The sequence below is a fragment of the Thunnus thynnus genome, chromosome 18 (assembly GCF_963924715.1).
Source record: "Thunnus thynnus chromosome 18, fThuThy2.1, whole genome shotgun sequence".
NCBI lineage: Eukaryota > Metazoa > Chordata > Actinopteri > Scombriformes > Scombridae > Thunnus > Thunnus thynnus.
In genome coordinates this window covers 4,185,468-4,294,813 of record NC_089534.1, presented here as the reverse complement: position 1 = coordinate 4,294,813, position 109,346 = coordinate 4,185,468, and the positions used below count along the sequence as shown (strand labels likewise).

General features: G+C 38.7%; 8 protein-coding genes across 10 annotated transcripts; 4 read left to right on the top strand and 4 right to left on the bottom strand.

The window, feature by feature from the left end:
* Window positions 1-196: 196 nt before the first annotated feature.
* adat2 (adenosine deaminase tRNA specific 2) lies at window positions 197-3,288 on the bottom strand. The gene is made up of 6 exons (XM_067572022.1): window positions 3,038-3,288; window positions 2,134-2,238; window positions 1,841-1,991; window positions 1,286-1,392; window positions 515-587; window positions 197-313 (listed from the first exon to the last, which is right to left on the bottom strand). The coding sequence occupies exons 1-6, from the start codon at window positions 3,107-3,109 to the stop codon at window positions 285-287; spliced, it is 537 nt and encodes a 178-aa protein (XP_067428123.1). The 5' UTR covers window positions 3,110-3,288; the 3' UTR covers window positions 197-284.
* Window positions 3,289-3,872: 584 nt separating this feature from the next.
* pex3 (peroxisomal biogenesis factor 3) lies at window positions 3,873-12,723 on the top strand. Its single transcript, XM_067572021.1, has 12 exons — window positions 3,873-4,125; window positions 5,217-5,348; window positions 5,461-5,542; window positions 5,671-5,714; window positions 5,844-5,965; window positions 6,446-6,512; window positions 6,649-6,703; window positions 7,695-7,833; window positions 7,936-8,006; window positions 8,086-8,208; window positions 9,684-9,780; window positions 10,379-12,723. The coding sequence occupies exons 1-12, from the start codon at window positions 4,053-4,055 to the stop codon at window positions 10,460-10,462; spliced, it is 1,089 nt and encodes a 362-aa protein (XP_067428122.1). The 5' UTR covers window positions 3,873-4,052; the 3' UTR covers window positions 10,463-12,723.
* Window positions 12,724-49,957: 37,234 nt separating this feature from the next.
* atf3 (activating transcription factor 3) lies at window positions 49,958-54,878 on the top strand. The gene is made up of 4 exons (XM_067572096.1): window positions 49,958-50,085; window positions 51,360-51,618; window positions 51,737-51,844; window positions 52,334-54,878. The coding sequence occupies exons 2-4, from the start codon at window positions 51,361-51,363 to the stop codon at window positions 52,640-52,642; spliced, it is 675 nt and encodes a 224-aa protein (XP_067428197.1). The 5' UTR covers window positions 49,958-50,085; window position 51,360; the 3' UTR covers window positions 52,643-54,878.
* Window positions 54,879-68,990: 14,112 nt separating this feature from the next.
* batf3 (basic leucine zipper transcription factor, ATF-like 3) lies at window positions 68,991-72,667 on the bottom strand. Its single transcript, XM_067572067.1, has 4 exons — window positions 72,408-72,667; window positions 71,947-72,051; window positions 71,445-71,489; window positions 68,991-70,759 (listed from the first exon to the last, which is right to left on the bottom strand). Exons 1-4 carry the CDS (start codon window positions 72,480-72,482, stop codon window positions 70,625-70,627), a joined length of 360 nt encoding a protein of 119 aa, XP_067428168.1. The 5' UTR covers window positions 72,483-72,667; the 3' UTR covers window positions 68,991-70,624.
* A 601-nt stretch (window positions 72,668-73,268) lies between these two features.
* Window positions 73,269-78,426, bottom strand: nsl1 (NSL1 component of MIS12 kinetochore complex). Of its 2 annotated transcripts, none has more exons than XM_067572340.1 (6): window positions 78,190-78,426; window positions 77,031-77,103; window positions 76,781-76,914; window positions 75,621-75,675; window positions 74,419-74,486; window positions 73,269-74,295 (listed from the first exon to the last, which is right to left on the bottom strand). In XM_067572340.1, the coding sequence occupies exons 1-6, from the start codon at window positions 78,367-78,369 to the stop codon at window positions 74,038-74,040; spliced, it is 768 nt and encodes a 255-aa protein (XP_067428441.1). In that variant the 5' UTR covers window positions 78,370-78,426; the 3' UTR covers window positions 73,269-74,037. The 2 variants fall into 2 exon arrangements, with proteins under 2 accessions (XP_067428441.1, XP_067428442.1); XM_067572341.1 differs by having other exon boundaries at window positions 76,781-76,911.
* Window positions 78,427-78,468: 42 nt separating this feature from the next.
* tatdn3 (TatD DNase domain containing 3) lies at window positions 78,469-85,359 on the top strand. Its single transcript, XM_067572339.1, has 10 exons — window positions 78,469-78,636; window positions 78,958-78,990; window positions 79,451-79,524; window positions 80,205-80,289; window positions 81,429-81,491; window positions 83,403-83,512; window positions 83,917-83,972; window positions 84,061-84,173; window positions 85,004-85,084; window positions 85,180-85,359. Exons 1-10 carry the CDS (start codon window positions 78,580-78,582, stop codon window positions 85,327-85,329), a joined length of 822 nt encoding a protein of 273 aa, XP_067428440.1. The 5' UTR covers window positions 78,469-78,579; the 3' UTR covers window positions 85,330-85,359.
* Window positions 80,302-86,902, bottom strand: LOC137169270 (spermatogenesis-associated protein 45-like). 2 transcript variants are annotated; one of them, XM_067572343.1, is made up of 2 exons: window positions 86,537-86,902; window positions 80,302-80,444 (listed from the first exon to the last, which is right to left on the bottom strand). In XM_067572343.1, coding segments are annotated over exons 1-2 (243 nt in total). In that variant the 5' UTR covers window positions 86,778-86,902; the 3' UTR covers window positions 80,302-80,442. The 2 variants fall into 2 exon arrangements, with proteins under 2 accessions (XP_067428444.1, XP_067428443.1); XM_067572342.1 differs by lacking the exon at window positions 80,302-80,444 and adding an exon at window positions 85,664-85,833 and having other exon boundaries at window positions 86,537-86,898.
* Window positions 86,903-89,607: 2,705 nt separating this feature from the next.
* On the top strand, window positions 89,608-107,968 carry flvcr1 (FLVCR choline and heme transporter 1). The gene is made up of 10 exons (XM_067572406.1): window positions 89,608-91,323; window positions 91,987-92,131; window positions 93,871-94,011; window positions 97,028-97,095; window positions 99,112-99,215; window positions 99,429-99,539; window positions 101,319-101,424; window positions 101,736-101,847; window positions 101,956-102,023; window positions 103,552-107,968. Exons 1-10 carry the CDS (start codon window positions 90,616-90,618, stop codon window positions 103,648-103,650), a joined length of 1,662 nt encoding a protein of 553 aa, XP_067428507.1. The 5' UTR covers window positions 89,608-90,615; the 3' UTR covers window positions 103,651-107,968.
* Window positions 107,969-109,346: the final 1,378 nt, after the last annotated feature.

Genomic DNA, 109,346 nt, shown 5'->3' with positions numbered 1-109,346 from the left:
TCACCTACAATATAGATCATAAAAACTCTCATACTTTCATATTGATCATTTCCATATTTGCATTTTGCTTCTACAGACGGACCTGAGTGTAAAATGTTTCCTTTAGAGGGAAGTTAGTTGATCTAACTGCTCCCCCTGCTGGCACAATCATTAAAATGCGTCTAAATGTCCAAAAGTCCATATGCAACACATGAAACATGATGCATAATGTCATTTATTAAATAGAAAATCAGAAGAGGTGAATACAAACACTATAAAAACATGTCAGTTGGCTCTGGGAAGGTTCAGTCTTTCCTGGTTTTGGGTTTGGGAGCTGAAACAGAGAGAAAAGACAAGTTTAAGTTTGTGCTGCTCAGTGAATTTTTCTGCCAATTTGTACTGAGAACAAAACAGGAACTGAAAACAAAGATGGGTGAAGATGAAAGGAAACATTACAAATAGAGAAACAAGAAAACTGAGAGTAGACGAGAAAAAAAAAAGAGAAGAAGAAGAAGAGCAGCTTGTTTCTAATCACCGTTTGGATTCTCCTGTTTATAGAAAGTCTTCAACATCTCTACGGCTTCTTCTGCTCTGTGGCCTGAAACACACTGAACACACACACACACACACACACACACACACACACGATTCAATATGGCCGAATGTTTGTGGACACGTGAGTTTTACAACCACATGTGCTGCTGTAACAAGCTTCCACTCTTCTGCTTTCAGATTTTCCACCAGATGTTGGCACCTGGCTGCAGGGATTCGCTCCCGTTCAGCCACAAGAGCATCAGTGAGATCCAACACTGATGTTGTGGAGGATCAGGTCTGGCTCAGCGTTAGTGCTGGATGGGTTGAAGTCAGAGCTCTTTCACATCAAACTGGGGAAGTTTAAAGCACATTATAATGTCTAAAACATCACTGTGTGCTGCAGTATTAAAGGGCAGGTTGACAAGTGTGTGTTAAAGCAACAGTCAGGTGTCTAAAAAGACTGTAACGTTGAAAGATATCTGCTTTATTTGACTCATTTGGACGCTGAAGCTTCATATTGGCTTCAGATAAACTTTTAAATACATTTTTTTGCACAGAAGAAGAGTTTGATCATGTTAGTTTGTTTAGAAACAGCTCCAAAGATGAATAACAGCGATCATGTCTTCAGTCTCTGGAGAGCAGTTCTGTGCTTGTGTTTCTAAACTAACTAACATGACTGTAATCTTCACGGTGAAGCGACATGTCAGCCAGTGCAGCAGTGAGGCAGCGGTGAGGCTCACATCCTTTAACACTTGGATAAACACACACAGACCTTGAACGTGGTCCCGGTGTGAGGCAGGTCAGCAGAGGAAACATCCAGAACTGAACCGCAGCCTCCAAACCGCTCGTTCCTGCAGCCGTACACGACCACCGGGATGTCTGACAACCGGCTAAGGAACAACTCTCAGTCAACACTAGAGCTGTTAGTCGATTAGTCGATCGATAGATAATCAATCAGCAACTATTTTGATGATCTAATTACCACTTTAGCCAGTTTTTAAGCCAAGATAGCAAAAGTTTGACTCAAGGCGGTCTTAGCTTCTCAAATGTGATGATTTAATGATATTCTTTGTCATATATGACAATAAACTGAATATTTTGGGGTTTTGGGCTGTTGATCAGACAAAATAAGACATTTAAAGACGTAACCATTGACTCATTCAATCATCATTTTATCGATTAAACTCAAAATAATCAGGAAATGAATTGATAATGAAAATAGTGTTAGCTGCAGCCCTGGTCAACACACACACACACACACACACACACACACACACACACACACACACAGACACACACACACACAGAGGCGGGGAAGGAAGGATACTGAGCAGACGCAGGGCTGCGGCACACATGATGCACGGCTCCACAGTGACGTACAAGGCTGTCCGCTCGCACACACTCCTCACATCCAGGTTGCTATGGCGACACCAGTCCAGGACCTGGTCCAAGGCCACCATCTCAGCGTGGCGAGTGGCCTGAGATACACACAAACACATACACACACACACACACAGACACACACACACACAGACACACAGACAGAGAGAAAATAAATGTTCTGCAGGGTCTGACTGGAGTTTGTTCAAACAGAAACGACACATTCGTCATTTTTCCTACGTTTTTGGTCTCGTTGACCTCGTTGCGTCCCTTCCCCACCACTTCATCGTTGTAGACCATCAGACATCCGACCGGTACCTCTCCGTTGTCCAGAGCGTCTTTAGCCTGCAGCGACACATTCACAGGATATAAACTGCACACGGACAGTTAGGTAATACAAGGCACTGATGCAACAATTAGTTGATGAATCGTTTAGTTGTCAACTATTAAATTAGTCTCCAACTATTTTGATAGTCGATTATTCGATTCCAGCTTCTTTAATGTGAATATTTTATGGTTTCTTTAGTCTTCTGTGACAGTAAGCTGAATATCTTTGGGTTTTGGACAAAACAAGACATTAGAGGACGTCGCCTCAGGCTTTGGGAAACACTGATCAACATTTATCACCATTTTCTGACATGTTACAGACTAAACAACTAATCAATTAATCGAGAAAATTATTGACAGATTAATCGATAATTAAAACAAGCGTTAGTTGCAACCTTATTTGGGTCAATTAAAAATTATGGAGCACTTACTTTTTACCATTTGTGAACAGGTGCCATCAAACAACTCACATGCTAGAGCTACAACGATTAGTTGATTGATCGATTGACAGAAAATTAACTGGCAACTGTTTTAAGTTAAAAAAGTCAAAATGATCTGATTCCAGCCTCTAGAATTAATATAATATATTAAGAACGTGGAATCAGAGATGTTTTTTCTTGAAAACTGACTAAAAACGATTAATCGATTATCAAAATAGTTGGCAACTAATCGATTAATCGTCGCAGCTCTAGTTTAGTTATTATTTAAGAACTTGGTATCCGAAAAAATGGCTTAATCAAAATTATTTATTTAAAATTGTGACCAGCTGAACGATTAATTTCTTGATTACAGTATCTGACTGTTATCGATCACCCACCATGTCAAACGCGCTGGACATCCACCTCTCAATGTCCTCATCAGTCGGACAGAAACTATCCTCTGTTCCCATGGCGACCACAACCGCTACTTAACCTCAACAAAACTCATATTACTCGCATATTGTGGAAGTTTACCGCCTGTTTATTCACTTTTTGGGGACAATTTCTACCGTTGTCGTGTTCATGGCACGCAGAACCACGGAAGGGGGAAGATAATATTGGTCGGACCGGTCTCAGACACGACCAATCGATCTTCCACGTTTTGATGCATCAAGTTCACTATAGTAAATTAGATGTAAACCGGAAGTGGGGTGATTTGCGTATAAAATGAATGAACACAATTTGTTAATGTGTTTCTCCAGCGCAGTGGTGGAAGAAGTATTCAGATCCTTTACTGAAGTAAAAGTACCAATATAACAATGTAAAAATACTCAATTACTAGTAAAAGTCCTGCATGAAAAGTCCTACAACAGTAAAAGTAAAATAAGTATTATGAGCTTGATGTATATGTATGTTATATTATCCATTGTGTCAAATCTTCATCTGAAAACTAACTAAAGCTGTAAAATAAATGTAGTGGAGTGGAAGTATAAAGTAGCATCAAATGGAAATACTCAAGTAACAAAAACTTGAACACAGAAGGAGGACTGTGGATTTTGTTCCTCATCACTTACGTTGTAAGTGCCTTATGAAGGGATCTTCTAACGGTCAGTATGAACAGGAGGAATGATTACAGCAAGAAAAACATGTTTCAATGTTCATTTGAGCTCCTGACTCTTATTTTAGGACAGACTTGAAAGGTCGCGGATTTAATTTTGAAATTCATAACCGGAACTCACGTCATTCACTCTGCGTAACTTGATCGACATACTTTTTGACGGTTAGCATGTTAGCAAGGAACTGCTAACTATCCGAAACTCTTCAGATAACATGTCCGTAAAATAGTCAGCACGAAGTTAAAAAGTACGGAGTGTTTTTGTAGTTTTAGTTCGTGAATCCCTCACTTGTCCGAGGATGTTTTCGTCTGCCTGGAATTTTATTAAACGCCACAAAAGGAAATTTATCTTCGCCGGAGCTGTAGTTGGAGGTAACTGGTGTTTCTGTTAGCTCCTGTGCTAGACGCCGGACTCCACCGAACAACCTTGAAATATAATGTTGTTTTAACTATAAGTAAAAGTATACGTCTCTTGAGATATATTTAAAGACCTTTTAGCAATTTAGAGGAGTGTCCTTTTAATTCGGCACACATTTTTTCTCCATCAAGCAGCTTAATTTCCAGTATAACCAGCTGTTTATCTGGTCTCAGCTACCCACCAGGTGTATATTAATGGGAAATAACTGGAGCAAAACCAGACGACAGAAGTAAACATTTCAACTGGAATTGTGTCGGTTTTATACCGAGTTATAAATGACTTGTAATTCAATGAAGGTGTTTAGTTATATTTTATTTTAGGCTCCGCTTCTTATTAGTAAGACATCTTTAAAATGCCAGAAAATTGAATGAAGTTTGGCGTGACGCTCCATGCATGAGGGCTGCTAGTTGTTAGCATATTAACTTATCACTAAGCTGTTTTAATACGAGGTGCAAATGAAACATGACAGATGAACAACAGCTATAACTAAACTACTGGTTAGTTAGTGTTAGATATGTATATATCTCTCCTGTGGCTGGAAATAATGATGTCTTATCAAATTTGTATTTATATTGTAATAAATCGTGATAGTTAATCAGGCAATGACTTCTGCATGTGTTCAAGTCTTAAATGCTTCAAAAGTTTGTGGATTTGTTATTTATAAAGCCACTAAAAGCTTTTGGAAATGATTGGATCTGTCATTTAGAGTATGTGTTGAGTCAAACAATAGTAGTAGTAGTGAAATAATTTTATAGGCTAATAAATAAACAACATTTATACCTATTGCTAGAGAAAGATTCAGTTTTTTATCATAGAGACCATAAAATATTCACATTTTAGAAGCTGGAACCAGAGAATTTGTACATTTCTTTCTAATGGAATGACTCCAGATGAGGAATCGATTATCAAAATAATTGGCGATTAATTCAATGGTCGACAACCAATTCATTAATCGACCAACAGCTCTATATTAAAGTTGGATTTCGGGTTGTTTCCTTTATTTATTATCTGCTAGTACTACTTCTAACTCACTGTGCCTCCTCAGGAGTTTACTTCCTGGGTAAATATGCCCAGAAGAAGATCAGGGACATCCAGGAGAGGGAGGCGACGGAGTACATCGCTCAGGCCAGACGGCAGTTCCACTTCGAGAGCAACCAGAGGACGTGCAACATGACCGGTAACCGGTTCACACTCGTCCTCTGCTCTTTCTCGCTACAAAATTAGGAAATAAAAAGTTCAGTCATGTGATTGGACTGTGTTGACGGTTGGTGTGTGTTTCTGCGTCACAGTGCTGTCTATGCTCCCTCCGCTGAGAGAAGCCATCGTCAATCAGCTCAACTCAGAGAGTCTCACTGCACTACTCAAGACCAAGTGAGCGCTTTCAAACAAATCATTCCTAATCAGCTAACACACAGATATAACACACTTTCTATATATTTAATGCTAAAATAATCTGCTTATTGTTATTATTATTGTCCTCCTCTCTCCTTCTCTCACAGACCAGCCAATAAACTAGAGATCTGGGAAGATTTAAAGATCATCAGTAAGCGTCTCTCACACTAAACTATCCTGAACAAAAAAGGAATTACTGCCTTTAATTTCTCACATTCTTTCCAGAGACTTGAGATCCAGTGTTTGATGTTTAACGTGTGAAACTCGTTGTCTTGTTCAGGCTTCACTCGCACCATCGTGGCGGTGTACAGCACCTGCATGCTGGTGGTTCTTCTGAGAGTCCAGCTGAACATCATAGGAGGATACCTGTACCTGGACAACTCTGTAGGCAAGAACGCAGTGGTGAGAAACACCTGGACGTTTATGAGCTTCTGCTGTTTTAGAACATTTACAACAGGAACTTTTAACTAAGATCTGAAGAACACATTTTCTCATTTTCACAGTTTCTCAAACTTACACTAAACACAAGTCAAGTAGTAGAATATGCAGTTTTAGCACTCACTCATATGAAAACTTGTTACTTAGGACTTTTGGAAAGCAGTTACATTGTGCTGGTTGTACTAAAGAAATACAATTACTTTCTTAAGATTATGTAATTCCTTTTAAAACATGATTTTTTTGACATAGATTTCTAGAAAGATGAAATGTGTCTTCAAAGCTTTAGTGTTTCAAGTGTTTTACTGGGTTTTGAGAGGAGAAAACAAACTAAAGACTCTTAAAGTCTTAAAGTTAAACTTGTGACTGCGATAAAAGAAGTGAAAGAAGAAGGAAAATGTTAACTGAGTGTAGCTGAAGATATTAATGGTTTGTGTTTTCTCTCAGACTCCTCTGGCTCCTCCAGATGTCCAGCAGCAGTACCTGTCCAGTATCCAACATCTACTGGGAGACGGTACCACACACACACACACACACACACACACACACACACTGTACCTGTACTGTTCAGTCTTGTTTGCTTCATCCAGAATGTGTCGCTGCTCTCTGAAGATGAAGATGAAGACTTGTCTCTGTCTGTGTCTCACCAGGTTTGACAGAGTTGATGACGGTGGTGAAGAAAGCGGTTCAGAACTCACTGGGAAGGTGAGTGTGAGGAGCTAAAAACCAGGCCTGAGTGACTGTATATAGAAATCCTGAAGGTGTTGTTTTAACACCTTCAGTTTTACATCAGTCTCAGTGAAGAATACAGTTTAAATATGTAACATAATAATAATAAAACAATTTCACTACAGTTAAAACAGATAAACTGCAGTCAGCTGACCAAGATGTGTTTATTAGCTGCCAGAAATCCAACCAAGCAGCCAGATTCATTAGTCATGACCTCAAACTACAGACCAGGCAGCAATTCAGCCAGTTATAAAATGAGTTTTGGGGTTTAATCTGTACACAATGTGTTCCAGTTTTCATTATCAACTAATAATGAACAGTTTTTGATTAGACCCTTAATTGTTTAGTGTCTAAATGTTAGAAAATAGTGTAAAATCCCAAGTTAACATCTCAGGTTCCTGCAGTTCAAAGTGACATTTTCACATTGTGTATTTTGTCCAACAAACAGCCAAACAGATGCTGTTTATAATGATATAAAACAGAAAACAGCAGCGAATCTTCACATCAGAGAAACTGGAACCTGAAAGTTTTTGACATTCTTGCTTTTTGAACGACAGAAGTGATTAATTGAATATAAATTGCTGCCAATTGACTTATTTGTTAAACTGACTTATTGTCCCCGCTCTAGTCTTGATGCTGTCTGTCTGTATAAACACATTAGAGCTGAAAGAACTATTAACCAATTATTTGATCAACAGGAGAATAATCAGCAACTATTTTGATAATCAACTAATCGTTAAAGTTATTTTTGTAGCAAAAATTTCCCAAAAATGAAGATTTTCTGCTTTTCATTGCTGTGACAGTAAACTGAATATCTGAACATCATCTCAGGCTTTAGTTTTTCACAGTTTTCTGACATTTTACAGCCTGAAAGATGAATGAATAATCAAACAGCCTGAAAGATATTAATCAATAATGAAACTAGTTGTTGCAGTTTTAACCTCCGTGTTGTGGACTTTGTGTTCAGGGTGTCGTTGAAGCAGAGTCTGTCCCTGCTGGAGTTGGAGCAGCAGGTGAGCTGGATCAGAGCGGAGGTGGAGGCCGGCTCCGAGCGCCGTCTGTCCTGGTACATGCTGGCTGACGACGAGAACGCGCTCGCCGACCAGGTGACTACATGTACACGCACGCACACACACACACACACACACGCTGTATGATTCACAGCATTCACACAAACCTGCGTCTGTTTTCTCCTCCTCTGCGTTCAGGCGTGCGGTTTGACAGAAAACGACGTAACAACCATCCGACTGTTAAACGAGACCAGAGACATGTTGGACAGGTAAACATCACACCTGTGTTTGTTTGTTTGTTTATATTATTAATGTGAACACGCCAGTAAAGTGTGTTTGTGACTCCAGTCCAGACTTCAGCACCGTTTTAAACGCCTGTCTTCATCGGGGTTTCTCTCGTCTCCTTGACAACCTGGCTGAGTTCTTTCGCCCACCTCCCGGTGACTCCGCCCCCAGCTCCGCACCTGATAGGTGAGCAGTTTAATGACACACCTGCTGGTCAACATTAATCATCAGCGTGTCCCATATCCATTCTATATATACACATAAACATAATAAACATCACAGTGATGAAGCCTTTTATACTGACAGGAAACCATCAAATATGTCCGTCAGACGTTAATCTCACTGCTGATATAACTTCACTAAGAGGCGGGAAAATGTCTCTCTTAAAGGTGCAGTGTGTAGAATTTAGCACCATCTAGTGGAACAGACTTAGTATGTTTTAATGTCATTTCTACATACACAGGGAGCGAGTCTTCTTCCACAGAGCTCGCCATGTTTCTACAGTAGTCCAGAACAGACTGGGAGCAGTTCCTCTGTTTCCTCAGTGCATTGCATTGTGGGAGAATAGTGTGTCCACCAGGAACACACTCAAAAATCAAATTCAGTCTCCATACTGACTACAGCTGCAATGATTAGTCAATTAATCAATTAGTTGCCAACTATTAAATCAATCTCCATCTATTTTGATAATCTGTTCATCAGTCTGTGACAGTAAACTGAAGATCTGAGTCGTGACTTTCGGGATTTCAGGACGTCATCTTGAGCTTTGAGAAACACGTTTTTCACCATTTCTGACTTTTTAAAGACCAAACAACTAATCGATTAATCAATAATGAAAATAACTGTTAGTTGCAGCACTAATACTGTTTAATGTATATTTTATTTAGTCACTTTTCCTGTGTGAAGACCCCGAACACTCAAAACCCACATATGTAGTCTGGATTTGGGACATTTGTCAATGTTTGTTTGTTTGTTTGTTTTGTTTTTTGCATTTTTATTCAGGTATATTACAGCAGTAATATTTGTTCATTTTATGACAACATGTCATATTAAATTAGAGCTGCAGCTGACGTTTGTTTACATGATTTTCTTGATTAATCAATCAGTCATTTGATCTATAAAAATCTGAATATAGTAAAAAAAAAATGTCAATGACTGTTTGTCAAAACCTGAGTTAATGTTCTCAAACGTCTCGTTTTGTCCACAACTCAAAGATCTTCAGTTTACTGTCACAGAGACTAAAGAAACCAGAAAATATTCACATTTAAGAAGCAGAAATCAGAGAATTTCTTAAAAAATTATTCAAAATGATTAATCGATTATCGGAATAGTTGGTGATTAATTTTCTAATCAACTAATTGTTGCAGCTGTGTATTAAATTAACTGTAGAATTTGATGAATTATATAAAGAAACACAAGCAGCCTCTAAACTGTCTGTAACTTTCTCTCATTGATGTTTCCTTAAAGATCATAAACAGTAAATTGTTTTAAGTGTCAAATTATCACAATGACGAGTGATTAACATGAAAATAACAGTTTAACTTATAGATTGATTGTTGAACTTGACTCTTCTCTGTGTGTGTGTGTGCGTGTGCGTGCGTGTGTGTGTGTGTGTGCGTGTGTGTGCGTGTGCGTGCGTGTGTGTGTATGTGTGTGTTCAGTCTGTCTGCAGTCAGTCTGCCGCTGGCGAAGATCATCCCCATCATCAACGGTCAGATCAACACCATCTGCAGCGAGACGCCCAGTCACTTTGTTCAGGTGAAACCAGTCTGCAGTCACGTCAGTGTTTCCAACGTTCAGACACACAAACACCAAACGTCTGTTAGATTAACGTCAGGATGAGACGCCGACTTCCACCTCTTACTGTTTCCTTACATTTTAGAAAGATGATACTAATAGTTTTACTTATTTAGCACATTTTGAAAAGCAAAAGTTACCGAACTGTAAAACGATTTACAGTAAAAACAAAGAAAAAAGTCATAAAATCCAAAACATGGAAGATAAAACTTACCAAACACCATCAGTTAGATTAAAAAATGATTCCCCAGTCGAAGCTAAAACAAACAAGCGTTCACGTCTTCAGCCGACTCGTCTGTCAGCCACCAAATTTAGTCAAAATAATCCGACCGAGATCGGCTCCGTTATCTGAAAACCAAACAGAGTCCTCGGTCCATTAATTTTTATGTGACATCTGCGCTGATTTAACGTCGGAAAACACAACATACCAGAAATATCAAAGACCCATTTTAAGTCAACTTTTACATTTTGAAAATAAAGCAGAAACGAGAGCAGCCAAAGCATAAAAAAAATCTTAAATCTTTTCTTGCTTTTCTCTCTTTGAACTCTTTTGCTGCAGGACCTGCTGATGAACGACCAGGTGAAAGAGTTTGCCGCCAACGTCTACGAGACCTTCAGCACGCCGCAGGAGCTGCAGAAATAACACGACGTCAGGAAGCGAGATAAAAGCCCCGAAAAGACTTTTATTCCCTCCTTCCTGTTTTCTGGCGAGACTCTTCTTCCCTCCTCGAGATCCTCGCAGACTTTTTTTTCCCGCTCGGTGAAAGATTTGTGCACGTCCACAGAACAGATCAGAACGGTGGAAAGGAGGACGGCACCTGCGTCGGGTTTGCCTATGAATAACCCCCCGGGGGACCACACTGCATCTTGGGAGGCCTCATTTATAAACCTGGTAATGTGGGTTTTATTCGCCTTGAGCGGTGGAGGAGGGGAAGGTAAGCAGGAAAAACAACAAACTGTCGGTGATTGGACCTTTCACAGGCGGGATTATACTGAATTATCGTCAGTTTATTCTGTTGAAACGACAGATTTTATGATGGTTTTCCCCCCCCTTTTTTTTTTTTTTTTTTTTTTTTTTCCTATCAGCGGCGGCGGTGAGTGTTTTATGTCTGATTGTGTCTCCAACACTTTGGTTGTGTGTGTTTTTAGATCAGAAGGGTTTACAAGTGTATAAATCATCTTTTTTTTTTGTTTTCCACACTCATTAATCAGGGCGGTAGAGGGACGTATGGAGGGTCGGATGCACACAAACTGCTGATTTTTTTTTTTTTTTTTGTGCTAATACTTTTAAACTTTCTCATCATGGTTGGAAAAAGTATCTGCAGCAGCTTGTTGATCATTCGGGGATATTAAAAACTTAAAAAAATAGTAAAAAGTCAAAGAAGCAGATTAAATTATTGTAATAACACAGTCGACACCTTTTCGTTTAATTCTACACTCAATCCTTCGTCATCTGTTTAAAAATTGCATTTTTAATTTTCATGTTTAAAAGATGCAAACACAGTTGTTCGGGTGCAGAGTCAGAAAGTTGTTCATGACTTTAAAAAAGCACATTTATTATCATTTTTCTGTCTTCTGTGTTTTCAGGTGTAGTTCTTCTTCTTGTCCAGCAGGTGTCGCACTATCTCAGCTTGTCGTCGTCATAGGAATCACTTTAAACCAACATACTTCACATGAAGGGCTTCATTCCAAACATCTCCTGGTTTTATTTTAGGATCAAATCAAACTCAGTATTTCTGTAACATTTCATTCCTCACAGTCAGTTTTAATCATCCACCAGGTTTTTACTGTAACAGCAACATTTTCTCACTAATTGTCAGACGTATTGTTTCGGAATGACATCAGTTCAGTTTGTTTCTTACTCATTTGTTTGTTTCTGTTTTTTTTTTTTCCACAGAATTATTTGTGTGTTTTGACATCATGAAACACTGAATTTTAAAAGTCTTTCTGCCTGGAAGTTATAAGACATGTTTACACAAAAGAATCGGTGACGTTTCTCTTGATTTTAGTCGACACGCGACTTGAGTCAGTGAGATGAGTTATTCTCAGACACGCATAGACTGAACGGACAGCGATGGGTTTCACTAGTGAATTATGAACCGTTTTTTCTCATTTTCATGCCTGTAAACTACTTTTAAAAACTTATTTTTTGACAGCACTCATGTTAACTCTTATTTAAAAGCCACAGAAACACAACAGCTGCTCGTTACTGCGGTTACAGGTGCGTTACATCATCCAGACGCCTGTAATCATAGAAATAAAAACTCTCTCTAAGTGTTACTACATTATTCTGACAGATCTGTTTTTCCCAAATACCACTTAGGCTTTGATTTATCACACCTCTCAGCCAGGCGGGTGGGGTTAGCTACATGTGAATGTAGTGGAAAGTAGATTTTTTTTTAAATTAATCTGTCCATCAGGAACTTCAGGACAAAATAGTTTTATTCAGTCCACGTCATCTGTTTTAGTTTCTAATTTGAGTTCAGTGCTGTTACACTGAAAATCCTCTGATTGGTTGCACAAGTCCGACTATAAAAGAGTAAAAACTGAAGCAAAGTTGTGGGATTATGCAGATGAGATTTAACAGAAACTAACATACAGATTTAAAAATAGTGAATCCGCTTCCTTCAGTTCTATTGGTGGGTGACAGTTTTTTTTTTTTTGGTGTCATCCGGAGGTCAAAGGTCAGATTTCGGTGAGTTTCCTCCTCAGGAGATGAGAGAACATCAAGTGTTTCCTGGGTTTACGCAATTAACGCGGCGATCATGTGAGAATGTACAACCCTTGTATGTAATCGATGATGTCATGCGTTTTGCAAGCATAACATCCTTAATGACAGTTGAAATGTATGTTTGTAGCAATTTATTGAAGAGATAATAAATGTTAAAAAGCGATTTAATTATACACGCTTCATTTTGTGTTTTCTTTTTAAAAAAAACAAAACCCTTTAACTCCAAATAAGTTTTAACTTGATAAACAGTCGAGAAAATGACTGACGGTGATGATGATGATGTCATCTCTAAATTAATGATTGTTCTTTTTTTCCCACCCAAAGTAGAAATATGGCATTTCAAAATAAGACTCAACTTTGTCATGGAAGTCAAAAGTCAGTAGTTATTTTTTGTGACGAACTTGTTATTTGATTTGTTTTACAGCAGTCACACACAACATCACAAACTTACATTAATAGACCAAAGAAAGAACACAAGAAAACAAATAAAGGAAAGAAAATTATAGACAAAACTACAAAATACAGACAATAATGAGTTTTTCAGTGTATTTTTTTTACAAAACGAACTCCTTCCTTTATTTCGCCGGATCATGTGACCGATCTTCCCGAACAAGACGCCATATTTGGTTGAGTTTACACATGAACGACTCTCATAAATCACGTTTGTCACAATGTTTTTAACTGAGGGCCAAGAACGTAAAAACAAAACCGAAAAAAATGAAAGACAAAAGCAGCTGGAAATGAGCTGTAATCTCTTCCTGTAATCCTTTTGTGATATGAGATCTATTGGGGGTTTTTTTTTTTAGATTTATTTGTGTATCGTTGATCAATTACTGATATTTACTATGATGATGAGAACTACAAAGGTGCTGTCAGAGCTCTAAAAGTTATAAAAAGTGGAAAGATGTGATGTTGTAATGCATAAACTGTGAAATACGCGGTTTTTACCGTCTTGTTTTTCTATGCAAACTTTTCTTCAAAGCATCCCGATACCATAAAAACTTTAATAATCCTAATAAATATTTGCATTTAACACCTTTTTTTTTTTTTGCAAAATTCAATATTCAAACCAAAGTGGAAAAGCAGAAAATGATGAAAAGGACCAATTATAAAACCTTTAACCCTCCTGTTATGTTACGTTAAGTCTCAAAAGTGACCCAATCATGTGTTTAACAGCAAAGAAATCTCCCAAACATGAAGTTTGATAACTTTTCCAGTTCTAATCATTAGAAAAAGTGAATTCAAGGCCTTTTAAAGGGTCCAGAGATTGTCTTCGGGGCATTTTTAACCCTTTTCTAAAAGCATTTACAGATGAAATTAAGTATTAAATGTCTCAAATGTTACAGGAGTGCAACGCGAAATTAGTGGAGCCCTTAAATATATATATGAATATTACAGAGATATATTAGCTACAGACAAATAGTACCTAAAATATGTATTTGTAACAACCCTGGGGTCACTAATTCTGACTCACACCCTCAATCTTTAATATATAATCATAATTCTTCTCAGTTTCAGTCACAGCTCACTCGTCGGGTGTTATGAAACTTACCACATACAGCTTTTTAACGCTTGTCTTTAAAAGGGAACTTCCTGATTGATACCCTTGTTGCCTTTTTCAGGTTGACACCTGAACACATCATTGATTTTTAAGTTCTTCGTGAGGTCGACAGACGCCGTCTCTTTGGAAAGGAGGAGCGGTTTCAGTCGAGGCTTCACGTCATCTCGTGATCACTGGATCGTATCGTTCAGACGTCTCTGACGACGCTCAGTCGGCCTCGACTTCTGGCTGAAATTGATCAACCGGTTTATTATTCGCAGGAAAGATGTCTTAAACTCTACAAAACTCCTCATTTATGCAAGTTTTTACTGTCGCTTGATGCTCAATTTAAAGGGTTTCAGATTTACTATGTTAAGTCTTGAATCTTAGTAGATAAATAATCAATATTTTCACAATTCACATTCATTCTGTTGCTTTTCTTTTGTACTTTTCTCTCACTGTTTGCCTTGAAAAAAAAAAAATTTGTTTTCCCTCAGGACAAGTTTTCCCACAGATTTTCCCCTTGAGCCTTGAATAAACGCAGACAAAATCCTCGGCGGAAGCTTTTGAAGAAGCCGGCGGGTTTTCTTATCGGGACGAAGGTGAAAGGATTGCAAACACTGGAAAAAGCCAGCAGACAAAATATCAGCAAGCCAAACGATAACATCTTACAAGAGTACAAGGGTCACCGCAGCAGCTGAGAGGAGGAAGGAGCGATCAAAACACTCATCAATCATCAACTATATTGATTTATTATATTTCAGATAAATGGCGTTGAGCCAGGATGATGAATTAAAGAGCAGTTTAAAGTACTTGGAAGTGTAATCCTGGACGTGTGACATATAGTGAGAGATGTGTGTGTGTGTTATCGAGCACATAATGATATTCTCTTTCTTCCTGGTTGAGTGTGTGACTCAAAAGATGACTTCATCTTTTCTCCTGACCCTGTCTGTCATTTTTACCTTATAAGGAGGAGGGATGAGGAGATAGTTTTTTCACCATATGACACTGAACTGCTGTCAGCCTGCGATGAGACGGAAGTTTCTTCTGACCTAAAAAAAAAAAAAAGGGATCTGAAACTCTGTGGCTTCTTTTCCTTCAGTGAGTTATTCATTAAAATGTTGTCGTGTATCATAAAGTTTCTCTTTCTTATAAAGAGTGTCGGTTTCAGTGGAGAGTTTTTGTGCCTTGTGGTTTTTGTTTTATTTTTAATTTTGTTTTCATTCCTAATGAGAAGAAAAAACAAGAAGGAAACACTGAACATGTAATATATTTCACTTTCTACTGTAGATAAGATATTTATAATAATAATCTGCACTCTAAACCTTTATTACATATATCACACATTACATCTGTGATATAAAATCTGTATTCTACGTTGTGTAAATGTTGTAATAACATGATTCATCTTGTAAATCCCTGTTATTCTACACTGTTATGGTTTGCCTGACATGTATAAGTGCTTGTTATTTATTACACACAGACAGAGGAGACTGCTGCTCTGCTCTCGTCTCTGTATGTTTTGATCTGTCTAACTTGGGAAATACCCTTTTTATTATCTCGTCGTCTTGTTTTTTATCTGGTTTTTCTATCGCTTCTGGTCTCTGAGAGTTATTAAACATAATTTCGTCGTACGGTTTGCCTTCGATGACAAATAAGATAACTTTAAACTGATATTAAAGGTGATATAAAGTTAAAACACAATGAGAAAATGAAACTCTTTCTGATTAAAGTATGTAAACGATGATACTGACTCAGCCTTATTCCCCCCGGAACAGACAAGCACGTCTGGATCTCATCCGATGTGAAACATAAACATTTAAAGGATGTTGCATTTTGTAATGAAAAAAAACCCCAACTAGATTGCTAACGTTACATCCGCTGGGATTAGAATATTAGTTAAGAGCTTTTTGTGTTTAATCCATTTTAAAATGAGCGTTAGATATGAAACAAGCTTTTATTGTACTTTTAAAATAGAAAATAATTGTTGTTGTGTTTTTTTTTTATGACTGTCACACACTTATAAAGACATTTCTTTGACTCGCTGTGATTTTCTGTCATTTTTATACTGTTATGATGTTAAACATGGTTTAAGTTCCTAAACTTGAGGTGAAGGTTTGTAAAAACGCTGCCTGCAAGACAAAAATCAGGGCTTCATCTCGCTCTGAGCGCTTCCTTTGCAAAGTTAACTTCCTCATCGAACTGACGCCAGATTGTTCACACACGCCCTCAAACAGCGTCTGATCGTAGTGTTTGTTGCTTCAGTCGTTCCGTTTGTTGTTCACGTCGTCCAATCATATTTCAGATCAGATTTGGATTCAAACATGTACGAATGAGAAGTTTCCATTTCGAGTAAAGATCAAGAAAAAGAAGCAGAATCGACTATTACTGTTTTTTTTACGTAGCTTCCTGAAGTTGACCAATCAGAACAGAGCGGGCTCATCAGGAGGAGGTCCTGTTTACAGCTGGTATTAACATCTGTATCAGGTGATCCGATCACAAGTAAACAGCTCTAAACACAGGTGTAAACGCACCCGAGACGCTTTGAGGACGGATTGAGATCCGATCACTCAGACCACATTCGGAGGTGGTCTGGCTCACATGTGACCACATTCATTTAGAAATGTAAACGCGATGCGTCCTGGACCACATTGAAGGACCGCCTCCTCATCTCATGTCCTCTATTTTCCAGCAGACTAGGCAGAGAATTGCATCGCTGCGTCCGGGTCCAAAGCTGTTCAACTAGTTTGATAACAGGATGAACAAATTAATTTGTTCTTCATGTGAATTAAAAAACTTAATCACCTTCCTGTTTTTTCCTGTTTTTCTCGTTTCCCCTAACCGGTTTCTCTCCTCAAAGAGACAATTAGAATAGTAATTAAACCAAAACCAAACTTTCCTGTCAAGTTGACCTCCTGATCTATCAGGAGGACGACTGCTTCACTACAAACAGTATCAACCTGGACTGTGTTTGTGTAACAGCTGATCTGTTGGATGTGTAGAAGAAACAGAACATTAGAAACATTAGAGCCGGACCGATCCTGTCGGACTCAATTGACTTATGCTGCTGTGTCTCGTGAGTAAATGCGCACAGCTTTTCTCTCTTTCTCTCTCTCTCTCTCTCTCTCTCTCTCTCTCTCTCTCTCTCGCCAGTTAACATCGAACGAATTTGGTCTTTGCGAACGGAAATGACGTCCGTGTTTATTTGCATATAGAGCGGGGAAGTGAGATCCGATCACATGTGGTCGCTCTAGACGGATGTTAATAGCAGGTGTAAACTGGGTCTTAAAGAGACAGGAGCTAAAACAGCCTGTTTCAGACAGAGGCTGAACTGAGGGGCTGCATAAAGGACCAGTAGAAGATAAATAAGGAGTTTTTTAAACTGTAATTCATGCAAAGATATTCCAGTTGAGCCCCAGAATATAAATATAGAGCTGTAAATGTGCAGAATATGACCCCTTTAACATCCTCATAGGTTTTAAAACATGAATAAAACCTGCAATATTCTCAGTTTACAGCAGGTGAGAATGTTCAGCTACTTTATATAAAACACAGGAAGAAACAGGATGTTCTTCAAAATACGAAACCATCGCTGCAGGTGTTCAGTTATGAAAGGTTCGCAGTAAGAGAGACAGAAACAGCTGAGTCAGCTGCACCTGCCACACCGTCACACTGTTGTTACATGTTTTGCCAAAGTTTTTTTTAAAATTTTGTTCAGGCATGTAAATTAAAGTTAATATGCAAAGATAATATATATATATATATATTCACAGTCTGTTGAGGTGGCATGGGCCCCCAGTGATGCCGACACTGATCCTAATAAACAGCCAAGATTTAATCGGTCTATAGTCTATTAAATGTCCAAAGATAATGAAAAACTGTCCAAGATAACATCCAACACCCAAAGATATTCAGTTTATAATGATACAAAACAGAGAAGATCAGAAAATCCTCACATTTGAAGAGCTGGAAACAGTATTTTTTATGTTTTTTTGCTTGAAAAATCACAAAAAAATACAATAAGTTGATCAAAGGTTTCAGTTTGGAGGTGAGTCCCCCCCCCTCGTCCTGTGACTGTGTGTAAACAGACTTCACCCAACCTTAATTCAATTCTAAACCAACAATAAAACCCATTCTCCATCATTTTCCATAAATGTCGTCCCTCCCAAGGCTTTGAAACACTTAATTGGTCGTCACAAAAACAGAGAAGCACACGAGCACTTTGTCTGGCAGACGGTTAACAAACAGCCACATGATTAAAAAAAAAAAAAAAAAAAAAAAGCCCTGTGGTTTGCAACACTGTGAGTGTGTGATATGACCTTCTGTAAGTTTCAACACAGAGCCTCCAGTCAGCTGCAGCCTCACGACCCGCTGACCCGCTCTGCTCCAGAGACGCTCAAAACCGACGATACCCATCTGCTGCTGATTGTCGGCTATGAAAGGTGTCAGTGGGCCAGTCACGCTGACGACATCATTTCTCACGTCCTTAAAATAGATCCACGTATAAGAATGGAGGCTTTTGTTCCATAAAAAGGGCCTTTATTTGCTGAGTAACTTGTGTTGCGGTGAAGCGGTTGAGTCACGTTCAGAGCTCTAACAAAAACAGGTTCAGCTGAAATTAACTCGAACCACATGACTTGCATGTCACAATTTGAACTTTTTGTCGTGGTGGTGGTGTTGTTGTTTGTTCTCCACAGAAAAGTGATCATCCTTTGCCCAGTTTGTGGCCCCACACAGCTGGAATTCCCCCCCCAGCTTGTTATTGAGCTGAAAGTCTGAGCCACTGGTTGTGTGTGATGCTGCTCACGTCTGAACCCCTCGAACATGTGGAAATTATATGACGAATGGAAACAAGTAGTTCTCATCTGTCATGTTATGTAACATACTGATGAAATCCTAGAAAACAAAACGCTTTCAGTGATCTTTATCTGCTGCTCCCATGTTCCAGATAAGAGAGACAATAGCTCGACAGACAAAAAGGTTAAGACTATAATGTTTTCTTCTCTCTCTGACTCATTTTGTGGTTAAATGAGTCTCACAAACAGGTTTGTAGCTCAAAAAATGAACAGGAACAAAGTTGATTCTGACAATTTTGACAATTATTTTAGTGATAAAAGTTGTTTTTTTGCTTGAAAATAAAACCTAAATGTTTCTCTGACAATAAAAAATATCTTTTATTTACATTGAGCAACACGTGAATGAAAGATTTGACACCTTGAACCTCTGCTGCATTATTTTCAACATCTCTCTGATTACTTTTCACTTCTTTTTCAAGCCTCATTATTATCTTCTTCACATGCACTATCACCTCTTTACTCCTCATATTGACATAAATGGCGACTCTGCATCGACTCTGAGCCACACGTGAGCTGTTTTGCGCGACGTTGAAATGCTGAAATATTTAGTAGCCAAATGTCCAATTATGTTTGAACCCCTAAACTTTGGGCGCTGTGTGTTAAAAGGGCTCTAACTCCCACACAGGTCTTTCTATTTTGATGTAAGACCACTCAAATTAAAGCTGAAACTTTGCACTTTAATGTAGCGTCCGTTACTTTATTTCAAATTAAATATGCTGAAGATCCTGAACAAATCTGTCCGGACTGTTTATTCTGTACACTAGAAGAACACCAACAACCCAAAAATGACTGAAATGTATGTTTAAGTTTCGGCTCTGTAATTTAACAAAAAAAAAAAAAAAAAGAAGATCTAAACACATTCCAGTCTTATCGCGGTTTCATTCTGCTAAAGAACACAAAAGATAAAGATCATCAACAATATTTAAACTCAAACCGACGAGTCAGTGATTCAACCCGAGATTCTGTCAAAGTTTAACAAGCTCTTTTAGACATTATTTAAATAAATCCACAACCTCCCCCTCACATTTTTAACTGCTTAGAGCTCCGAGTGGGCGACAAAAACAGCAGAGTCATCCTGAAGCCAAAAACAGGGGAAACCCCCCCCCCCCATCAAGAGGTTTTACTGTAATATTAAGAAGTTCAGTTGTTTACTGGGACTAATGGTTTTGAGTGGGTTGAAAGTTTGTTTGTCATTAGTTTCAGATTATCTCACGTCAGTTAAATCACTCAAATATCAATATTTACATTCCCATCATGTGGTTGACAATACATCTACTGTAATGTGACGTTAAATAAAGTGAAAACATTTACAGTTTCAACACATTTCATAACTGATTAGAAAGTTTCAAAATATAAAAATACAACATCAAGCAATAAAAGTGTCTCCAAACGGAAGCAAAGCATGTTTTTAATTTTAAGTGGTGACTAAGACAATCAGCAAAAACAAAAGCTGATACAAAAAACCTCAATTCCTCCCAGTGAAACTTGGCGCATGACACAGTGACTCAGGTCATGTGACCTCTGAGTTGGCATTAGGTTTGCCTGTAACCATTGTGCCTGATGTAGGAGTCAGCGTTTGAAATTTTCCCTTCAGGGTGACATTTCCTACCGAGCGTAAAAGGATCTCTGGTGATCTTGTCAGGTGCGTGCGGGTTGTTCCAAAAACTTTCCAACCGTCAGACATAACAGCGACTCAGCAGGTTTACGGTACAGGTTCATTCAAGTCCATATTCAGGTTTGTTTCTTTCGGTTTAGGATCTGGTTTTCTGGTTCAACTAATACTTTAATTGTTTTAATTACTACTGCTATTACAAGTACTTATATTGCTACAACTACTATCCTACTACTGCTGACACCAACCTCATTTGTCAGTGCTTTCTGAAACCGTTACACATCACTGTTAAAAACTAATTATATTTTATGATGTGACATCGCTGTGGTTAAGGTCTGGTTAGGGTTAGGCACAAAAACCACTTGGTTGTGTTTACGGAAAGATCATGGTTTGGGTGAAAATGACTACTTGAAAACGTGGTTAGGCAGCCTTCGTCGTCATGGCAGCAGTAAACACCATGACAATCGTAGTTAGGGTTTTTCAAAAAAACAGTCCCGACTCGCGGTTGGAAACTGGTCTCCTGCAGCTTAATCTATCTATCCAGCCAACCCGCCTCCTGCTAATATGGGAATTTGTTACTTTATACTGATGTCATATGAACTGTGTCACTTCTTCGGATCATAAGGGAATTGTTTTTACTTTTCACGCCTTGGTAAAACATCACACTGACACGGTAGATCGGCGGGTGTATAACACACTTTAGCGTGTTATACACCCTCCCTGGCTGATACCCTGATTTACAATGACCATTACACCAACAACTGCTTCTACTGCTCCGTTACTCTGCTATGTCATTATTCTAGAGAGTGGTTCCGTGTAACAACGTCATAACTAAAGTTATTTAGGATGTACGATGTAGTACAAAGTCAAGAGGTTGTGATATGTAGCACAACAAGCTAGCGAAGCTCTGTAAACAGAACCGCATTCCCGCACATGCTCAGTGGCTTCTGCTTTACACAGAACTACTCTCCAGAGAGTGAAAAGTAATCGCTGTTATTAATCTGATTTATTGATGTTTTTGGACAGTAACAGAGGTCTACGACACAGAGGAATAAGATATATCAGACTTTGGATACACACACACAATACTTAAGTAGGTAAGTAGATCGATTCAGTGTTGGATTGGCTCTGAACATGAGATTCGTTGCCAATAGCAACAATACAGAAAATAGTCGGCCTTATCCTTTAATACCTTAAGCGTATTGAACTTGTTACCGCTGGTTGAGTTAACTTTACTCAGTTACATTTTCACAACTCATGAGATGACTTTAAAGTAATTATCCAGCTTAGATTCAGTTCAACTCACATTTTGAAGGCAGCAGGGAAACTTGCATGTTTTTACAGGTGTAGTAGTACTACTCTACAGTAGTACTGCTTGTGATACTATTACTACTATCACAAGTGGCAAAACTCTCACTAATACTGCTGCTGTTATTACAAGCAAAAACAAATCTTTAGAAAAATGTGAAAACCTCATGATCAATCTCTCAGAAAGGAAAAAAAAGGAAAAACACAAGCAGAAACTAAATAATCAGTGTGATGACGGAGCCAGATTTACAGTTTGTAGTATCAACAAACAGCTGATGACACAGAGAGAGAGAGAGAGAGAGTGAGAGAGAGAGAGAGTGACAGGTGAACAGTAGCAGACTCTGGTTTTAAATTGCTGTTACAGCGGTGAGTCACAGCTACTGGCAGTGAATCATACACACAAAAAAACGCTGAGATCAACCTGTCCACTTTACTCTCACTCCTCTGTCCTCCTTTATTTATTTATTTGCACGCTCGCGTGTAAGTTAATCTGTCCTTCCACCTCTCTAGTACGCTATCTTCCACTCAGCTCCGTCATTTACTGTAATAGTAGTGAGGGCAGGCTCAGGGCAACTGTGTGTGTGTGTGTGTGTGTATGTGTGTGTGTGTGTGTGTGTGTGTCTACATTATTGATTCCCTCTGAGCTCCACCAGGCAGTAATCTGTGCACTGAAGAAATCTGATTGGCTCTCTGCCGTCAGGCCTCATTACCTGATAATCCAGATCTCCGCTGATTGGATGCCCCCCCCCCCCTCAGATCCCTCATTAGGAATTCATGATGATGCAGGCTGAGGTCACACTACTGATCGGAGGGGTGATGTCATCTCACCTGAGCCTTCTGATTGGCTCAACTTGACCCACAGAGAGAGAGAGACGGAGGGATTTTATTATTCTGTGGTAAATAAGACGAGACACGGGAGAATCTGAAGTTTATAAATGTAAAGATGATGTAAAATGAAGGTTGATGAGACAAAATGAGACTGAAAATCGACAATGAGATGAGAGATTGAATAAAACTGGATGAAATTAGGTTAGAAAAAGTGACATCAAGTGAATCGTGTGAGATGAAATGATGAGAGTAGACAGGATGAACTATAAGATATGTCAAATTAAAAGAGAGGTGACAAAAAATGGCAAAATACTGAACTGTATGAAGACTTTAATTGATATCAGATGAAATAAGATGAACTGGCAACAAGAAATTATGAAACAAGAGGAAATAAAATGAGGTCAAGTGTCATGATATGAAATATAATCAATAGAAAATAACATCTGTAGTCCAGATGTGAATGAAAAGATTTAAAATACAGGACTGAAACTAGATTTAAGATAAAAACTAAGACTGGACAATGATTAAACTTGAAATGTTGATGCTTCTGAAATGATGAAAGGTTTATTTACAGCAGTGATGTTGCTACATTACATTCATTTGGCAGATACAACAAAGTGAGATGCAAACATCTGGCACCGGGTTTCTGTAGGACATTTTATCTTGTGGACAGATATCAAAACACCAGCTCCTCCATTAAATAGATGACCCCGGCTAACACTTGAGCGAAGGGTTTGAAGAAGAAGAGGCTCTGGCAGCGCACCAGTTCACAAGCCAATTAATCACCGTAGCAATCCGAGCCCAGACAGGCCCCAGAAATCCCCTGTTAGACCAAACACATTCACACCTGCCCACCAGCACATCCCTGCACTGTGACAGACAGACGGGTAGGATTACACCACGGTAAGCAACTCTGCCCACAAACCTGATGCTCACTGGGGGAAAGTAGCTAAGTACTTTTACTCAAGTACTGTACTTAAATACAATTTACTTGAGTACTTCCATGTGATGCTACTTTCTACTTTCTACTCCACTACATTTATCTGGCAGCTTTAGTTACTTTTCAGATGAAGATTTGGTGTAATCAGGGTCACATTTCACATGTCTATGAGTTGTTAACAGCTCCACCAAATAGTGATTTTTCCCTCTAAACTTCTCACATGCTTTCATTTTAATAAATGTTCAAATTTGTGTAACAGAACTCTGTTTTTTCTTCTTTCCTCTCCCATTAATCATCTCACGACCCCTCAGATTTATCTGCTGACCCTTTGGAGGGGCCCCGACCCCTAGGTTGGGAACCACTGGACTAAACTAGCTAACTGTATATAAAGTAGTGTAAACTAGCTCCACCTCCAGCAGCTACAACAGTAACATGCTGCTCTAACACTGATGCTTCACTATTAATAATCTAATGATGTCATATATAATAATATATCAGTCAGAGGGACCAAACCACTACTTTTACTGCAATACTTTAACTACATCAAGCTCATAATACTTATGTACTTTTACTGCAATACTTTAACTACATCAAGTTCGTAATACTCAGGATTTTTCATGCAGGACTTTTACTATTTTTACATTTTTATATTTTTATATTGCTCTGTTGGTACTTTTACTTCCATAAAGGATTTGAATACTTGTTCCACCAAGATCTTCAAATCCCAGTCCAGTCTCTGAGTCCTGACCCAACCCTCCATGTTGGTTAAAAGTCCTGATCCAGCTAAATACTTCAGTACAGTTTGGTTTAGAAGCACAAATACTGTGAATAAATACACAGTTTATACCTCAAATGTATAAAGTAACAACATACTGTTTGGATGACATGATGAGAGCTGAGATACCTTAATGTCGTGAGGAAACAAAACATCTGAACTTGAGTTGAACCAGCATGACATTGCAAAACGAGACGTGAAATGTGAAATGAAACGGCTCAAGGTTACATTAGCTGCGATAAAAACGATATGATGAAATGAGGTTAGAGACGGTGTAAACCAGCTCACATGTTTCCTCACGCTGCAGCGCACAGATCTGCTGTGTCATGCAGCCCAAGACACCTGTGAGCGACCAGGAAACACACACACACACACACACACACACACACACACACACACACACACAAAAAGGGAACCAAAATAACAAAACACATGCTGGATAAAAATCAGCAGTAAGAAACATGCCTAGTCATGATTAGCAGGGCAGAACTGAGGATTCTTCTTTGTGTGTATGTGATCTGATGTAAAGAGCAGAAACAGGAAGTAGTGTCACTTCTCAGAAACTACTGGAAGTCTGAAGTTAAGCTTTAACTTTAATGACGGCGGAGCAGCGTCACAGGGAAGAGAAGTGAAATACTTTTTTATAACTGATTACATTTGCCGTCAACATGATGAAGAAATTTAAATAGAAGCTACGTCAAACATTCACCTGAAATTCTACATTTTAAGGAGCTCATATCTGAATAAATGATTATCTAGTGCCACTTTCTTCATGTCTTTTAAAAGCAAATAAAAGATATAAATATGAACTATACAGATGCTAATATTAGCCGCTAACCCAGATATGTCATATATGACTACGAGTCTATTTACACAGTTAAAGTATCTCCCCAGTGATGTAAAGTCTTTTTTACACCACTCACTGCTTTGCACCTCTTGTAGGAGACAAATAAAGATCTGCGGTGTTTTAACGTCACCGATGCTTAAAACAGGGTGTGTGTGTGTGTGTGTGTATGCATGTGTGTGTGTGTGTGTGTCAGGCCACATAACCCAGTTTACACATGATCTAAAAATAACAGCACAGAGGTCGTGACGCCACGTCGAGCCGCGAGAGTCGACAGCCGAGGCCTCGGAGGCCTGGGAATCCTGGGATACGTCCCGTTCCAAAGCTATGTTTCCTTTTTATGACTCCTGGTTGGTATTTATTGATTCTTGAAGCACAGATTTAATATATTTGAGTGAAATAAGCACTTTTTTAAATCACTTCACATGTGTTTTGTATGTGCTGATAAAAATTTCATGTTTCTTGTGTTTTTCATATGTTTCATTATAGGAGTATAATGAATAAATAAAGTTATTAGGATTATTATTATTATTATCTGTTACATAACAATGAGGACATTAATACAGTACGTGTATACTTTTCAGAGTGCTGCTGCTGCTTTTTTGTACAATTTTGACAAAATGATCTTAACTCAAGCTCCACTTACTCACTTTTTTGGTAGCTTTCAACTGCTTCTTTTTGGTTATATATATATATATTTTTTTTTTTTGCATTTTTGGGTCTTTCTCAGCAGTTGAAGTTTATTTTATTAATTTTTTGTTCTTATTTTTCTCCCAAACGTTACAATTTTCTCCCTTTTTCTAACTGCAACTACTGAAGAATCTTTGTTTGTTTACACTTGTTGTTACCATGGCAACAACTACTCCTGCTGTTATCCACAATAAATCTATACAATCTAATCAAAAATATTTTAAAATATTTACAATGACACAACATACAGTTTCAACATCAACATCACACCATTGTAGTTTATTTTATTTATTGTGTTAATAAAATGACAAATCAAAAGCAAACATATGTTTTATGATCATTAATGGAGCAACAGTGAAGCCAATAACAATTATAATAACTGAACACTTTATTGATAATAATTATGTTTTTATTAGGGTGAAAAAACATGAACTAACAACAAAATACAGAGAAAAGAAACAAATAAAGGAAGTAAACTCTTCAGATTGGGACGCGGCCCTGGCAGAGGTTTCCCTTCCCTCCCTCTCTCTCACTCTCTCTCTCTCTCTCTCTCTCTCATCTGTGCCTCTACCTCGCTCGCCCGCCCGTCTGTCTGTCTGTGTGCCAGAGGTTGAAGTCCACAGGGCGTGAATGTGTTGTCGCCGCGGTAACAGCAGCGTAAACATAAACACAAGGGTTGGTGCGGCAGAACCTAAAGCCTCAGTCAAAGATCCTTTTACACAGAATGAATAATAAATGAGCGAGGTCAGCCGGCAGGGGATTCATGGGAAATCTGTTAGGAAAATAACATGTTCTGTATAAACACTGTGTTATATTTAAATTCCTTTCCTGTAGGGAATTTACTATCCAGATGTCATGACTTGGTGTTTTTAAAAAAAACAATTGCATAAATCTTGGAAAGTGTTACGCTTTTATAAAAAAAATCAGCACATGACTAATAACTATTCTTATTACAAACAACAAAAAGGAAGCACATATTTCCGAGGAGGACCCAGAATCCCTTTATGGATTGCGTAGGACATGAGTTTCATGGTCCTGGACCTCCAGGGACCATGAAAGACCATTAAAGTCACAGTTGATTTGGGATAAACTGACTGCAGCAAGTTCACATTCTTTTGGGATTATGCACCAGTCAATCACAATAACAACTGAACTGATAAGAGTTTTAAGGCTGTGTTTATTACCTCATCCTGTGGCCCTCCTGTAGAGGAGATCTGCATCAATATATATATATATAAATATATTAATAAGAGCTTATTAATTTAAGTAGGTGTTGTGTTTAGATGGTCCATATTCCTCTAATATATTTGTGTTTAATCAAACTTATTTGACAAAGGGTAAACCTGAGACCCAGCTGTAATAACGGAGCTGGACAAAGTTCAGACTGACCTCATGTTTAAAGGTACCTTTGTTCAGCTGTGAGGTTGTTCAGCCAGTGGAAACACTGATTCACATGGAAACTGAGAAGTTATTAAAGGGCATATATTGCACATATTTCCAGATTGGTACTTTTGTTCCAAGGCTCTACTGGAATATCTTTACATGATTCACAGTTTTAAAAAAACTCCTTATTTATCTTCTACTGGTCCTTTATGCAGCCTCTCAGTTCAGCCTCTGTCTGAAACAGAGGATGTAAACAAACTATAGTAGAAGGATTTCACTTCTTTTGCTCATTTTGTCAACTTCTCAAATAAATCCGTACATGTTCAAGCTTGAATCCGATCCAAAATATGAGAGGACGGTCATTTGTGAGCGTGTGTGAACTGCCGTTTTTTTCCTAGTGGCCACTTGCGGTATTGCAGCGGCCCAAAAAACATTTTCCCCAATAGACCACGATTATAAAAGAGACGTCTGCAAAACTGTTGACAGGACGACTCAAACTGTAAATAAGGTCAATTATTCCTCTTTCTATTATGCATTTTTGATCCATGAAGGTTTTATATTTGTAAATCTTTCCTTGAGCCCAGAAAAGTGATTATAAAATCTGTGATGTCATCCCAGTGTAAAGTCTGCAGGCAAACCTGGAGGCTAGAAATGTTTTTGCTCATTCAGCTGAGTACGTTTCATCTTTGCGTCCGATATCCAGGTCTTATAATACATCCATGGAACAATCTGACGTCAGTTCGATGGAGACGTAGCCTTCAGAGCAGGCTGAAGCCCTGGCGTCTGACTTTCAGGGAACATTTTCACACATGTTTACATGTATTTATATACATACATATGTACATTTACTTACATACAATTTTTGGAGCTTAACATCTGACGTCATAATAGTGTAAAATAACAGAAAAATCACTTTAATCTAACGTGTTTCATTATGATTTTTAGCACATTATCACACTACCAGACTACAGACTGTGTCTCACTGTGTCATGTATCACTCCGATCAATATTAATTTATTACCCAAACCAGAAACATGACCTCCTTTTTCAGGGCTGAGTCTGAGGAAACTCTGTTGAATGGAAACATGTGACCTTACTCTTCAGATTTTTTTTTCCATTTCCTGTTTCCACCTCAAACAGCTGACTGAGGGTGTTATTACATTTAAACTGATCAAATTTTACCACAACATATGTCTGCAAATTGTGTCGTTAATGTCAAACTGCTCCGTTCTCCGCCGCGGCCGTCAGCCCCCCCCCCCCCATCTCCACCTCTGGTTTCATCAAAACCAGCTGTTCAATGAGCAGAAAAGTAAAAGCCTCCTCAGAGTCTGACAGTTGGTTGAAAATATGAAAATAATTATGTCATGGTTTAACTTGTGACTCATGTCCACACCTTTGCTGACATAATGATAAACATACATACATAATCACCTGTTGTATCGCCGACATCTCAACTGCTTCAAAAACAAACAAAGTGAAACGAGATGCCTGCAAAGAATTCCAGGATTTCAAACCTGTTTGGTTTCTTTCTCAGCTTGTCGGAGCAAACTCGGAGGGAACTTCCACTTCGTCGTGGAAAAGGTTTGAGACGGGAACGCCCGATCTTTTCCATTGAAACCAAGAGTTTAATTGTTGCTCCTGCGAATTTTGTCTCATCGTAGGAGGAAATGAACAGGAGAGTCACTCCTGACGCACCTGCAGGAAAGAGACACATTTCCTTGGATTTTATATTTTTTTCCAAGCCAATAATTATGTTATATGTTATGAGTTTTCTCTTCTTCATTCAGTTTATTTACATTATGTTGGAGAGGATTATTATTTTTATTATCTAAAGCTTTCTTATAAAGCACCTTGAAACACAAAAACAGTTCAAACATCTTAAAATAAGCATAAAGCAACTTTTAAAGGACAATGAGAAGCAAAAATAAAATAAATGACCACAGCTTTTCTGGACCTTTTCATCATATAACATGATCTTCTTCAGCAGATGTAGTTAACACAGCTGTCGTACGATTCTACATGTTAAAATTTCAGTTTTTTTTCTCTGTCTAAAGGTTGAAATGTAAACTTGACGGGTTACAAAACAAAATAAAAATAAAAGAAATAAAAATGATAAAATAAGGGAAAGTTTGACAGAATTTATTAAATTGAATAAATCTAATTTCAAACTGTTACTGAAGAACTTGTAAACTACATAAATACTTTTTTATTTTTCATGCATATTATTTTGAAAAACAGAATTTCCTTTCCACAGAAGTACACAACACAGAGAGGGGAAAAAATGATGGAATGCACCTTTAACTGAAGCAGCTAAGACATTATAAATAACTATGACCGGAGCAGCTGGAGTATGTTGGTAGAGTACTGTAAAAGAAGGAGGGGCGCCGAGGAGGAAAGGAGGAAGAAGGAGGAGAGACGGAGAGATAGAAGAGAGATTTAAAAAAAAAAAAAAAAAGGAAATGGAGGAATGAAGGGATGGAAGGAAAGAGGAGAGGAAGTTAGGAAAAGAATGTACGAGAAAGAATGAAGGGAGGAATGTGAAGAATGAAGGAGGTGGAAGTGAGGAATGGCTAATGAAGGGATGGAAGAAAAAGGAAGTGGTGAGGAAACGGAGGAGGAATGTAGAACAGGCAGCTCTGGCACCGTGTCATCAGTAGGAGCTGCGTTCCCATGCTGTGAGGTCGACCGGCCCAGTTTAGAGTCCCAAAAAACCACGACGTCACCGACGGCGTCACCGACTAAATATATTTACTCTGCCGCTGTTGTTAATGTTTCGCTTCGGTTACAAAGATTCAAAGAGTGGGCGTTTATCTATCTGATCTGAAAACATGCACAGTCACATAGGTGGGTGGCAAAAAAAATTCTCAAACATGCAACATAGAAACTCACAATGTTTATGTGGCCTTAAGTTTCTGTTTCTGGGTCGACACAACGAAGGAGCTGAAATCTCAAAAACTCTCAAAATCACCTGTTTTTTGGGCAATATGTTTTAAATATCCTATAAAACAAAACAAACCTCTGTTACAGTTGTAAAAATCTTAATAACTGATGAAAACAGGTATATTTTATTCCCTTTATTGATACACAAATTTAATATAATTGTAGCTTTTGTTATTTTTTGTTACTTATTGATTTGCATTCCAGCTTTCATCATGTGGTGACATATTTGTCCTCCATGTATGAGTTAAAGGCCGCAGCAGTTGGAAATGTTTTTATCAGTTTTTGTATATTTGTTAAGTTACAATACACTCGTGCATCCAAAACGCTGACATACAGTAAGAGCAGCAGAAATCAGGAGGCTCCTGCTGTCAAAATGACCCCACGTGATCATTTCAGCTGATAATTGATTATGAAAAGTCAAAAAGTCAAACCTTTACAAACAAATTAACTTCATCAAATAATTCTGTTTCTTTCTCTATTCATCACATAATTTACTCTCTGACAAAAACGTCTCACATCTCAGCGTCTAGATTGAATTAAATTAAATTTGTATTTTGCGTCTCTTGCTGTCAACAGATTGTGAAAGAGCTGCACGGTCGATAACGTGCTCTGAAACATGTGTTCTTCCCTCTGTTGCTTCATACCAGGTTTTACGATGGCAAAAGAACATTAACGGTAAAAATGATCTGGCATCTGATTCTCATCAGTGACACAATGATGAGAACAGACACTGTTTCCCTCCCCGCAGGCTGTATCAGTGTGCACCTGTGTGTGTGTGTGTGTGTGTGTGTGTGTGTGTGGGGGGGGGGGGGGGTGGTATGACTTGAGTCACTTTCAGGGGCACATGTCAGACTTAAAACCAGTTGACTGGGGATGGTTTGTGCAATCAGGGGCAAAAGCAGTGTCCCCAGTTGGTAAAATTCCGATTTTTGGGTGGTTACAGTCACCAGGAAATGACTGTAAGTGTATGTAAATACCCAAAAAGTGACTTAAGTAAACCTGTGTGTGTGTGTGTGTTCCAGGTATTCCTCACGTTGTGGGGACTCGCCTCCCTTATAGGGACAAAAAGCAAGTCCCCTTAATGTAAAATCATTAATTTTGGTGTGAAGACTTAAAGTGAAGGTTAGTTTAGGGTTATGTTAAGGTTAGGGTAAGGGTCAGGGTTAGGCATGTGGTTGTCATGGTTACGGTGAGGATAAGTCTCCAGGAAATGAATGTAAGTCAATGCAATGTCCTCTGAAGTGATGGAAGCGCGACGGTGTGTGTGTGTGTGTGTGTGTGTGTGTGTGTGTGTGTGTGATTCTTTGTTTCTTCCAGGAAATTATAATATTATATAATTACTGTGAAGTTTTTTTTTTTTATGAGAAAACTTTTCAAAAACACCACTAAAAGATAACTTGCATGAAACATTATTTGAACCCCGTGTGATGTAATTTCCTAAATTTGCTGATGTAACAACCACAAACTTCACATCCGCACAAAAAAGATGAGCTCGACTTTAAAAACAAAACCACAAGCAACTTTAAAACCCAGCAGTATGCCCATGTGATGCTGCTTCCTGCCTCTGCTTCTGCCGAAACACACACACACACACACGTGCACACACACACACACACCTCTACGAGGACCGTTTGAACTGCAAAACATGATTTTACCGTGTTGCACAAGCATACGTGTAAATGTGTAACTGTGATGTTCTCTCTCCTGTTGGGAAATCAGTCAGCTTCCTTCAGTCATGGATAAATACATTAAAACATGATCATTTAGCCACAAATACACACTAAATAAAACAATCTGAAGTGCAGAAAACATATACAGACCTCCTGCTCTTTCTATGGAAGATATCATGAAACTTTAATCATCCCTGCAGGGAAAATGGGACGCTGCAGCAAATAAGAGACAGAGCAGAAGAACTGAGTAAGAGTTCACAAAAACTGGGGAGGAATTTTTCACACTTTGTTACAAAACGGGGGAAAAATCAACCTGTTTGTGTCATTTCTCATGTCAAAATACAGACATTCATTTAGAGAAAATGCTTGAAACTTGGTTGAAATCGTCTTTACTGCAGATGTCAGATTTTTGAAAAAAGTTTTAAAGAATAAAACAAAATTAGAATCAAAGTATGAAAACTGATAATGCCTCCAAATCTGTTATTTTAGTGACAAATGTTTGATCCAGATATGCATCAAAATACACAATAAATAAATAAAAAAAGTTCCAGGATCTGCATTAAAACTAAAGGACTTCTTCCTCCCCACATGGTCAAACTCTCAAACAAATTTCACTGTTAACAAGTTGTAAAAAAAAATATATTCCTGACTCTCAAAAAAAGGAAACAAATGGTACAAAGAATCATCTGTAGCCGTGAGAGGTTGTGTAAAACGATAACAGAGAAACCTCCGCGGTGAATTCATGCGAAAGCTGTGACTAATATCTACTGTAAATTTAACTTCTGTCATGCAGAAGTAGGTCAAACAAGTCAAACGAGAAGTTTTCAGCCTCGGGGGCGGTTGAAGCCTGATTTCCACAAAAGCCTCCGCAGCTCGATAGCAGGAAGGGGGGGATTCATTTGTTTCCTTTTTTTTTTTTTTTTTGAAATTACATATGAACACAATGAACTTCCTATTTGGAGTTTTATGTTGTTCTGAAGTACACCGCACAATCAACGTGGGTTCTGTGCTGTACTTAGAAAGCAGCTACAGTACATTGGAGGTGTGAGAGATGAAAGTTTAATGAAAGTTTAATGAACCCTGAGGGGAAACTGGGTCACTGCAGCAGAATATGAGTCAAACTATAACAAAGAGAACTTGTTCATATTCAGGCTGCAGCAGCATCATCACTAACAGAGAACTTTGGTTTTGTATAATTCCCCTATAAGACAAAAGAGAGAGAAAAACAAAATACACAAGGACACATTTTTGACAGGGAAGTTAAAGGATATGGCTGGCGGCTGTCAACAAGTCTCACATGCAGAGCCAAACCAACAACGAATTGATCTGCTTACAAGTATTGTGTGTGTGTGTGTGTCCAAAGCCTGCAGCCCAGTATCAAGCAAAAGCATGTGATACACTGGTTTGATATCTAGATAGAGGCCAAGATGGCAAGTGGACCCAGCAGCAGGAGACGACTGTTCACTTCCTGTTTCAACTGCAAGTGTCATGTGTCCACCTGGGAGTCAGTAAAAGCATAATGTGGTGTTTATTATTACCGTGATGATGACGGTTGCGTAACTTTACTTTGTATTTTATGTCTCTGTCGTCAACTGATTGTGAAAGAGCTGCACAGTTAATAACGTGCTCTGCAACATGTGTCCCTTCCTCTGTTCCTTTTTTTTTATAAAAACCATAACCTGGTTTCCATCATGATGAAGGTTGTGTAACTTTGATTTGTATTTGTGTCTCTTCAGGAAGTATAAACCACATTTTTAAGCACATTTAAAGTGATTATTTTAATCCAAACCATGATCTTTCCCTAACCCTAACCAAGTGGTTTTTGTGCCTAAACAGATCTTAACCACAGAGTTGTCACAGCATAAAACATCATTATTTTCACTCCTAACGTGGTACTTTTCATGCCTAAGTGAGGCAAAATGTGACTCTGACACTTATTCCTCTGTGCCGTAGATCTCTGTTGATGTCCCACAACTATTAAAAAACACCATCAATGAGCCGCTGGGTGACTTGTTCCTTCATTATGAAGAGTTTGGTCATGTTAGTTTGTTCAGAAACGGCTCCAAAGACTTAAAATAGTGATCACATTTCAGTCTCCGGAGATTAGTTCTGTATACGGCACACACAACTGAGCATGTGCGGAAACGTGGTTCTATTTATAGCTCTTTGCTAGCTTGTTGTGCTACATAATAGACTCTATATGAAGATGGACGTGGCAAAGTCACCCATTTGAAGCCCACAGTTGCAGATTATAGTCGGCGCCATCTTTTCCGTTTGGAGCTAGGATCTTCCAGATAAGAAGTGCAAATTGTTTCCTTTCACGCTCTGGAAAAACACACCCGGCTACCTCAGACCAAGCTAATGCTAGCTTATTGGAAACACTGAGTACTGCACACTCAGGGTAGTGTTAGCTGTTTTAGCTGAATTGTGCTAACAGGGCAGGTATTGTAATCAAGCAACATTAAACTTAGTGAAATATTGCAACAATAGTCCGACTCAGTGTGAGTCCTGAAGTCAGAGAGAGCAGCAGGTGAGCCAACTGTCAATCACAGCTGTCAATCAACGACCACACAGCAGACATCAAAGCTACTATAAGTCTTCAACTCTTATTAACAGAGCAATACTTTCCAAAATGACCAACAGCACATTTATCAGAGGGCCTGAATTTAGAGGTTGGGACCAGAATGACTCTTTTAAAACATTGACTTAGTATTTCTCGAGAAAAGTTGACGTTTTTTGAATGGGAGTCAGTTGGAGCCAGGGATTTTTTGGAGCTAGCATCTGGCATCCATCAGTGTTATTGCGCTTTAAGGGACTTCCGCTTTGGCTTCAATTTCAAGCCGTGGTTGCTGTCGCTTGGTTACATATCACAACCTCTTGACTTTATACTGAAGTTCAGACACCGTTGCCCATGCTGAGTGCCATCTGCCGTACATGGAACTACTCTCCGGAGAATGAAAATGTGATTGCCGTTATTAGTGTTCTGAGCTGTTTTCATAAAAAACTACTGTCACTGTAATCTTCATGTCGCTCAGTGCAGCGGCGTGGCTCATTGATGTGGTTTGAATAGTTTTGGGCAACAATGGAGGTCGACAGCACAGAGGAATAAGATATATCAAGCTTTAGATACACACACAATACTTGTTAGTAGATTAATTCATTATTGATTTGGCTCTGCGCATGAGATTTGTTGACAAAAAGAAAAATAAAGAAAATAGCAGTGGGAATAATGAACAAAATGAATACTGGGACAGATCTCACGGGGGTTTTTTAATAAAAAACCCCCAAAAAACAGTGAATCTGAAATCCTGAATACAATGTGTTGACTCACCACCAGTTATTTATACATAATGTGTAGGATGGGTCAACTGACACACTGCGGTTCCTTAATTAGGAACCTATGATAAGATTGACCACAACACCACAGCCTGACCTTTGATCTGATCACCTCCATCCCACATGACTTCACCAAGCACACTGAACTCTGTCACACACACACACACACACACACCTGGTTTAGTCACCCAAACGTGGCCTCATGATAATAACACCTGCAGGGCTGAGGTTAACGCAAATGAGGAACGGTAAAGGAAGGGACAACTGACGGAAGAAGGAAATAATATTCTAGGGAAGGAGAGAGAAAAAGAGATATGCAACGTAGGAGGACAGAAAGGATTAGTCATCGTATTTTTTTTTTTACTTTGACTAGTTTCCAAAACAAGCTAATTATTGCTATTACTGCGGTATTATTCAAAGGAGCACACTCAAGTTTTACCTCTCTGAAAAAATCCCCTCCAGACATGTTTTGAAACATATAAAGCTTCTCTGCTTTGAATAATGTTTATACCACAAAAAAAAAGTTCAATCATCTTGTTAGAAATTCTTAAAGATGCTCCTCCACACATGTTTTAAGATATAAAAAGTCTCTGCTTTGAATAATAACATGTGTCCAGTCTGTTTTGTGTCGACATCAAATAGCAGCTACTTGAAACTTGTCAGTGTTCAATAATATTTGTCAGAGTTACGTGTCAGTGAGACTTACAGCTTTACTTCATAACAATAATCAAGAATTATATAATTAAAGCAAGTTCTAAGTGCAGCATTTTCCTCTTGTGGGACAATAAAGATCTGAACTGAAGGACTCTTTACACTTGCTTTGAGAATGGGAGACAATTAGGGGCTAAAACACATAAAAACACTGAGATCCTTCACTAAACTACAAGTTAAGAAACTAGATTTAACCTTTTAAACCTCTCTGACCTGCGGATGTCATTACAAACTCACACTACGCAGCCAAATTTGTGCTAGGGGAGATCCTAATGGAGTTTCTAATGATATAAAAACGTGTATATACGATGATGCATCTGGTGAAACGGTGAAACATTATATAGCTTCTTATATATCCTGCTAGAAAGTGAGGAAGAAGAGCCTTTTATCAACTTAAAAACTACTTAAGGGGAGAGAAAACTGAATGTTAGGGGACTGTTAAGTGTTGACCTGCTGTGTTGCTTGTTTGTCTGTTACACCATGACTTGATTATTACTCATGAAACTGGTTGGTATCAGCTGGCGTTAACCCAAAGTGTACTGAGCTGTAAAAATTAAATAGCCTCATTGTGACCCGTTCAGGTAGTTTGGAAACTCAAACAAACTGGTGCAAAGTTAAAAAACACTGAATCATCCTGTTGTTTCTTTTTTTTTTGTCCTCTATGACCTTCAGCACACAATCTGCACACAATGTGGTTCCTTTATTAAAGATCACAGCCTGTGTCTTTGACCCAGTCCACTTCATTCACACTGTTCAACCCAACAGCAGCTTTTAAAAAAAGAAAAGAAAGAAATGACACCTACGCAACCACAACCGCCCCCCCACCCCTCCTGGTTTTGGCTCATCGACAGTAAAATCAAGCTTGTGTGTTTTTTTTTATTCGCAGCTGGAGTTTATTTACTGCATGAAAAGCCTTGAGGCAGCAAATGTTGTTTTTCAAGAGAGAAAGAAACAAAGAAAATTCATCACAAAGATCAAACACATTATGCGAATTATAGCATCACTGTATTAGAGTTAATACGGCACAACAACAGAGGAGAAAACAGCATTTAAATTCAGCACAGAGCTCACATTGAACACGTTAGAAGGATCCTGTTTTCATATCGTGTCACATGATTCTGCTGACTTTTATAACCTTCAGCCCGTTTTAAGGACTGAATCATCACTCTGTGCTGCTGCGCGTTCAGCTGATGTAATTACAGTGAATCACAACCACATCAGTCGACTTTCACATCAGCCTGATCTTTTATCTCCGCTAGTCTGTTTGTCGCAGTCGAAGCCGATCCATAGAAAGTCCTTTAAAAAAACAAATTAAATGACATTTGTTACTTTCTTTAGAACAATCCATCATTTAACTGATTAAACTTCTTTTCGGAGCCGCAGGTGGTTTCAGCTTTATGAGGTCATGTTAGAAAAGTGTCACTTATGTCAGCCTGATTTCTTTCTGAGATGCATCTTGAGCATCATTTTGTTGGTACAAACATAAATACTTGTGTATTATAGATGTTATTATCATATAGAGTATATTTTTTTTCAAAAACTAAAAAAATAACTTAAATTTAAGGGAAGTTTGAGTATCTATGAGATTAATATCTTAAAATCTGCAAGATTCAATCTTTAAAAATTATATTTTCTGGACAAACATGAACTTTATTTTAAATTCTGGACACATTTTGAAGCTTATTAAGATTTTAGGGAATATTTGGAGAAATGTCAATAAAATTAAATTAGGGAGAAATCCAAGATAATTAGTTAATTAGTAGGATTTAAGTTTATGAGGCTAAATTATACATATGAGCTGTTTTACATGTAAAGTTCATCTTTATTGTCCTGTAGCCAAGATTTAAAACAACACACACACACAAACCAGACAGTAAGACGGCTGAAACAACAATAAGGTCATAAAAACATGATATAAAAAATTATGATACGATAAAACATTAACAGAGCAAAAACAACAACCGGTATAAAAACCTGAGACTTTATCAGAAGTGAGCTGGTTGTATAACAACGTCTCGACTGATGTAATGAGAAGGAAGGAGGTTAAATCACATGACTTGTTTCCATCATGATGTTTGATGTAAAGATGCAGGAGTTCAGGTGACTTTACATCTTTAAACTGCTTGTTTTGATCCAAAAATAAAAGTTGAATTAATTGAACTGCTTTTTACAAAGTCCAGACTGAACTTTTGATGTGAATTTTTACAGTAAATTAGCTGCTCAGTGTTCCAATAAGGAGTTTATGTTTGTATTGTTTTTCTGCATCAGATTGCAGCAGCAGTCATTTTGTGTTATATTTTGGTTTTTGGATGTAAATTTAACAGTTTGTGTTAATTGCAGAATTGCAGGTTTGGTCGAGTCCATGAAGTTTGGAAGATGAGGTCACTGTGAGTGTGTGAAGAGTTTTAAAAACCTGTAATCCATCATAGACGAGAAGTTCTTACTTAAAAATGCTCAGAAAGATGGAAATTTGAACATCTATAATCTTATAACAACCGAGCAGCAACTACTGCTGCAGGAACATCATGTGATCCGGTAGAAAGCTCTAGAACTGCTACTAAATGGAGCTTGTGAGGGTTTTTTTTTTGTGTAATTTTCATAAAAAAAGATTTAATTTATTGATTATATAAAACATTCATGATCGAAGTTGTTGAAGATTAATTTTATATTAATTGACAAATAAATTCATTTTAACTTTCAGCATTTACTGTAAATTAAAAATATAAACCTGCTGCAGCTTTTATGAAGGTTTGTTTCAATTAAAAGATAAAAATAATGATTTTCTGACAAATATTGATGATGTGTTCAGGAAACAAAGAGCCATAATAGCTTTTGATATCAGGCCACCAGAATAATTTAATATGCTGATTAATTAACCAATAGTCTACCTAGAATACAGTTACATTATTCTGGGTTTTTGCAGTATTGGTGGTGATTTATCCTTAAAGGTTGTTTCTTTTTACAACAACATAATTGCAGTCGTCTATAAAACGATGTGTTTTGTTCTCTGACAGTAAAACAGCAGCAGCTGCAGTGAAACGTCTTTTCTGGAGGCAGAAGTGGATGAAACTGTCTCTTTAATCTTTATTACAGTCTAATTTATCCTCATCTCTCATTCTGGATTATAGTTTGAGTACTTTTTCCTACTTCTCTCCACAAAATGCTGGTTCTGCAGAAACATCTGCAACCCGATCAGAGTCACACATCCTCCAGATTCTTACTATTTATGACGTTAATAATTCTCAAAATATGTGTTTTTTATTTATAAGACACATTCAAGTGAGCAGTTCAACACTTATTATGAAGCAAATCTTTAGATCTTTTTCCTCTTAGATTTCTCTTTTAATAAGATTTAAAGGTACCAAATTATAGAATAACTTTTCCCACCTGGCAATAAACTGATCTTCTATAAAATGTTAAAAAAAAAAAAAGATGCTTAAAAGACCATTTAACTGCTTTTCCCCACCTATTCATGTTTTATTTATTTAACTCATAGTGATAAGTGTTTCATTACTGTTGCACACGAGTCAATACAGGAATACAGACCAATATCACCTTCACTGTGATTTTATTATATTTATATATATTTTGTTAATATTAGTTTGTTCTCGATATCCTTTTTTTTTTCATCCAACCGTTTTCTTTACCTGTTATCTTCTAGAGGTGGAGCAACCTGGACATTTCAACAGCCAATCACAGGTCTGACATATAGACAATTATTATTCTCTCTCACATTAACACCATTTAGTTTAATCTGCACAGTGATGCAATACAAACACACAGCAGGGTCTCAGCCGGTCGGTGGGTTCGAACCCGGAAACCTGCTGCTGTGAGGCGACCTCGCTAACCACTGAACCACAGTCCTCGTCGTTTTGATGTATTTTTGTGTATTTTTTAAATTATTCAAAAGGCAAAACTGGAAGTGCTAAAAACGATAAGCCTGCTTATGGTAAAGCTGCTGTTACGGTCAGTCATCATCTCGTTTCAGCATCACGCAGATTTACCAGAATGCGGTGATTCACTCAGATCGAAAGTGCAAATGATCCCGACCGGCTGCCGTAACATTTAAAGCTCGTTTACCACATTAACACGTACAGTAAGCTGCATTATCCATCCATCTATCCATCCATCCATCCATCCATCTATCCATCCATCCATCCATCCATCTATCCATCCATCCATCCATCCATCCAAACTCCGCCCCGCTTCTCATCAGTGGCGTGAGCGAGGAAGAGGAGGAAGAAGAGGGAGGAGGAAGAGGGGAGGGGCAGCGGGATTTCCCGGATCCCCCGTGATAGAAAAGAAGAAGAGCAAGAAGAGGAGGAGGAGGAGGAGGAGGAAGAGCCGCCGTTTCCCGGAAAGGGTGACGCAATCTGGACCAGGACGGAATGAAGAAGAAGAAGAAGGAGAATAACATTGATTTAAAAATATATAAATGTAAAAAAATATATATTCTTAAAATTGCACAAGTGTATTATTTAAAAATGTAATTAAATTACATTTGAAATAAAATTTAAAAAATAAAAGTGGCATAAAATAATAACCATGTGTTATTGTTTTGATTGTTTATTGTTTTCCTGCTGCAGACTGGACTATTTATAGAATAATAAAATGTAATTACAATGACTAATTATTCTCAGCTGTCATAGTTGCAGCAGAAGCCTCAATTTAATTATGAATATTATTTGTATACGTGAATATGAATGATTTACATAAACAGCCTATTACATGCATGTTAGATAATAAGACTTAGAGGAAAAAATATCATGTTCCAATTAATTCATCAAAAATTAATTAATTGTATTTTTGTTATGTTGCAGCTAATTAACAACAACATAAAAAATAAGGATGAATTTTGGTTCCTCATACTGGGATTTTTATTTTACATTTTTTCTACAGTAGCAGAGCCGTAAACAATAGCTCCTCTGTCCTCCTCCTCCTCCTCCTCCTCCTCCTCCTCCTCTTTATCATCTTTTATTCTCAGCAGGAGCAGATTACGTCACCCTCTTCCTTTCCGGGAAATAATGCCTCTCATCCAGCCGGTGGATTTACCGGGCAACTAGTGGGGCAACCGGGAAGAAGAGACAGCGAGAGGATGGGAAGCCTCCCTCCTCCTCCTCCTCCTCCTGCTGCTGCTACAACACAGAGCTGCAGTGTCATTTCGCCGTACAGGAAACAGAAAAGGTCACTTTCTCCAACAGCAACAAAACAACAAATCCTTTGTTCTTAATCTGGATATCTGGGTTTCAGGAGGGAGGTTACGCTACGCTTCAGCGCCCTTTTTATGTTACAAAATCATCTCCGTTTTTTTTTTTTTTGAGCTTTTCATGCTTCAAATTAATTGACACACAAGCCAGAAGTGTTGCAACACTCTTTCTGTCACACACACACACAAAAAAAAACCAAAATGTTTTTAAACTAAGTCATAGTCAAACTTCTCAGGAAAACTGCAGGTTTGAACTTCTGAGAGCACAATAAATCAACATGATGATAAAATCATGTCAGTGAAATAATGTGCTGAGTTAACTTTAAACTCTCCTCCAACTCAGATGTGTTTTTCTTCTTCTTGTTCTTAAAGTTGGATGTTTGAGCTTCTTTGTGCTTTCCAGAGTTTATTTGAACATTTTTCTGCTGAAGGATGAAAGTTTCTCAAGAAGGATGCGAACCTACGAGCAGGATTTGTGACATCACAGCTACTTTAGAGCCACTTACACCAGAAACAGAAACCTTCAGAGCACAAACACTGAGAATAGACTTCACAGTGTGTCCAGCAGGAAAACTTTTAAAGAGATAAAATAAGTGCATATCTAGAACTTCTCAATATGAGAGAAGGAATACTTGTAATTTTAAAGATTTTAACAAACTTTTTCATTCAAATTAGACACAAACTATCATTCCAAACAGTATCTTTTGTACATCTGAAAACATGCCTGGAGGGGATCTTTAAACTATATTCAGTTAGTGTGATGAAGTCTACAAGATTTAAATACTTCTCTTATTTTAACTAAAGTAGTTTTAATTATCCAAATTAAAACCTGATCATCTGTTGTATGAATCTGTCATTCAGAAACACACGAAGGTCTGACTTTCATTTCAGCTTCAGGAGATGCGTCAACAGGAAACTGCTGCTGTAAACTTCACCAACGAGAGCGGCTGGTTGTCAACGTGACACTACAGCATGTCCGTAACCCTTTGACCTCAACATGATGGTGTATTAAATAAATATATATATATATGTATGTAGCACTTAGAAAAGTCTAGAGGTTAAAAAGCTGCAAACATAAGATGATTTTTTGTTTCCAATGCAAAAAAGAAAACTGTTGAGTTACATCAGCTCTCATGAAAACAATAATAATGTACAGAACGTCTCATATTATACAGATTATATAGATATAAATTCTGGTTTTCTGTGATGTGTCTCAGTGAAAAAGCGACCAACACAGAAAGACTTTTATTTTTCTTTTCACTTTCCTTTCTATGAGGAGTCAACTCTCAGTATGAGAAACTCCCTGACATCCTGCTCCTGTTCTCTCATAGTGAAACTCACTGTTTTCTTTCCCAACGCCGCCGCCGCTGTGGCTGAAAGTTCATAAACCAAATGTGTGTTTTTTTCTTTACGATCCGGGGAATTGAAACCTGACAGCAGGTCAGCGACGGAGGGTGAAAGCGAGAGCACGGTGGTGGTGTGACCTTGCTGTGGTTCGCTATCAGTTTGAATTAACCGTGTTTACATGAGGCTAAAAGTCAACGACTGATATGATTCTGACGACCTAAAACACATCAACACTGTTTGGATTTATTGTAAAGTGCAGGTTTCATTTTACCAGAACTGTGACTGGAGCTCAGGGCCGAGTTTCTTTAAAAAACGCTGTTTTATGCTGTTATATAAATAAAATATTGCCTGATTTAGCTTTAATATCATTTGTGGACTGTCACAGTAAAAAAAACAACAACTAATAATAACAATATATTTGATTTATAGGGCGCTTTTCAACGAGTCACACAACAAGTTACTGGAGGTTAAAGGTCACACCTGATGTGATTTTACAGCTTTTACAGAGTCAGAGAGAAAAACAACAGATGATGTAAAACATTTCAAGACTGTTTTCATTTATTGTTGACTTTGTGTAATCAATAACAGCTGATCTGTTGTTTATAACAGCTTTTTTTTCCCTCCTGCACTTTATTTTATTTCTTACTGTTCATTCCACCAGCGATTAAACACTGAAAATACTTTTTAAAACACACCTCTGATCCGGTTTTATTTCCCTTTTTCACTCCTACTTCAGGCGTTTTAACTCTACTTGTGTTTATTCTACAGATTTACACTATTTAAAAAAGTGTCACACTTGATCTTGACGAAAAAAGGTGTGAAATGTAAATGTCACGGCTAGAAATCCAGAAACTTATTAGATCTTTAAAGGAACATTGTGAATGAATACGACCATCTGTTTTTCAGTTTTTGGCTAACAAACAGGAGTTCAGTCTTCCTCCCTGCACTATGTGGGTGTGAATACATACTGTACAGCACTTTGGCACCGTATCAAACCCTTCAAACATAAAAATAGAGAATGTAATATTTAGCCGACGGGTTAGCGCTCTGATCATATGGTATTAATAGTCAACAGGGTCAGCAATGACTTCACGTCGCAGCATCAATCTGGATTACCACGTTGACCTCATAAACTTTTCAGCACCGTCTGCCTCTTGAGGGAGAGAGAGAGAGAGAGAGAGAGAGAGAGAGAGAGTATGTGTTTCCTGCCTGGTGTGTTAATGCCTTTATACCTACAGCATCTTCTCCCTCGTCTGTCGATCTAAGAATAAAAATACAACTACACCACACGCGCGTGTGTGTGTGTGTGTGTCGCCTTTAATTAGACGCAGCGTCGCGCAAAAACGTCATACTCTTAACGGCGTATTACCTAAGACTCCATTTGTCACATTTGTGAAATGAAAATCATCTCAGGTAGTCGTGGCATGACACGACGGCAGCCTGAGAGTTCAGTCACAGCGGCTTTTTATAAACTGCAATGTTTTGGACTGAAACTGATTCATATCGACGAGGTAAAATAAGCAAAAATAAACCTGTGCGATGCTTTCATGTATATATGTTCAAATGTGGTGAACTTTGACATGCATTTCCTCCTTTTGTCATGCTTGCTCTGTCCTTTTTTTACCTACTTTATGTGCTCATAGCAGAGTCACACTATTGACTAATTGCAAACTGTCATATCAGTGCTGATCTAAATTCCATGAAAAAGTCTCATTTGAGTATATATTGAGCATTTTGAGTATATTTTTAGTATTGTTGTACAGCGTGTCACAGCATCCAGTTTTCTATAATCTTGCCCAGTAAAGCTTTCCTCTTCATGTCCGTCTTGCTATGAACAAAACCAGACACCACCAGCAGCAGCAGCAGTGGTAGTCACTACGTCACCAAGCTTACAGCACACCACCTATTTTAGGAGGACGTGCACATAAATTTGGCAAACCGCTTTCTGGTCCAACTAGGCACAAAGTCAGGCACACGTAGCATAAACAAGACTTTAAAGGGGACTTATCATGCACATTTCCAGCCTCTATATTTATATTCTGGAGCTCTACTGGAACGTCTCTGAGTGATTTACACTTCAAAAAACTCCTTTTTTAATCTTATACTGGCTCTTTATGCAGCCTCTCAGTTCAGCCTCTGTCTGAAACAGGCCGTTTTAGCTCCTGTCGCTTTAAGGCCCCTCTCTTAATGAGCCCATCCTGCTCTGATTGATTAACTTCCGGATGATTTCCCTTCTTTTTCTCATTCTTTACTCAAAATGGAAAGTTCTCACACACATCCGTACATGTTGGAGCCTGAATCCGATTCAAAAGTAGACGTGAACAACACAGAGAACAACCATAGGCCACAAAAGAAGCCTTCAGAGCAGAATGAAGCTTTTTTTACATACATTCACCTCAAGTTTTGAAATGTTGACCATGTTTAACATAAACATTTGACATTATAACTATAAAAATCACAAAAAGCATGATATATATCCCGCTGAATCCTTTTTTTTTTTTTCAGCACATCATGTCATTTCGCAACTGATTCATATACATCAGTCTGACGCTGTTTCCCTTTCTTTTCTACTCATCGCTGCTGACACTGACGCCACCGGCAACATACTGGTTTTACTACATTACAAAATATATATAGGCCTACAACCACGTACGTGCTTCACAAGCAGAGGTCAAAGCAGCGGCAGCCGTGCATTTTCACACGACTCAAAACCACAAGAAAACCAGAACTAAAAACATGAAGTAGCTCTCCGGGGCTGCGAGCTCTGACATACTTTACATGTCACATATTTTATACGGTAGTACAGTGTGGTGGGAGGTTGTGTAAGCCATGAAACCGGAAACCGGCATCTAGTTTATTATAAAACGTAGCTACAAATACCTTAAATTCCAACATCTCTACTTATCTTTGGGATGAACCATTTTTTTCACTTTCCTTTCCTGAGAACAGGTGTTTCATGTTTGTATAACTCAACCTCATTGTCCCAGATTTCATTTTATCTGTAAACCCTGAATTTGTTCTATCAGCAGCAGGTAAAAACGTGTCATTTCGTCATTTTCAAAGTGAGGCCTGCTGCGTATCTCAGCAGGGGAGCACCATTCAGTTGCTTATTAACCATTTTTATGACTTTTACAGCTGACTGATATTCACCATGACACCTTGTATATACAACAAACAAACCCGCACACACAGGTCGTGAAGGATCTCCTGACTGGAAAATTGACACGAAGGTGTTTTTAGGGCTTCCCTCAAGATAATGTATAACCATAGATTAACGAAATCACACACACGCGCTTACTCTCTTGCCACACAATGACAGGAGAGGCGGAAGTTTCTAGATCACTCACAGCAGTTATACCACACGCACTCATATTTCCTGTTGTACAATTCATTTCGGGTAAGGCCACGAACGTTCAGGATGCCAACATGCAGACTGAAACATCCGATTCTCGATCTCGATATTTCACAATTTTTTTCTAAGCTCGTCAGGAAAAGGGTGTTTCGAAGAAAAGAGAAAGTAGAAGTTCTTTAGTTCTGAGCAGAAGAAACTGGAAGTTTCTATATTACAACAGTCACAGCCTTTTAGCTGGAAATGGCAGGAAATGACTGCTGAAGGAAGGAAGTAAATAAATAATAAATAAATAAAGAAGACTACGATACTAACATTACAGCTGATGGTGTTACTACTAGTCATGTTTATCTGATTTGTATAATCCGAACTCATGATATTCTGCCTAAAATCTTTTGTTTCTGAGTGTGAGTCAGCCCTCTGCAAAGTTGAAAAGTGTCTGTAAACAGTTTCATTCACAGAGAAGAGCAGCTCGTGTGTCTATGAATGTTTTTACAAGTTTTCATGGACGTCTTTTTTTTTTCCTATCCCAAATTGAAAACTGCTGCTATTCTCAGGAATGATGAAACTCCAAACTATTTTACTTTTAGCATCCCAAATCAATGACAGCTTTTGTGGCAGCTCAAGCTAAAGGACGAGGAGAAACTGAACGGTGAGAAGGAAAATGGGGAAAAAACCTCAGGAGACAAACTTCAAAAAGAGAAAAATAGCCTCACTGTCTCTAACAGTACTTCCATTTTTAAAAAAAGCCCGTCATTATCCCTCATAAAAACATTGAAATGAACGTTTGATGCGACTCACAAATAAAAACACACAGCACAGAGAGAGTCGACTATGAGTCTACTGTTCAGAGCTCAAATACCTGCATGTAAAACGGTGTTTCAACAGAAACTGAAGGATTAATTGTTCCTTCGTGTGTTGAGAAAATCCCCCGACTTCTTAAGTGAAATAAACCATTTTAAAACCTGTTGAATTAGCTAAAAATACTTTGTCATAAAGCTGAACAGACAGAGGTAAGTTTGTCTTTGCTCTTGTGTTGTGAATTTTGAGATAATTACTTTATATGAACTTTTATAATGTGACTACTGCTCCTGCATATTACTGCAATTACTTAAAACTAATATTACTAATACTACTAAAACTACTACTACTGGTTTTATTAAAGCCGTCAGTTTGGGTCGGTATGTATCACCAACACAATACAGGTTAATGTTACCTAGAAAGCCACTGGAGACAAGAGGTTGTTTTGACCCAGTTTTAGTGTTTTTATGTTATTTAATCTACTCAACACTTTTTAAATGTACATGTCACACTTTGTTATTGATTTTTGATAATTTGTGTATCTTTTAAAGGTCATATGCACAACAATACATTTGTGACGGCTTTTACTTCAACTTGTCGTGTGTGACTGTGGGTCAAACAGGGTTAACTTCACCAATCTTTTGTTTTGACCCTGGTGTTATTTTTCATTTACACACTAAAAATCACTGGGTTCAAATTCTACCCAGTTGTGGTCAATAAAGCACCAAAAACTAACTGAATGCAACGGTTGTTTTGACCCTGCGTCGGTGTTATTGGATTGGGTTAAAAAATATGGTTATTTTGACCTAACAAGCCCACGTTTTATCTTAAAATAGTCACAGATTTATTGTCAGCCGTACAAAACGACGCGCATGTGACATTCAAAAGTACATATTCATCCTTGTTACTTTCCTTGTGATTTCATTTAACTGTACACAGGGCCGCTGCTGTAAAAGAGCCAACCTATCCCGTATAAACAAAGGTTATTAACAACCAACAACAAACAGTGTTTAAGTGTAAGTTTAAAAAAGAGCTTGAGTAGATTATAACTATATTTGCAACCACCAGCTTTCAGTTTAAGCAAATAACCTGATAAAAATATAAGAAATAACACTAAAACTGGGTCAAAACAACACTTGAATGGTTTTCTACCCATGAGTACTAACATAAAGACAATATAACTTCACCACTTCAGCAAAACTATAGTGTGTTAATACCATAAAAGACAACTCGTACTACTTTAAGCACTGCTCAAATACTATTTCCATTATATCTACACAACCACGACCACTACTAATAATATAATAATGTATTTTTAAGGTAAAAACGCTCCACTCATCTGCTCTTTGGAAGAAATGGAAGGAAATCCCCTGTCTGTGTCAGCAGGCGAGAAAACAAGATTAACTGATTAAGACTAATTAAGACGCAGCGTATCCACATGGATCAGATTAGAGCTGCTTTACTACTGCGAAATGTTTTTATCACACCGGTCGAACTAAAACATGCAAAAAAATATAGTTTCACCTACCAGCTGAGCATCCGGATAATTTCACTTCTTATGGGAAAACATTTAAATAAAGTTTTTAAAAGTGTCTTACTAATCAAAATCATCATAATATCAAGAAAAGGGACACACACACACACACACACCTTCATCATCCAGCCAGCTCTTTGTCTCTGAGTCTATAACCTCATAGTTTTATACCCCGGCTGGTGAGATGGAACCACAGAATAAATAACCGTGTGTGTGTGTCATTCAGCTTGAACGGCGTTATTCACTCGTTAGTGTGGAAGGTCTGGAATGAGAATCCACAGCCGTGTCAAAACAGGGAGGGAGGATGGAGAGGAAAGGAGAGAAGGAAAGAGGGAAGGAGGGAGGAAGAGAGGGCAGATATGATCTTTATCTGTATGTATTTATTTGTTGGTACGAATTTAAAGAGATGTGAGAAAAAAAATATAGAGTGATGTAACGCAAGAAGGAAGGAAATGGAAGAAGGAAGGTGTGGAGAGTTGAGGAGGTAAGGAAGAAAGGAGTGAGGAAGAAAGAAAAGTAAAGAGGGAAAGGTGGAGGAACAGGAAAGGAGAGGAAGGAAGAGAAAACGGCAATATGATGATGGAGAGATGGAAAAGGTGAGGTAATAGAGAGGGAGGAAGGAAAAAAGGTTAGAGGGAAAGAGGGAAGATGTAGAAGAAGGGATGAAAGGAAATAAATAAAACAGAATGAAGGAGAGAGTGAAGAAAGAGGAAATATGGTGAAGGCGATGATGGAGGGATGAGGATGAAAAGGGAGAGAAGAAGAGAAAGAAAGGATAGAGTGAAAGATGGATGGAAAGAAAGAGAGGGGAAGGAAGAGGTAAGAAAAAAGAAAAGAGAAGATCATGGGAGGATGAAAGATGGATGCTAAAGGAGGTGAAGAAAAGATGAGCAGTTACAAGGAAGAAGGAAAAGAGGGAGGAAGAAGAGAAAGAAGGGATGAGTGAACAATAACATAAGGAGAAAAGGAAGATAGAGGGAGGAAGAGGTAAAAGAGGGGGATCAAAGGAAAGAAAAAACAGGAAGACAGAAAAGCTTATGATGGAGGGATGAAAATAAAGATGAAAAAGGAGAGGAGGAGACAAGGGAGGTAGGAAAGGAAAGAAGAGGTAGAGGGGATGAGAAAAAGGGAAGTGGAAAAGGGGAGGAAAAAGGAAAAGAGGGATAGATGTAAAAAAAATAGGAGAGAAAGAGAGAAATGGGCAAAATAATGATGGAGAGAAGGATGGAAAAGGAGAGTAGGATGCAAGGGAGGAAGGAATAGATAGAAGGAGGAAGATGTAAAAGAGAGGAAAGAAAAAAGAGGAAGAAAAAAGATAATAATGGAGGGATTAAAAAGAAGAACGAGGGAGGAAGGAAAGGAGAGAAGGAGGTAAAGAGAAAAAACGACTAAGTGAGGAAAGAAGAAAAAGGAGATAGGGAGAGAGAGAGAGAGGGAGTAGGGAGGGAGGGAGGGGAGGGAGGGGAGGGGAGAGAGGAAGAGGGGAGGGGAGGGGAGGGGAGGGGGAAGCCTGTCCTGTTATGGCAGAGCAGCTCGGGGTTGCTCGATTGCATCATCGCAGGATAAGCCTTCTATAAATAGGATGACGTCAGCCCCGCTCTCCCTCCACCCTCTCTAGTAGCATTCCTGACCACGTCATCACGTCACGCCTCCCCCCACCTCACACCCCACCCCTCCCGCCGCCCTCCCCCCCTCCCTCCGCTGCCATTGACTATAAGAGCGGGTGATGCAACGGAGCGGCCACAAGCGCAACTTTTACGCACCGGCAGGAAGAGAAGACAGAGAGGAGAGACGCGACTATAAGAGGAGGTTTCTGTTTTCTCTCAATCCACTTCAGCCGATCCAGTTTCTCAAAGCTTTAAGAGGTATGTTAGACTTACGAATCCGATCCGATCGTTTTTGTTTTGTTTTGTTTTGTTTTTGTTGAAGTGACAGAGGCGGTGTTGTGGTCGTGTGTGTTGTGTCCCGGTTAGTAGAGCGGAGAAGTGTCGGTGCGTCCCGGCGCTCGGCTGTCCCGGGACGGCTCTCACAACTTCTGAACACGCTTCTGTCTGTCTGTCTGTCAGATTCATTTAAAATAGGTCAAATGAAACACGTCGACACGCATTTGTAGCTCCGTTATTATTGTTTTTCATTTATGACTCTTTGGAGATATTTTCCTCTCGGATGTTCGCTTCTGTTCGGTCTTTGTTGTACGTTACAATCATTTAGAACAAATACGAACTTGCGAGAGTTTGTTTTTTTTTAATTTGTGTGTTTCAAAGCTTAAGTTTTGCTTGTTAAACTGACGTGTATTGCGCTAATTTTCCTTAGTTCCTTCCTATTTTTTGAGACTTTGAGGTTTAATGATATAGAAAAGAACTGCAATATATTCTCGGACACATTTTTAAAAGATAACCTACAAGGAAAATTACAAAATTTGAGAAATTACGGAGATAAAATTGCAAAAATAATCATCAAGTGACACTGAACATACTGTAAATAAAATATAATGACTTACAGTTAAGTAGAATAGTAATTACAGAGAGCTTAACTATAAGACTCCATGGCAATATCATAGAAGAATAACTTTTTAATATTAACTTCATGATTCAGTGTGTTGTATAAGTGTTACGTGCCTGTATGCGTGTTTGTTTTGGTTCTGTTCTCATGGAGCTGACATAAAATCATAATTATCTTATCAACAGGTCGGTCGTAATTCTTCATGAGTCAGTGCTCTGTGAAAATGCCAAACATCCACATCTATTAATGATTCTCATTAATTATTTATGGCTTTTTTTTCTTCCAAAAGACAAATATTTGTTCAAGTTCACATGATTCTCAGCCAAATAATATGTTTATATGACCTTCTGTTTATGTTATCTTCTGCAGTATTATTATAATTATACCACAGTAACTTACTGTATGTTTGTGCTATTGCAATCCTTTATAGTATCTCTATAATATATTAATATCTTTAAATACTTGTAGTCTTTTAGTATTTTGTTAGTCTTTCAATAGTGCTTTTTGTATCTTTAGAATATTTTCATGAAGTAGTTTTGTTGATTTTTTCCCCATAGCACTCTTTTGAAATGTATTATTTGTAGTATTTGTATTTATTACTCACGTGTTAATAATCATTTTCTTCTTGTGTTTCCAGAATGATGCTGCAGCACTCGGGTCCCTCGCTGGCTGACATCAGCTGCTCTGCCCTGGTGCCCTGCCTCTCCCCGCCGGGCACACTCACCCTGGATGACTTCACCAACTTCACACCCATCGTGAAAGAGGAGCTCAGGCTGGCCATCCAGACCAAGCGGCTGTCCAACGGGCTCAGCGCCGACATCAGCTCGGACGGCGCCAGCTCCAGCTCGGACCGAGGCTTTGAGCAGCACGGCTGTGTTTCCCGAGTCAAGAGAGAGGTGAGGCGGAGAGAGAATCTTTTTTTTTTTTTTTACAGTCACTATCAAGTGTGGCAAATGAGTAATTAGATGTAAAACCGATACCTGTATTGACTGTATTTCTGCCTGTCTTTGTCAGTTGACGTCTGAGGAGCATGACAGGAGGAAGAGGAGGAGGGAGAGGAACAAGATTGCTGCTGCAAAGTGTCGCAACAAGAAGAAGGAAAAGACTGAATGTTTGCAGAAGGTACCTTTCAACTTCCGTCAGTTGGAGAAAAGATAACTGAGCCTGTATGATGTTTGTGTCAGGATTGTTTCACAAGATCTCCCAGTTTTGTTTCTCATTTTCAAACCACAGAAATAACTTTGGATTAGAAATGTCTGTCTTATAGGAAAAACTCATGTTAAAACTGTCGCACGTACGTGACTTAAAAGGTTGACCTTTCGTGAGTGCAACAGGAAGTCTTGAAATATTTAAAATTCTCATGAAGTAATGTGGGTAAATACAGTAGTTTTTGAGCTCTTTGATGTACAGGATTTAAGTTTTTATGTCAAGACTTGGCCATTAAATATATTTTAATGTGTAATCAGCAAACTAAATTTCTTGGTTGATAAGTCTGAGAAGTTTATCAATTGTTGTTTGAGTTCAGCCCTTTCTACCCAATTGCTGCTGTTTATGTATGTTTTTGTACAGGATATCCCTGTCTGACCTTTCTCTACTTTCTCTTCTTTGTAGGAATCAGAGAAGCTGGAGAGCGTCAATGCTGACCTGAAGGCTCAGATCGAGGAGCTGAAGCAGCAGAAGCAGCAGTTGGTCTACATGCTCAACCTGCACCGACCGACCTGCATCGTCCGAGCCCAGAACGGGCAAACGCCTGAGGACGAGAGGAACCTCTTCATCCAGCACATCAAGGAAAGCACCTTACAACTCCACAACCTCACCTCCACCTCCACCACCTCCTCGTCCACATCCACCTCCACGGTGGCACCTCTAGACGCAGGACTTCTGACCCTCGACCACATTCATTGTACCGGTCATCAATAGGTGATTTTGTGTCAGTTTTCTAAGACTTACAATGCTTCTACCTGGCGCAGGTGGAGCTGCCACAAAGACTTATGACCCGAGAATGACAGTGAAATATGACGAAAGCCACCTTGGGATAACTCCTGGGCCTCATTCACCGTCCACAAAGCTGCTAGAGAGAGCACCTCCCACTCCCTGAAATCGTAGCTGCTGATTGGACAGAAAGTGACATACAGCGGACAGCACCTTTACATGCATTATGTATTTCGTTTAAAACATGACAAACAGTCAGAGCCAAGGAGAGACGATAGAGCACTAAAAATATATATATATCCATTGCAGTTTTTTATTTACTGATATTGAAGGAGATGAGTTAGATTTAGTGTCTGAATTTTTGTACCAAAGCGCGATTTCAAGGTGATCAAGGCACATAATTTCACTGTTCACCCACAAAGAAAGTAGACGCACACTGATGGGTGAGTGTGTACAGACATTTGAGTGTGTGTGAGCTACTTAAAAAAAAAAGACATTGTTGTTTGTGCTTAGTGCATAGAAAATAGTATATTTATTATAGTAACTGCTGTATGACCTGTTATTGCCGTATCAACCCTGTCTGCTAGTCATTTATACCACATGAACTACTAAATCTGCTGCTACTAACCACTCAGGATCTATACTGGCTGTAGAAGTCAAATTCATGTTTTTTTTTTTATTGCCTCATTTAAAAGCAAACAGTAGCAGTCACATTAAGGAAATGTATTTTGCAGGCAGGGATTATATTTCTGCACTTAAGGAAAAAGCATAGTAAAATTTATAATCCATATATGCAGATGATACCTTACTTTTCGTAACAATTTGAAATTCGCAGGCAAACAAAAGTGAAGAAAAAAAATGATTACTGTATACAATTTCACAAATACACTTTATCACTGCATTCCCTCTTAACAGAAACTAGTGTTGCTTAAACATCTTCTGTGACGATGAAGCTACACAAGTACGTATGAGTGTTATTTTTCAGATGTGTTGTTTTCTACCTAAAATCTTGTATGTTGTATCGACTGCGCATTAACTCTGTGCTTCTTTATGTAAACACCGGATGCCTCCTTTGGTCTTGACAGAGCAAAACAAAAAGATTGTGTTATTTTTTAAAGATGTATTTATTAATTCATGACATTTGGTTTGGAAGTTGTGTTCACTAGATATCAGTAGCTAGGTATCGGAAGTGTTGCATCAGCTTTTGGCCCATTCTCTAACACGTCTGACTCTGAAGTTATGCAAGATGATGTGATATTATACTGTGTGTTATGAGCTTTAACGGTATCCAGGCTTCGACGTACTGCCAAACCCCTCCTTCCACTCCCTTTTCCATTTTCTGGCCTGTTAGAGTGAAATCACCCCTCAAGGGAAATGTGGTTTATTGCGCAAACAGAAACTGAGGAAGTGTAATACTCGAGATTTAAGAGGATATTTTCTTGTCAAATACTATTCATAAAATTGATCCAGCGTGTTAATCATTAGCCATGTATCTGTGAGGAAGACATTGAAACCCTCCTCTTCCTCAGTCATTGCAATTTGAGCTAAAACATCAAAAGGGAAACTCTGGTTATCAGTATTTGAGTAATTGTCAAAAATCCGTAACACTTCACCAAGCAGACTGAGTGTAAATCATGTTAGCATCATCTTTGTGTGTTACTGTTAAAGATTATCTTAAAGGTGTGTCACTATTGGGGAAATATCTCCGAGTAGTACACGACAGAAGAGTAAAAAAAATCTATGTATTTTGATTTTGAGCGGCACATTATAAATGTTCATGATGAGGACTGAAGTTTTATATTTTCTGTTTGCATGATTGAAGTTTCACAGAAGAAGGTTTATATTGTTTATCGTGTGTGTTATGTAAGCAAAAAAAAAAACAAAACTTTGAAGGTCACACGGTTAAAGAGATGCAGGCGTCTGCGTGTGTTAGTGTGTATGTTGTTTTTGTGATTGAAGTTGTTCGCTGTCTTGTTGCTAGGTTGCTACTGAGCACTGAGTTTGACTCGTATGTATTCTTGTGCCTACTACTGGGGGCTTTTTTTTTTTATTTTTATTTTTTTCATGTAGCCACTTGACTGTCGGAGCATCAAGCCTGAACAAATAAACTGTTGGCTGTCAGGTACAACTGCACTGCTACTACCAATGTGTACTTCCATCTTCGTGATCTGTCAATTTTTGTTTTTGATACTTTGTTAAATAAAAATATGTATTGCCAATGACACCTCTTGTGTTTCTTACATTTTTGGTAATGGTCCCTTGGAAAGAAACCCATCCCATTTGATTCATATGAAAAAAAAAAATATTGATTTAAATTAAGTTTGTGGTTAAAAATGACCTGATCCTAATATATACTTTATTTACAGCGTGCATCAGCTATTATAGCACTGTGATAATGAGAGAGATAATGAGAAATACTAGTGTAACTGTCTTGACTTTCAATATTTGGACAAGTAGGTTAAATATGGGGGAATACCTTATTTCTATACATTATATACACTGAGGCTCCACAATTAACCCTAACTTTACGAAGCTTATTATTAATAATGTTCAGTTTCTGACACTGTCAGAGAGGAATTTGATTAACACTTAATTAACTTTTGAGACTCATATTTGCATCAAATTGAAAGAGGTTTCTAATGTTGTAGCTGATCCCCACTCACCTACATCACATATTATTCATATAAAAAAATAATAACATTTAAACTTGGGATTATAGGCTTAAATAATGTATTGTCCTCTTTGGCTTTTGTTTTAATGAAGTCAAGCTGAAAAGTCTGCACACGTTGACATATTATGCAAAAATTATTATTTAATGCGCTGACATTTATGAGTAGAAAAAGACAGTACAGTGCATATTTTTAATCTGTCTTATTTAGAAAATCACTTGTATATAAAGATATAAGGAAAAACAACACTAGTAAAGGTCAGGAAAAATAATAATCTTCTATTTCCTCATAATATGTATTGATAAATAAATCTTACATCACCAGATAAACTAAGGGAAGATGTTATCAGAGGAACTAAACGTTTTTTATTGTTATGAAGAAAATTTCATAACAGGAATATGAGTTCACTTATGGACTTACATGAAAGTGTAAGACCAGCTGTGTTTGTGCCGAAAAAAAGGGACAAGACTGGACATGTCAGCTGAGATCCAGCTAGCAAAAGAGAGCCAGAGAGTGATAGATAGGTGTGTGTGTGTGTGTGTGTTTGAGAGAGTTGAGGGGGTGGAGGGGTGTCTGCTGCACCAGCTGGTCGGACATGACTCATTGTTTGTTATCTGTGAAGATAAGCTGTGAAATACTGATCAAATAAAAACAAACCCACCCTCTCACACCACTAATATCACAAGGTGAACAAAAACTTTGCAAAAACTGCAATTTGCTGTTAATTTCAGTGTTGCTGTTAAAAGAGGAATCAGACTGAACTGCAGCAAATGAACAGAGAGTTTAACTTCAGTAAAAGACCCAGTCTGAACACCAACCAACACCGCACCATGCAGATAACAAAAAATATCATATTTTAAGTCAAATAAATGACAGATGTCAGCTTTAACCCTCACTAACTCATCCGGATGGGTGAGGTTCGCGTGGTAGGTGATGCACAAGGTTGTGAAAAAGAAGTAGAAAAAAAAGTAGTTGAAAGTCAGTGGAAGTTTTTCTGATTTGCAGCTATTTTCCCATGTTGTTACACAACAACTAATTGGCCCGAAGCAGGAAACCCCACCCCTCCAGCTCACCAAGACGCATTAAACAAACACTGAGAATCACTTCTGACAGACGATGTCGTATGTAGTTCGACCCCACCTGTCTGGTACTCAAAGGTGATGAAAACAAACGCTAAAGTTTCCGTCGTTTGATATTGTGTACAAGTTTCTTCAGTAATTCTGATAAATCTATGGCTGGGTGCCGTCTCACCCTGGATAGCTATTATCTTTAAGGTTGTTTAAGGAAGACATTCTCCATCTTAAGAACTAATTTTGTTAATTATTGAGTCCTAAAACTCCTATTTCATTAAAGCAAGTTTGCCAAAGTTTAGACCAGTGAGTAAGTTTAGGATCACAGCAGCCGATAAGAGCGATGTATTTAAAAAAAAGAATAAATTGAGTTCACTGAGTTCAGATGAAACAGGAGCAGACATTTTCGTAAGAGTATGCTGTCTGGAAGATCCACAAACCACAAAACTCAGCTGTAGAGCAGTATAATAAAGTGTTCTGTTTCCTTGAGGGCAACGTTTCAAAGCGTTGCCATGTTGTTTGATACTTACAGTAACTGTTATGTTAATTACAACTCATGACATGCCAAGACATCGCACTCCGGTACGCTCCTCCAGTTTCTTCCTGTTCAACTGCCATTTAAAATGTGGCGTTTGTCCAGCAGCAGCCATTGTGTGACATTACATTATATTCATTTAGAAATGTGTGCGTGCCAAGACAAAACCATTAAGACGACACTGAGGTTTAATTTAAAAAGGTAAATTACCCCCATCTTGTTCAACTTACTCACTGACTAGAATCAATAAACCTCAGACCCGGGTGACGTTGAGTTATATGACCCCTTCTTTTATAGATGTATATATTTTCACACGGCCCTCTGTAATACATATTGTTTGTCATAGCACAGACTCTTTATATTATATCAATGGTGGCACAGGTGCAGCTAAAATATTACTGAGAGCACAGGTGTGGTTGAAAAATGTATGACAACATGGGTGTGACGAACAACATTAATGACAGCGCAGGCGGAAATGATGGCACCGGCATAATTATAGCACAGTTGATGCCACAGGTGTAACTAATATCATTTCTAATACCACATGTATGACTAACACAGGCATAACTGAATTCTATGACAAAGCAGGTGACACAATTACATCAGTGACAGCACAGATGCAGCCAATAACACCAATGATAGCACAGGTAAAACTAATTATATTGATAGTATGAGTTTAACTAGTAGCATTAATGGTGGCACAGGTAACATTAAACCTGCAGTGTGGAACTTTTACATGTAAATGAACCTCCGTCACATTCAGACCAAATGAGTCCACACAATGCTGATTAAGCCTATCACTGCCAGATAAATCTCTCTGTATTTCACAGTACACCGGAGATATCAATCTGGTGTTGGGTTTGACATTCCCACGCTGGTCGGATAAATGCATACTGAGCATGCTCTGCAGAGCAAGTGCACCAGAGACTTCCACCGGCTGAGCTGGCTAGCTTCCAGTTAGCTCTCTGCTAGCTTGAATGGGGATAAAATAATTTAATCTTGCAGCTTTTCTAGACTTTTCAAATGTTAGCAGACCAAATGGATTAAATTCTAATAGTGAAATGAGTCATTTTGTGGAGGTTGTGTGACGCTCAAAATGATTTATCCACCGTTTTACAGCCACAACTGAGTAGGCTACAATTGAGCCTATGGGGTAAGCATGTGTCTACAGTGTTTTTGTAATTACTGTCACTGCCAGGAGGGGGAGACAAAAGTCCCAGACTCCGTTTTTAACAAATAACATCAGTTATTACACATTGCATATGAGTAACTAGTGGCATAAATGACATCTCTGCACCTTTAAGTGTCCCAATAAGCGTAAGTGAGTGGGCCATTAGTGTTTTCTTCCATTATATCTTTAATGTTATTAGTTACACCTGTGTTTGACAAGTTTAACTGAAGAAAAATACATTGCATGTATTTCTTGCATCTTATTTTTTCTTACAAAACTTTAAATTGACTCATCTTACTCTTCTCTCCTCCACGAAAAGAAGAATATGAAAGGAATTGCTAATATTTCACCTGGTGATGGCATGTTTTCAGAGGTGAGCCAGGGTTCAGCTGTCTTTTCTGCAGGCTTTAATTAAATGGTTTGATAGGAATGCCGGGAGCAGAAACACTGGTTGGGGTGAACAAGATCTGACATGAAAGTGTTTGTAGCTCAAATTAAATGTAATAAGATGTTTTTGTTGTTTCTGTTTCCTTATTATGAGAAACTCTGCCATAACGCTTTTTTCTGTTATGTTTATTGCAGGAATAAAGTTTTGCAATGCACTGTTAACCGAGGTTATGTACACCATGTTCATATATTTTTTTCTTCTCATGAGGTACAGTACATTCAAGCGGAAGCAAAAGTGGGAAGTTGATGTTTCAACACACGCCCTGAGCCTCGTGGAAAGCATCCAACAGTGAAGTACAGTTACTTCTCAGTTCAGATCGGGGTCATAATGGTGCTCAGTGTTTGTTGAGTTGCTCTCTAACCAGGATTCATTCCAGGACGTTGCTAGTTTTTTTTACTACAAACTCTTACCATCTTTATAATAAACAGACATGTTTCTTGGTGGGTTTGTGTTTGTTTCACTGGCTTTGGAGTGAAAACTGAAATCCTGAAGCACTGTGGGCTGTGGTCCAGATGTTCTTACAGGGTATATTGGCTAATATAGGGCCAAAGAACACACACACACACACACACACACACACACACACACACACACACACACACAAAGAGAGAGAGAGAGAGAGAGAGAGGGGAGAAGGGTGAAAAAGAGAAGGAAGATGCTTTGTCATTCTCTCAGTTGAGGGAGAAACTGATGCAACTCAGTCACAAGTGGAGGCAAGGGAGGGGACTGATGCAACAGCAGTGCCATAAGCTTTGACCAGCAACATCTTGTGTGATGAGGTCAAAGGTCACAGCTGAACACACAAGCGCATAGACGTGGACCTATTGCCAGTTCATCGGGTCAATCACTTTAGTCACCTCAATAAAATAAAATTAATTCAGGAACTTGTGCAAGTGGTGTAAGCAGATTTCTGCCCACAGTTAAAGAGTAACTAAACTGTACATATTGTGACATAACACGTACAGCTATTTACTCATTTACTGACATATTGACAGAATACAGAGATAAGTTTAAAGGAAGTTGCACTGAACAAAACAGAGAGCACAAAATACATTATAAATGAGTGAATCCTAAGCATGACATATTTTCATATACAATGAAATAAATGTGTAAACTGTACAGCTATCTTGTTTAAAAATATTTTTAAATATATATACTACTCTTCAAATCAAAGTGATGACAGCCTTTAAAAAGGGAGGGACAGGAAAGCAAAACAGGCAGTAAAATAACGGAAGAAATCTAACAAGGAAGAACAACTTATCAGGCAAAGGCCACATAAAAATCTGTACAGAGAAAGGTAACTGAAAGATAAAAATTACAAACTTAACAGACAGGACTAGGAAATGTAGCAACATTTGTTGTAAGTGGGGTTTTCAAAGATGTGAAAATCTTCCTGAGTTCATCAGACAGTCAAGTCACATCAGTTAAAAAAACGATCATCTTTAGTTTTCACAGATAGATAGACAGATGTTGCCTGGGTGGGGTGTTGTATTTGTATTTCTGGCTTTTTTGTCTGGTATATTTATATAAATCCTGTGCCACTGGTAAAAAAAAAAACAATAAAATAACTGTGGACGGGGAGGGACAGGTTACATGTTTCCAGTAAGATCACAGTATTTTCTTTTAAAAGGATATGATTTCATGAAATTAAATGCAGTATTCGTGCGCCGCACCCAATGAAACCATTAAAATGACGTCGTCAAAAATCAGCTTAAACATGTGAAAACAATTTGCAAAAACCCTTGTTTCACCATGGAGAGTAACAGGCCAACAGTCCCATCCATGATGCAACGTGAGTTGCAGGCTCAGTTTGGTGTGGTGTTGAAACTGTCACGAAGTCTGTTTCTGTTAAACCACTCTTGATGCAAACCAAACTCTTTCCCTCCCCTTCAAATGAAAAGACTTTCACCATCAAACTGCTGGAAAATCCATTATTATGAAGAAGCAAGAGGAGGCACACAAGTTTAGCAAGTACTTTTTTAAAAATAGAACATCACAATAAAACATTTTTGGCACTAGTTTGTCAGGTTTTTTTATATTGCAGGAAGAATTGGTAAAAGATGTAGCAGCTGACAAGACAATGGCCAAGATTTAGAAGGAGTTAGAGGGGGCATAACATGCTTTTTGTGATTTTCTGTCATTTAGATACTAATTATAATTATAATTATAATGTCAGACGTCTATGTTAAACATGGTCAAAGTTCCAAAACTTGAGCTAAGCATGTCTAAATGTTCCCGGAAAGTCAACAGGGCCTCAGTCTGTAGCCTTTGTTATTAAGGCATGTACAGATGTGTTTGAGAAGTTTTCGGTTTGAGTAAAGAATGAGAAAAAAGAAGTGAAATCCTGCTACTACTGTTTGTTTATGTAGCCTCTGGAGCTGGCAGAAGCTTCCCGAAGCTGGCCAGTCAGAACAGAGCGGGCTCATCGGGAAGGGGGAGACGGGAGCTAAAACGGACAGAGGCTGAACTGTGGAGCTGCATAAAGGGCCAGTAGAAGATAAATGAGGAGTTTTTTGAACTGTGAACCATGCAAAGATATTCCAGCGTGCATGATACATCCCTTGAGAAAATTAATTGAAAATGGTTTCACTCCAAAGTGGATGCATTCCTGATGCATTCAGCCTGTTTTAATGGTTTAATGTTGCAACAGTAGCCCTGACAACGCTAATGTTCAGTGCTAATGCAAGGTGTAGTGTGTCCTAGCAAGGTGGAAACTAAGGGTTGAGGAGGTCAAACTTGTGTAACTTTCATGCAGGAGATCAGACTTCTTATCCTGTCATGTTTATATTAGCCATAACCATAATCTGTCTCCTGACAGCCAGTGAAGCAGAGCAGTTCCAGGTGCTGGTCTAGGAAGAGATGCCTGAGAGACGTGAGTGGGCAGGAGGAGAAAATAGGAAGAGAGAAGGGTACATAGCTCAGATGCTCATGTGCTTGTGGAACAAACAAACAGAAGGTTAGAGAGATGCAATGGTTATCAGAACAGTTGCAATAATCAATAACCTTGTCAGCATGATAGCGCTTAGTCCATTCATTTAGACAGAAACTGACCCACCATGCAGCACAATGTAATGAAGGAATCAATTAAAGGCAACTAATTGTACATTAAGGTAAATAGTTGAGTTTTAAGTTTAGATTTAAGGGACTCAGCAGACTCAGATTGTCTGACATCAGCAGGGAGATTATTCTGTAAGAGGGCCTGATAGGAAAAGGCCTTGTTGCCTACTGACGTCTTTTTATCTCTGGGGACACACAGGAACCCTGCATTTTGAGAGCGAAGATCTCCAGGTGGAATATAGGGTTTAAGGAGATCAGACAGATATGATGGGGCCCATTTAGGATTTTATAAGTCATCAGAAGCACCTTAAAGTCTGATCTAACATGGATAGGAAGCAAATGAAGGGAGGCTAGAATTGGTGTAATATGGTCAAATCATTCTTGTTTTAGTTAAGATTCTATCTGCAGCATTTTGAATCGTCTGAAGACTTTTAGTACTTGCATGTGGCATACCTGAAGACCAACCTCAAGTCTGAATGAAACAAATGCATGTGTTTATGAGTCTATGCATCAGCCTTTGACAGGGAGGAATTTTAGCTATGTTGCATAACTGGAAAAAGGCAGTCTTGGCGATTTCTTTAATGTGCTTATCAAAGGAGAGGCTGGGGTCAAACGTAACACAAAGATTCTTGGCTGCCATGTTTTGTGAAATCACACAGTTGTCGAATGTTGCTTTTACTCGATCAAACTGGTGTCTGTGTCTACCAGGCCAACGATCAATAGGCCTCCAATTTAATAATTTGAATATGATCATCAGCCCTTATAGGCACATACAGCTGAGTATCATCTGCATAGCAATGGACATTTTTTCATGACTACGTATAATTTGGCAAAGAAATTAAATATAAAGAAGGAAAAGCAGAGGGCCAAGGAGGGCCTGAGGTACTCCGTATCGCACATCAGAGAATTTAGATGTAGTATTATTATAGCAGACACACTGTGTTCTTTCAGATAAGTAGGACTTAAGCCAAGAGAGAACTGGGCTAGAGATCAAGCATCTTCAGCAAGAAGGGCAGTTTTGATATATTGTAGATAGTGGCATGTTTTAAAAAGAAGGGGACAGAGTCAAAGATAGTGAAATATTCTTAATAAATGTGTGGGCTGTTTGCACCAATGACCTTTTTGAGGAATTTAGTAATAAGAAGGGGGAGGATTTTACATGAGCAATAGTATCTTCATGGGTGGAGGGGGAAACACAAGTCCCAGTGGCTTAAATCAAGCCAAGCAGAGGAAATTGGGCATATAAGGTTCTCCATTTCACAATTTTCACATGCAATGAGTCAAAAACTCCTCATGAATTTCTGTGAATTTCTTTGAAAGTGATGGAATGTATGACATTAAAAAACTAGACAATGAAAATGTCAAAACATCCGATAAATATGTTGCAATATTATCCTCGCCCTCTCTCTAACATCCTGATGTGTAAGCCATTTTGAGAATTGCTGACCTTTATTTCTTTCTACATTTCCTCTTATAATCCTGTGTGTGGATTGTGTTGCTGTGAAAGAGGTTTCAGTGTCGAAAATCACCAAATCTAGTAAAATCAAGGACTATTTTGATTCGGACTGAGGACAAATTTAGTTTGAAGCAGAAAGTACTGCAGGTGTTTCAAAGATGAAAGTTTGATGAGGATCTTAATGAAAATCTTTACGTCTCATTACCTTTTATTAATTCACTATGAAGATGTATGGTGGAAACATGTTGGATGGAAACCATAAACTGCAATTAAGCCCTTATATGGTGAAGGCAGTATATGGTAATATAAAGAAAAGTCAGCTGCAGACAGAACAAACAACAACAACAAATGGCTGGAAAGAAACTAACATAAAACCCAACAAACTATCTACAGTGACAAAGCCGATGCTCTTTCTACTGAGTTTCTGAAGACAGCAGCTCAATCTCGTACTAGCTTGATACTTGATACATTAATTATAACTGCAGACAGTGGTCGTTTGTGCTTTTAATTCCATGCAAAACTGCATTTCCCTAACCTGTAAAGTAAAAATTCCACCTCAAATTATTGATCGGGAATTATTAGTCCTAACTGACACCACAGTATTTGTCAATTGTTGTTTTTTTTCTGTTTATTTTTTAAAGATTTCTTAATATTCCTGCTTTTTTCTTTCTCCTCTCAGTTGAAAATCAGCTTTGATACCATACTGGGTGTAGTAAGAAGGCTCACCATGATATTTTGCATGGAGTAAACACATACTCAAATACAAACATTCAAAAATATTCATATTTAGTGAGAAGTGCATCAGTTACAGACAGCACAAAACCCTCCATGCCTTAAATGAACTCAAAAAGTTTTGCGGAACTGCTTTTCATGAAATGCTGCTAAAAAATCCAGTGATGAAATATGTGTATACTGACACTTCCTTGATTATTCTTCCAGAGAAGTTCACAAGAATTCACTCCATAATTCAGCAGAAGTGTTTGTTTGTGTATGGAGGGTGAGAGCCGTAATGTTTATTTAATTGAGTAAATGCAGATTTATATGGCACTTTTCAAAACCAGCGTGACTAAGTGTTTCACAGATAAAACATAGAGAAAACAACAATACAAAGCATTTCGATAGTTATCTAATTCAAAGACAAGCAACAACAAGAACAAGAATTGGGGCAAGGAAGCATCAATAAATGCAATTTTAAACCCCTCAGCCGAGTTTATTGACCTAAGCCAACTGTAGATAGAGTCTTGAACCAACCAGGAGCCCTCGATCTGACAACCTGAGAGGTCTAGTGGATAGGTTTGAGATTAGCAACTCACTGACGGGCTAAATGGTGAAGCAAAGTTGTGTTTTGAAGATTTTGAATCTAATCCTAAATTTGACAGGAAGCCAGTGTAGCGAAGCTAACCAGGGTTTGTGTACATTTCAGTTTTTGTGTGTTTGTTAAGACTGCTAGGTTTTTTTGGGGGGGCGGATACATCCTGTCAGGAAAAAGACATGAATCAACACATACTGTCACACCAAAAAGTCATGATAGCAACAATAATATCAACATTAGCTCTGTACCAAAAAGCACTGCCAGCTCGTTAAGTTCAATGAGGCTGCTGTGACTCTGACAAAAAAATAACAAACTGATAATATAATGGTTCAATGAATGATATAAGGAATACATAAAATCTATTAAAAAGCTAATTTCCTGTGATTGGTCATTTTAAATTTTTGTGTACAACTTGGTCATTGTGGTCATTATCATCTGTCAATAACGCACATAACGTTATTTATGGACATGTTCAGGGTGTTTTTATGTGTCAGGGCTCATAGGCTTCTGTTTATGTGCCTCTGCGTGATTATTGTGCATGGATTCGGTGTCAGATTAACAGAAAGTGCAGAGTTCACATGTAAACAAATGGAATGAGGGGAAATATAAGGGGGAGCTATAATAGCATCCATACCTGTTATATACCTGTTATTCTATAAAGTAATTAAATTAGCGGAACTGATCTGGCAGGGGCTCGGACTCGGAGGACACCAACTCTACAGGACAGGTCACCTGAAGAGAGCGAGGGGGCTTGACAGGAAGTGGGCAGGTGCATGTGAATGGCTAGGGAGTGGTGGAGCATGCTGAATGCTGTAAACAGTAAGATAAGTTTACCGTTTAGCATGTTAGAGCCAGCTCTATTTGGGTGGAGGCCATCCCTCCAGGAAAGCTTTCAACGCTCCCAAAACAAGTTAAAATCGTCAATGAAAGCCACATTGTTATCGCTGCAGCCAGGTGTGCAAGCTCAGCAGGCAACTGAGGCGACCCACCCCTTGGCCAAGAGATGTAAGCTTGGTAATTCTATGTCTCCAGGACCTTCAACAAGTGGATGTAATCCAGTTTAAGCTGTTCTGACTGTTGATTCACGATGTCATTTTTTCCCCCACACGGAATACAATTAGATCCAACCCTGTATGGCCTTGTGTAATCATCCTTTCCTCATTCTTTGCTGTTCTGACTTGAACTTTTTAAATTTTCTTCCAGAGAAATTACATGGAACTGTGTCGAGAATACACCAGAAATCTGTGAATGTGTGTGTGTGCACCGGCGTGGGTGTGGAGGAATGGTGCGTATGTACAGTGTGTTTCCATGTGTCTCAGCAAGTGTGTGGTGGAAGGTGTGTATTTGTGTGTAATAGTTGTGTTTATGTTCTTATGTTTAGACTTTGAGTGCCCATTAGTCTGCGCTGGCATCCTACTGTATTCCTCAGAACTGCTCTAATCTAAATAGTGACGAGTTACCTCCTGCCCCTGCAGTATTTCCTGCGTTGCTAGGCAACCAGTGTTGTCATTGCAATGATTATTTAGGAACTGATCTCAGCTCAGTTTCACTGCACCACCAGTTTCCTGCGGAAGTCTGAAGTGTCGAGTAGGCAAAAAGCGAATACTGTTCCCTAATACTTTGTTTCAGGATTCTGGGCGACATTCAAGGAGAATCGTGGTTATGTAAGGGGAGTTTTCCATCACATGGATGTATGACTCAGCAGTGCTTTATAGTAATTCAAGGTGTGTTGTGTTGTCCAGTTTGACAAGCACCACTCATCAGTTGCTCATCAACAAAACAACATACAGACAAATGATGAAAAGCAGCTTGTCTTTGCTTTTCAATGCTGAATGAATGCAAGTGCATGTACTGTAGATCAGCTTGAATCTTCATGTCGGGTCATTAAGAAACTTTTCTCTTTGCCTAACAGATATTTTTTTTTATCTTTACAAAATCCTTTTTTCAGTGGCTAAAATGAAACACTCCATGTCTTTTTTCTACATCAGTTAGAGTTCATTTAATAATGTGATATACAGGCCTGTATGGACAAAAGTATGCAGACACACACTCAAATACTTGATTACTGAACTTGAATTTCAATATAAATAAACTACCGGATAATCTTCAAAAACCTAGAAGGTTAACAGCTCTTTCCAATCTTTAAAGGTATTTCCAGAATCCTAAAAGACACTTTTAGCCATGTGGATGAAAAAATATTCTGTCCGCTGCACAATGAAAAAGACTTTTTAATCCATTTCCCAAATTGGAACTCAAAGGTACAACATCAGAAACATATAAATGAGTTACTGTGCTTGTAAAATATAAAATAATAGAGAGTAAATTTAATTTAGAGAAATATAAATGAAGATTAAACTTTTTAATTTAGATTCATGTTGTACAAATTGAGCAAGGACATAAGTAATATTGGCTTCTTTATTTGTTTTTCAGACTGAACAATAATACATTCACAACTTAGGAAACGGGTTAATATCTTTTTTTATCCTGCAGTGGACTGAATAGTTCTTCACCCATGGTTCAGAAAAGGTCTAATTTGTGCATACTGTCAGCAATTAATTAAATAGACACAACGTCAATCTTTTTTTGGCATTTTGTTTATTGGCTGACACCAACACTGGACACCCCTGCCAGGTATTTATCTTTCACAAAAAATTAAATGCTTACCTCTGTGATTTGAATGTAATGGTAAAGTGAGAGGCACAAACTGGTGGTAGCCCATTAATATGTACACTATAACAGCCTTCACTCTTCTGGTTTCAGGCTTTCCGCCAGATGTTGGGACCTGGCTGCAGGGATTAGCTCCCATTCAGCCGCAAGAGCATCAGTGAGGTCCAACACTGATGCTGGAGGATCAGGTCTGACTCAGAGTCGGTGTTTCAGATCATCCCAAAGGTGTTGGATGAAGTTGAGGTCAGGGCTCTCTGCAGGCCAGTCTTCCAGGACTTCCACACTAAACTGTGAAAACCATTTCTTCATGGACCTGACTTTGTGCACGGGGGCATTGTAACATTGAATCCAAGCGGCACCTACCACAGCTTGAGACTGAAGCCAATGCAGAAATACCTTAAAGTGCCACCGATGGACACTAGATGCTCTGAATGACTCATTTTCTCTAGAAATAATAATAATCATTTTCTTCACCAGTCATTCTGGTCTCAATCACTAAAATCAGGCCCCCTAATAAGTGTGCTGGTGGTCATTTTGGAAAATATTGCTCTTTTAATAAGACTTGAAGACTTATAGTAGCTTTGATGTCTGCCATGTGGGCATTGATTGACAGCTGTGATTGACAGTTGGCTGACCTGCTGCTCTCCCCGGCTCCGGATCTCACATTGAGTCCGACTATTGTCACAATATATCACTAAGTTTAATGTTACTTGATTACAATACCTGTCTTGTTCGCACAATTTAGCTAAAGTAGCTAACATTTGCCCAACTGTGCAGCGCTCAGTGTTTCCAGTAAGCTAGCGTTAGCTTGGGTCCGAGGTAGCGGGGCGTGTTTCCAGAGCGTCAAAGGCAACACTGGAAAAGATGGCACCAACCATAAGCTGCAACTCTGGGCTTCAAACTGGCTCCATCGCAAACCATCAGGTGACGTCACACCTCGCTACATCCACCTTTATATACAGTCTACGGTTGAAACAGGAAAGGGCCAAACACAAACTGTTGCCACAATGGTGGAAGTTCACTGTTGTCTAAAATATTGTAACATTAAGTTCTTCCTTCAGGCCTTCAGGACAGTATGTGTCCACATACTTTTGGCCACATAGTGTAGCTTTGAGCAGCATCATCAGCTCAGTGAGGGAACAAAAACTCTTCATTTGATGCATGTTAGCTGAAAATGATCAGAAATTTCAACAATAATTAACCCTAGAAAAATGTGTCTTTTCCACAATTAATAGTGATATTGTATGTAACCTATATTCTCCTTGTGTGCTCTTTCACTCTAAGATTTAATTGAAACTTAATCCTTTAACTTTGACATAAGGATTCGGTTTCATAATCACACTGAAACATTGGTCATGTGAAAGATTATTTCACAGCTGGCTGAGTCACATCTGACAGCAATTTGTTTTAATTATTTTTTATTTTTATATTATTACTTAATTCACTAGCTGCATATTCTCATGTAGTAGCCTGTTGATTTTCACTTTATACTGAATCATCACAAACAGCTGTTCATTCTTCCTCCTTTTTTTAAAAGATTTCTTCAAAGAATGAGTAAAAAGACATTTTAAGAATAATTGTCAGTTCAATTTCTCAGAAGCCTGCTGCACGGAAATGATTAACTTCCACTTCTCCTTCTGCACCGAGATGAACTTTTCATTCATCATGACATGGAAGAGAGAGGAAAAACAGAATAGAAACCCCGAGCAGATTATGCAAAAATAAAGTGATTGTGGTCAAATTGGGGAACTATTACTTGCAGTGAGTGTCCACAACCAACGTAACCAAACCAGAAATCTCTTTTAATGCAAATGAGACTTCGTTTATAGAGCCTCTCTAACACGTCTGTGACTTCAAAATGACCTCAATAAAATGAAGAAATATCCTGGAAGGTCTTTATTTTCAAACATGACTAATACTATTGGTTAACATGTTCAGGAAATGTATGACATATTTGAGGGTTTTTGCAGTTTTCATACATCAGACAATACTTCATTTATTACTGTGTTTTATTACAGAAACATTTTGACTTCGTGTGGTTTTTCAAAACCACCATCAGAAGGAAAACGACTTCAAACGCACATCTTGATTTCTCATAATCACAATGTGTCATACTTGCATTTTCCCATGTTTCTGAATACATTTTACACACTTAATTACACTTAATACTTAAATTAATAATAAAATTCAAACGCTATAATGACTGCATCAAAATTTCAGAACCGTCATCAAGCCATCAAGTCTGCAGTTATAGATGTTACTAAGTCATTAAGCAGTGTTCAAATCCACAAACCTTTATTTCAACTTCTCAAAGAGCTTCCACAGTTTCCATATAGAGGAATATGAATATGTCAGGCTTTATTTTATGCAAATGTGTATAAAATGATGGAGGATGAAGCCAGAATGAAAGATCCAGCCATAAAAAACAGAATAAATACTGTCTAAGCATCATAATGTTGAAACAAGCAGATCAACTGTGGGGAAATGTTTTCTAACTTTAAGAGAAAATAAACTAAGGTAAAGGGTTAATAAAGGGTCATGAGTGTAGAGTTTATAAGCCAGCCAGTGGATTTTATATATGTATGGTTGGCGTGTTGGTTTAACAACCCAGTGACCCAAAAGTTGTTGTTGTGTTGTTGGGAATGGTTTAATACTGGTTTACAAAGCATGACCTATTTTATTAACATTCATAGAGGGAAAGTAAAGAACATTGTGCTGAACCGAAAACAAAAAGGGAAACTGGGGCGCCTGCAAACACAGTTCAAAGCACAAAAAAAAGGATTCACACACCAAAATCAGTCAGATTTCCCCCCCGCTGCTCAAGTATGATGAACTAAATGAATAGAACAATCTAGCTAGATTTGAGTGCGCAAACCCCTTTTTTGTGCTATTAACATTTATAGATATAGAAAAGTTTCAATTTATAAACTCTTTATAAAATGTACCTCAGAAAGTGGTACCTAATAACTACAACTGTAGTGATTCTGTTTCAAGTCGAGTTGTGAATCCAAACACAAGTTCAATCATTATTTTGCCTTTAACAGTCTCATATGTGATTAATAATACTGAAAATGTCAGCATTTTTTAAAATCATTTTAATTGGGTTTAACTGAACACATTGTGAAAACTGACGAAGAATCAAATACAGATTTTCACTTATCTTTCTCCAAAAAGAAAAAAATAAATAAAAAGGTTAAGTCATGTAATTTGTCTGTTATATACTCATAAACAGAACAAAATGGATTGAATGAGTACAGAATAGATGAATTCACTCTGCAAACCAATTATTACATTCAACAACTTGACCTTTGTGTTTTATAGTTTTCACCTGTAAGCTGAAAGAGGAGTCAAACCCAGCGGTATCAGTGTGTACAAAGTGACAAAGTGTATAACTGTATTTATATTATTATGTACATGATCAGCTGCATGGACCGTTTAACCATCAGAGAACAATCGTCACTGCTGTCACCAGAGTTCAACCTGTTGCATCGCCGCTTTGATGATGGTGAGCAGCGCCCTCTAGGGGCTTCACTGCCGCATTAAACAGACATTCAGAAGTTGTGGTGAGTGATGTCACTCCAAGCCTCAGACTGAGCGGGCTGCTATGGCATCGGGCTGCAAGTTGGAGGAGGCGAAAGAGCAGTGCATGATGGGACAGAAGGGCTCATGGACTCTGAGAGCTTCGGTCAGCAGACGCTGCTCCTCAGAAAGAGAATCCACCTGCAGACAAATCAGCAAGAAGAGATTCACTCTATTACTATACTGCAAAACCTTTTTGTCTATTGTTTATTTATTTCTTCATTTTGTTGTTTTAATGCATTTCTACATCTTATTTAAAATACTTTGACTAGATGCTGCATAAATAAACCTTATTTTACCTTTAGGAGACAGAGGAAAGTGTCATAAATAACCATATTATTATTATTTAGAGTAGATTATTTTATATACATACATCTTAAAACATGCCTAGAGGGGATTGTTAATATGCAAATTTTTTTTTATTCAAAAGTTGAACTGCTGGATACAAGATGTCTCCTACTTTACTGAAAAAAAAAACATCCTCAGAGTTTGTGCACCAGAGGCTTTTAAGTTCACACAGGTGTAAGTTGCATACTGAATCACATCTGTGATGTCATAAATCATGCTTGTAGGTGCACGTGTTAAACTGCACAGAGAAGCTCAAACATCCAAGAGAAAGAACAACACAAAGAAAAACACATTTTTAAGTGGAGGGAGAGTTAATAATCATAAAATGTATAAATGTATTACTACTAGTAGAGTAACCGATGGCACAAATTACCAAAGGGTAAGGATGTCATTGTAGTTTATGGGGACATATTTAGAGATCTGCACAAACAGCTACAGTTAAGCTATAAACAGTAAAGTGGACTGGATGTTATTTTACCTCTCTCCTCAGCTTTCTGTTCCTCTGCTCCAACAGCTCGCAGGTCTGGAAGATAGAAATGGAAGAAAGAAGAAAAGAAAGGAGAGAAGGAAGAAGACAATGAGTTTAGTGCAGTGAATGGGTTTGCAGTTATGGAAATGTGATATTCAAATACACATATATTTGAACTGCACATGTGAGGAGATGCATTCCCTTCTAACCAGAGACTAACTTGACTCAAACTGTCTGATTTATCTGTGCCTCCAGAGATGAAGGTTTGTGTGTATTTTGTTACTTTCTAAACTGACTAAATGAGATCAGGTGTCCAGATGAGGAGTTAGCAGGGTCTAAATGATAAAACTTTTTACATTAAACTGCTCTAACTCATCCAGAATTTGATGTTCTGGGGATTTTCTGATGTTATCGAGATGTACATGCATAACTCTAACCTTAACTAGAAGTGTGGACCTGACACAAACGGGTCCTCATAAAGGTATATATATAAGAACACACACACACACACCTCATGCAGCACATCAGCTCTCTGTGTTTGTCTTTTCCGACTCTTCTGGGCTGCAACTCTGTTCTTTTCTCTCCTCTTCAGCCTTCTGCCTTCATCCTCTGAACCCTGACACACACACACACACACACACACACGTAAAGTTGCAGAATATGAGAAACAAGACCTGCAATTGTCTTATCTGAGGAAGTTTATGCTTTACTGCAACCGCATTTTCGACCTCATTTTCATTTAGAGACAATACATTCATAACATGCATCATTTCCTCTCACACAAAACAATCGTGATCTTACAGATTACAATTTAACCACAAGATATTTGTTCAAACTCCAATATTTTCTGCCATGATTTGACCTTTGACCTCTGCATGGGATAGGTAGCTGTCGCAGGAGGAAAAGTGTTTCCCTCTCGTGCTGAAATAGCTTAATAGACATAAAAACACAACACGGTGTGATCTTTCTTACCTCATATCTCTCACAGAGGAAGTTTTTCTTGATATTCTTCTGCTGAGAGCTGCAGGAAGAATCACAGTCTGACATCACAGGTTGTTGACGCGTCTATGCATTAAAATGAGAAATTTAACAGGAGGATGTCCTGCACACTGACGGTGTCACGACATAAAATGTGTTATTTGTTGAGTGGGCATCAAGTCCAGCGCAGCTGAAACAAAACAGGCAGAGAGTAGGCTACAGTTTCACTTCACTTTTCTTCCCACTTTTCAATTTCGTTGCCGGTTTAAAAGAAGCAGCGAGGACAGTTCACATAAGTCATATGACACAAGGGCCATGGTTGAGCAGGACTGCAAAGTTTTTATCATAACTGGACATATAATTAAATCTGAGTGAGATATCAAATATAATATAGAGATAGTGTGACAGAATGTGTACACTTGACTCGGAGTTGCTCTGTTTACGTCTTCATCTGTATCCATATGTAAAAACAGGTTACAAATGTTTTCTGCAGATGTCAGCTACACTACATGGCCAAAAGTATGTGGACACCACTGTCCACATGCTTTCATGTACTTTTGTTTAGTTCCAGTGAAGGGAGATCTTAATGCTGCAGTATTCAGTGATATTTTAGACAATAGTAACCTTTGAGGGAGGCCCTTTCCTGTTTTAACATGACAACACTCCAGTTTGGAGAACTTGACTGGCCTGCACAGAGCCCTGACCTCAACCTCATCCAAAACCCTTGGTATAAACTGGGACACTGACTGACCGCTAGCCAGACCTTTAGTGCACAATACGTATCTGTGGTATTCTTTCCAATTAGTCACATATAAACATCATTATGTTATTAATAAAAGCACAAGACAGATACAGTTCAGGCTGGAAAAGCTTTATATTACAAACAAAGCACAGTACAAGACTTTGCATCTTTTTAAAGTGACCAAAGCTTCTAAACTGACAGCACAAACTCTAATTTTAGTAACATTTTATTCAAAGGAACAAGCCCTCTAGTGGGCTAGTAATGTAGGTAATATAAAAGCTGCAAGAAGAAGACAGTTGTGATGTCATGATTAATGTAGCAAGCTTTAAAATAAAATGATGAGGAAAATCATCTTCTATGTTCTTTAAGTCTGAGCTGCAATCTCAAACTTTTCTCTGCAAATTCATTCTTTCAGTCGCAACCCGAAGCTTGTGACCACAGATGAGGGTCGGGATGTAGACCGACAACACCCGCATTACCGCTGATGCTGCACCGATCCGCCTGTCAACCTCATGCTCCGTCTTACACTCACCTATGAACAAGATCCTAAGATACTTGAACTCCTCTACTTGGGACAACAACTCACTCGCAGACCACCGTGGCCTCAGATTTGGAGGAACTCTCATCCCGACTGCTTCGCATTCAGCTGCAAACCACATTTGGCTGCTTCTCTGCAAAAAGTAGAGAAGCAGTCCTGAGCTGCACCTTGAGATTCTGTCCATGAAAATCACAAACAGAATCAGTAACAAGGGACAACCTTTATGTTCAAAATGAAAAACCTGAAGAGTCGCATTATATTTTACTGTTTACTGTGTACAACAAAGACTTGAAAAACAAAAATGCACAGAAATTAAACGTGTTAGTCCATCTCATCATATCATCTTAGTTCTTCTGTGGTTCCCCGTCTGGGAAGATCGGTTTCTTGGCGAGGGGCACGTAGCCGTCCGTAGCCGCCGCTTCCTCTACAGCTCTTTTGATCGGCTGCCTGTTCCACATCGCTTCCTTCGCAGGAGGCAGCGGAGCGTCTGATTGGTTGCTGCAGCCGAACACTTCTCTGTGGATCTCTAGAGAGGCGTGGCTCGGTTTCATGTTGAGGATCTCGCAGAGGCCTTCAGCTTGTTTCTGCAGAGTGTTGATCGACTGCAGAGAAAAGGAACATACATGTGTGAATGAAGCGTCGATCTGTCTGTTTGTCTGCCACCAAACTGAAACCGTATAAACGTACATTTCTAGATTAATCTGACCGGTTGGGTGTGTGTTTACCTTTATGGCCTGGATGGCCTGTTTCACCATCCCAGGAGCTGCTGCTGACAAGTCATTCATGATGCTCTCTGGTCAAACACAGCATCATTAAACTTTTGTTAATTTGTTAATATTTATTCATACTTTCACTTTGTCAAACTTAACTGAACAGTGATCAGACAGAAGAATAAGATATTTATTACATGTGTTCATGTAACTACAGAACTACAGTAGAGTTGCAACGATTAGTTAATCGACAGAAAATCTGCTTGATCGTTTATATGCGATATATAAATAAAATTGAATTCAAATTGGATTGAAGTTTGTCATTTTTCATGCAAAAATACCAAAATTTCCAGGTTCTCAAATGTCTGACATCACAATAAAAAGCATATTTTGAAGGTTTTGAACAGTTATTTAGATGAAAGAGAACATTGTGATGCACATTTTAACTCCTTTCTGAGGTTTTATGGACCAAACGATGAATTGAAACAATAATCAGCAGCTTAATCAATAATGAAATAAGTTGTAAAGTTGCAGCCCTGAACTGCAGACTGTCAGACACGACTGCAAACAAGGAAGCACTTCACTTGACCCGAAGAAAAGGAAACACAGTTTCAAAAAAGTGCAAAAATAACTTTTCGTGCCACATTCTGAAACTGACAAGGCGAACAAAAAGCACTGATGCATTTAGGTATTTCACTTCACGGACGGTGAAAGTTTCAAATGCCCAACCTTAAAGAGAAGTAGTTCTTCCTATTTATCAGAAAGAAAATGTCTGGTGGATCCTGAACAGCTAAAAACAGCTAATATGCAACATTTAGCAAAGCAAATAATGATTTTGTTCATTAATGCATGAATTGTATGGTTTATAAAATGAAGGTGACATCATCAAATTACTTCTTTAATTGAACTAAAACTCCAAAACTCAAAGATATTCAATTTATTATCCAATACAACAACTGAGAAGCTGGAACTTGTTTGGAAAATGAGAACCTGATTATCAAAATAATGGCCTTTTTTTTTTAACTGAATAATTGATTAATTAACTGATCGTTTCAGCCCTAAATCATTTCAAACATGACAGAAATATTACAACCAACCCTGAGATTTGACATTAATTTTAATCTGCTTGGTCTCTGCTGACAAAACATTAGAGAGAACACAAAGAAATGCATTTACATGTGTGTGTGTTTGTGTGCATGTGGATTATAGGTAACTACCTTGATCGGGGTTTTTGATCACTGCCTGAGGTTTGACGCTGTTCTCGTAAAGCCCCTGAAAAACACACAGAACACCGAACAGCAGCAGACGTCAGTGACATGTTCAGTTCTTCTACTACTGAATGAGACAAGTTTCAGTTGCTGTTTTAGTGTGTTTATAATAAATAATAATAATAAATAAATCAATAATAAATCAAATAAAATTAAATCAAGGATAGAAAACATATTTTCAGGATTTATTGGAAAACATTACATCATCTGAAACTCTGCATTTACAACTCAATATATGAATATAACTCATGATGTGTGTTACCTTGATGCCATCAGTCATTTGTAAGCCTGAGTTAAAAATGTCAGTTGTGTCCGTGGAAACGGCGCCCTCTGATGGCAGGTTTTAACCGGCACAGTCATGTGTTCATTATCTTTTAGTGTATCATTTGTAGTTTAAGTAGTAAGTAACCAGTTTATTTAGATAATGACAGTCTTGGTAGTTATGAGGTTAATGGGTGTTGCCGCTACAGCTCTCCTTAATTGATCGTTAAGTCATGAACCTTTTTCCCTGCTGTGTGATTTTCCTCTTAATGTGTGCATGATTAGGTTACAGTTATTTATTGCCATTCCCACATTAGATGTTGTAAATTGTTATTAGCTTGATTACATCAGGAGACTGATGTGTGTCATGTACGTTTACTGTAATTCAGATACTGAGATATAGTTTATTGCACCCTTAGGTAGGAGGTTACTGTAGTGGAGAGAAAAGTAGTCCTCATTTGCCTGTAATTAATGTCACCCAAAGGTAAGTAAGTGTGACAACAAGTACTAATACAATTGTAAATGTAATCTTATGTTACTGTTATTGCCTTTAGAACCACATATCAGATGGTTAGATATCTTTTGTTGGTCAATAAATCCATCAAACCGGAATTCACTGAAGTCTCATCTCTGACTGGATGCCTGTGGTGATTCACCTGCTCTGAATCACTTCCCAAACTGTGTAATAATTAACAATGTCTGTACTGTCTGTAAAGGTCTCTTTGTCTGACAGTCTGAAACTCAGCTGTAGTCATGTTTCAGGCCCAACCAAGACCACCCACACACACACATATTACTGCACGGTTATCAGACCTGGTAAATAGAGACAGACTGACTATGACACACACCATGAGTTTGCGTTCAGCTTTGAGGGAGTGGACCGCGTGACGCAGGATCTTTTTGGGGTACGTTCGGCGCTTCCTGGTGGTCTCGACGATGGTGTCGTCCAGCAGGCTTTCCAGATCATCAGCCTCATACTCTGCTGAGTGTTGGAGGGAGAGGAGAAACAGAAATTGTTCAATGAATAAAGCTTTAAATGTGGAAAGCTTCTGAAAACAATGCAGCTCTTCAAAACTTAAAAAACAGGTTTTGTACCACCTTCAACATCAGGCGCCTCTTCCCAAGACTGTCCGTTCACCAACACGTTGTCCTGGACAGCGGCTTCGAAGTTCTGCACAGATACAAATAGTTTTCACCACTGAACTGAACACAGCTATGACAACAAACAGCACAACCATTAGAAGTCATATCTTAAATAATAAGGCTGTATTCTACATGTTTCTTATTGTCAACAAATCCCATTCATTCCTCTTAAAGATATAATCTTTAAAAACAGTTCTCAAATATAGTTTCATTTTTAAAAGCTTCAGTAATTTCCTGCAACAATGTAGCTTTTAGCAAACATGACTCAAACAGGAGGAAATAGTGCATTTGTTGGGGACTATTTTCAGTGGCGGATGAATCCACATTTGGTGATCTAGTATTTACTTTAGCAGGATGATGTATTTGGGATGTCAAAAAAATTCTTCAGCTTTATTCAAACAAAACTGAGATGCTTGTTTGGGTTCCAGCACACTGGAAGACAAATTCTGCCATCTGCTGGTTCCCTACTGGAACATATCGAGCCTGTTGGGATGCATCTCAGTGTTTAGTTTGACAGTAATATGAGTTTTGAGCAGAACACCACAAAGCTAGTACAATCGTGTTTTTATCATTTTAGAATTATTTCCAAAAAACCCATCAATTTTAAGTTTTAAAGACATAAGAGATCATTTTACATGCCTTCATTTCATCACACATGAATTAATGCAACATTTTCACTTGCATAAACCAAAAAATCTATTTATCGACTCCAGGCTGTGATGTTGAGATCTTACTGACTAAGTTACTTTTAAGCCTCTCTGTTTAATATGTCTCTGTGCTGTTCCACTGGTTTCATCTTTCACAATGTGTTGTATTTCAAAAGCTTGTTATATTATCCATTGTGTCAAATCTTCATCTGAAGGGTAACTAAAGCTGTCAAATAAATGTAGTGGAGAAGAAAGTACAATATTTCCCTCTGAAATGTGGTGGAGTGGAAGTATAAAGTAGCATCAAATGGAAATACTCAAGTGAAGTACAGGTAACGTTACCTCAACGTTGTACTTAAATGAATATACTAGTTACTTTCCTCAGCGGTGTATTGATATAGTTTAATAATCCCTGTATTGTGTATTTATGTGTATTTATCAACATGAAGCTGTAGACTGAGACTCACCGCCAGCAGCTCCTGCAGTAAAACTCGCTTCACGTCTTCCGGTTGTCCGTCTAAAGCCGTCTTTAAAACCTCTTTGTATTTATTTATCTGCTCCGTTACTTGTTTTTTCGACGTTACTTGAACTCTATATTCTTGATTTGTTTCATTACTGCGTAAAGTGTCACTTTCTGCGGGCTCCATCTTTACCGCCAATTGTTTATATTTGTTTTGACGCAGACCGGAAGTAAATGTGTAACTTCCTGGTCCGCTTAGCTTAGCTTTCCCCCCGGAACAACACTTGGCCCAAGTGTTTCCGCATGCTGTTAGCTATGCTTCGAAGAGTGAATAAAGACAACATTGGCAGTTTTTCAGCATCGTTTGCGCTCTTAGCTCTTATTATTTGTATTTTCAATGGAGTATGGCTTCGTAGACTGTCACTGTCATGTTTCAGCCCGTGAGTTTGAAGAGGTAGGCTGTCAAATGTCTGATGAGACTGTGAACATACAGCACTATTATGAGTATTTTGACCCCCACTACATCAGTTTCAGACTCCTAAACTATATATACAATGCATTTACATAAAAAACATTCATGTCAGCTTATAAAAAGTATATACATTAAATTTTAACACTTCCATCACAGTTCTTAGCCACAGCTTCTCCTTTTTCCTAACTGTCATTTAGTTCTTGTCCTCTTTCACGTCTGTGTTACCATCATACAAAGAAATAAACATAATAAACTAAAAAATTATGTTAATAAAAAGAAATTAACTTTTTTTTCCCTTTGTAGGATCTGGAGGATGTGATTCAGAGGACCAGAGAGGTTAGTTCTTCTTACTTTCAAAACTTATTACAGATATATTATTGTTTTATAGTTTTAGTAAATTATGATTCACAACATTCTGCTTTTAAGTTGCGTGTTAGATAGACACTGTTGCAGGAAATTAAACATTAGACTTGCCGGCTAAATCTGTTATTTTTATAGGCTGTAAACTTCATTGTGGAGCTGCGCAATGAGGCTGAAATCATCACAGTTATATGTTGACTTTTTTGTAACAGGATATTACAATATCATGACAGTTTATTGATATTAAACAGTCTGTGAAGATTTATGGTCATGGTTACAGAGACGAAACGTCTTCAAGTATCAAGTATCCAGTTGCCTTCGATTTAACCCTCCTTGGATATTAAACATTGAATATTGAATGATGTAGGCTGATTTTATTGGTTTCTGAAGGGATATGGAAGAAAACTTACTTGTGTGTGTGTGTGTGTGTCTGTAGGTCGGCGTGAAGACGCTGGTTGCAGTTACAGAAGAAGTCGGAGAGTTTGACAGAGTTCTGCAGCTGCAGGAACGGTCTGTATGTCTCCAGTGTTATATAATCATCCCAAAGACACAAACACAATCTCAATTCCATGAATTTATGTTACACCGTGTGCATTTTATTGGGACTGCAGGAATGACTGATACATGAAAAGATAAAAAGAAGAAAGAAAGCAGGAAAAGAAAAAAACATAGAAGGACATTTATACAATTCTACTATTAAATAAAATCAGAGGAAAGATGATGGAGTCATACATATTAAAGACTTTAAAAACAGAAAATAAGAAAACTGAGCCAACAATTACCTAATAAAGAATTTTGACTGTCTCATAAATGATTAAGTGAATGTAAAATACAATTTTACATCTGAGAATGTAAATTTCCAAAAAGGATATTCAGGCATTTTGCATAAAACCTTTTTTCTAGCTGGTCTAAGTGTCTAATAGCTGCTTGTTCACTACAGAACTACAGAAATTATACTTTTTTACTTTACAAATGTGTTGTTGATAAATGTTTATCTTCTAAAATAAAAAAGAGTCTCATGAAAAAGAAAGTTCTGATGATAAAGGCTCAGAACCTTTAAACTGTATCAATGAGTCACTCACACACACTGTAAAGAATAAAAACGTATACATTGTCCCGTGCAGCTGCTCTCAGCTGGACGGCAGCGTGTTTATTATTCAGGGTGTTTCTGTTGAATTCTTCTCTCTCAGTTATCCAGATCTGGTGGCTCCATGTTTCGGCCTCCATCCGCTGCAGGCCGGCGGGGGGTCTGAGCAGCGCAGCGTGAAGCTTCAGGTAGTGAAACACTCTAAGCCGCACTCAGCTTTTGATTGTTTTACTTGATTGATTGTGGGAACAGGAGGAGAGTAACTGTATCCAGGCTGCTCTGTGGTGTCCCAGGTGGAGGAAAACAGGAGGTGAAGAGTTAGATGGGTGTTTCTCTGAGGCTTCTGGAGGGGATGAAAGTGTATTTATTTTTTCTAGAAAGCCATTGTTCATATAGCTTACTTATAATATAACAGCATAATACTGGCCAAACGCTGGGATTTGATGTTTTGAAACAGGATGCTGTAATGGGAGGACAGGAAGTTTCTGTATACCTAAAAAAAATAAGTAATTTGATGAGCTTGGTAGAAGTTGTGATCCTCTTCAGGGTTTCATGTTTTACCTGCTCTGTTGAATGATGCCTGGGTGCACGATAAAGTGTTGCAGGAAGTCAGCTGAGGCATTAATGTTAGTGTTAATACATTTAACTGATGATGACAAGCTGCTGTTGCACTGCTGCTGGCTTCCCACAGACTTTTAAAATCATTAAGAGTGTATGGACTTAAGAGGCATAAAATATGTTTAAAAATCAGTCGATGTTCATTGTTTTCATTTTTACCTAAAGCAATTTTATATTTAAAGAATAAAGAGAAAATGCATAAACTGATTATTTACCTAATTAAAACTGATTATTCTTCTAGGCTAAACAATAAAGAGTTAAACCAGAGTGTTTAAGCTGCAAATGGTCTTTTAAAGACAGAGTTCACCCAGTTGTTTAACATTTAAAATAAAGAGCGACCCTGAGCTCTCAGTCTTAAGATGTAACACACCTCACACACTCCTGCATAACTTCAACCGGTCATGTGTTAATGGTTAAAGTAGCTGCTGTAGGATTAAATCACAGTAACCAATGTTGATTGATGCTTTGAGTCAGTGGTTCTCAAACTGTTTCACGTCAAGGAATTAGACCACGGACCCCCGTCTGATAAGACAGAAAGTGTATGAAACCCATGACCAAAACAGTCACACATTCTGTCATTGTGTCATTTTTGCTGGGGACCTCCTAGAACCAGCAAAATGGGTCTTTGATGGGGTTCTTCACTTTAAGAACCTGCTTTAAGTAAACTAAATCCATGCTACAGCTCTGAGTAAAAATGTTATTTTCACAGGACCTGGATGCTGCTCTGCCGATGTTCTACAAACACAGAGAACGGCTCGTTGCTATTGGAGAGGTGCTACACACACACACACACACTTCTATATCTGTCTGACCAATAGACATTATGCTTTCTCTTGCCCCTAACCCTAGTTTTAACCAACCTAAATCCATCTCTGGCTCTAAACTTTACCTAAACTTCCAACCCCAACAAAAAGTTTTAACCCTAAAATTAACGGTTTATCATGTAGCGACCACCAGACGGGAGGTGAGTATCCACTATTGGATTAAAACAACATACTTGTGAGGACTGACATAACACATGCTCTTATCCTAACCTTCACCTACCTCTCATTTTAACCTTAACCCTCAAACTAAGTCTTAAAGGTGCAGTTTATAGAATTTAGTGGCAGAAACGGAATCAAATTGTGAAGGAATTTTCATACATGTATTATATATGAAAAGCTCTTATTTTCATATATGTCATGTATGAAAGGCTCCTTAGACAAACAGACAGTGAAGGACAGACAGCTGTCTTCTTCCTGCTTCCTGGTCAAGCCGACCTGGTTTTATGATTGTTGCCATAGAGACGGTGCTTAAGTAAACAACCTTATAGTGATGTTGTGACTAAGGACAAGGTCGCCTGAGTGCTGCCTGAATAACTGAGAGTGGTTCAAGTCTTTTTCCTCTGATTTGCTGTGGTATTTTCATTTGTAACTGCTATCTCCTCGGTCGATCAAGTTTGTGTTTGTCAATAAATGTTTTTGCATAAGACGTCAATATCTCCTGGAGTTTCTGCATTAGACTGCTGGAGGATTAGTTAGTGTTTTAATTAGTGTATAATCACCTGAAATTAAGAAGCATGCTTGTGTTACCTTAGAATGAGCCCTTTATGTATGTACATAGAGAGCAGGTCCTCTTCCACAGAGTCTGCCATGTTGCGCCGCCATTTTTCTACAGTAGCTCAGAGGGACAAACCACACACTGACTCTGGAGAGGATCTTTCATATTTTTTGTGAGTTTCATGGCCACCGTAGGTCCTCCTACACACTTGGAGGGGGAGGGGTATTCAGTTTGTCACTAAATCCTACACGCTGCACCTTTAAATCCTCAAACGGACGTGTAATTGGTCCTCACAAGGATGGAAATACAAGAGCACAGACACACATAATGCAAACCACCATTTTTCACACATTCTTGCACACTGTTCACACAGAATGGCTTAAAAATGTTCATAGATTTAATAAAGCATCACACACACAGACACATGTGCCCCCCCCCCCCCCCTAAGTTAACAGAGTCTAACGTTAATGTGACTTCTGGTAAAGCAAATCAGATTAAACTTGTTAAAACTCCAGACTCACCTCCTAATCTTCCTTGTAAGGAAAAAGTTAATGAACACAGTCGGTCACAATCTGTCTCATGCGTTTACACAGTCACACACACACACACACACACACACACACACACACACACACACACACACACACACACCCTTCATTCTCCAGCAGTCTTTAATGCTCTGGAGTCTTCTAGGTCCTGTTCGTTGAGGAATGTGGGTGTTTGTCAGAGCAGATTTCAGGCATCACAAGGTTTAGTCAACGGTCCCAGACTTCTGTTTCCGTAACTGTTTTTATGGATCAGATTGAGAGTGCTGTGAAATCCGGCTTCTGCTGCACTGAGCGCATTGTAGTTCATCTATGAGTCCGTAATCACTTCCCACATGTAAATGTTCTGGTTGACTAGACTGGGTTTGAACTTTAGTCAAATTTCAGTTAGAAATAAAGACTTGAGTTGGACTTTACTGCCGTGAGACTTGACTTTACTTGAGACTTGAAAGCAAAAATCGTTCAGCCCCCTCTCTTAGCTAGCCTTTACTGCACAATGAAATTTGAACAACTTGTAATTTTAACAAAGATAATTTAACAACTACAGCTCCCATGAGGCTTTTGACGTGTGAAGTTCTGTTTGTTGTTTTTGTTTCCAGATCGGGTTGGACTTCACGCCGTGGTGCGCTCCCACTGAGCAGGACAGAGACGACCAGATGAAGGTGTTTATTAAACAGCTCGACATCGCCAAGGAGCTGGATCTACCTGTGTGAGCGTAACAGATGGAATAAAATAAGAGTTCAACGTTTGCTGTGAAAGCTGCAGAATCCTTAGAGGCCGTTTAACGAAGGAGACTAGAGCAGAAATGATTTTAGTACACTAAAATGCAGCGAATATGTTCATTTATAATTAATAAAATAATTTATTGCTGTGTTCTTTTTGGTGCCAAACATATTTTTGCATGTTGTCACCTTGACTTCATCTGAACCTGGTTTGAATAAAAGCATGTGATTAGATAGACTAGCCTTCTGCCAGCTCTCAGCAAACTGATTTTCATGGCAGCGCGTTATTAAACAAGCGCTCGCTGTTCACCATGAATGAACTAAACTGTGACTGAATAAAACAAAATGAATTTTAAAATATCACAAATTTACATCCTGTTTCCTGTTACAGGAACGTCCACTCACGATCAGCTGCTAAAGTCACAATAGCAACCATGAGAGAACAAGGTGGGTGTTTTACCTCCAAATATCATATATCATATAAATCGTTGTAAAACAGACATTCAGAGGTTACGACTTTGTGATTTTCTTTCAGGTATCGGTCGAGCTCTGCTCCATAACTTTGCGGGGAAGCCGTCAGTGGCTCTGGAAGGGGTGAAGGCAGGTTTCTTCTTCTCTTTTCCACCTGCTGTCTGCAGGAACCAGCAGGTGAATTCACACTTCTGCACTCATGTGTAACTTTAATTAAAACTGTTGTACAGATGGCGTCTTTTACACTCCATAAGGATAGAAATACAGAAAAAGGAGGCATATCATCATCATCACTAGGATACATTTTATGGTTGGGCCTGAAACAATCGTATTATATAGTTAGCTTAAGCCCTCAGGTGATGTTGTATAAGTTCGAGCCAAATGACTGAAGTAAATGTATATGTGAACGTACCTAAAAAAGTGCCTGAATCATCATCAACATGGTCTTTGATCTCATAAATCATCTGTTACATATACATGACAGAAAAGTCTTTGTCTGCATTTTCACTGAATCCATAAAACTGAACCGTCGTATAAAATACACAGATAAAGTACAACATGTTCTCAGTGATATATGATGCAGGAAAAATATACTGTATGTAGCAACAGTAACATAGGAGGCAACAGGACAGTAACAGTAGAGTAGCTGTAACCATGATAACGGTAATAGTGCTAGTTTAGCTACCTGGAGTGTGATAGTAATAATGGTTCATTGTTTTCAGGTATAATAAGTGATATAATTCACATTTGCTACATATTTAGTATTTTAGCAGAACGTTTTAATGCAGATAATGTGACAGCAGCGGTAAAATCTTCAAAACCAGGCGCAAAGAGGTCAAAGGTCAGAGCCACAACATCCTAATAATATTCCCATAAAGCCAGTATAAGAATAATGTAATATATGAGGAAGAGCTGGAGCTTCATCGCTGAATCTGCTGTTCTGGCTTCAGTTGGAACTGAAGTCCAGTATAATGAGTTAATGTTATGATCCCCCTCTGATATGACAGAGAGACAAACTGATCAAGCAGATCCCGCTGGAACACATCTGTCTTGAAACTGACTCTCCTGCCCTGGGCCTCGACAAGCACGTAAGTTTTATCATTTGGTAATATGACACGCTGTAACACACCTGCAGATTGTTTTTTTTTTTTTTAATCTCTTCCTGTCTCTTTTTGTCTTCCAGGTGAGGAATGAGCCCTGTAACATCGTTCTGTCCTGCCAACGCATCGCTGACGTCAAAGGCCTGTCGCCACAAACGGTTCGGCTTGTCACAGCACAAAATGCATACAGACTTTTCCCCGGTGCTAACACACACGTACATGAAACTGTATGAAAGGTTTGGCCGGAGGAAAGGACATGTTGTCACTTATGTCAAAAGGATTGATGTAAGCGTGTCAGGCTCTGCTCTGTTTTGAGCTCAATACAATCTTTTCATAACATTTTTAGCATTTTATCTGTAATGTTGCTAACGTTTATCTTGTTAGCGTGCTATGTTAGCATGCAGCTCAAAGTGTAGCTGAGACCAACAGGAATTTGGTTGTTAGTTGAACTTATTGTGTCTGTGCCACATTTCATCTTAATCTATCCAGTAGTTGTAAACCAACAAGCTTTTGTCTACGTTTGTTATTTGATTATTTGAAAGACACAGACCACAAACAAATCCTCGGTTGTTACACAGACTCTGAACTTTTGAAAGTAAATGAGTGAAATAAAATACTGAAAACTGAACACACTAAAATGAATGCTCTGGTTTGAGTTGGAGGTTTGTGTGTTAAAAGTCAGACGGAGCTCGCGGGGCCTTGTCAGGCTGCAGCGGTCTACACCAGGTGTGATTTATCTGGAGGAGAGACAGAAAAGACACATAACAGACAGTGAAAAGGCTGGAGAAGTTATACTGTCGATGGGTTAACAAGTCCGACTGTAGCTGACTGTTTTGATTTCTGAGCATGTATTCAGTTGGTTGCAATCTGCAACATCACCACTAGATGTCACTAAATTCTACACACTGCACCTTTAAATTTCTTTTCCAATCCGAGAACCTGATTATAATCCATCCACAACACAGCTCAGTTTAATCAGTCAACCTTAAAAAACTGACTTTTGAATCTGTCTTGTATCACACTCTGTGGTGTTTGACAGTTTTAGGACCACAATCAGTCAGTCCAGGTGGAAAATGCAAAACACCAGGTAACATAAAACCCCAATGTGTATCACATAAACTTGTATCATAATTCAGTTGAACCTCCTCTCTATATTATAGCGTCTATAATAGGCAGTAAACAAATATCATAAGTAATGCATGTTAATAATAGGCCTACTGGAAGAGTTGGAAATACCACAAATTACGATAAACGCCTGTGGGAATATTGTAGATAGTCTATTACGTTATAGCATCATCTCCCTTTAGGCCCTCAATTGTAGTTTATAAACTAGGCTACTGAATACAGTTTTGAGTTTTATTGAAATATTAGACATTTTGTGGAGATTATTGGACACACGTGGTTTAGGAACCATAAATACACAGTAATATTTTTACTTACAGCTTTCTTCAAAGTGCTTTCTCTCCGGAAGCTTTGCCGGAGGCGGCCGCTCGGTTCGGGCCGCCCTGCGCTGCGGTCCGGCGGTCAGAGCGGTGAGGAGGACCGGGCTGGTCCGCAGGTGACTCCGGTAGTGTCTCCTCTCGGTCCGCTCCCAGGACTGCCGGGGGTTCCCCTCCACCTGACACCACGTCTCCCTCCGCAGGTTCAGCTCCAGCAGAGCCTGCTCCTCGGATCCGGACATTGTCTTTATATTTATGAGTGTTTTTCCTTGTATAAATTAGCCAAAGTGCAGTTAGTTAGCTTTGTTAGCGTTTCCATGGAAACGGGAAACTTGAAGAAGCGTGCGCGCGTGCCAAAGACCTTCTTTATTTGTGAAGATGAGTCACGTCGAGAGCAGGAAGAACACATTTCCGGAGTTTCCTCTTTTATTTCATGATTAATACTCTTAGAATCTCATTTGCTCCACTTATACCGGAATAACGCACACATCACATCAGTCATCAGAATATTAGACAGATTTCTGAGTTATAAAAATAAGAAAAGACTTTATTGTTCCAGAGGGACATTTGCCTTGGACACATAATGCTGCTGCTGTACAGCTCACAGTAATTCAACAGTAATACACATCACATAAACAGATAAAAAGTAGTTGTACAATAAATTATTCAGGATAAATACTAAAAAAATCAATAAACAGGCCTACTCAGAAATCTGAAAAACTCCAAATAAAAGATAAAACACCCAGGAATCTCATCTAATGTTCAGTGGAGAATAATGTTACAGATGCTGCTATAACTGCGTCCTGTGTTGGACTCCAAAATACCAGAGTACTTCAAAAACTCCCAGAAGCACTTACAATATGTAGTATCTTAAAATCTACATATATTATTAGATTATTATTATCAGAAAACTATAGACTAAAGCTGTTGATATAAACAATATATTGGTCTGTGTGTCCAGATAAACTTTGTATATATTTTTTTTTTTACACAAGATGTGTCCTGATACTCCTTCATTACAACAGAAATGTCCAGATTCATCAAACTATCCACTGAGGGACAATCCTTTCTTTTCCTTTTGGTACCTGAAAAACAGTGACAGAGTGAGAGTTCATGGCTCTAATCGCATCTTCCTCCAAATCAAGTCCTCATGTTGTCAGAAGGTCATTTGATCTTCCTGAGAGAGGCCAGCAGACAACAGAAGGACTCTAAGTGCTCCAACATATTACACAATTATTGGAAATGTTCCTGAAATATTCATGTTTCTTCTTGTCAATAACTAGAAAAACTTTATGTGCAGTAGCTTCAGCAGAACAGGACTGATGAGATGCTGGTGTTTGTTATCACAAACTGGGTGTTTATGTCTTACTATCAAATATATAAATGAAAAACAGCAACCTTGCTCTCATTGCAGTAGAAATATTTCACTTTGAAAATTCTCACTGTTCAGATTAAAAACTCTTATGTGAGCAGTGTTGAGTTTCACAACATCAACAGTGAGTTTGATGGTAATTTGGGGATGTGGGGGCGCTATTGAGGAGCAGTAAAATCAGATAGTAAGATTCATGTTTTTGCAGATCTCCAGCAAAAGATATAGAAGTGCCACATCACTGAGCGTGTCCACAGGACCCTTTAGTATCCTGGTTTTGGTTATGTGTTGCATATCCTGGTTTCATAAACCTGGATAAGCCCTTATCCTGGTTATGAGTGGAGTAGATATGGAGTAGGCCACTCCGATAGGAACCAGAATACTGGGGCATGTACACACCTTATCCAGGTTTCTGATAATTATCTGCTATGTTTGCAGGTGTGTAATGGACTCAGGTTAAATATGATGGTAAATGATGTGACATAATGATGAAGTCTGACTTTGGTGATGCAGATTATGAAATGTGTTGTCACTCTGGTTTTCTGTTAGATCAGATGGAAAATCTAAATCCAGCAGAGTTATACAGAAACTAATGAACTGATGTTCAGATCGAACAAACCTGTAGACGGCAACTCGTTCTCATTCCTGGATGCTGTTATGATCACGTAAACGGGGAAAATGAATAACCAGGTTTCTCGTGTTTCATGTAAACGCCCCAAATATGATCAAACCCAGGATAAGAGTGAAAACTGCAGGATACTCATGTGCATGTAAAAGTACTCACAGGCAGGTGTGGTGACAGGTGCATGCTGGGTGTGGTCAGAGGTGACACACTTGAAACTTTAACCCAGAGAGGGCAGTAGGGATGGGCGGATCGACGCTGCAGGATTGATACTTCGATACTCACAAACTCTTTTGGTGTCGATTCCTTTAAACAAATATCGATAATAAAGTTAAATAAATAAAAAACGTGGGTGGCTGCATCACCTCTGAATGGTTTCAGTACTTTTGTAGAACGTTTGTGCCAATAAACAGCCCTGACATACTTGACTAGCCTGTGTCACATGACTGTGGAAACCTATGTGACACGAGAATCGAGACGCAACCGCACACAGTCGCACACTTACACATTAAACTTGTGAGAGAACGGCAGAAAGGAAACGTAGCGCGGTGTTGTGCTACTTTTCACCTGTAGATAAAAATAGAGCAAGATGCACAATTTGTGACAAGAAAGTGCCAAACAGCAGCAACATGAGTGAATAAATAATTTAAGAAATGATCAGTATCGGCATCGGTATCGTTAAAATTGTTAAAAAAGTATCGGTATCGTATTGAATTAGTTTGGTATCTCCCGTCCCTAGAGGGCAGTATCTCTCAGCTTGGTGTTAAGTTACTCTTTGTCAGGGTTAACAGCTCTTTAATGTCAAAAACTGCTGTGGTTAAATTCACAGAGTCCACAGATTTTTCACACCTATATATATAGTGAGGAATCGGTGTCATGAGATCAGACTCCTACCTGCAGCTTCTCACTGGGTCAGAGGATGATTAGGATTAGAGCAGATAATGACCAGAACATATGGACACGCTGGGTGGGGTATATGAAGCAAGCAGCAACACTAAAGGGACAGTAAAGGGGAGAACAGAGGTTTATATTTGTCATATTGTTTGTTTAGAGCTGAAGCAGTTAGTTGATTAGTCAAATTAATCTGCACCTATTTCAATAATTGATTAGGTTTTTAAAGGCAAAAATGCCAAAAAATTGTTGGTTTTCTTAATTTTCTGTGTTTCTTTTTTGAGACCAACTGATAAAATCAACAATGAATATAATCATTAGTTGCAGCCCTAAAAATACTGAAATATTACGGAAAATTTTAATAATTTTTCAGTTTTTCTCCTTTTTTATTTTATTATTTAGTGCAAGATAAGTGATTTACATAAAAAGACAGCAGGCTCCAAACAGGAGGAGCAAAAGAACCAAACAATAACCCAAACAAAACAACAAGATGAGCAAAATAATAATATAAATAAAATAAATAAATAAAATTTTGGCTTAATAGCCCTGCTAGATGCACGTTTGATGTGTGCGTGTGTTAGTTTGTTGAATGTTTCAGTTTTTATCCTGATAAAAAATTCAAAAATATTAATAAATAGAAATATTTTGTATAAAATAAGTAATTAAACTGAATAATTAGCTTTGGCTCATGTGTAAGTTGGAGTATCTAATAAATATTTGACGTTGCAGGTTGTTGCGTCCCAGCTTCTACATGGTAACAGATTACCATTCACACTCTTACACACTGTTGTACAAGATACTACAGGCTGTTGCTGCTCTACTATTGGTTCATCAGCATCGGAAGGCCGCGTGTCAGCGTCGGCTGAACAAAAGACAGAGAGACCTGGAGGTGGCATCTAGAGAGAGGAAGAGAGAGAGAGAGAGACGCACGAGTGTGGTTTACAAGCAGCATGCGGGTTCAGAGAAGCCGGCGCGAGGAAGACAGAAGTGGTTTAATGATGACTGGACGATAAGAGAAGAAAGAAAAGTAGGTGGTTTCTATTTATGCTGTTTACATTGTAGCGGTACCCACTTCCCCGAATGAGGAAACCACTCTGTCGTGCGTCTCCTCGCTTCCTGCCTCGCTTCTAGCTGTCATCAGCTACTCAGCAGCCGCGCGGACAGCAAGAGAGAGGAAAAAAAACATCAAATAAGCATCATGGTTGCCGGCGAGCTCGTGCAGGAGCATCTGCGCGCGGATGCCGGCGCACCTGACGACATCACGGTCGGCAGGAAGACTCCTGAGCTGCAGGGAGCAGCCGAGCCATGCACGGACCCGATATACCGAGAGGCGCTGACGGGCGGGGCGGGGGAGACGCTGGAGTCACAGACGGAGCCGGAGAAGGAGGTGCCGCCGGATGAAAGAGACGCGATGCTGCCCAGCGGAGGAGGATGGGAGGCGGGGAAGGAGGAAGGGAAGCGGCTAGAGACCAGACTGTACTGGAGGCGGTTCGCCGTGCTGACCGTGTTCAGCTTGTACTCTTTAGTGAACGCCTTCCAGTGGATCCAGTACAGCATCATCACCAACGTGTTCACCCGGTTCTACGGGGTGACCAACGACAAGGTGGACTGGCTCTCCATCGTCTACATGGTCGCCTATGTGCCCCTCATCTTCCCGGCAACCTGGTTGCTGGACCGGAAGGGTCTGCGGCTCACGGCCCTGCTGGGCGCCGGCCTCAACTGCGCCGGCGCCTGGCTCAAGTGCGCCAGCGTGAGCCCCGAGCTGTTCGGAGTCACCGTCACCGCGCAGGTCATCTGCTCCGTGGCGCAGGTGTTCATCCTCGGCCTGCCGTCCCGCATCGCCTCGGTATGGTTCGGACCCCGGGAGGTTTCCACCGCGTGCGCCACAGCGGTGCTGGGGAACCAGGTCAGTGTGAGCGTGCATGTGCGCGTGCCACAGATTATTGATACATTTCACAGTGTTTTTAGGTTAGACATAACATAAAGACATTAGGACATAAAGAACAGAGGAGAAGAGAGAGAGATGTAGATAACGGAATATAAAATGTCAAGAAAAGAAAGAGAAAAGATGGATAATAGAATAGAAAAGACACAGAATAGTTAAGAAAAGTTAAGTGAGGAGAGATGTAGCTAATAGAATACAATATAATAATCTACATTAGAAAAGTAAACAGAAGAAGAGAGACAGAAGAGAGGAGAGGAGAGGAGTAGCTAATGGAATAATAGAAAAGATAGAATAGAATAGATACATAGAAGATTTAGTAGACGATAAAGAGAAGAGATGAGAGGTGTGGCTGATGAATTAGAATAAAAATAGACCAGAATACAGTTCAATGCACTGACAAAAAAAGTATAAACATGTATATCATAACAATCAGAAAATATGATTGAACAGAACTGAATAACTGAACACAATGAGGAATCCTACTGAAAAGAGTAAAACACACAAACGTCTCAGAATCACCAAAACCTCAATTTAAATGCTGTTATGTGACATGATGAAACACATCATAACAATGATAATACTGTAATAGTTTTAATAATCTCTGTTTATGTCTCTCGTCCCTAGTTGGGGACGGCCATCGGCTTCCTGTTGCCTCCAGTTTTGGTTCCCAACACGCCCGAAAACGATGAACTGACAGGTCACAACATCAGCATCATGTTCTACGGCACCGCTGCTATCTCCACAGTCCTCTTCATTCTCACAGTTATAGGTACTCTCCACACACACACACACACATACACACACACACAGCCACTGCCCTGCGTCATGGGAAGTCGCATACATTTACTATGTGCTGCCATCTGTTCCAGTTGCTGAGGATTTGTGCTTCAGTTACCTCAAAGCAGGCATAGCTCTGTACATTAGAACAGAGGACTGTGTGTGTGTGAGCAGATGTCCCCACAAGGAGGGAAATGTTGCCAACGTAGGGACATTTTTCTGCTCCTTATATATTTAATGAGCCACTTTAAGGTTAAGACTTGAGTTTGGGATTAGGATTAGGGTTAGACCTAAAGGCTAAGGTTAAAATATGTGAATTAACTATGTGTTGTGTATTGGAGAGAAAGAGGGACACTTTGGCTTTTAACAGCTATGAAACAGTTTGCAAACATATCGGACTGTTGAACCTGTGGCTGCGGATTAAGCCAGACATTCAAATGCAAAGACAGTATCTCAGAAACAAAAACAGGATTCCTAATTACTGCATAACACAGCGATTACATACAACTTTGATAATAGTAAAAGCAGATATGAAATTCATTGGATTACCTGTTACAAGCACACACACACGCTGTTGTTTGTTTTAATCCCACAAACATCGTCTTGCTGCTGCAAAATACTCACCAGTGAACCAAATGTGTATTAATCAGCTGCTGAAAATAGTCTCCAACAAATTCACTGTGTGCAAAAGGTTGCAAAAACTGAACAGTGTACAATAAAAGAGCATTACCAGCATCATCCGTTAACCGTAAATGGAGACGTTTATACATCAAAACTCTTTTTAGGCTTGTGCAAATATTAATTTTACTGTTGTAGAAGGTTTATACACTTGTCTTGTTACGATATTAAAATGACAGTGACTAAGAAAGGATATTTAAGGTGGAGCGGTCTCATCTGGTCGCTGTGTGTTCCATTTAAAAAGGTCAGTATTTGTACCGCTACAGGAGCACCAAGCTAGTTAATCAGATACTGTAGATGCATCACCGGCGGTTATCTAATGTGATGCACAAAAGGTCATCAAGCTGCTCTTATTGTCATTCATTGTCATTCATTGATAATGTACACTGATTGAATTGAAAGTGGATTTAAAATAGTTCTTCTTCTCGATGAACCACTTAGTTTGATCTATAAAATGTCAGCAAACGCAAGATGCAACTAAAATGTCCCGACTAACAGTCCACAACCCAAAGATATTCAGTTTACTATCATACAGAACTAAATAAACCAGAAAATATTCACTTTGACTAATTCTCTGTTGATTGACTAATCGATTAATTGACCTATCGTTCCAGCTCTAGTTAGAAGACTAAGTAATAATTGAGTAATTGTTTCAGCTTTAGTGGGTTTGATGTTTGTGAAAGTGTTGTTATTTTATATGTAAACCTCATGGAGTTCCTCAAGGAACCCTCCTGGGCCCCCACATCCGATCACAAGTGGACGGTTTTAAGTACGTCTGTTGGTTAGAGAGGATGGATAGAGGATGTTGGTTGAGTAGGCGGTCCTTCAATGTGGTCCAGGACGCATTGCGTTTACATCTCTAAATGAATGTGGTTGCATGCGGCCCAGAGACGGATGTTAATACCAGGTGTAAACAGGGCCGTAGTCGGCAGTCTGAAGGCTCGTTGAGCGGATCAGTGTTTTCTGATTTTGTGTTTTTTACAGTCTCTACCTTTCTGTCAGATAAGAGACACATTGAGCTAAACTTTATGTTTGTTTATGTGTGTTTTACAGTCATTAAGGACCGCCCTCCCCTCCCTCCCAGTCAGGCCCAGGCCGTCCTACCAGACTCTCCTCCTGAGGATTACTCCTACAAAAAGTCCATCATCAACCTTGTAATGAATAAAGCCTTCGTCCTACTGCTCATCAGCTACGGTAAGAATGAAAAGCCGCCAGATAAACTGGAACAATTTCAATCAATTTGTTGACTTTCATGTCCAGAGAGCAACTTTCAGTGACCGCAACAAGTTGTCTCAACACCTGAACTTACTCCTGGAACTAAAATAGGTGGGGATGGGTATCGAGAACCAGGACTAAATTGGTACTGGTTCCTGACTGGTCAGTACTGTAATATTGATTAATTCATTCTAATATAGCTGGAGTTTCAAATTTCTAACTGTTTCCTAATGATGACGAAGCTGCCGGCGTCAGGTGACCACGTCTGATGTTGCGTAACTGCATGTTTACATTCTGTCCTCTCCAGTCATGGCTGACAGAGCAAAATGTTCAATAGTTCAATGCTCACTTTACTAAATTTAATGAAAATGTAGCTAAATGCTTTATATGTAAAAAGATAGTTGCATGTAAAGGAAAAACACTTTCTATAAACCTGAAGCAGAGCAGCGTGTTTGACTGCTTTAGCAAAGCGGCAGCTGCAGCTACGTCCTCAAGTCAAGGTAACACTTGTTATCATTATACAAATACGTCTGTAGTTATTAACTAAGGACACAGTTAACATCTATTTTAAGCACTAATGTTTCTAATTAATCCCACAGACAACGTCAGTCAAGCAGCAGCTGCAGCTTCATCCTTCATTATATATACAGGAAACAATTTAAAAAAGTATAATAAAATAACTGTTTAATATTTTCACATCTTTTCCTGTCCTGTCTTTATTTTTTTAAGTGTGGAAAGTAGTATCAATAAGAGTATCAATAAGTATCAATATTAATATCAGTATCAATAAAATCCTGACAATACTCATCCCTAGTAGTAGGGACCACTTCTACTTCAGCTAGTACTACTACTATACTACTACTATCACTTTGTTTACTTTTACTCCTAATATTACCACTTACTACTGCTATTACTACCATAAACATGTACAAATACATGTACCAGTAATACTGCGACTAATGCTGCTACTACTACTACTTCAACTATCACCTCTTGCTAGTACTACTATCACTACTATCTTCACCAATAAGTACTACCACTACTACTTCCAATAAGATTGTTATCACCACTATAGTTACCACTTCTACTAGGCCTATTACTAGTTCTACTACAGTACCACCACTATTATTACTGCTGCTACTACCTCTAATACAGTTATTTCCAGTACTACCACTAATATTACTTCAAATCTACTTCTACACCGTCAGTACCTTTACTGTTTCCATCAGTACAACTACAGCTGCTTCAATTAATACTGCAGCTACCACCACTACTCACATTAGTGCCTCCTTATTTTTGTAAAATCAAAGAAAAAACACATAAATATTATTTTTTTAAATGTCTGACATTCCTGAAAACACACCTCACAGTTACAGGTTGTGTGTTTGAAAACCTTCAGACCCTTCAAACCAGTTAAAGTCCAGTTCAGATTAATGATTCGCAACAAGACTGGATGCAACTTGCAAAAGAATCCCCTGTCGTCTGATCGTAAACCTTCTTTAAACCGTAAACCGTTTCCATAGCAACAATGCACTGGCATACCCCTCTACTTCTGCGTTGATACACTGTATTAAGTGGATTAGCTGGATGTCTGCGGCAGAGACAGGGTGTCTACTCCGATCTATGTAAGGAGTCGGAGCTCCGCCATGTTTTTAAACTGGCCTGTGCTGTTTCCTGATTGGCTGAAGAGAAATAGCTACGTCCTTACGTTCTAAAACCGCACTTAGCAATGTGACAACAACTTCAGACTCTCTGCAACTTACCAGTTCACATCGCTGCAACTTTGTCTTGTAAATCACTGATTTGAACTAGGCTTTAAAAAACTCACATTTCATGATATAATAATGCTCTAAAAGTGAAACTTGAGGTCTCTGTTTGTTATGTTGTGTGAGTTTCAAGACTCTCAGGCTTATTAAACCTGTAAAAGAAAGATTTTTTTGGTTTTCAAATTTCCCCTGGGAAGAAGGGGCCACTTTAAGCACAACACTGCAAACTGCATGAGACTGAAAGTGCTCCTCTTCACTCTCGTGTTGCTAGAGTGACCATCTCCTGACACGTGTTGTTTCACATGACTCCTCAATGTGTGACAGAGCAAACAACACACACACACACACACCTCACAGCTCTCCTTGTATAAATGATCTGTCACACTCATTCAGCCTCACACTTTTGTGATCTCCTGCGTTTGACAGTCCGACTCAGCCAAGAGGAGAAGGCCCTTTTTTTTAATGTCATATCCCTTTGACCTGCATGTGTAATGACTCTAATTATGTATGTAACCTGGCAACAGCCAATGAGAGAGCACACACACTCAAGGACAGTCAGGACAAGGTGGAATAGACGAAGAGACACAGCTGGGCAGCTAGTTGTATGTCACCATATTTACTTTCTACTCCACTGATTTAGCATTTTATAACATTGTCAGACTCATGATGGATAGTTTTTTAAAAGAAAGGATCAAAATTGATGCAGCAGAACCAGAGATATCATCTTTTTTTATTGATCTTCCTTGTCAAAACCCAGTGCCTACATTACCCATAATGCAATTTGACTTCAGATAGTTCAGTCTGAGATTAGAGCGTGTTATGCTGGTAGCGGCTAATGTAGCCTGGAGCTGCTAGCCTCCAGTAGAGATGAGGAGAGGTCTGGTAACTTCACTTCTTTCTAACGCCACGCCCCCCAGATTTTTGTAGTCTTCAGCCCCAGCCGACGCTGACTCAAGTGACATCACTTGAGGCAGTTTATCAGATTTTACACAGCTCCCTCTGGAGACACAAAAGACTGGATTCCTCTTTTATTCATGTTTCATTGTTGTAACACTGAGCAGTGACACTGACCAGACGTCTACTTGTTCTACAGTTCGGTTTGTCTTTGCTAGCAGCCGCAGATTTGAAACCATTAAAAAAACCTCAACATAGATGAGATAGATTCACTTAGCGTACAAAACAGAATTGCTAAAATGAACTATACACTCCTCTTCTTCTTCTGGCTGCAGGTATAATGACTGGCTCCTTCTACTCTGTCTCAACACTTCTCAACCAGATGATCATGGCCTACTACGAGGTAAACAGCTGGGAGCTAATGAGTTCATTAAAACAATCTGTTACATCTCACTCTTGTCTTTTTAACTGCTTTGTAATTACGACTCTTTTGGAATTTATCCAGATATTTGTGTCTGTGGTATCTCTTGCCTCCTCTTGACAAAACACAATCATAACTCAAGGTCCATTTACTAGCTTTCAGCTGCACATAAAGTTTGTTTTTATAGCCACAACAGGTGTAGAGTTAGTTAATGATTAAGATGATTGACGATCCATAGACGGTCCGTAGTGAATCTCTTGACAACTACTTGTCAAGATTATGCTCAAATTTGGTGCAGATATTTAAGGCCTCCAGAGGGTGACATGCTAATGATCTGGTGATCTGTAGCGCCACCGACAGGTTAAATCCTGTGCAACAAATTTAGCTCATGACAGGATACCACAGCACGCTACCACGCTAATCTCAGCATATTACTGGAGCTCTGCAGTGATAAGTCGATTAATCGATCGATCGAAAATGAATTGGCGACTGTTTTCATTATCGATTCATCGTTTTAAGTAATTTTTCAAGAAGAAATGCTTCTCAAATGTGTCAAATTCTCAAAATCGGTCATATGTGATAGTAAATCTGAATACCTTTGGGTTTGGACTGTTGGTCAAAACAAGATATTTGAAGGTTTCAACTTGGGCTTTATGAAATAAATACATAAAATTAATAAATAATAAATAATAAAATTATTATTAATGATATAAATAATAATAAGAACAACAATAATGACATTATTATTATTAAATAATAATAAATAAATGAAAATAATCATCAGTAGTTACCATGCTAACTGCTCATATGTGAATATGTACATGTAACATACTAATCACATACATGCTGATGTGGCTTTTTCCTCATTTCTGATCCTCAGCTCCTCCAGACATATTGCAGCATAAATAACACACACTAAAAGCTATTTCTGTTTTGCTGCAGTTAATTTAATTTATGTTCTTGTGGGATTCGGTGGTTGTTTTTTGCCGTTTGTCCTTAACTGTTCACTGTGTTTTCCACAGAAAACGTTCTGTATCTGCTCCTCTCTGTGAGCAAGACTAACAAATCTGTGTTGTTGTTGTTGTTTGTGAGCATGAAAAGCATCTGGACTTCAGGTGGATCAGCTGTACTGTTGTATTTATAGAGTTGTGCAGCGAAGAGAAGCAAAGCTCTCAGTTTACTGCTGATCTTTATTTAGACCCTCACATACTGTTACACGTTGAAGATCGTCAACATAACTCAGCCGTTAAATCTCTTATCTGGAGCGTCTATCTAAGTTTGAAATGTGCATAAAAGCAGGTGGAGGGAGGATGGAGAGAGAGAGAGAGAGAGAGATAGAGAGTTACTGGAACAGAGAAACTTCTGATGGCTTTGATGAGACATGAGTTTATTGTCTGTGGCTCTGAGTTCATTAGCTGCTTTCACGCATGCCTGCTGCCCACCATAACACAGTCCTCGAACACACACACACACACACTCCCACATACTCCCACGCACACACACACACACACACACAAACACTCTCACATGCACGAGAGGCAAAACAATGGAGAGAAAGACTGATTCAGTCACTTTAAAACAATTCTGCCTTTCTTTCTCTCTCTCTCACACACACACCTACACACTGACAGGAAGGTTATTCACTTTTTGCCTTTCTTAGCAATACACACCATCCCTGTCTCACACACACACACACACACACTCTTACTGGGAGATGCTCACCCTTGTGTGAACTTATAAAACTCTTTGTCACTCAGCTGAACTGTCAGATGACTTTGCAGCTCTCTCCCACCAGAAATACTGTAAATCCCTGATCCTGCCCTTCACATACACACACACACTTATACACACTTACAGAACATGTGACTGGTTTATAGTCCACCTGTGAGGTGAAACGTGTGTTTCTGCTGAGATTTGATGAGTTTAACGGAGCAAAAAGTCATTAAGTCAGCTTCTTTAGTCCCAATAATGCTTTATTCTCTTATCTTCTTTCCTCAGAACCAGGAGTTGAATGCTGGGAGAATTGGTTTGACGCTGGTTGTGGCTGGGATGGTTGGCTCCATCCTCTGTGGCCTGTGGCTGGACCACACAAAGACCTACAAGTAGGTAACACACTAAGTCAAGTACCAATCCCAACTCAACTGGTGGAGTTTGATCAGATCAGGTTCTACTTCAAAGCACTAATCATTGATTCCTCTAAGAATCATAGGTTCCCTTCAAAGGATGATAACAGAAATTGAAATATATATATAATCTCTGTTTGTTAACTGAAACACAATCAGGTAAATGTTAATGTGTGTGCTGGTGTTTTACAGGATGACCACTCTGATCGTGTACATCCTGTCGTTTCTGGGCATGGTGGTCTTCAGCTTCACTCTAAACCTCGACGACATCTACCTGGTCTTCTTCACGGCTGGAGCGCTGGGGTACGACTGACCTGAGTCACTAAATTATTCTGTTACATCACAGACTGTATAACACCTGCGTTATACTACATACTGTACAAGTGCTGTACATTATTTACTCTTTTTATACTTTTAAATTGTATTTAAGTTATAAAAAAATACACGGCTGTGTTTCTGGAAGTAAACAGAGGACAGCAACATTAAAACTGCACCTTTTTGAACATGTGGAAATTTATATTTCAATATCAGACACTTGAATAACTATGATTTTTGTCAGAGCAGAATAATGTAGTGCTGTAAGCAATCTAAACAAGGTTTCAACTGGCTGTTTTTCTTTGACTATAGCTACTTTACATATTATACAATGTGTCATCTCTTATCAGAGGTTTGACCTTGAAACCAGAGGCTAGAAAGTAGAGAGGTCGGTTATCTTCAGTTATGTCAGAGGCCTCATAAAGTCCAACACCTGCAGAGTCTACATAATGAGTTCCTACCTCACAGTTCATGTGTATGAGGAAATACAATGACATTTCTACTGATACAGGAACATGCTCAATAGACTTGTTCACAGTCAGATTTTGAAAAAGTTAGACATCTTAGGTCGCCACCGCCGTCGCCCTGCAGTTTATCCTCTCAACCCCTCAATGCAGCTTTCAAAACAAATAGTGAATACACCGGGTGTGGGCTCTATCGTTCTCTCATATTGTTGTGGGTTTAAACACACCTGCTGTAGGTATGAAGCAGGCACAGTGAAGATGTTTACACTAAAAATATACAGCTTTCAGCCCACAGATTGAGTGTACATTTACAGAATTACATATTGTCCAATACCTTCTTAGATATTTAGGCTCTAGTGTGTAAAAGCCACAATTCTGAAGAGATGTCCCTTCTTTCAAACCGGAACCTCCTCACCTACCAAATGACAAAACACAACATTGTTTTATATGGTATTTCCTGCAGTGTGGATTTAAATATAAAGACCAACAGCTGTGTGACAGCTACAAAATACACATTGTTTAGATCCTCAGAGGCTTTGACCACATACAGTACATAAGCACAATAGACAATTCAATTCGTCAAATGCTTGAGGAGCCTGACAGCCAAGTTTAGGCTGACAAAAGGCCTCTCAGAGGAGCTGGAGATGGTACAAAAATGATACCGCGAGGCGTGATGAGGCCACCCTGCCCTGCACACCCTCACCAACATACTCGAGGACGGTTCATCCCCTCCACACGCTTTCCTGCCTCAACACCCGCTTATGGGTTTATTTTAGGCTTTATTCTCTTAAATTCATGCTTTGCTTACGATGTTGATCATTATGTTTGACGCATTATGCTTCATTTGAAAGGTAACATCTTCTAGTTTCTGGAAATGTGCTTGTTTAGCATGTGGCTAAAACACATCGGTTCAAACATGGTTCAAAAAAGTGTTTTTGGTCAATAAAGAGTCGTATTTAAATAACAATAATTAGGATATGCTCTATGCCAGAACTATGTAAATCACCACATACTTTCTACATCTTGTCAACCACACATGTATAAAATTCCAGACCTCTACACCTAACCTTGTCAGATCTAGGGAGTTTTTAGTTTGTGGTGTCACCGGTGTCCCTGAACTTCTCCAAAAGGTCTCCAAGTGGCCAAATTGTGTCAGTTGCTTTTACTCATAACTGTGTGACGCTAAGCTGCTTACAACCGGCTTAATTGGGTCACCGGCGACCCGGTGGATGTAAAGAGGTCAATAAATGAAACATGAGAAAGATTTAAACTGTGACTCATCAGCCTGACGTCCGTGTTGCAGGTTCTTCATGACGGGTTACCTGCCTCTGGGATTTGAGTTCGGAGTGGAGATCACCTACCCGGAGTCTGAAGGGACTTCGTCCGGGCTCCTCAATGCTTTCGCTCAGGTATCGTAAAGATTTTAAAGGTGCTAAGTGTCGAACGTTCACATTATACATTATTATCACATCAATTTTGAAACTCTGCATCTTACATCGGTGTGTTTACATGCACATAAGTGACTGGTTTACAGTCGATAGATGTACATGGACAACAAAAAGCAACCAAGTTTAACATAGACACTTGACATAAAGCATAATAGGCCACCTTTAAAACATTTCAGGTGACAGCAGATGGTAAATAAATGAATGTTTTTTCCATGTTTCCTACTGTAACTGTGTACCTATGTGTGTGTATGTGTTTATGTGTGTGTGTGCAGATATTCGGGATCATTTTCACTCTGATTCAGGGCAAACTGACCACAGACTACAATCCACTAGCAGGAAACCTCTTCCTCTGTGCCTGGATCTTCCTGGGAATACTGCTCACAGGTAGGGAGTGTCCGTGTGTGTGTGTGTTTGTGACTGTGTGTGTGTTCATTTGTGCTTAGTGTTAATCGAAATATCAGAAATTTAATGTTTCCTCGTTGTATGTTTCAGCCTTAATTAAGTCAGAACTGAAAAGACACAACATCAACATGGGAGCAGACGGAAAACACACACAAGCAGTAAGTACACAAAAAAAAAACACACCCAGGAGTTTACAGTATATTTCATCAGGCAACTTTGTCCTGTTTTTTTTTTTTTAAAACATCAAATTCACCCAAAAGCCCTCTTTTCCCCTGTATCGCTCTTCTTCCTCTCTGTCATTTGCTTCCCTGTGGATTGACCTTTAGAAACGACATTATGTCTGACGATGTATCTTTGTTCAGTGTGTTCGAGACAGATTCTTGAACCTCGGTTTGGATGTTTTGTCTCTTTTTCTGTCTGTTCTGGCATTGCCCCCGTACAAATCGTCCTCTAAACAGACACGGCTATAAAAATCCTTTCTCCCCTTGAATCTTAACCTCGCCACCGGCTAATTATTTCTGATGATTTCTGAAGGTGCCCTGCAAAACACCCTTCAGACAAGCCAGGCCATTAAATCTTTTTTCTGTTTCTGCGCTCTTCAATCAGTCTTTATTCCACCTTCCCACCATCCTGCTGAGTCACGGGTGAAGTGGCTTTCAGAGAGGGCAATTCATCGATCCCATCCTCTCCTTCTGCTTCTTTCTTAGCTCAGAGGTGTCCAACTAAAGGTTCCCCAAGAGGTCACACACTCAAGTTTGACACACATTTATATTTCTGTCCTCTTTTTGAAATATGGCCTGGTAAAATAAACCAAATGAAATAATTTTACAGGGTCATGACTTAAAGGACAGGTTCACAATTTTACAAGTCTGTCGTAAATCACTTATCATTTAAAGCCACTATGTAAATGATTTAAATGTAGCTTTACTTTGGCGCCATCTGGTGGTTGTATAAAGAAAGAGACTGTCGTACTCACTGAGATGAATGGACTGCATCACTTTTCATCAGGGTTTAAAAGATGCTACAATCACATAAAAATTCTACTACACATTTAAACCTGTAATAATTGATTTTTTGGCCACTTAAGAGCAGCAAAAATAAGTCGTGAACACAACACTGATATATTATCACCTTTTAAGTTGATGTGGCGAACTTGAAAGGAAAACCAGAACAATATAGTGGTGATTTTCTGTGTTTTTCTCATCACAATCAGCGACACAGTCATGTGATCAAGTGTTAATATAAAAATATAGATTAAAGCTGCTTTAAAGAAAAGCCAATAACCACTATCCTAAGTGAACATCTTGTCTTGTATTTATTGATGCATTTAAACAAAAGGCTTCACATTTTCAGAATTGTATTTAATTGTCTCTGTGGAGGTTCAGTAATTTCAGGTTAAAAAAAAAGGTACATTAGTTGTTATCTTCACTCCACACACCTACCAACTCCCAAACCAAACAACATGTTTTGTAGATATAAGATTTCTCATATTATATTCTGTGAATTTCCCATCTGAAAAACAGAAACAAATATTAATGACAGCCCAACAATGGGTGTGTTTGTCTAATCCGGTTCATATTTCCTGCTTCGCTAATTAGCACTCCAATTCATCCATTACTCTTCTGACGCATACAGAGTACTTGACTTATTGTTTTTCTAATTGCCCTTTAAATGTGTTTCTCCCAGCTTCTTACCGAGTGTCCCAGGGACTGCCCTTCAGAGAAGAAGACCAACGGAGTCCAGCTGGAATCCTCGGTCAGCTTCTCCCATGAAACCTCATTGTAACCCTGCCAAGACAATGGATCACAGGACAACTAAAAAAAAAGGTTTCCCTGCTGCCCTGGGATACATGTTGGCACCACACTATATGTGAAGTACCTGAAGGTACACTTGATATTTTTATTGCCAAGTATAATCTCTTCAGTTATTGGAAAGCTGGAGGCTCTGGATGTGAGCCACGTTTAATCAAGCACAGCCACAATTTACAGTGGATTCAGGGCAGGCGAGATGACCAACATGGCACAGAGGGAGTTTGTCAAAATGCTCCACCCAAGCTGTTTGACTCCTTCTACTCTCCTCTGCGGTTTGTACTCCCAAACACTTGCACAGAGGAAGCATTGCCTCCGGTTTACAGAACTTTCGGTTTTGTCCAGAACAGGTCGTTTTTGGATTGGTGATAAAGTATGCAAGCAAGACGCTCCGCTGCACTTTATTTGTGTTGTAGGTGAAGCATGGCGCTCCTAGTTTGGTTACTGTATGTAAATCTGGTTTCGTAGGAAAACAGGATGGTAAAACAAGCTTCAGATTCCTAGAAGAACCAGAGAACTGTTCTGTTTGGTTTTGTACTGCGGCCACTGCCCGCTGCACAGGGCCAACGTTTCCTGAGTTTACTTGAATTAATCTTTCATGCTCATGGATTATAGTTGTAAAACACACTGTAAATGTTGTTAATATTGTTTCATTTGGTTATTTCTTTACATACAGCAGTGCTTATGTTGCTAATCCAAGAAGAACTTTCAAATTTCAGATTTACACCTGTAATCTGTTTTGAAGCAGCACGGGATAAAGAGAGTCGAAATAAATCATGTTAATTTTCTACAGTTCTGCATGCATATAAACAGACAAGCTGCAAATAATTTCATAAAGCTTGTTTTAGTCTTTGTCTCTGCATAATAATGGATGGACCTTCAGATCCAAGTCTAGACAAAATGCAAAAAAAAAAAAACGACAGAAATTGCAGTTTACTCAATTGATATTGTCTAAAATTATCTGCACATCCACACTGATTTTAATTTTCACCCAGCTTTACATATGAATGTGCTTTTTATTAGCTGGGGTACATAAATAGCTGCAGTTAAAATCTGCCATGGCTCTTATTTTGTGACTGACAGCACCTACGCGGCAAAGCAAACACAGCTCAGCTAACCCAAACTAACACGTCATTTCATTCATGACAAATGAGTCAAATAGCTCAGAAGTAGTGTTGCTGGCTTTGGGATTCATGAGCTTTTCCCGCTCTTTACTTCACCACCACAAAGGGACATATAGAGGGGAGGACAGGTTAGGGAAAGTGGACGCCGTTTAGAGCAGTTTTTTTTGCGACTCTGTCATCAAAAGTGGACGTCAGCCACTTAAGACGAGGCCCTGATGTAACTGACACCGAGAATATGTTTATGGTTCATGCAGTTGGAATAGAAAATGTTAAAACACCAGGGACCAGGATGGAAATAAGTCCAGGTCGTTCCATCCCTGACAAAGTCTGATATGTTGTTTATCAAAATATATTGGAGTGTTGTCAATAAACCTGAACCAAAAAATTATAAGTAATTCTCAAAATTGTTGGGTTTTTATCAAAGGGCCCAGTTATTAACAAATTCTTTACCTGTTGCAGTTTCTTTTAGTTCGAAATTTTAACATGAAAATGTTGACGTCACAGGAAGTTCCAGCAAATAGTTTAATCACCATTTGATGGAGAAAAGTTACAGACTTGATGATACCTAAATTTGACTGTAATGAACGGGATTAAAGAAAATTATGACATGAGAAATAGCTATCTGCAGTAGTATAACATATTATGTATGTGAATAGAATATAGCGGCTTTCATTGTATCTACCTAATGACACAACTGTGCTGCAGTGTTTTCCCACACAACCACTAAGGACCAAACAGAATGTGAACATGTTCTGAGTTCAGTGCACAATAAGAAACACACGCACAACTTCAAGTTTTATACTTAAACACATGATTTCAAATGTGTTTGTAATGTCGACTCCTGTCCATTATTACACACTGAGAATCTGTATGACACTGCTAAGTCGAGCTACTGTTTGTGAGATGTGGAGGTGTGACAGAAGGAGAACGCTATCTTGTGGGTTTTCTATGGTAACAACAAAGAAAGCAGAGTGGATGGAGAAAGCACAAAGGTGTTTAATTTTCTCTGTGACTAAAGAAGATGCTAATTTATATTTTCAGGTCCTTTTGTTCATTTCATTTCTGTTGTATATAAAATTGGACTTGCAGAAGTAATTTTGTTTTTTGTAGCTTTCTTTACCCATTGTAACTCAAAGCACTTTTTTTACATCTGTGTGTATGAATTTGACAACTTCAGGTAGCTTACCTCCACTTTTGTGTCAAATGTCTCCTGTCGTGTTCACACCAAACATGAAGCGTTATTCACGCTAGTTTGACCGCGGTAACATTTGTTTCTATTCGTGTAACGGTGCAGCAGCCCCACTGTATTCGTATAAACTTGCGTCCGCCCAGTCGCACAGCTGCTACACACAGCTGTTCAGAAAGTCGCTGGTGCTGCAGCTTGATTGGCTGTCTTGATGTGAGCACTGTTTGAATTTTTGAATTTGTCTGTCCTCTCATCTCACCGCCAGCTTGGTCCGCGTTGCCAGATCACCAGTCAGCTCGCGTACAGCGGGGCAGCACCGTGATTTGTGTCATTCGCTGCACCCGGAGCAAATAGACACAAATTTGCATCTTTGCATTGACTTTGTATGTAATCTCGTTGTGTGAAAAATTTGCTTCACGTTCTGTGTGAACACACCATAACACCGTGTCTACATTGGGTATGTTTTAAGTATTTCTTTTGAATTTTACTTTTACTAAAGCCTATGTAACTGAATCCTTTTAGAAAAAAGTCTTTGAGTAAGTCTTCAGTAAATTATAGTTTAATTTGATCTTGAACCCTTTTTTTAAAATCAAAAAAATAATTTTCTGTGAAAAACGAAAAGCAAAAACAAGAAGCCCAGCTGTGACATTTTTGTCGCAGCAGGAAATGCACAGGTGTAAATAATAAAATGAATGATGGCTGAATTCCATTTAGCTGCTTCAGTTTCATGGTCCTTGTATTGCACATCCTTAATATTTATTTGTTACACCTGTGCTCTTCCTACTATGACAAGTCATGCTACAAAAAAGCTTATTTTACTTATGTCATGCCCTCTTATTATATTTCCAACATGGTAACATGTTCCTCTAAACCACTCATAAATCTGCTGCTTCACTTTCTTTTGATTTATGGTAAATATTTATTTTATTTTTTCTGTTATGACCAACTTTTGAAAACATTTCATTTGTTTTACTAAATTAGCAACTCTAACATTTCTTTGTCTTTTTCTTTTTTTTTTTTTTTTTTTACAGGAACTTTTATGAACTAATTTATATATTTTTGTCTTGTCAAGTTATGCTGTTTATTAATATCTGGTCACAGTGAATAAATTATAGTAAAATTATGGTAAATAGCCTTAATAATGTTTGTATCTGGTGTGTAAGATACTGATAATTTGACATGTTTGTGAGACTTTCATATGTTTGTGCATAATAAAAAAACAATACTAACAAGAGCATTTTTCAAACTTTTCAAAGTGACCTAAAAGTTTTGTTGCATTTGGTAAAAATATCTCTTCAGTCTCATGTTTGTTCAACCATATTTTACGTTGTCTCCATCCTCCTCCATGACCAAAATAGTTTTCACAAGTGAAATCAGTAAAGTATGTTATGCGTAGAGAGACTATTTACAGATTAAAACCCTTTGAACTCTTTCCTTTCGTGGCTCTACTGTATCCATGTAACAGATCTTTGGATGTAGAAGCTGTTTGACATCGTCATTCAAAGCAAATTCTAAAGATCTTGGTTGAAGGATGTTTCAATAGGTGGTGAACAAAGGACAATTTGCAGTTAACAGTTTAACTGTTCTCTGATACACAACACCTTGGTCAAATTGATGTCTACAAGAGCAAAGACAGAATACATCATTTGTGTATTTTCCAGACTGCTTTTACAGTGGCACATACTTTAATCCAGAATGTATTTTGACCCAGAACTGCAGTGCAGATACTTAAATCTGTGTACTGTCTCAATGTATACCACTACTGAAAAATGTAAAGGTGCTCATTTTATTTGCCTGTGAAACTTCTGTTGGACTTTCAGTTACTTTGAAAGCCATCCACACACTGTGGGATGTGGAGGAAACTTGTCTGCTGTCGTAAATACTGGAAACACTTTATATGCAGATGACATTACTCTGTACATGTCCGTTAAAGTCAAAGGAAGCTGTGTAAAGTCACAACAATAAAACCATTTTACTCCAACATCCTTGAATGTTTTCATGTCAGTTTTGTCACAGATAAACACATTTCCTTGTAAACCACACACAATCAACATTTTTGTGATCACACGCTTACAGAGCCAGGGAAGGGCTGTGTCAAACAAAAGATTAGCATATTAGATTCATTGTTAAAAACTCTATAATGACCATATTTCCCATATACTACCAAATTACATAACCCTTTCAAGTTTAAGTTTATGTACTTGTACTGGCTGCTTACAGTCTATGGTTAACTGTGATAATGCTAATGCTAATTTTCACTAACGAAAAACATGCTTAACCCAAAAAGCTGACCATTCATCTCCGTAGAAGGTCCTTTAGTACAACCAAATGCTGAGCAAGACTTTTTTAGGCGACCAAAATCTTACAATTAACTTTCATGAACGGAAAACACACTGAAATAGCGATAACTACGGCTACGCCTCTACTCTGTGAATCTGGGGTTATGCCACGGTTATGTTTATCACTACCCAATTTGCGTCGCTTCCCAATCTGCGTCATGCATGCGCGAGCAGGTCTGCCATCCTGGACAGCTACGCACGTCAACACTACTTTGACAAATCACATTAGAGTTTAGTTTAACAGTGTTGTCACTGCCCGATTTGCGTCACTACCCAATCTGCACTGTGCATGTGCAATATTTTATTACATCATATTTCATAGATGATATTGCAGCATCGCACTGGCCACGTTCCCCTGTCTGTTACAGCCCAATAGCTACAGCATCAACAAAGATGAAACATTTTGAGTATGAAGCATATCAAATTGCTTCAGATCAGAAGAAAGGACATCAATAGTCAAAACCTGAAAAAGACAAGAAATACTAAAAGTAGACTAAATGTTTTTTGACCCGATGTAGAAAATATAACTTGGGTGATTATCTGTCCTCTCTGCAACATCTTGATCAAACACAGTGTTAGTGATCACCAACTTGCTGTAGATAAAGCACAATTTAAAACTGCAAGGCCACCAGGAGAGGAGTGTATATCACCCGAGTTTAAAACCTTTTCATCAACATTTTCTTGTTCAATATTGCTATTAGACGCAATATAGTTTTAATAAGTGTAATTCAATTATAGTTACTGATGGGCATGGTTTGGTGTGAACATTAACATTGTGAAACTGTGCCCCCCTACATGAGGCCCCTGGTAGAAACGTGTATGAGTGTTTTCCTGAAAAATTAACAAATCACTGTGACTGACATGAAGAACATCAAATTAAGGAAGTGGAATGCTTTAAATAATGCTCTTTCACGTGTCTCACGTAGCTATTACATAAAAGAGATTGTGTAATGACACTGTGATGCCCACAACTTCTTCAAGACTTGTGTGACTCAATTCTTCCGTTTTTTAACAGGGTGAGGCA

What these genes read in the sequence shown, in the direction of transcription:
- adat2 (XM_067572022.1), bottom strand. Translation starts at nt 3,109, where the DNA reads ATGGGAACAGAGGATAGTTTCTGTCCGACTGATGAGGACATTGAGAGG. An exon ending in TGTCCAGCGCGTTTGACATG is followed by an intron (nt 2,239 to 3,037) that starts GTGGGTGATCGA and finishes GTGTCGCTGCAG; the next exon opens with GCTAAAGACGCTCTGGACAA. An exon ending in CGCAGCCCTGCGTCTGCTCA is followed by an intron (nt 1,393 to 1,840) that starts GTATCCTTCCTT and finishes GCCGGTTGTCAG; the next exon opens with ACATCCCGGTGGTCGTGTAC.
- batf3 (XM_067572067.1), bottom strand. Translation starts at nt 72,482, where the DNA reads ATGTCAGACTGTGATTCTTCCTGCAGCTCTCAGCAGAAGAATATCAAG. An exon ending in TCCTCTGTGAGAGATATGAG is followed by an intron (nt 72,052 to 72,407) that starts GTAAGAAAGATC and finishes TGTGTGTGTCAG; the next exon opens with GGTTCAGAGGATGAAGGCAG. An exon ending in ACAGAAAGCTGAGGAGAGAG is followed by an intron (nt 70,760 to 71,444) that starts GTAAAATAACAT and finishes ATTTGTCTGCAG; the next exon opens with GTGGATTCTCTTTCTGAGGA.
- LOC137169270 (XM_067572342.1), bottom strand. Translation starts at nt 86,777, where the DNA reads ATGTCCGGATCCGAGGAGCAGGCTCTGCTGGAGCTGAACCTGCGGAGG. An exon ending in AAAGCACTTTGAAGAAAGCT is followed by an intron (nt 85,834 to 86,536) that starts GTAAGTAAAAAT and finishes TCTCTCCTCCAG; the next exon opens with ATAAATCACACCTGGTGTAG.
- tatdn3 (XM_067572339.1), top strand. Translation starts at nt 78,580, where the DNA reads ATGGAGTATGGCTTCGTAGACTGTCACTGTCATGTTTCAGCCCGTGAG. An exon ending in GGCTCGTTGCTATTGGAGAG is followed by an intron (nt 81,492 to 83,402) that starts GTGCTACACACA and finishes TTTTGTTTCCAG; the next exon opens with ATCGGGTTGGACTTCACGCC. An exon ending in CCCTGGGCCTCGACAAGCAC is followed by an intron (nt 85,085 to 85,179) that starts GTAAGTTTTATC and finishes TTTGTCTTCCAG; the next exon opens with GTGAGGAATGAGCCCTGTAA.
- atf3 (XM_067572096.1), top strand. Translation starts at nt 51,361, where the DNA reads ATGATGCTGCAGCACTCGGGTCCCTCGCTGGCTGACATCAGCTGCTCT. An exon ending in TTTCCCGAGTCAAGAGAGAG is followed by an intron (nt 51,619 to 51,736) that starts GTGAGGCGGAGA and finishes TGTCTTTGTCAG; the next exon opens with TTGACGTCTGAGGAGCATGA. An exon ending in AGACTGAATGTTTGCAGAAG is followed by an intron (nt 51,845 to 52,333) that starts GTACCTTTCAAC and finishes TCTTCTTTGTAG; the next exon opens with GAATCAGAGAAGCTGGAGAG.
- pex3 (XM_067572021.1), top strand. Translation starts at nt 4,053, where the DNA reads ATGTTTTCGTCTGCCTGGAATTTTATTAAACGCCACAAAAGGAAATTT. An exon ending in CCAACATCTACTGGGAGACG is followed by an intron (nt 6,513 to 6,648) that starts GTACCACACACA and finishes GTGTCTCACCAG; the next exon opens with GTTTGACAGAGTTGATGACG. An exon ending in AGAACGCGCTCGCCGACCAG is followed by an intron (nt 7,834 to 7,935) that starts GTGACTACATGT and finishes CTCTGCGTTCAG; the next exon opens with GCGTGCGGTTTGACAGAAAA.
- flvcr1 (XM_067572406.1), top strand. Translation starts at nt 90,616, where the DNA reads ATGGTTGCCGGCGAGCTCGTGCAGGAGCATCTGCGCGCGGATGCCGGC. An exon ending in CAGCGGTGCTGGGGAACCAG is followed by an intron (nt 91,324 to 91,986) that starts GTCAGTGTGAGC and finishes TCTCGTCCCTAG; the next exon opens with TTGGGGACGGCCATCGGCTT. An exon ending in CCTACTGCTCATCAGCTACG is followed by an intron (nt 94,012 to 97,027) that starts GTAAGAATGAAA and finishes TTCTGGCTGCAG; the next exon opens with GTATAATGACTGGCTCCTTC.
- nsl1 (XM_067572340.1), bottom strand. Translation starts at nt 78,369, where the DNA reads ATGGAGCCCGCAGAAAGTGACACTTTACGCAGTAATGAAACAAATCAA. An exon ending in TACTGCAGGAGCTGCTGGCG is followed by an intron (nt 77,104 to 78,189) that starts GTGAGTCTCAGT and finishes GTATCTGTGCAG; the next exon opens with AACTTCGAAGCCGCTGTCCA. An exon ending in GATCAAAAACCCCGATCAAG is followed by an intron (nt 74,487 to 75,620) that starts GTAGTTACCTAT and finishes GTGTTTGACCAG; the next exon opens with AGAGCATCATGAATGACTTG.